Here is a 144,179-nt window from a genome sequence, read left to right on the forward strand (position 1 = left end):
TTTCTTCATGCGCTTTACACCGATATGACCTAAACGGCAGTGCCACAAATAAGTTGCACTATCATTATCAACTCTGCATCTTTTGGCTTCAACATTATGAATATGTGTATTACTACTATCGAGATTTAACAAGAATAGACCACTCTTCAAGGGTGCATGACCATAAAAGATATTACTCATATAAATAGAACAACCATTATTCTCTGATTTAAATGAATAACCGTCTCGCATCAAACAAGATCTAGATATAATGTTCATGCTTAACGCTGGCACCAAATAACAATTATTTAGGTCTAATATTAATCCCGAAGGTAGATGTAGAGGTAGCGTGCCGACTGCGATCACATCGACTTTGGAACCGTTTCCCACGCGCATCGTCACCTCGTCCTTAGCCAATCTTTGCTTAATCCGTAGTCCCTGTTTCGAGTTGCAAATATTAGCAACAGAACCAGTATCAAATACCCAGGTGCTACTGCGAGCATTGGTAAGGTACACATCAATAACATGTATATCACATATACCTTTGTTCACCTTGCCATCCTTCTTATCCGCCAAATACTTGGGGCAGTTCCGCTTCCAGTGACCAGTCTGCTTGCAATAGAAGCACTCAGTTTCAAGCTTAGGTCCAGGTTTGGGTTTCTTCTCTTGAGTAGCAACTTGCTTGCCGTTATTTTTGAAGTTCCCCTTCTTCTTCCCTTTGCCCTTTTTCTTGAAACTAGTGGTCTTGTTGACCATCAACACTTGATGCTCCTTCTTGATTTCTACCTCCGCAGCTTTCAGCATCGCGAAGAGCTCGGGAATAGTCTTATTCATCCCTTGCATATTATAGTTCATCACGAAGCTCTTGTAGCTTGGTGGCAGTGATTGGAGAATTCTGTCAATGACGCAGTCATCTAGAAGATTAACTCCCAACTGAATCAAGTGATTATTATACCCAGACATTTTGAGTATATGCTCACTAACAGAACTGTTCTCCTCCATCTTGCAGCTATAGAACTTATTGGAGACTTTGTATCTCTCAATCCGGGCATTTGCTTGAAATATTAACTTCAACTCCTGGAACATCTCATATGCTCCATGACGTTCAAAACGTCGTTGAAGTCCCGATTCTAAGCCGTAAAGCATGGCACACTGAACTATTGAGTAGTCATCAGCTTTTCTCTGCCACACGTTCATAACATCCGGCGTTGCTCCTGCAGCAGGCCTGGCACCCAGCGGTGCTTCCAGGACGTAATTCTTCTGTGCAGCAATGAGGATAATCCTCAAGTTACGGACCCAGTCCGTGTAATTGCTACCATCATCTTTCAACTTTTCTTTCTCAAGGAACGCATTAAAATTCAACGGAACAACAGCGCGAGCCATCTATCTACAAACAAGCATAAACAAGCAAGATACTTATCAGGTATTAAGTTTCATGATAAATTTAAGTTCAGTTAATTTACTTAAAGAACTCCCACTTAGATAGACATCCCTCTAATCCTCTAAGTGATTACGTGATCCAAATCAACTAAACCATGTCCGATCATCACGTGAGATGGAGTAGTTTCATTGGTGAACATCATTATGTTGATCATATCTACTATATGATTCACGCTCGACCTTTCGGTCTCCGTGTTCCGAGGCCATATCTGTATATGCTTGGTTCGTCAAGTATAACCTGAGTATTCCGCGTGTGCAACTGTTTTGCACCCGTTGTATTTGAATGTAGAACCTATCACACCCGATCATCACGTGGTGTCTCAGCACGAAGAACTTTCGAAACGGTGCATACTCAGGGAGAACACTTCTTGATAATTAGTGAGAGATCATCTTATAATGCTACCGTCAATCAAAGCAAGATAAGATGCATAAAGGGTAAACATCACATGCAATCAATATAAGTGATATGATATGGCCATCATCATCTTGTGCTTGTGATCTCCATCTCCGAAGCACCATCGTGATCACCATCGTCATCGGCGTGACACCTTGATCTCCATCGAAGTATCGTTGTCGTCTCGCCAAGCTTGTGCTTCCACGACTATCGCTACCGTTTAGTGATAAAGTAAAGCATTACATCGCGATTGCATTGCATACAATAAAGCGACAACCATATGGCTCCTGCCGGTTGCCGATAACTCGGTTACAAAACATGATCATCTCATACAATAAAATTCAGCATCATGCCTTGACCATATCACATCACAACATGCCCTGCAAAAACAAGTTAGACGTCCTCTACTTTGTTGTTGCAAGTTTTACGTGGCTGCTACGGGCTTAAGCAAGAACTAATCTCACCTACGCATCAAAACCACAACGATAGTTTGTCAAGTTGGTGCTGTTTTAACCTTCGCAAGGACCGGGCGTAGCCATACTTGGTTCAACTAAAGTTGGAGAAACTGTCACCCACAAGCCACCTCTGTGCAAAGCACGTCGGGAGAACCGGTCTCGCGTAAGCGTACGCGTAATGTCGGTCTGGGCCGCTTCATCCAACAATACCGCCGAACCAAAGTATGACATGCTGGTAAGCAGTATGACTTATATCGCCCACAACTCACTTGTGTTCTACTCGTGCATATAACATCAACATATAAAACCTAGGCTCGGATGCCACTGTTGGGTTTCGTAGTAATTTCAAAAAATTTCCTATGCACACGCAAGATCATGGTGATGCATAGCAACGAGAGGGGAGAGTGTGATCTACATACCTAGTAGATCGACAACGGAAGCGTTTGGTTGATGTAGTCGTACGTCTTCACGATCCGACCGATCAAGCACCGAAACTACGGCACCTCCGAGTTTTAGCACATGTTCAGCTCGATGACGATCCCTGGACTCCGATCCAGCAAAGTGTCGGGGAAGAGTTCCGTCAGCACGACGGCGTGGTGACGATCTTGACGTACTACTGCTGCAGGGCTTCGCCTAAGCACCGCTACAATATTATCGAGGACTATGGTGGCTGGGGGCGCCGCACACGGCTAAGGAATAGATCATGTGGATCAACTTGTGTGTCTCTGGGGTGCCCCTGCCTCCGTATATAAAGAACTAAAGGGGGGGAGGCGGCCGGCCAAGGAGGGCGCGCCAGGAGAGTCCTACTCCCTCTGGGAGTAGGATCCCCCCCCCCCCCAATCCTAGTTGGAATAGGATTCGCGGCCCCCTCTCCTTGTCCTATTCGGACCAAGGGAGGCGAGGGGCGTGCGGCCCATGTAGGGCTACCTCTTCTCTTTTCCACTAAGGCCCATCATGGCCCATTTAGCTCCCGGGGGGTTCCGGTAACCTCCCGGTACTCCGGTAAAATCCCGATTTCACCCGGAACACTTCCGGTATCCAAACATAGGCTTCCAATATATAAATCTTTATGTCTCGACTATTTTGAGACTTCTCGTCATGTCCGTGATCACATCCGGGACTCCGAACAAACTTCGGTACATCAAAATGTATAAACTCATAATATAACTGTCATCGTAACCTTAAGCGTGCAGACCCTACGGGTTCGAGAACAATGTAGACATGACCGAGACATGTCTCCGGTCAATAACCAATAGCGGAACCTGGATGCTCATATTGGCTCCTACATATTCTACGAAGATCTTTATCGGTCAGACCGCATAACAACATACGTTGTTCCCTTTGTCATCGGTATGTTACTTGCCAGAGATTCGATCGTCGGTATTCCAAATACCTAGTTCAATCTCGTTACCGGCAAGTCTCTTTACTCGTTCTGTAATACATCATCCCGCAACTAACTCATTAGTTGCAATGCTTGCAAGGCTTAAGTGATGTGTATTACCGAGAGGGCCCAGAGATACCTCTCCGACAATCGGAGTGACAAAACCTAATCTCGAAATACGCCAACCCAACATGTACCTTTGGAGACACCTGTAGTACTCCTTTATAATCACCCAGTTACGTTGTGACGTTTGGTAGCACCCAAAGTGTTCCTCCGGTAAACGGGAGTTGCATAATCTCATAGTTATAGGAACATGTATAAGTCATGAAGAAAGCAATAGCAACATACTAAACGATCGGGTGCTAAGCTAATGGAATGGGTCATGTCAATCAGATCATTCACTTAATGATGTGATCCCGTTAATCAAATAACAAATATTTGTTTATGGTTAGGAAACATAAGCATCTTTGATTAACGAGCTAGTCAAGTAGAGGCATACTAGTGACACTTTGTTTGTCTATGTATTCACACATGTATTATGTTTCCGGTTAATACAATTCTAGCATGAATAATAAACATTTATCATGATATAAGGAAATAAATAATAACTTCATTATTGCCTCTAGGGCATATTTCCTTCAACATCAATCTCAGAACATAGTGGATACTAGGGATCAAGCCCTACCAAAACTAACTCGATTACATAATGAATCCCACCCATACCATCATCGTCCAGCAAGCCTACGAAGAGATTACTCACTCCCAGCGGTGAGCATCATGAAATTAGTGATGGAGAATGGTTGGTGATGACAATGGCGGCGAATCCCCTTCTTCAAAGCCTAGAACGGACTCCAGATCTGGCCTCCTAATGAAGAACAGGTGGTGGCGGCGGCTTCGTATCGTGAAACACGATGAAACTTCCTCTCCTATTTTTTGGGGAAATAGGAATTTATAGTATCTATAATAGGGTTAGCGGAGCCTCGTGAGCCCCACTACCTACTAGGGCATGCCAGAGGGGGGGCGCCCTGGTGCCTAGTGGGCAACTGCCCCCCTCCAGTGGGTCTTGGTTCCAGTAATTTTCATTTATTCTAAAATAATTCTCCAAAAAGTTTCTTGCAATTCTGAGAACTTTTATTTCTACACGAAAACAACACCATGGTAGTTCTACTGAAAACAACGTTAGTCCGGGTTAGTTTCATTCAAATCATGCAGATAAGAGTCCAAAACAAGAGCCAAAGCGTTAGGAGAAGTAGATACGATGGAGACGTATCACGTGATATTCGGAGCAGTAGATAAGGTAATACTTGTCGCAATGGAGGAGAGCGCTAACCACTCGGTGGATTCAAGGGGACCGAAAGAGAGGTGGAATGTGAGGTTCCTCCCTGCATCCGCAACCGCCAAGGCCACTGAGATAGAAGGTTGATCCGGAATGGCGAAGAGCGCCAGGAATTGAACAATGAGTGGTCGGTCATCAAGCTAAACTATTCAAAAAAAATGGGTGTCCATTCCTCTCTCCACCATCAGCAAATCCCAGACGGAAAATCGATTTGATAGGTTGAATGGCGTGCCAAAATATTAGCCTCTGGTCGTGGAGCAATGAGCGAAGGACTGCCCCTTAAGATATTTGTCCTTAATTAGATCCATTTGCTCATCAGGCACAGGTTCATCCGACGAGCTGATGTGATGACCAGACCCCCTAGTCCTTCTCATGCAAATGTCCCGCCATTTGACCATATGATATTTGTGCTTATCCACCTCACCTTGCCAAAAGAATTTGGATTGATATTTGTACATGTCCGCATGGGCTCCTTCAGGAAAATGGTATAGCCCCATCGCAAACGTAGGAAGGCTAGCCAAGGAAGATATAATGAGAATCGATTTCCCGGCTTTAGAAGTCAATCTTCCTTGCCATAAATCTACCCATGTCTCACCCTCTCCATCACCGGTCGCGGATCTCTCCAACAAACCATCGACACACTAACCGATAGACCGAGGTACCTAATAGGGAATGACCCCGGGAAGCAATTTAGGAGGTTGGCTATGGAGGATCGCTCCTATTGGGGAACGTTGCATGGAAAACAAAAAAAATTCTACGCACATGCAAGATCTATCCATGGAGATGCATAGCTAGAGAGGGGAAGAGCATTTCCATACCCTTGAAGATCGCTAAACTAAAGCGTTTACCAACGCGATTGAAGTAGTCATACACCTTCCTGATCCTTCCCGATCAAGTACCGAATGTATGACACCTCCGCGTTCAGCACACGTTTAGCTCGATGACGTCCTCGCCTTCTTGATCCAGCAAGATGGATGAAGTAATAGATGAGTTCCGGTAGCATGACGGCGTGGTGACGGTGGTGGTGAAGAACAATCTCCGCAGGGCTTCGCCAAGCACAACGGAAACTATGACGGAGGATAAACTAGTGGGGGCGGGGTCCTAGGGTTGTTTCTTGGAGAAAGAGCCTCCTCAAAGTCGGTTTAGCCTGCAAGGCAGGATTCCTTCTCGGACTCCAGGACTAGACGCCAGGGTCCCTGGGGTCTGGCCCCAGACGCCACCCCTGGCCTTTGCAAAACTCCTTTTGCACCTTCCTAAATCCTTGCGGGCTTTACCCCTTGTCCCAAATAAAGTGTTCTCATACCTGAAAATTTAGGGAAACATCCGAAACCCCTTCTGGTGAATTCCAGAACCCTTCCGGAGACCAAAAACTATTATCCCGTATATCAGTTTTTACCTCCGGACTATTCTGGAGCTCCTCTCGTCATGTTCGTGATCTCATCCAGGACTCCGAACAACATTCGACAACCAACATACATAACTCATATGATACTATACCGTCAACGAAGTTAAGCGTGCGGACCCTACGGGTTCGAGAATGATGTAGACATGACCGAGACGCTTCTTCGGTCAATAACCAATAGCGGGACCTGGATGCCCATATTGGTTCCTACATATTCTACGAAGATCCTTATTGGTCGAACCTTTATGACAACATACGTAGTTCCCTTTGTCCGTCGGTATGTTACTTGCCCAAGATTCGATCGTCGGTATCTTCATAGCTAGTTCAATCTCGTTACCAGCATGTCTCTTTACTCGTTCCATAATACATCATCTCGTAACTAACTCCTTAGTCACTTTGCTTGCAAGCTTCTTGTGATGCTGTATTACCGAGAGGGCCCAGAGATACCTCTCCGTCATATGGAGTGACAAATCCCGATCTCGATTCATGCCAACTCCACAGACACCTTCGGAGATACCTATAGAGCACCTTTATGATCACCAAGTTACGTTGTGACGTTTGATAACACACAAGGTATTCCTCCGGTATCCGGGAGTTGCATGATCTCATGGTCGAAGGAATATGTATTTGACATTAAGAAAGCCGTAGCAATAAACTGAAGGATCATATGCTAAGATAACTAATGGGTCTTGTTCATCACATCATTCTCCTAATGATGTGATCCCGTTATCAAGCGCAACACATGTCTATGGTTAGGAAACATTAACCAGCTTTTAATCAACGAGCTAGTCTAGTAGAGGCTTAGTAGGGACATTGTGTTTGTTTATGTATCCACACATGTATTTCAGTTTTCGGTCAATACAATTCTAGCATGAATAATAAACCTTTATCATAATTAAGGAAATATAATAATAACCACCTTATTATTGCCTCTTGGGCATATTTCCAACTGCTCCTGCTCCGAATAACACAGTACCATCACGTCACTTTTGGCGAAATTAATCGTCAAACACGACATCTCTTGGAAGCAAATATGGAGGAACTGCAAATTTATTATATCCATTGGAGTTCACTCCATATAAGGATGGTGTCATCCGCATATTGGAGGTGCGTGACTCCACCTACTGCAATCAACTGGGCCACCACCCGACACAAATGGCCAGCACATCTCCCTTTATCCATAATGGATGCTAGGCCATCGATAACAATATTAAATAAGAACGGAAAGAGTGGTTCATCTTGCCTCAACCCCCCTTGAGGGCTTAAAAAATGGATCCGTCTCCCTATTAATGTTAATGGCAGTATGCCCACTACTGACAAGCTACATAATGCGGGTAACCCATCTACCATCTAACCCTTTGCGCTGAAGGGAATCTCTCCAGAAATCCCAACTAAGCGTATCATAAGCCTTATTGAAATCAATCTTGAAAATACTGCCTTTTGATGTTTAGTCTTAACCTGGTGAATGATTTCATGTAGTGCCAGTAGCCCATCATGAATTAGATCACCCTTAATGAAGGCCGACTGGTTTGGATGGGTAATTCTAGCCACTATAGGTGCCTCCCTCATGGCGTGCGCCTCGTCTAGGATGCGGAAGATCACGTTAATAGCCGTGATCGGCCGGAACTGGCGAATGTCCATTGCCCAAACTTCTTTGGAGATCAACGTAACCACTCCATAGTTAAGGCGGGATGCGTCGAGCACCGCATTATACAAATCTCGGAATATAATCATCACCACCCCTTTGATGATCTTCTAGAATTTCACAAAAAAACCGGACAGGAAGCCCAACCGGGCCCAGGGCAGAGTCGGGTTTCATCAAGTTCATTGCCGCTTCAACTTCTAGAAAAGGCTCCATGAGCCTCAGCCGCCCCCCTCTGAGACCCACATCTCGAAGACTCACCCCAGCCCATTGTTGACTGTTCAAAAGGTTTTTGTAAAAACCATCAATGTGAGAGTGGATCTCCACCTTATCCTAAAGCATTGTGACACCATCCCAAAGGACCACAACCGAGGATCACGATGACGGCCATTGGCAATAGCCTCGAAGTATGCCGTGTTGGAGTCACCCCTAAATGTCAAATTAAACGACCCTAAGATGACAGTAAATCTCATCGTTTCGAAAGAACGTCATGATGCTATCCTCGAGAGCACATCTCTCCATCCATTCCTCCGGATCTAGACCCGCCGTGGTTGACCGATCATCAAAGGACTTGATGGCCACAAGGAGCCCCACCTTGCGGATCCTCGAGTCTGGCCTAGGTTGCCCCCCCCAACCCCGCATGAATTGCACGGATAATTTGGTACAGTGATGCCAAGTGTATAACACCGACATCGATTGGTGGGGGAGTCGAGCGCCTCGAACCACTTGGACATCACCGCCTCGGCAAAACCCGGCTGGCATTACCCGAATATATAGCTCGAGATGGAACTATGGCGGTGGCCGAGGACTAGTTTCCCCGGATGACAACAAGGGGACATGATCTGACCAGGGGCGGTGCCAGCGCCAGGAGGCTGTGCATTCAAATGCACTAATGTTTTTTAAATGTCTTATTTTCTTGCATAAATACGAATAAAATTAAGCTTGCAATCAGAAAAATTATGGGGTCAGCTGACCCCACATCGTACATGTAGAATCGCCCTGGATCTGCCCTAACCCTCCTAGTCAGTAGTCACTGCCCGAAGAGCTGCTAGGGGAAACTTATGTTCCCTTCAAACGCAACACCCATAGTATCGTAGTGCTAAAACTCTAATCTTTGCCTATTTTGCTCTTTGAATTTTTTTTGAACGCCATCTTCAAAATGCTGAGCAGACAACTTGACCGAGTCTAAGCCATCAGCACACACATGTCACGCCTTCCTCCAATTCGACGGACAGCGAGTCGCCGGCTCTAGACTCCCTGACAAGTGGACCGGCGAACGATGATGACGTGGACGATGAATAGTTATTGTGAGCTGTAGCGTGGGTGTGTCCCACCTGTAAGTGTAGAGTGGTATAACTAGGAGATGAGCAGTGGTGCTCGGGGTGTGTTGTAATTGAATCCTGTGAACCTTCTCATCTTTTCAGCTGATAATCTCATCCCCTTTTGTCTGATATCTCATCCCCTTCTCCAAGCTATCCTCTGATCCTTAGATGTCCAGATCGGGACACCACAACACACTCTATGCTCGATCCAGTTTAGTATCCCAAACATTAAATGGTAGTGATATATGGCCCTGGAAACTGATCGAACTTACTAATTCCTATAGTAGTATATGTGGACCCAGAATCAATCTCCAGCGTGTAGATATCTCCATCAAAAACACACTCATCTCCTCGACCCCAAAGTTAATGCCCAATACTTATCATTACACAAAGAAAGGAAGTAATTAATGCATCAATTAATGAGAAGCGAGTATAGGACTCGAGAGCATATCCATCCAAGAGCGTTCACCTATAAAAACACCCCTGCTCGATGAATCCATCCTGTGCCTTCCGAGACTGTATTCTGTTGCCTTTTGAGCAAGCACTCTTGCTCGATCGATCGATCGACCGATCCCGTGCCTGGCCACTGGTTGGCGAGCATCTTACGCAATGGCAGGTCGCCCGTTGCTGGTCCCGGCTGTCATGCTGCGTCCTCCTGGACCGGCGTTGGGCTCGAGGGCCTCGCTATACGTCGGCGACCTAGATGATGGCGTGGCGGAGGGGGATATCTACGCCCTGTTCTGCCAGGTGGCGCCCGTGGCGTCCCTCCGTGTCTGCCGGGACGTCACTGGCAGGTCACTTGGTTATGCCTACGTGAATTTCTACAGCCGGGAGGACGGTGAGTTTGGCTTCATCTCATTTTTTTTTCTTTTTTTTTGGGTTGTCTTTGTCTCTTTGCATGTTCATCTACTCAGGCTTGGATTGGGGATACAAAGAACTTACGAGGATGCGTGGTTTTAGATCTTGGTTGTGAAGTCTGTGATTTACTAGATTTCCCATACAAGATGTGGCACACCATCGGTTGAAGTTCTATTCTGGCATTTTCTTGTTCTGGTCAACAGAGGCGAGGGTCTTTTGATGGAACGCGTGTAGATAGTGTGTTGACCTGCAGTTTATAGAACAACGTGTCACTAACATAAGTAGTGTTGGAATCCGTAACCGTTTCGGGTTTGCGGAATCTGATCCTAACGGAATCGGGCTCGGAATAGGATAAATGATTGGCAAAAGCCAACGGACACACACAGTGGTTGCAATTAAACGTGTGTTTACCTACATACCATATATTTTTGTCGTAAAAGAAATTGACATGTTCCTATTATTGGTGATGTCTTTCTTATTCAGGTCGTAACACTTGAGAATTGAATCACAAGTTGAATTGTAGTTTGTTGTTAAGTTAGGTTGGTTGTTTTCAAATTAGCCAACATTAATTGCTGTTTGTGTCTGAGTGAAAGGCTTCGTACACTGCTTGTGTTTATTATGAACAGACGAGAATAGGAATTTGGGCTAAAATCCTGTTAAGAGTTCTCCATAGATTGTGCACCATGGGGTAGAAAATCGCCGTAGATAATATAGTGTTGTCGGAATCCGACTCAGAACCGGATGTATGATTTGGGAAAAATAAGTAGACACACACAATTGTTCCAATTAATATGTGTTTATCTGTTCGCTGAGTTATGCCGTAAACGAAATGACATGTTCATATTACTGGTGGTTGTCTATCTTATTTATGGTGTAACATTTGGGAGTTGAATCGTTAGCGAGAGGAATTGTAGTTTTTATTAAATTAGGTCACATGATTTGTTTTCAAGTCAGCCAAGATTGATCATTGTTACCAATGAGGGAATGACTTCATAGATTGCATTTGGCGATTAGGAAGAGAATGGAATTTTGACTAAATCTCGGTAAGACTTCTTTATAGATTGGGTTTATGCACATTCCATAAAAAAAACCAAGACCCTCGCTTCGATAGATCACAACAAGAAATATAACTTCAAGGCACTGTAGATTAGGAAGAGAATGGAATCGGCAGTTTGTAGATTGGGGAGATAATGGAATCAGCAGTTTGTAGAACATGCTGCCGAGCACTGACATCAGGGTTAGAATCCGTAACCGATTCGGGTTTCCGATATGGCAAAAAATCTTTGTGGAAACAAATGCTGTCGGAATACAACTTAGAGTGGACCGGCGAACGATGATGACGTGGACGATGAATAGTTATTGTGAGCTGTCGCGTGGGTGTGTCCCACCTGTAAGTGTAGAGTGGTATAACTAGGAGATGAGCAGTGGTGCTCGGGGTGTGTTGTAATTGAATCGTGTGAACCTTCTCATCTTTTCAGCTGATAATCTCATCCCCTTTCGTATGATATCTCATCCCCTTCTCCAAGCTATCATCTGATCCCTAGATCTCCAGATCGGGACACCACAATTGGTAATCAGAGCCTGTGATTGCTCCCCTCGCGCTCACAATCCGAGATCAATCCGTAAAATTCCACTGCGAAAGGTGCCTTGATTTGCTTCGGCTCATTGGCTCGAAATCCTTAGCAGGGTTGGATTCGATTCAGGAGAGCCGCGACGGCGCTGTCCAAGATCACGAAGCCCTCGGCGCAGACGGAAATTTTGTTGGGCACAATGGAGAAGATGCAGGCGACGTTGGATGAGATCCTGACCCGCTTCACCGCCACGGATACCAGCGTCAAGACCGTCTCCGAGGAGGTCATCAGCCTGCGCAAACAGGTAGAGGAGTTTGGCGATGAGATGGACCACATCAAGCGCCGCGTCCACGACACCGGCAAGTCAACCCCATCGTCCTCGTCCGCGCTGCATCAGGAGACCGCTCCGCCACCTGCCGACAAGGGCCATGGAGTGCCGCTGCTCGTCAATAATCATCCGCCGCTGCTTGGAACTCCTCAACAGCAGCCGTCCGGATTTCACACCGCGCCATCATCACCACATGAGCAGGATGTGCGGCCCACCCTCCACGCCCAACCAGATCAGGAGGAGTACCGGCCGCGTCAACCACGCCATGATTTTCCATGTTTCCATGGTGAGATGCCCCTGCTTTGGATAGACCAGTGCTTGACTTATTTCGAGATGTACCGAGTGCCTGTTCATCACTAGGTCAGTACTGCTACTCTGTACTTGGATGGATTTGCTGCGATGTGGTTTCAGGCATATAAGCGTTTGCATAGACGTCTCACTTGGGATGAATTCACGGGTGCTGTGGTGACTGAATTTGGGCATGACGAGTATGATGTTCAGATGACTAAGTTGCAGCAGTTACGGCAAACCACTTCTGTGAATGAATATAAGGCCCAATTTGAAGAGTGTATGTATCATTTGCTTTCTCTGGATCCAACCATGAGCACTCGCTGGTTTGTCTCTCAGTTTGTCTTTGGATTACGAGATGAGCTTCGTGGACCTGTGAGATTGCAGGCTCCTACTAGTGTTACTTGCGCTGCAGCTTTGGCAAAAATTCAGGAAGAAGAAGTGGAACACATACGACCCAGAAATCGTCCCGCAGCTCCAACAAAACATCCACCACAACCTGTAGCAGTGTGGTGCATACACCAGCTCTGGGACGAACAGAATTGCCTCACCGTCAGGGCAATGATGACTTTAACAGGGAACCGCAGATCCGTGATTTTCGGCGCGCCAATGGTCTTTGTTTTAAATGTGGGGATAAGTATTCCAAAGAGCATCCGTGTAAAAGATCAGGTCAGCTACTCACTATTGAAGTTGGAGAATTTGGTGAAGTATTATCAGATGATGCAGTGGTTGCCCTAGATCTCTTGGAAGAAACAACAATACCCGCTACTTGCTATCATCTTTCTGTGCATGCTCTCGCGGGAACAGAAGCTTTGGAAACAGTTCGCATTCGTGCTTTGGTGGGAAATCAGGTGATGCTCTTGCTTATTGACTCTGGCAGCACACACACGTTTGTAAATAAGAGCTTTGCAGAGTGTGCTGGTTGCACTATTCAGTCAGTCCCAATAGTTTCAGTTAAGGTAGAAAATGGACAAATTTTGTCATCTGATGCTCAAGTACAAGGGTTACAGTGGTGGACACAAGGATCTACATTTGTAACTGATATGAGGGTCCTGGAGCTTGGGGCCTATGATGCCATATTAGGCATGGACTGGCTAGAGCAGCTCAGTCCTATGATCTGCCATTGGCGTCAGAAAACATTAACATTCAATTATTTGGGAAAATCTATTACACTGCAGGGTGTCCTTTCTAAACCACAAGAGTCACTCCGGGAAATGTCTGTGGAACAGTTAAATAAGTGGATTTCGGGGAATGAGGTCTGGGCCATGGCTATGATTGATCCTATACAGCAAACAACAGAATCTGTACCCAACATAGTGCAATCAGATATGCAGTCTTTACTCGAGGAATACCATGATGTTTTTGATCAGCCCACTACTTTGCCACCGCATCGTGCCTTGGATCATTCGATCTCGTTAGAACCAGGAGCTCATCCAACAAACAGTCGCCCCTACCGGTACTCTCCATTGCAAAAGGACGAGATCGAACGTCAGGTCTCGGAAATGCTTGACAGAGGGGTGATTCAGACAAGCATGAGTCCGTTCGCGTCTCCGGTGCTGTTAGTTAAAAAGAAGGACGACACATGGCGATTTTGTGTTGATTATCGTCGCTTGAATTCCATAACTTTGAAGAACAAGTTTCCCCTACCGGTCGTTGATGAGTTGCTGGACGAATTGGCTGGCACTAAATTTTTCTCCAAGTTAGATTTACGCGCATGATACCATCAAATTCGCATGAGGCCAGAGGATGAAGAAAAGACAGCCTTTAAAACACATCACGGCCACTTTCAATTCCGAGTGATGCCATTTGGATTAACGAATGCGCCAGCCACATTTTAGTGCATTATGAATCTCATTTTTGCTAAATACCTCCGCAAGTTTGTGATAGTCTTCCTGGACGATATCTTGGTCTACAGTTCATCTTGGGCAGAGCATTTAGAGCATCTGCGTCTGGTGTTCGAAACACTTCATCAGGCTCAATTCTTTGCTAAGTTATCCAAGTGTTCTTTTGGGCAGAACAGTATTCAGTATCTTGGCCATATTATCTCTGATTCCGGTGTTGCAACCGATCCCGAGAAAACAGTGGTGATGGAACAGTGGCCAATTCCTAAGACAGCAACTGAACTACGAGGATTCCTTGGCCTAACAGATTATTACCGTAAATTTGTTAAACATTATAGTCTGATTGCTAAACCACTGTCTCAACTTCTGACCAAAAAGGGTTTCTACTGGAATGAACAAGCAACACAAGCATTTCTTGCTCTGAAACAAGCTATGGCACAGGCACCTGTCCTGGCATTGCCCAACTTTTCCGAGCCCTTCACCGTGGAAACTAACGCTTGTGACACTGGAGTGGGGGCAGTGTTAATGCAGAAAGGGCATCCAATTGCATACATGAGCAAGGCTCTTGGGATACTTAACTGTAAAATGTCCATCTATGAAAAAGAATTCCTTGCTGTGATTATGGCTGTGGATAAGTGGCGTCCTTATTTACAGCGCGGCCCATTTCAGATAGTCACCGATCATAAGAGCCTCTGCAACCTAGAGGATCAAATTTTGACTACTGATTTGCAACGCAAGGCAATGGCCAAGCTCGTGGGTTTACAGTTTCAGATTAAGTACAGAAAGGGCAGTTATAACGGTGCTGCCGATTCCTTGTCTCGAGTGGGCCATTTATTGGAAGCACATGCCAATTCCACCTTGCAACCTGATTGGGTCCAGGAGGTTTCCAATTCCTATGTCACTGACACAGTGGCCACTCAGTTATTACAAGAATTGTCAATTCAATCTCCTAATGCAAAAGGTTATGCATTGAAGAAAGGCCTAATTACTTACAAAGGCAGAATGTATATTGGTGCAAATCTTGCCCTACAAACTAAGCTGATAGCAGCTCACCATGATACTGCAGTGGGAGGCCATTCAGGTATTCAAGCCACATACCACAGATTGAAGCAGCTGTATTATTGGCCAGGTCTTAAGGTTGCCGTGGAAAATTATATCCATCAATGTATAGTGTGTCAACAAGCAAAACACACTAATACAAAACCAGCTGGCCTTCTGCATCCCTTGCCACCCCCGACAGTCCTTGGACTGAATTGACAATGGATTTCATCGAGGGTCTTCCTAATTCAGAGGGTGCAAATTCAATATTGGTGGTCGTTGACCGCTTAACAAAGTATGCTCACTTTCTGCCCTTGCATCATCCTTTCACAGCAACTTCAGTGGCCAAAGTTTTCCTGGATACTGTGGTGAAACTACATGGTATTCCCAAAACCATTATCTCTGATCGTGATAAGATCTTCACTAGTAAGTTTTGGAGAAACCTGCTGCAATCCATGGGTATTGAGCTCCACTACAGCACCGCTTACCATCCGCAAACCGATGGTCAGAGCGAACGAGTAAATCAATGTTTGGAGCAGTATCTTCGTTGTGCTGTACAAGACAATCCTCGTCATTGGCGTCGTTGGCTATCCATGGCAGAGTTCTGGTACAATTCCAGTTTTCATACTGCTCTTCAATGCTCACCATTCCAAGCTTTGTATCACATTGCCCCAAATTTTGGAGGAATGCCTAACCTTACCGTGTCCAATGACTCGCCAGCTGCTAGTGTTGTTATCGACTATAAGGCACTGACTGAACTTTTGCGTGCTCAGCTGATACGAGCCCAACAACTCATGAAGAGCTATGCTGACAAGAACAGGACTGAACGTCAGTTTCAACCGGGTGATCAAGTTTTGCTGAAACTCCAACCTTATGCCCAACAAACAGTGGTCAATCGTCCATATCCCAAATTATCCTACAAGTATTTCGGTCCATATATTGTTCTGGAGCGCATTGGTGCTGTCGCATACAGACTACAATTACCAGTTTCAGCTCAGGTACACCCAGTCTTTCATGTGTCCCAATTGAAGCCATTTACTCCAAACTACACTCCTGTGTATACGGATATTCCTGCCGTGCCGGATTTGACAATAGTAGCACCGGTACCTGTTGCAATCCTTGATCGTCGGATGGTACGCAAGGGCAATGCAGCAGCACCTCAAGTTCTCATTCAATGGGCACATGTTCCTCCAGAGTGTGCTACCTGGGAGGATTACTATGTCGTCAAAAGCAGATTTCCTGAAGCTCTTCTGTGGGACGATGAGCAAGCTCAAGCGGGGGGCAATGTCACGCCTTCCTCCAATTCGGCGGACAGCGAGTCGCCGGCTCTAGACTCCCTGACAAGTGGACCGGCGAACGACGATGACGTGGACGATGAATAGTTACTGTGAGCTGTACGTGGGTGTGTCCCACCTGTAAGTGTAGAGTGGTATAACTAGGAGATGAGCAGTGGTGCTCGGGGTGTGTTGTAATTGAATCCTGTGAACCTTCTCATCTTTTCAGCTGATAATCTCATCCCCTTTTGTCTGATATCTCATCCCCTTCTCCAAGCTATCCTCTGATCCTTAGATGTCCAGATCGGGACACCACAACACACTCTACGCTCGATCCAGTTTAGTATCCCAAACATTAAATGGTAGTGATATATGGCCCTGGAAACTGATCGAACTTACTAATTCCTATAGTAGTATATGTGGACCCAAAATCAATCTCCAGCGTGTAGATATCTCCATCAAAAACACACTCGTCTCCTCGACCCCAAAGTTAATGCCCAATACTTATCATTACACAAAGAAAGGAAGTAATTAATGCATCAATTAATGAGAAGCGAGTATAGGACTCGAGAGCATATCCATCCAAGAGCGTTCACCTATAAAAACACCCCTGCTCGATGAATCCATCCTGTGCCTTCCGAGACTGTATTCTGTTGCCTTTTGAGCAAGCACTCTTGCTCGATCGATCGATCGACCGATCCCGTGCCTGGCCACTGGTTGGCGAGCATCTTACGCAATGGCAGGTCGCCCGTTGCTGGTCCCGGCTGTCATGCTGCGTCCTCCTGGACCGGCGTTGGGCTCGAGGTCCTCGCTATACGTCGGCGACCTAGATGATGGCGTGGCGGAGGGGCATATCTACGCCCTGTTCTGCCAGGTGGCGCCCGTGGCGTCCCTCCGTGTCTGCCGGGACGTCACTGGCAGGTCACTTGGTTATGCCTACGTGAATTTCTACAGCCGGGAGGACGGTGAGTTTGGCTTCATCTCATTTTTTTTCTTTTTTTTTGGGTTGTCTTTGTCTCTTTGCATGTTCATCTACTCAGGCTTGGATTGGGGATACAAAGAACTTACGAGGATGCGTGGTTTTAGATCTTGGTTGTGAAGTCTGTGATTTACTAGATTTCCCATACAAGATGTGGCACACCATCGGTTGAAGTTCTATTTTGGCATTTTCTTGTTCTGGTCAACAGAGGCGAGGGTCTTTTGATGGAACGCGTGTAGATAGTGTGTTGACCTGCAGTTTATAGAACAACGTGTCACTAACATAAGTAGTGTTGGAATCCGTAACCGTTTCGGGTTTGCGGAATCTGATCCTAACGGAATCGGGCTCGGAATAGGATAAATGATTGGCAAAAGCCAACGGACACACACAGTGGTTGCAATTAAACGTGTGTTTACCTACATACCATATATTTTTGTCGTAAAAGAAATTGACATGTTCCTATTATTGGTGATGTCTTTCTTATTCAGGTCGTAACACTTGAGAATTGAATCACAAGTTGAATTGTAGTTTGTTGTTAAGTTAGGTTGGTTGTTTTCAAATTAGCCAACATTAATTGCTGTTTGTGTCTGAGTGAAAGGCTTCGTACACTGCTTGTGTTTATTATGAACAGACGAGAATAGGAATTTGGGCTAAAATCCTGTTAAGAGTTCTCCATAGATTGTGCACCATGGGGTAGAAAATCGCCGTAGATAATATAGTGTTGTCGGAATCCGACTCAGAACCGGATGTATGATTTGGGAAAAATAAGTAGACACACACAATTGTTCCAATTAATATGTGTTTATCTGTTCGCTGAGTTATGCCGTAAACGAAATGACATGTTCATATTACTGGTGGTTGTCTATCTTATTTATGGTGTAACATTTGGGAGTTGAATCGTTAGCGAGAGGAATTGTAGTTTTTATTAAATTAGGTCACATGATTTGTTTTCAAGTCAGCCAAGATTGATCATTGTTACCAATGAGGGAATGACTTCATAGATTGCATTTGGCGATTAGGAAGAGAATGGAATTTTGACTAAATCTCGGTAAGACTTCTTTATAGATTGGGTTTATGCACATTCCATAAAAAAAACCAAGACCCTCGCTTCGATAGATCACAACAAGAAATATAACTTCAAGGCACTGTAGATTAGGAAGAGAATGGAATCGGCAGTTTGTAGATTGGGGAGATAATGGAATCAGCAGTTTGTAGAACATGCTGCCGAGCACTGACATCAGGGTTAGAATCCGTAACCGATTCGGGTTTCCGATATGGCAAAAAATCTTTGTGGAAACAAATGCTGTCGGAATACAACTTAGAGTGGACCGGCGAACGATGATGACGTGGACGATGAATAGTTATTGTGAGCTGTCGCGTGGGTGTGTCCCACCTGTAAGTGTAGAGTGGTATAACTAGGAGATGAGCAGTGGTGCTCGGGGTGTGTTGTAATTGAATCCTGTGAACCTTCTCATCTTTTCAGCTGATAATCTCATCCCCTTTCGTATGATATCTCATCCCCTTCTCCAAGCTATCATCTGATCCCTAGATCTCCAGATCGGGACACCACAATTGGTAATCAGAGCCTGTGATTGCTCCCCTCGCGCTCACAATCCGAGATCAATCCGTAAAATTCCACTGCGAAAGGTGCCTTGATTTGCTTCGGCTCATTGGCTCGAAATCCTTAGCGGGGTTGGATTCGATTCAGGAGAGCCGCGACGGCGCTGTCCAAGATCACGAAGCCCTCGGCGCAGACGGAAATTTTGTTGGGCACAATGGAGAAGATGCAGGCGACGTTGGATGAGATCCTGACCCGCTTCACCGCCACGGATACCAGCGTCAAGACCGTCTCCGAGGAGGTCATCAGCCTGCGCAAACAGGTAGAGGAGTTTGGCGACGAGATGGACCACATCAAGCGCCGCGTCCACGACACCGGCAAGTCAACCCCATCATCCTCGTCCGCGCTGCATCAGGAGACCGCTCCGCCACCTGCCGACAAGGGCCATGGAGTGCCGCTGCTCGTCAATAATCATCCGCCGCTGCTTGGAACTCCTCAACAGCAGCCGTCCGGATTTCACACCGCGCCATCATCACCACATGAGCAGGATGTGCGGCCCACCCTCCACGCCCAACCAGATCAGGAGGAGTACCGGCCGCGTCAACCACGCCATGATTTTCCATGTTTCCATGGTGAGATGCCCCTGCTTTGGATAGACCAGTGCTTGACTTATTTCGAGATGTACCGAGTGCCTGTTCATCACTAGGTCAGTACTGCTACTCTGTACTTGGATGGATTTGCTGCGATGTGGTTTCAGGCATATAAGCGTTTGCATAGACGTCTCACTTGGGATGAATTCACGGGTGCTGTGGTGACTGAATTTGGGCATGACGAGTATGATGTTCAGATGACTAAGTTGCAGCAGTTACGGCAAACCACTTCTGTGAATGAATATAAGGCCCAATTTGAAGAGTGTATGTATCATTTGCTTTCTCTGGATCCAACCATGAGCACTCGCTGGTTTGTCTCTCAGTTTGTCTTTGGATTACGAGATGAGCTTCGTGGACCTATGAGATTGCAGGCTCCTACTAGTGTTACTTGCGCTGCAGCTTTGGCAAAAATTCAGGAAGAAGAAGTGGAACACATACGACCCAGAAATCGTCCCGCAGCTCCAACAAAACATCCACCACAACCTGTAGCAGTGTGGTGCATACACCAGCTCTGGGACGAACAGAATTGCCTCGCCGTCAGGGCAATGATGACTTTAACAGGGAACGGCAGATCCATGATTTTCGGCGCGCCAATGGTCTTTGTTTTAAATGTGGGGATAAGTATTCCAAAGAGCATCCGTGTAAAAGATCAGGTCAGCTACTCACTATTGAAGTTGGAGAATTTGGTGAAGTATTATCAGATGATGCAGTGGTTGCCCTGGATCTCTTGGAAGAAACAACAATACCCGCTACTTGCTATCATCTTTCTGTGCATGCTCTCGCGGGAACAGAAGCTTTGGAAACAGTTCGCATTCGTGCTTTGGTGGGAAATCAGGTGATGCTCTTGCTTATTGACTCTGGCAGCACACACACGTTTGTAAATAAGAGCTTTGCAGAGTGTGCTGGTTGCACTATTCAGTCAGTCCCAATAGTTTCAGTTAAGGTAGAAAATGGACAAATTTTGTCATCTGATGCTCAAGTACAAGGGTTACAGTGGTGGACACAAGGATCTACATTTGTAACTGATATGAGGGTCCTGGAGCTTGGGGCCTATGATGCCATATTAGGCATGGACTGGCTAGAGCAGTTCAGTCCTATGATCTGCCATTGGCGTCAGAAAACATTAACATTCAATTATTTGGGAAAATCTATTACACTGCAGGGTGTCCTTTCTAAACCACAAGAGTCACTCCGGGAAATGTCTGTGGAACAGTTAAATAAGTGGATTTCGGGGAATGAGGTCTGGGCCATGGCTATGATTGATCCTATACAGCAAACAACAGAATCTGTACCCAACATAGTGCAATCAGATATGCAGTCTTTACTCGAGGAATACCATGATGTTTTTGATCAGCCCACTACTTTGCCACCGCATCGTGCCTTGGATCATTCGATCTCGTTAGAACCAGGAGCTCATCCAACAAACAGTCGCCCCTACCGGTACTCTCCATTGCAAAAGGACGAGATCGAACGTCAGGTCTCGGAAATGCTTGACAGAGGGGTGATTCAGACAAGCATGAGTCCGTTCGCGTCTCCGGTGCTGTTAGTTAAAAAGAAGGACGACACATGGCGATTTTGTGTTGATTATCGTCGCTTGAATTCCATAACTTTGAAGAACAAGTTTCCCCTACCGGTCGTTGATGAGTTGCTGGACGAATTGGCTGGCACTAAATTTTTCTCCAAGTTAGATTTACGCGCATGATACCATCAAATTCGCATGAGGCCAGAGGATGAAGAAAAGACAGCCTTTAAAACACATCATGGCCACTTTCAATTCCGAGTGATGCCATTTGGATTAACGAATGCGCCAGCCACATTTTAGTGCATTATGAATCTCATTTTTGCTAAATACCTCCGCAAGTTTGTGATAGTCTTCCTGGACGATATCTTGGTCTACAGTTCATCTTGGGCAGAGCATTTAGAGCATCTGCGTCTGGTGTTCGAAACACTTCGTCAGGCTCAATTCTTTGCTAAGTTATCCAAGTGTTCTTTTGGGCAGAACAGTATTCAGTATCTTGGCCATATTATCTCTGATTCCGGTGTTGCAACCGATCCCGAGAAAACAGTGGTGATGGAACAGTGGCCAATTCCTAAGACAGCAACTGAACTACGAGGATTCCTTGGCCTAAGAGATTATTACCGTAAATTTGTTAAACATTATAGTCTGATTGCTAAACCACTGTCTCAACTTCTGACCAAAAAGGGTTTCTACTGGAATGAACAAGCAACACAAGCATTTCTTGCTCTGAAACAAGCTATGGCACAGGCACCTGTCCTGGCATTGCCCAACTTTTCCGAGCCCTTCACCGTGGAAACTGACGCTTGTGACACTGGAGTGGGGGCAGTGTTAATGCAGAAAGGGCATCCAATTGCATACATGAGCAAGGCTCTTGGGATACTTAACTGTAAAATGTCCATCTATGAAAAAGAATTCCTTGCTGTGATTATGGCTGTGGATAAGTGGCGTCCTTATTTACAGCGCGGCCCATTTCAGATAGTCACCGATCATAAGAGCCTCTGCAACCTAGAGGATCAAATTTTGACTACTGATTTGCAACGCAAGGCAATGGCCAAGCTCGTGGGTTTACAGTTTCAGATTAAGTACAGAAAGGGCAGTTATAACGGTGCTGCCGATTCCTTGTCTCGAGTGGGCCATTTATTGGAAGCACATGCCAATTCCACCTTGCAACCTGATTGGGTCCAGGAGGTTTCCAATTCCTATGTCACTGACACAGTGGCCACTCAGTTATTACAAGAATTGTCAATTCAATCTCCTAATGCAAAAGGTTATGCATTGAAGAAAGGCCTAATTACTTACAAAGGCAGAATGTATATTGGTGCAAATCTTGCCCTACAAACTAAGCTGATAGCAGCTCACCATGATACTGCAGTGGGAGGCCATTCAGGTATTCAAGCCACATACCACAGATTGAAGCAGCTGTATTATTGGCCAGGTCTTAAGGTTGCCGTGGAAAATTATATCCATCAATGTATAGTGTGTCAACAAGCAAAACACACTAATACAAAACCAGCTGGCCTTCTGCAACCCTTGCCACCCCCGACAGTCCTTGGACTGAATTGACAATGGATTTCATCGAGGGTCTTCCTAATTCAGAGGGTGCAAATTCAATATTGGTGGTCGTTGACCGCTTAACAAAGTATGCTCACTTTCTGCCCTTGCATCATCCTTTCACAGCAACTTCAGTGGCCAAAGTTTTCCTGGATACTGTGGTGAAACTACATGGTATTCCCAAAACCATTATCTCTGATCGTGATAAGATCTTCACTAGTAAGTTTTGGAGAAACCTGCTGCAATCCATGGGTATTGAGCTCCACTACAGCACCGCTTACCATCCGCAAACCGATGGTCAGAGCGAACGAGTAAATCAATGTTTGGAGCAGTATCTTCGTTGTGCTGTACAAGACAATCCTCGTCATTGGCGTCGTTGGCTATCCATGGCAGAGTTCTGGTACAATTCCAGTTTTCATACTGCTCTTCAATGCTCACCATTCCAAGCTTTGTATCACATTGCCCCAAATTTTGGAGGAATGCCTAACCTTACCGTGTCCAATGACTCGCCAGCTGCTAGTGTTGTTATCGACTATAAGGCACCGACTGAACTTTTGCGTGCTCAGCTGATACGAGCCCAACAACTCATGAAGAGCTATGCTGACAAGAACAGGACTGAACGTCAGTTTCAACCGGGTGATCAAGTTTTGCTGAAACTCCAACCTTATGCCCAACAAACAGTGGTCAATCGTCCATATCCCAAATTATCCTACAAGTATTTCGGTCCATATATTGTTCTGGAGCGCATTGGTGCTGTCGCATACAGACTACAATTACCAGTTTCAGCTCAGGTACACCCAGTCTTTCATGTGTCCCAATTGAAGCCATTTACTCCAAACTACACTCCTGTGTATACGGATATTCCTGCCGTGCCGGATTTGACAATAGTAGCACCGGTACCTGTTGCAATCCTTGATCGTCGGATGGTACGCAAGGGCAATGCAGCAGCACCTCAAGTTCTCATTCAATGGGCACATGTTCCTCCAGAGTGTGCTACCTGGGAGGATTACTATGTCGTCAAAAGCAGATTTCCTGAAGCTCTTCTGTGGGACGATGAGCAAGCTCAAGCGGGGGGCAATGTCACGCCTTCCTCCAATTCGGCGGACAGCGAGTCGCCGGCTCTAGACTCCCTGACAAGTGGACCGGCGAATGACGATGACATGGACGATGAATAGTTACTGTGAGCTGTACGTGGGTGTGTCCCACCTGTAAGTGTAGAGTGGTATAACTAGGAGATGAGCAGTGGTGCTCGGGGTGTGTTGTAATTGAATCCTGTGAACCTTCTCATCTTTTCAGCTGATAATCTCATCCCCTTTTGTCTGATATCTCATCCCCTTCTCCAAGCTATCCTCTGATCCTTAGATGTCCAGATCGGGACACCACAACACACTCTACGCTCGATCCAGTTTAGTATCCCAAACATTAAATGGTAGTGATATATGGCCCTGGAAACTGATCGAACTTACTAATTCCTATAGTAGTATATGTGGACCCAAAATCAATCTCCAGCGTGTAGATATCTCCATCAAAAACACACTCGTCTCCTCGACCCCAAAGTTAATGCCCAATACTTATCATTACACAAAGAAAGGAAGTAATTAATGCATCAATTAATGAGAAGCGAGTATAGGACTCGAGAGCATATCCATCCAAGAGCGTTCACCTATAAAAACACCCCTGCTCGATGAATCCATCCTGTGCCTTCCGAGACTGTATTCTGTTGCCTTTTGAGCAAGCACTCTTGCTCGATCGATCGATCGACCGATCCCGTGCCTGGCCACTGGTTGGCGAGCATCTTACGCAATGGCAGGTCGCCCGTTGCTGGTCCCGGCTGTCATGCTGCGTCCTCCTGGACCGGCGTTGGGCTCGAGGGCCTCGCTATACGTCGGCGACCTAGATGATGGCGTGGCGGAGGGGCATATCTACGCCCTGTTCTGCCAGGTGGCGCCCGTGGCGTCCCTCCGTGTCTGCCGGGACGTCACTGGCAGGTCACTTGGTTATGCCTACGTGAATTTCTACAGCCGGGAGGACGGTGAGTTTGGCTTCATCTCTTTTTTTTTCTTTTTTTTGGGTTGTCTTTGTCTCTTTGCATGTTCATCTACTCAGGCTTGGATTGGGGATACAAAGAACTTACGAGGATGCGTGGTTTTAGATCTTGGTTGTGAAGTCTGTGATTTACTAGATTTCCCATACAAGATGTGGCACACCATCGGTTGAAGTTCTATTTTGGCATTTTCTTGTTCTGGTCAACAGAGGCGAGGGTCTTTTGATGGAACGCGTGTAGATAGTGTGTTGACCTGCAGTTTATAGAACAACGTGTCACTAACATAAGTAGTGTTGGAATCCGTAACCGTTTCGGGTTTGCGGAATCTGATCCTAACGGAATCGGGCTCGGAATAGGATAAATGATTGGCAAAAGCCAACGGACACACACAGTGGTTGCAATTAAACGTGTGTTTACCTACATACCATATATTTTTGTCGTAAAAGAAATTGACATGTTCCTATTATTGGTGATGTCTTTCTTATTCAGGTCGTAACACTTGAGAATTGAATCACAAGTTGAATTGTAGTTTGTTGTTAAGTTAGGTTGGTTGTTTTCAAATTAGCCAACATTAATTGCTGTTTGTGTCTGAGTGAAAGGCTTCGTACACTGCTTGTGTTTATTATGAACAGACGAGAATAGGAATTTGGGCTAAAATCCTGTTAAGAGTTCTCCATAGATTGTGCACCATGGGGTAGAAAATCGCCGTAGATAATATAGTGTTGTCGGAATCTGACTCAGAACCGGATGTATGATTTGGAAAAAATAAGTAGACACACACAATTGTTCCAATTAATATGTGTTTATCTGTTCGCTGAGTTATGCCGTAAACGAAATGACATGTTCATATTACTGGTGGTTGTCTATCTTATTTATGGTGTAACATTTGGGAGTTGAATCGTTAGCGAGAGGAATTGTAGTTTTTATTAAATTAGGTCACATGATTTGTTTTCAAGTCATCCAAGATTGATCATTGTTACCAATGAGGGAATGACTTCATAGATTGCATTTGGCGATTAGGAAGAGAATGGAATTTTGACTAAATCTCGGTAAGACTTCTTTATAGGTTGGGTTTATGCACATTCCATAAAAAAAACCAAGACCCTCGCTTCGATAGATCACAACAAGAAATATAACTTCAAGGCACTGTAGATTAGGAAGAGAATGGAATCGGCAGTTTGTAGATTGGGGAGATAATGGAATCAGCAGTTTGTAGAACATGCTGCCGAGCACTGACATCAGGGTTAGAATCCGTAACCGATTCGGGTTTCCGATATGGCAAAAAATCTTTGTGGAAACAAATGCTGTCGGAATACAACTTAGAGTGGACTGGCGAACGATGATGACGTGGACGATGAATAGTTATTGTGAGCTGTCGCGTGGGTGTGTCCCACCTGTAAGTGTAGAGTGGTATAACTAGGAGATGAGCAGTGGTGCTCGGGGTGTGTTGTAATTGAATCCTGTGAACCTTCTCATCTTTTCAGCTGATAATCTCATCCCCTTTCGTATGATATCTCATCCCCTTCTCCAAGCTATCATCTGATCCCTAGATCTCCAGATCGGGACACCACAATTGGTAATCAGAGCCTGTGATTGCTCCCCTCGCGCTCACAATCCGAGATCAATCCGTAAAATTCCACTGCGAAAGGTGCCTTGATTTGCTTCGGCTCATTGGCTCGAAATCCTTAGCGGGGTTGGATTCGATTCAGGAGAGCCGCGACGGCGCTGTCCAAGATCACGAAGCCCTCGGCGCAGACGGAAATTTTGTTGGGCACAATGGAGAAGATGCAGGCGACGTTGGATGAGATCCTGACCCGCTTCACCGCCACGGATACCAGCGTCAAGACCGTCTCCGAGGAGGTCATCAGCCTGCGCAAACAGGTAGAGGAGTTTGGCGACGAGATGGACCACATCAAGCGCCGCGTCCACGACACCGGCAAGTCAACCCCATCATCCTCGTCCGCGCTGCATCAGGAGACCGCTCCGCCACCTGCCGACAAGGGCCATGGAGTGCCGCTGCTCGTCAATAATCATCCGCCGCTGCTTGGAACTCCTCAACAGCAGCCGTCCGGATTTCACACCGCGCCATCATCACCACATGAGCAGGATGTGCGGCCCACCCTCCACGCCCAACCAGATCAGGAGGAGTACCGGCCGCGTCAACCACGCCATGATTTTCCATGTTTCCATGGTGAGATGCCCCTGCTTTGGATAGACCAGTGCTTGACTTATTTCGAGATGTACCGAGTGCCTGTTCATCACTAGGTCAGTACTGCTACTCTGTACTTGGATGGATTTGCTGCGATGTGGTTTCAGGCATATAAGCGTTTGCATAGACGTCTCACTTGGGATGAATTCACGGGTGCTGTGGTGACTGAATTTGGGCATGACGAGTATGATGTTCAGATGACTAAGTTGCAGCAGTTACGGCAAACCACTTCTGTGAATGAATATAAGGCCCAATTTGAAGAGTGTATGTATCATTTGCTTTCTCTGGATCCAACCATGAGCACTCGCTGGTTTGTCTCTCAGTTTGTCTTTGGATTACGAGATGAGCTTCGTGGACCTGTGAGATTGCAGGCTCCTACTAGTGTTACTTGCGCTGCAGCTTTGGCAAAAATTCAGGAAGAAGAAGTGGAACACATACGACCCAGAAATCGTCCCGCAGCTCCAACAAAACATCCACCACAACCTGTAGCAGTGTGGTGCATACACCAGCTCTGGGACGAACAGAATTGCCTCGCCGTCAGGGCAATGATGACTTTAACAGGGAACGGCAGATCCGTGATTTTCGGCGCGCCAATGGTCTTTGTTTTAAATGTGGGGATAAGTATTCCAAAGAGCATCCGTGTAAAAGATCAGGTCAGCTACTCACTATTGAAGTTGGAGAATTTGGTGAAGTATTATCAGATGATGCAGTGGTTGCCCTGGATCTCTTGGAAGAAACAACAATACCCGCTACTTGCTATCATCTTTCTGTGCATGCTCTCGCGGGAACAGAAGCTTTGGAAACAGTTCGCATTCGTGCTTTGGTGGGAAATCAGGTGATGCTCTTGCTTATTGACTCTGGCAGCACACACACGTTTGTAAATAAGAGCTTTGCAGAGTGTGCTGGTTGCACTATTCAGTCAGTCCCAATAGTTTCAGTTAAGGTAGAAAATGGACAAATTTTGTCATCTGATGCTCAAGTACAAGGGTTACAGTGGTGGACACAAGGATCTACATTTGTAACTGATATGAGGATCCTGGAGCTTGGGGCCTATGATGCCATATTAGGCATGGACTGGCTAGAGCAGTTCAGTCCTATGATCTGCCATTGGCGTCAGAAAACATTAACATTCAATTATTTGGGAAAATCTATTACACTGCAGGGTGTCCTTTCTAAACCACAAGAGTCACTCCGGGAAATGTCTGTGGAACAGTTAAATAAGTGGATTTCGGGGAATGAGGTCTGGGCCATGGCTATGATTGATCCTATACAGCAAACAACAGAATCTGTACCCAACATAGTGCAATCAGATATGCAGTCTTTACTCGAGGAATACCATGATGTTTTTGATCAGCCCACTACTTTGCCACCGCATCGTGCCTTGGATCATTCGATCTCGTTAGAACCAGGAGCTCATCCAACAAACAGTCTCCCCTACCGGTACTCTCCATTGCAAAAGGACGAGATCGAACGTCAGGTCTCGGAAATGCTTGACAGAGGGGTGATTCAGACAAGCATGAGTCCGTTCGCGTCTCCGGTGCTGTTAGTTAAAAAGAAGGACGACACATGGCGATTTTGTGTTGATTATCGTCGCTTGAATTCCATAACTTTGAAGAACAAGTTTCCCCTACCGGTCGTTGATGAGTTGCTGGACGAATTGGCTGGCACTAAATTTTTCTCCAAGTTAGATTTACGCGCATGATACCATCAAATTCGCATGAGGCCAGAGGATGAAGAAAAGACAGCCTTTAAAACACATCATGGCCACTTTCAATTCCGAGTGATGCCATTTGGATTAACGAATGCGCCAGCCACATTTTAGTGCATTATGAATCTCATTTTTGCTAAATACCTCCGCAAGTTTGTGATAGTCTTCCTGGACGATATCTTGGTCTACAGTTCATCTTGGGCAGAGCATTTAGAGCATCTGCGTCTGGTGTTCGAAACACTTCGTCAGGCTCAATTCTTTGCTAAGTTATCCAAGTGTTCTTTTGGGCAGAACAGTATTCAGTATCTTGGCCATATTATCTCTGATTCCGGTGTTGCAACCGATCCCGAGAAAACAGTGGTGATGGAACAGTGGCCAATTCCTAAGACAGCTACTGAACTACGAGGATTCCTTGGCCTAAGAGATTATTACCGTAAATTTGTTAAACATTATAGTCTGATTGCTAAACCACTGTCTCAACTTCTGACCAAAAAGGGTTTCTACTGGAATGAACAAGCAACACAAGCATTTCTTGCTCTGAAACAAGCTATGGCACAGGCACCTGTCCTGGCATTGCCCAACTTTTCCGAGCCCTTCACCGTGGAAACTGACGCTTGTGACACTGGAGTGGGGGCAGTGTTAATGCAGAAAGGGCATCCAATTGCATACATGAGCAAGGCTCTTGGGATACTTAACTGTAAAATGTCCATCTATGAAAAAGAATTCCTTGCTGTGATTATGGCTGTGGATAAGTGGCGTCCTTATTTACAGCGCGGCCCATTTCAGATAGTCACCGATCATAAGAGCCTCTGCAACCTAGAGGATCAAATTTTGACTACTGATTTGCAACGCAAGGCAATGGCCAAGCTCGTGGGTTTACAGTTTCAGATTAAGTACAGAAAGGGCAGTTATAACGGTGCTGCCGATTCCTTGTCTCGAGTGGGCCATTTATTGGAAGCACATGCCAATTCCACCTTGCAACCTGATTGGGTCCAGGAGGTTTCCAATTCCTATGTCACTGACACAGTGGCCACTCAGTTATTACAAGAATTGTCAATTCAATCTCCTAATGCAAAAGGTTATGCATTGAAGAAAGGCCTAATTACTTACAAAGGCAGAATGTATATTGGTGCAAATCTTGCCCTACAAACTAAGCTGATAGCAGCTCACCATGATACTGCAGTGGGAGGCCATTCAGGTATTCAAGCCACATACCACAGATTGAAGCAGCTGTATTATTGGCCAGGTCTTAAGGTTGCCGTGGAAAATTATATCCATCAATGTATAGTGTGTCAACAAGCAAAACACACTAATACAAAACCAGCTGGCCTTCTGCAACCCTTGCCACCCCCGACAGTCCTTGGACTGAATTGACAATGGATTTCATCGAGGGTCTTCCTAATTCAGAGGGTGCAAATTCAATATTGGTGGTCGTTGACCGCTTAACAAAGTATGCTCACTTTCTGCCCTTGCATCATCCTTTCACAGCAACTTCAGTGGCCAAAGTTTTCCTGGATACTGTGGTGAAACTACATGGTATTCCCAAAACCATTATCTCTGATCGTGATAAGATCTTCACTAGTAAGTTTTGGAGAAACCTGCTGCAATCCATGGGTATTGAGCTCCACTACAGCACCGCTTACCATCCGCAAACCGATGGTCAGAGCGAACGAGTAAATCAATGTTTGGAGCAGTATCTTCGTTGTGCTGTACAAGACAATCCTCGTCATTGGCGTCGTTGGCTATCCATGGCAGAGTTCTGGTACAATTCCAGTTTTCATACTGCTCTTCAATGCTCACCATTCCAAGCTTTGTATCACATTGCCCCAAATTTTGGAGGAATGCCTAACCTTACCGTGTCCAATGACTCGCCAGCTGCTAGTGTTGTTATCGACTATAAGGCACCGACTGAACTTTTGCGTGCTCAGCTGATACGAGCCCAACAACTCATGAAGAGCTATGCTGACAAGAACAGGACTGAACGTCAGTTTCAACCGGGTGATCAAGTTTTGCTGAAACTCCAACCTTATGCCCAACAAACAGTGGTCAATCGTCCATATCCCAAATTATCCTACAAGTATTTCGGTCCATATATTGTTCTGGAGCGCATTGGTGCTGTCGCATACAGACTACAATTACCAGTTTCAGCTCAGGTACACCCAGTCTTTCATGTGTCCCAATTGAAGCCATTTACTCCAAACTACACTCCTGTGTATACGGATATTCCTGCCGTGCCGGATTTGACAATAGTAGCACCGGTACCTGTTGCAATCCTTGATCGTCGGATGGTACGCAAGGGCAATGCAGCAGCACCTCAAGTTCTCATTCAATGGGCACATGTTCCTCCAGAGTGTGCTACCTGGGAGGATTACTATGTCGTCAAAAGCAGATTTCCTGAAGCTCTTCTGTGGGACGATGAGCAAGCTCAAGCGGGGGGCAATGTCACGCCTTCCTCCAATTCGGCGGACAGCGAGTCGCCGGCTCTAGACTCCCTGACAAGTGGACCGGCGAATGACGATGACATGGACGATGAATAGTTACTGTGAGCTGTACGTGGGTGTGTCCCACCTGTAAGTGTAGAGTGGTATAACTAGGAGATGAGCAGTGGTGCTCGGGGTGTGTTGTAATTGAATCCTGTGAACCTTCTCATCTTTTCAGCTGATAATCTCATCCCCTTTTGTCTGATATCTCATCCCCTTCTCCAAGCTATCCTCTGATCCTTAGATGTCCAGATCGGGACACCACAACACACTCTACGCTCGATCCAGTTTAGTATCCCAAACATTAAATGGTAGTGATATATGGCCCTGGAAACTGATCGAACTTACTAATTCCTATAGTAGTATATGTGGACCCAAAATCAATCTCCAGCGTGTAGATATCTCCATCAAAAACACACTCGTCTCCTCGACCCCAAAGTTAATGCCCAATACTTATCATTACACAAAGAAAGGAAGTAATTAATGCATCAATTAATGAGAAGCGAGTATAGGACTCGAGAGCATATCCATCCAAGAGCGTTCACCTATAAAAACACCCCTGCTCGATGAATCCATCCTGTGCCTTCCGAGACTGTATTCTGTTGCCTTTTGAGCAAGCACTCTTGCTCGATCGATCGATCGACCGATCCCGTGCCTGGCCACTGGTTGGCGAGCATCTTACGCAATGGCAGGTCGCCCGTTGCTGGTCCCGGCTGTCATGCTGCGTCCTCCTGGACCGGCGTTGGGCTCGAGGGCCTCGCTATACGTCGGCGACCTAGATGATGGCGTGGCGGAGGGGCATATCTACGCCCTGTTCTGCCAGGTGGCGCCCGTGGCGTCCCTCCGTGTCTGCCGGGACGTCACTGGCAGGTCACTTGGTTATGCCTACGTGAATTTCTACAGCCGGGAGGACGGTGAGTTTGGCTTCATCTCTTTTTTTTTCTTTTTTTTGGGTTGTCTTTGTCTCTTTGCATGTTCATCTACTCAGGCTTGGATTGGGGATACAAAGAACTTACGAGGATGCGTGGTTTTAGATCTTGGTTGTGAAGTCTGTGATTTACTAGATTTCCCATACAAGATGTGGCACACCATCGGTTGAAGTTCTATTTTGGCATTTTCTTGTTCTGGTCAACAGAGGCGAGGGTCTTTTGATGGAACGCGTGTAGATAGTGTGTTGACCTGCAGTTTATAGAACAACGTGTCACTAACATAAGTAGTGTTGGAATCCGTAACCGTTTCGGGTTTGCGGAATCTGATCCTAACGGAATCGGGCTCGGAATAGGATAAATGATTGGCAAAAGCCAACGGACACACACAGTGGTTGCAATTAAACGTGTGTTTACCTACATACCATATATTTTTGTCGTAAAAGAAATTGACATGTTCCTATTATTGGTGATGTCTTTCTTATTCAGGTCGTAACACTTGAGAATTGAATCACAAGTTGAATTGTAGTTTGTTGTTAAGTTAGGTTGGTTGTTTTCAAATTAGCCAACATTAATTGCTGTTTGTGTCTGAGTGAAAGGCTTCGTACACTGCTTGTGTTTATTATGAACAGACGAGAATAGGAATTTGGGCTAAAATCCTGTTAAGAGTTCTCCATAGATTGTGCACCATGGGGTAGAAAATCGCCGTAGATAATATAGTGTTGTCGGAATCTGACTCAGAACCGGATGTATGATTTGGAAAAAATAAGTAGACACACACAATTGTTCCAATTAATATGTGTTTATCTGTTCGCTGAGTTATGCCGTAAACGAAATGACATGTTCATATTACTGGTGGTTGTCTATCTTATTTATGGTGTAACATTTGGGAGTTGAATCGTTAGCGAGAGGAATTGTAGTTTTTATTAAATTAGGTCACATGATTTGTTTTCAAGTCATCCAAGATTGATCATTGTTACCAATGAGGGAATGACTTCATAGATTGCATTTGGCGATTAGGAAGAGAATGGAATTTTGACTAAATCTCGGTAAGACTTCTTTATAGATTGGGTTTATGCACATTCCATAAAAAAAACCAAGACCCTCGCTTCGATAGATCACAACAAGAAATATAACTTCAAGGCACTGTAGATTAGGAAGAGAATGGAATCGGCAGTTTGTAGATTGGGGAGATAATGGAATCAGCAGTTTGTAGAACATGCTGCCGAGCACTGACATCAGGGTTAGAATCCGTAACCGATTCGGGTTTCCGATATGGCAAAAAATCTTTGTGGAAACAAATGCTGTCGGAATACAACTTAGAGTGGACTGGCGAACGATGATGACGTGGACGATGAATAGTTATTGTGAGCTGTCGCGTGGGTGTGTCCCACCTGTAAGTGTAGAGTGGTATAACTAGGAGATGAGCAGTGGTGCTCGGGGTGTGTTGTAATTGAATCCTGTGAACCTTCTCATCTTTTCAGCTGATAATCTCATCCCCTTTCGTATGATATCTCATCCCCTTCTCCAAGCTATCATCTGATCCCTAGATCTCCAGATCGGGACACCACAATTGGTAATCAGAGCCTGTGATTGCTCCCCTCGCGCTCACAATCCGAGATCAATCCGTAAAATTCCACTGCGAAAGGTGCCTTGATTTGCTTCGGCTCATTGGCTCGAAATCCTTAGCGGGGTTGGATTCGATTCAGGAGAGCCGCGACGGCGCTGTCCAAGATCACGAAGCCCTCGGCGCAGACGGAAATTTTGTTGGGCACAATGGAGAAGATGCAGGCGACGTTGGATGAGATCCTGACCCGCTTCACCGCCACGGATACCAGCGTCAAGACCGTCTCCGAGGAGGTCATCAGCCTGCGCAAACAGGTAGAGGAGTTTGGCGACGAGATGGACCACATCAAGCGCCGCGTCCACGACACCGGCAAGTCAACCCCATCATCCTCGTCCGCGCTGCATCAGGAGACCGCTCCGCCACCTGCCGACAAGGGCCATGGAGTGCCGCTGCTCGTCAATAATCATCCGCCGCTGCTTGGAACTCCTCAACAGCAGCCGTCCGGATTTCACACCGCGCCATCATCACCACATGAGCAGGATGTGCGGCCCACCCTCCACGCCCAACCAGATCAGGAGGAGTACCGGCCGCGTCAACCACGCCATGATTTTCCATGTTTCCATGGTGAGATGCCCCTGCTTTGGATAGACCAGCGCTTGACTTATTTCGAGATGTACCGAGTGCCTGTTCATCACTAGGTCAGTACTGCTACTCTGTACTTGGATGGATTTGCTGCGATGTGGTTTCAGGCATATAAGCGTTTGCATAGACGTCTCACTTGGGATGAATTCACGGGTGCTGTGGTGACTGAATTTGGGCATGACGAGTATGATGTTCAGATGACTAAGTTGCAGCAGTTACGGCAAACCACTTCTGTGAATGAATATAAGGCCCAATTTGAAGAGTGTATGTATCATTTGCTTTCTCTGGATCCAACCATGAGCACTCGCTGGTTTGTCTCTCAGTTTGTCTTTGGATTACGAGATGAGCTTCGTGGACCTGTGAGATTGCAGGCTCCTACTAGTGTTACTTGCGCTGCAGCTTTGGCAAAAATTCAGGAAGAAGAAGTGGAACACATACGACCCAGAAATCGTCCCGCAGCTCCAACAAAACATCCACCACAACCTGTAGCAGTGTGGTGCATACACCAGCTCTGGGACGAACAGAATTGCCTCGCCGTCAGGGCAATGATGACTTTAACAGGGAACGGCAGATCCGTGATTTTCGGCGCGCCAATGGTCTTTGTTTTAAATGTGGGGATAAGTATTCCAAAGAGCATCCGTGTAAAAGATCAGGTCAGCTACTCACTATTGAAGTTGGAGAATTTGGTGAAGTATTATCAGATGATGCAGTGGTTGCCCTGGATCTCTTGGAAGAAACAACAATACCCGCTACTTGCTATCATCTTTCTGTGCATGCTCTCGCGGGAACAGAAGCTTTGGAAACAGTTCGCATTCGTGCTTTGGTGGGAAATCAGGTGATGCTCTTGCTTATTGACTCTGGCAGCACACACACGTTTGTAAATAAGAGCTTTGCAGAGTGTGCTGGTTGCACTATTCAGTCAGTCCCAATAGTTTCAGTTAAGGTAGAAAATGGACAAATTTTGTCATCTGATGCTCAAGTACAAGGGTTACAGTGGTGGACACAAGGATCTACATTTGTAACTGATATGAGGATCCTGGAGCTTGGGGCCTATGATGCCATATTAGGCATGGACTGGCTAGAGCAGTTCAGTCCTATGATCTGCCATTGGCGTCAGAAAACATTAACATTCAATTATTTGGGAAAATCTATTACACTGCAGGGTGTCCTTTCTAAACCACAAGAGTCACTCCGGGAAATGTCTGTGGAACAGTTAAATAAGTGGATTTCGGGGAATGAGGTCTGGGCCATGGCTATGATTGATCCTATACAGCAAACAACAGAATCTGTACCCAACATAGTGCAATCAGATATGCAGTCTTTACTCGAGGAATACCATGATGTTTTTGATCAGCCCACTACTTTGCCACCGCATCGTGCCTTGGATCATTCGATCTCGTTAGAACCAGGAGCTCATCCAACAAACAGTCTCCCCTACCGGTACTCTCCATTGCAAAAGGACGAGATCGAACGTCAGGTCTCGGAAATGCTTGACAGAGGGGTGATTCAGACAAGCATGAGTCCGTTCGCGTCTCCGGTGCTGTTAGTTAAAAAGAAGGACGACACATGGCGATTTTGTGTTGATTATCGTCGCTTGAATTCCATAACTTTGAAGAACAAGTTTCCCCTACCGGTCGTTGATGAGTTGCTGGACGAATTGGCTGGCACTAAATTTTTCTCCAAGTTAGATTTACGCGCATGATACCATCAAATTCGCATGAGGCCAGAGGATGAAGAAAAGACAGCCTTTAAAACACATCATGGCCACTTTCAATTCCGAGTGATGCCATTTGGATTAACGAATGCGCCAGCCACATTTTAGTGCATTATGAATCTCATTTTTGCTAAATACCTCCGCAAGTTTGTGATAGTCTTCCTGGACGATATCTTGGTCTACAGTTCATCTTGGGCAGAGCATTTAGAGCATCTGCGTCTGGTGTTCGAAACACTTCGTCAGGCTCAATTCTTTGCTAAGTTATCCAAGTGTTCTTTTGGGCAGAACAGTATTCAGTATCTTGGCCATATTATCTCTGATTCCGGTGTTGCAACCGATCCCGAGAAAACAGTGGTGATGGAACAGTGGCCAATTCCTAAGACAGCAACTGAACTACGAGGATTCCTTGGCCTAACAGATTATTACCGTAAATTTGTTAAACATTATAGTCTGATTGCTAAACCACTGTCTCAACTTCTGACCAAAAAGGGTTTCTACTGGAATGAACAAGCAACACAAGCATTTCTTGCTCTGAAACAAGCTATGGCACAGGCACCTGTCCTGGCATTGCCCAACTTTTCCGAGCCCTTCACCGTGGAAACTGACGCTTGTGACACTGGAGTGGGGGCAGTGTTAATGCAGAAAGGGCATCCAATTGCATACATGAGCAAGGCTCTTGGGATACTTAACTGTAAAATGTCCATCTATGAAAAAGAATTCCTTGCTGTGATTATGGCTGTGGATAAGTGGCGTCCTTATTTACAGCGCGGCCCATTTCAGATAGTCACCGATCATAAGAGCCTCTGCAACCTAGAGGATCAAATTTTGACTACTGATTTGCAACGCAAGGCAATGGCCAAGCTCGTGGGTTTACAGTTTCAGATTAAGTACAGAAAGGGCAGTTATAACGGTGCTGCCGATTCCTTGTCTCGAGTGGGCCATTTATTGGAAGCACATGCCAATTCCACCTTGCAACCTGATTGGGTCCAGGAGGTTTCCAATTCCTATGTCACTGACACAGTGGCCACTCAGTTATTACAAGAATTGTCAATTCAATCTCCTAATGCAAAAGGTTATGCATTGAAGAAAGGCCTAATTACTTACAAAGGCAGAATGTATATTGGTGCAAATCTTGCCCTACAAACTAAGCTGATAGCAGCTCACCATGATACTGCAGTGGGAGGCCATTCAGGTATTCAAGCCACATACCACAGATTGAAGCAGCTGTATTATTGGCCAGGTCTTAAGGTTGCCGTGGAAAATTATATCCATCAATGTATAGTGTGTCAACAAGCAAAACACACTAATACAAAACCAGCTGGCCTTCTGCAACCCTTGCCACCCCCGACAGTCCTTGGACTGAATTGACAATGGATTTCATCGAGGGTCTTCCTAATTCAGAGGGTGCAAATTCAATATTGGTGGTCGTTGACCGCTTAACAAAGTATGCTCACTTTCTGCCCTTGCATCATCCTTTCACAGCAACTTCAGTGGCCAAAGTTTTCCTGGATACTGTGGTGAAACTACATGGTATTCCCAAAACCATTATCTCTGATCGTGATAAGATCTTCACTAGTAAGTTTTGGAGAAACCTGCTGCAATCCATGGGTATTGAGCTCCACTACAGCACCGCTTACCATCCGCAAACCGATGGTCAGAGCGAACGAGTAAATCAATGTTTGGAGCAGTATCTTCGTTGTGCTGTACAAGACAATCCTCGTCATTGGCGTCGTTGGCTATCCATGGCAGAGTTCTGGTACAATTCCAGTTTTCATACTGCTCTTCAATGCTCACCATTCCAAGCTTTGTATCACATTGCCCCAAATTTTGGAGGAATGCCTAACCTTACCGTGTCCAATGACTCGCCAGCTGCTAGTGTTGTTATCGACTATAAGGCACCGACTGAACTTTTGCGTGCTCAGCTGATACGAGCCCAACAACTCATGAAGAGCTATGCTGACAAGAACAGGACTGAACGTCAGTTTCAACCGGGTGATCAAGTTTTGCTGAAACTCCAACCTTATGCCCAACAAACAGTGGTCAATCGTCCATATCCCAAATTATCCTACAAGTATTTCGGTCCATATATTGTTCTGGAGCGCATTGGTGCTGTCGCATACAGACTACAATTACCAGTTTCAGCTCAGGTACACCCAGTCTTTCATGTGTCCCAATTGAAGCCATTTACTCCAAACTACACTCCTGTGTATACGGATATTCCTGCCGTGCCGGATTTGACAATAGTAGCACCGGTACCTGTTGCAATCCTTGATCGTCGGATGGTACGCAAGGGCAATGCAGCAGCACCTCAAGTTCTCATTCAATGGGCACATGTTCCTCCAGAGTGTGCTACCTGGGAGGATTACTATGTCGTCAAAAGCAGATTTCCTGAAGCTCTTCTGTGGGACGATGAGCAAGCTCAAGCGGGGGGCAATGTCACGCCTTCCTCCAATTCGGCGGACAGCGAGTCGCCGGCTCTAGACTCCCTGACAAGTGGACTGGCGAATGACGATGACATGGACGATGAATAGTTACTGTGAGCTGTACGTGGGTGTGTCCCACCTGTAAGTGTAGAGTGGTATAACTAGGAGATGAGCAGTGGTGCTCGGGGTGTGTTGTAATTGAATCCTGTGAACCTTCTCATCTTTTCAGCTGATAATCTCATCCCCTTTTGTCTGATATCTCATCCCCTTCTCCAAGCTATCCTCTGATCCTTAGATGTCCAGATCGGGACACCACAACACACTCTACGCTCGATCCAGTTTAGTATCCCAAACATTAAATGGTAGTGATATATGGCCCTGGAAACTGATCGAACTTACTAATTCCTATAGTAGTATATGTGGACCCAAAATCAATCTCCAGCGTGTAGATATCTCCATCAAAAACACACTCGTCTCCTCGACCCCAAAGTTAATGCCCAATACTTATCATTACACAAAGAAAGGAAGTAATTAATGCATCAATTAATGAGAAGCGAGTATAGGACTCGAGAGCATATCCATCCAAGAGCGTTCACCTATAAAAACACCCCTGCTCGATGAATCCATCCTGTGCCTTCCGAGACTGTATTCTGTTGCCTTTTGAGCAAGCACTCTTGCTCGATCGATCGATCGACCGATCCCGTGCCTGGCCACTGGTTGGCGAGCATCTTACGCAATGGCAGGTCGCCCGTTGCTGGTCCCGGCTGTCATGCTGCGTCCTCCTGGACCGGCGTTGGGCTCGAGGGCCTCGCTATACGTCGGCGACCTAGATGATGGCGTGGCGGAGGGGCATATCTACGCCCTGTTCTGCCAGGTGGCGCCCGTGGCGTCCCTCCGTGTCTGCCGGGACGTCACTGGCAGGTCACTTGGTTATGCCTACGTGAATTTCTACAGCCGGGAGGACGGTGAGTTTGGCTTCATCTCTTTTTTTTTCTTTTTTTTGGGTTGTCTTTGTCTCTTTGCATGTTCATCTACTCAGGCTTGGATTGGGGATACAAAGAACTTACGAGGATGCGTGGTTTTAGATCTTGGTTGTGAAGTCTGTGATTTACTAGATTTCCCATACAAGATGTGGCACACCATCGGTTGAAGTTCTATTTTGGCATTTTCTTGTTCTGGTCAACAGAGGCGAGGGTCTTTTTATGGAACGCGTGTAGATAGTGTGTTGACCTGCAGTTTATAGAACAACGTGTCACTAACATAAGTAGTGTTGGAATCCGTAACCGTTTCGGGTTTGCGGAATCTGATCCTAACGGAATCGGGCTCGGAATAGGATAAATGATTGGCAAAAGCCAACGGACACACACAGTGGTTGCAATTAAACGTGTGTTTACCTACATACCATATATTTTTGTCGTAAAAGAAATTGACATGTTCCTATTATTGGTGATGTCTTTCTTATTCAGGTCGTAACACTTGAGAATTGAATCACAAGTTGAATTGTAGTTTGTTGTTAAGTTAGGTTGGTTGTTTTCAAATTAGCCAACATTAATTGCTGTTTGTGTCTGAGTGAAAGGCTTCGTACACTGCTTGTGTTTATTATGAACAGACGAGAATAGGAATTTGGGCTAAAATCCTGTTAAGAGTTCTCCATAGATTGTGCACCATGGGGTAGAAAATCGCCGTAGATAATATAGTGTTGTCGGAATCTGACTCAGAACCGGATGTATGATTTGGAAAAAATAAGTAGACACACACAATTGTTCCAATTAATATGTGTTTATCTGTTCGCTGAGTTATGCCGTAAACGAAATGACATGTTCATATTACTGGTGGTTGTCTATCTTATTTATGGTGTAACATTTGGGAGTTGAATCGTTAGCGAGAGGAATTGTAGTTTTTATTAAATTAGGTCACATGATTTGTTTTCAAGTCATCCAAGATTGATCATTGTTACCAATGAGGGAATGACTTCATAGATTGCATTTGGCGATTAGGAAGAGAATGGAATTTTGACTAAATCTCGGTAAGACTTCTTTATAGATTGGGTTTATGCACATTCCATAAAAAAAACCAAGACCCTCGCTTCGATAGATCACAACAAGAAATATAACTTCAAGGCACTGTAGATTAGGAAGAGAATGGAATCGGCAGTTTGTAGATTGGGGAGATAATGGAATCAGCAGTTTGTAGAACATGCTGCCGAGCACTGACATCAGGGTTAGAATCCGTAACCGATTCGGGTTTCCGATATGGCAAAAAATCTTTGTGGAAACAAATGCTGTCGGAATACAACTTAGAGTGGACTGGCGAACGATGATGACGTGGACGATGAATAGTTATTGTGAGCTGTCGCGTGGGTGTGTCCCACCTGTAAGTGTAGAGTGGTATAACTAGGAGATGAGCAGTGGTGCTCGGGGTGTGTTGTAATTGAATCCTGTGAACCTTCTCATCTTTTCAGCTGATAATCTCATCCCCTTTCGTATGATATCTCATCCCCTTCTCCAAGCTATCATCTGATCCCTAGATCTCCAGATCGGGACACCACAATTGGTAATCAGAGCCTGTGATTGCTCCCCTCGCGCTCACAATCCGAGATCAATCCGTAAAATTCCACTGCGAAAGGTGCCTTGATTTGCTTCGGCTCATTGGCTCGAAATCCTTAGCGGGGTTGGATTCGATTCAGGAGAGCCGCGACGGCGCTGTCCAAGATCACGAAGCCCTCGGCGCAGACGGAAATTTTGTTGGGCACAATGGAGAAGATGCAGGCGACGTTGGATGAGATCCTGACCCGCTTCACCGCCACGGATACCAGCGTCAAGACCGTCTCCGAGGAGGTCATCAGCCTGCGCAAACAGGTAGAGGAGTTTGGCGACGAGATGGACCACATCAAGCGCCGCGTCCACGACACCGGCAAGTCAACCCCATCATCCTCGTCCGCGCTGCATCAGGAGACCGCTCCGCCACCTGCCGACAAGGGCCATGGAGTGCCGCTGCTCGTCAATAATCATCCGCCGCTGCTTGGAACTCCTCAACAGCAGCCGTCCGGATTTCACACCGCGCCATCATCACCACATGAGCAGGATGTGCGGCCCACCCTCCACGCCCAACCAGATCAGGAGGAGTACCGGCCGCGTCAACCACGCCATGATTTTCCATGTTTCCATGGTGAGATGCCCCTGCTTTGGATAGACCAGCGCTTGACTTATTTCGAGATGTACCGAGTGCCTGTTCATCACTAGGTCAGTACTGCTACTCTGTACTTGGATGGATTTGCTGCGATGTGGTTTCAGGCATATAAGCGTTTGCATAGACGTCTCACTTGGGATGAATTCACGGGTGCTGTGGTGACTGAATTTGGGCATGACGAGTATGATGTTCAGATGACTAAGTTGCAGCAGTTACGGCAAACCACTTCTGTGAATGAATATAAGGCCCAATTTGAAGAGTGTATGTATCATTTGCTTTCTCTGGATCCAACCATGAGCACTCGCTGGTTTGTCTCTCAGTTTGTCTTTGGATTACGAGATGAGCTTCGTGGACCTGTGAGATTGCAGGCTCCTACTAGTGTTACTTGCGCTGCAGCTTTGGCAAAAATTCAGGAAGAAGAAGTGGAACACATACGACCCAGAAATCGTCCCGCAGCTCCAACAAAACATCCACCACAACCTGTAGCAGTGTGGTGCATACACCAGCTCTGGGACGAACAGAATTGCCTCGCCGTCAGGGCAATGATGACTTTAACAGGGAACGGCAGATCCGTGATTTTCGGCGCGCCAATGGTCTTTGTTTTAAATGTGGGGATAAGTATTCCAAAGAGCATCCGTGTAAAAGATCAGGTCAGCTACTCACTATTGAAGTTGGAGAATTTGGTGAAGTATTATCAGATGATGCAGTGGTTGCCCTGGATCTCTTGGAAGAAACAACAATACCCGCTACTTGCTATCATCTTTCTGTGCATGCTCTCGCGGGAACAGAAGCTTTGGAAACAGTTCGCATTCGTGCTTTGGTGGGAAATCAGGTGATGCTCTTGCTTATTGACTCTGGCAGCACACACACGTTTGTAAATAAGAGCTTTGCAGAGTGTGCTGGTTGCACTATTTAGTCAGTCCCAATAGTTTCAGTTAAGGTAGAAAATGGACAAATTTTGTCATCTGATGCTCAAGTACAAGGGTTACAGTGGTGGACACAAGGATCTACATTTGTAACTGATATGAGGATCCTGGAGCTTGGGGCCTATGATGCCATATTAGGCATGGACTGGCTAGAGCAGTTCAGTCCTATGATCTGCCATTGGCGTCAGAAAACATTAACATTCAATTATTTGGGAAAATCTATTACACTGCAGGGTGTCCTTTCTAAACCACAAGAGTCACTCCGGGAAATGTCTGTGGAACAGTTAAATAAGTGGATTTCGGGGAATGAGGTCTGGGCCATGGCTATGATTGATCCTATACAGCAAACAACAGAATCTGTACCCAACATAGTGCAATCAGATATGCAGTCTTTACTCGAGGAATACCATGATGTTTTTGATCAGCCCACTACTTTGCCACCGCATCGTGCCTTGGATCATTCGATCTCGTTAGAACCAGGAGCTCATCCAACAAACAGTCTCCCCTACCGGTACTCTCCATTGCAAAAGGACGAGATCGAACGTCAGGTCTCGGAAATGCTTGACAGAGGGGTGATTCAGACAAGCATGAGTCCGTTCGCGTCTCCGGTGCTGTTAGTTAAAAAGAAGGACGACACATGGCGATTTTGTGTTGATTATCGTCGCTTGAATTCCATAACTTTGAAGAACAAGTTTCCCCTACCGGTCGTTGATGAGTTGCTGGACGAATTGGCTGGCACTAAATTTTTCTCCAAGTTAGATTTACGCGCATGATACCATCAAATTCGCATGAGGCCAGAGGATGAAGAAAAGACAGCCTTTAAAACACATCATGGCCACTTTCAATTCCGAGTGATGCCATTTGGATTAACGAATGCGCCAGCCACATTTTAGTGCATTATGAATCTCATTTTTGCTAAATACCTCCGCAAGTTTGTGATAGTCTTCCTGGACGATATCTTGGTCTACAGTTCATCTTGGGCAGAGCATTTAGAGCATCTGCGTCTGGTGTTCGAAACACTTCGTCAGGCTCAATTCTTTGCTAAGTTATCCAAGTGTTCTTTTGGGCAGAACAGTATTCAGTATCTTGGCCATATTATCTCTGATTCCGGTGTTGCAACCGATCCCGAGAAAACAGTGGTGATGGAACAGTGGCCAATTCCTAAGACAGCAACTGAACTACGAGGATTCCTTGGCCTAACAGATTATTACCGTAAATTTGTTAAACATTATAGTCTGATTGCTAAACCACTGTCTCAACTTCTGACCAAAAAGGGTTTCTACTGGAATGAACAAGCAACACAAGCATTTCTTGCTCTGAAACAAGCTATGGCACAGGCACCTGTCCTGGCATTGCCCAACTTTTCCGAGCCCTTCACCGTGGAAACTGACGCTTGTGACACTGGAGTGGGGGCAGTGTTAATGCAGAAAGGGCATCCAATTGCATACATGAGCAAGGCTCTTGGGATACTTAACTGTAAAATGTCCATCTATGAAAAAGAATTCCTTGCTGTGATTATGGCTGTGGATAAGTGGCGTCCTTATTTACAGCGCGGCCCATTTCAGATAGTCACCGATCATAAGAGCCTCTGCAACCTAGAGGATCAAATTTTGACTACTGATTTGCAACGCAAGGCAATGGCCAAGCTCGTGGGTTTACAGTTTCAGATTAAGTACAGAAAGGGCAGTTATAACGGTGCTGCCGATTACTTGTCTCGAGTGGGCCATTTATTGGAAGCACATGCCAATTCCACCTTGCAACCTGATTGGGTCCTGGAGGTTTCCAATTCCTATGTCACTGACACAGTGGCCACTCAGTTATTACAAGAATTGTCAATTCAATCTCCTAATGCAAAAGGTTATGCATTGAAGAAAGGCCTAATTACTTACAAAGGCAGAATGTATATTGGTGCAAATCTTGCCCTATAAACTAAGCTGATAGCAGCTCACCATGATACTGCAGTGGGAGGCCATTCAGGTATTCAAGCCACATACCACAGATTGAAGCAGCTGTATTATTGGCCAGGTCTTAAGGTTGCCGTGGAAAATTATATCCATCAATGTATAGTGTGTCAACAAGCAAAACACACTAATACAAAACCAGCTGGCCTTCTGCATCCCTTGCCACCCCCGACAGTCCTTGGACTGAATTGACAATGGATTTCATCGAGGGTCTTCCTAATTCAGAGGGTGCAAATTCAATATTGGTGGTCGTTGACCGCTTAACAAAGTATGCTCACTTTCTGCCCTTGCATCATCCTTTCACAGCAACTTCAGTGGCCAAAGTTTTCCTGGATACTGTGGTGAAACTACATGGTATTCCCAAAACCATTATCTCTGATCGTGATAAGATCTTCACTAGTAAGTTTTGGAGAAACCTGCTGCAATCCATGGGTATTGAGCTCCACTACAGCACCGCTTACCATCCGCAAACCGATGGTCAGAGCGAACGAGTAAATCAATGTTTGGAGCAGTATCTTCGTTGTGCTGTACAAGACAATCCTCGTCATTGGCGTCGTTGGCTATCCATGGCAGAGTTCTGGTACAATTCCAGTTTTCATACTGCTCTTCAATGCTCACCATTCCAAGCTTTGTATCACATTGCCCCAAATTTTGGAGGAATGCCTAACCTTACCGTGTCCAATGACTCGCCAGCTGCTAGTGTTGTTATCGACTATAAGGCACCGACTGAACTTTTGCGTGCTCAGCTGATACGAGCCCAACAACTCATGAAGAGCTATGCTGACAAGAACAGGACTGAACGTCAGTTTCAACCGGGTGATCAAGTTTTGCTGAAACTCCAACCTTATGCCCAACAAACAGTGGTCAATCGTCCATATCCCAAATTATCCTACAAGTATTTCGGTCCATATATTGTTCTGGAGCGCATTGGTGCTGTCGCATACAGACTACAATTACCAGTTTCAGCTCAGGTACACCCAGTCTTTCATGTGTCCCAATTGAAGCCATTTACTCCAAACTACACTCCTGTGTATACGGATATTCCTGCCGTGCCGGATTTGACAATAGTAGCACCGGTACCTGTTGCAATCCTTGATCGTCGGATGGTACGCAAGGGCAATGCAGCAGCACCTCAAGTTCTCATTCAATGGGCACATGTTCCTCCAGAGTGTGCTACCTGGGAGGATTACTATGTCGTCAAAAGCAGATTTCCTGAAGCTCTTCTGTGGGACGATGAGCAAGCTCAAGCGGGGGGCAATGTCACGCCTTCCTCCAATTCGGCGGACAGCGAGTCGCCGGCTCTAGACTCCCTGACAAGTGGACCGGCGAACGACGATGACGTGGACGATGAATAGTTACTGTGAGCTGTACGTGGGTGTGTCCCACCTGTAAGTGTAGAGTGGTATAACTAGGAGATGAGCAGTGGTGCTCGGGGTGTGTTGTAATTGAATCCTGTGAACCTTCTCATCTTTTCAGCTGATAATCTCATCCCCTTTTGTCTGATATCTCATCCCCTTCTCCAAGCTATCCTCTGATCCTTAGATGTCCAGATCGGGACACCACAACACACTCTACGCTCGATCCAGTTTAGTATCCCAAACATTAAATGGTAGTGATATATGGCCCTGGAAACTGATCGAACTTACTAATTCCTATAGTAGTATATGTGGACCCAAAATCAATCTCCAGCGTGTAGATATCTCCATCAAAAACACACTCGTCTCCTCGACCCCAAAGTTAATGCCCAATACTTATCATTACACAAAGAAAGGAAGTAATTAATGCATCAATTAATGAGAAGCGAGTATAGGACTCGAGAGCATATCCATCCAAGAGCGTTCACCTATAAAAACACCCCTGCTCGATGAATCCATCCTGTGCCTTCCGAGACTGTATTCTGTTGCCTTTTGAGCAAGCACTCTTGCTCGATCGATCGATCGACCGATCCCGTGCCTGGCCACTGGTTGGCGAGCATCTTACGCAATGGCAGGTCGCCCGTTGCTGGTCCCGGCTGTCATGCTGCGTCCTCCTGGACCGGCGTTGGGCTCGAGGGCCTCGCTATACGTCGGCGACCTAGATGATGGCGTGGCGGAGGGGCATATCTACGCCCTGTTCTGCCAGGTGGCGCCCGTGGCGTCCCTCCGTGTCTGCCGGGACGTCACTGGCAGGTCACTTGGTTATGCCTACGTGAATTTCTACAGCCGGGAGGACGGTGAGTTTGGCTTCATCTCTTTTTTTTTCTTTTTTTTTTTGGGTTGTCTTTGTCTCTTTGCATGTTCATCTACTCAGGCTTGGATTGGGGATACAAAGAACTTACGAGGATGCGTGGTTTTAGATCTTGGTTGTGAAGTCTGTGATTTACTAGATTTCCCATACAAGATGTGGCACACCATCGGTTGAAGTTCTATTTTGGCATTTTCTTGTTCTGGTCAACAGAGGCGAGGGTCTTTTGATGGAACGCGTGTAGATAGTGTGTTGACCTGCAGTTTATAGAACAACGTGTCACTAACATAAGTAGTGTTGGAATCCGTAACCGTTTCGGGTTTGCGGAATCTGATCCTAACGGAATCGGGCTCGGAATAGGATAAATGATTGGCAAAAGCCAACGGACACACACAGTGGTTGCAATTAAACGTGTGTTTACCTACATACCATATATTTTTGTCGTAAAAGAAATTGACATGTTCCTATTATTGGTGATGTCTTTCTTATTCAGGTCGTAACACTTGAGAATTGAATCACAAGTTGAATTGTAGTTTGTTGTTAAGTTAGGTTGGTTGTTTTCAAATTAGCCAACATTAATTGCTGTTTGTGTCTGAGTGAAAGGCTTCGTACACTGCTTGTGTTTATTATGAACAGACGAGAATAGGAATTTGGGCTAAAATCCTGTTAAGAGTTCTCCATAGATTGTGCACCATGGGGTAGAAAATCGCCGTAGATAATATAGTGTTGTCGGAATCCGACTCAGAACCGGATGTATGATTTGGGAAAAATAAGTAGACACACACAATTGTTCCAATTAATATGTGTTTATCTGTTCGCTGAGTTATGCCGTAAATGAAATGACATGTTCATATTACTGGTGGTTGTCTATCTTATTTATGGTGTAACATTTGGGAGTTGAATCGTTAGCGAGAGGAATTGTAGTTTTTATTAAATTAGGTCACATGATTTGTTTTCAAGTCAGCCAAGATTGATCATTGTTACCAATGAGGGAATGACTTCATAGATTGCATTTGGCGATTAGGAAGTGAATGGAATTTTGACTAAATCTTGGTAAGACTTCTTTATAGATTGGGTTTATGCACATTCCATAAAAAAAACCAAGACCCTCGCTTCGATAGATCACAACAAGAAATATAACTTCAAGGCACTGTAGATTAGGAAGAGAATGGAATCGGCAGTTTGTAGATTGGGGAGATAATGGAATCAGCAGTTTGTAGAACATGCTGCCGAGCACTGACATCAGGGTTAGAATCCGTAACCGATTCGGGTTTCCGATATGGCAAAAAATCTTTGTGGAAACAAATGCTGTCGGAATACAACTTAGAGTCGGATGTATGATTCGGAAAAGTCAAGTAGGCACACACACCGGTTGTAATTAATGTGTTTTTATCTACCTATATATTTCTGTCACAAACTAAATGTTCCCATTATTGTTGATGTCTATCTTACTTACGCCGTAATACTTGGATTGAATCGTCGGCGAGAGGAATTGTAGTTTTTTGTGAACTTTGGGTTGGTTTGTTTCAAATTAGCTAACATTAGTTGTTGATTCCATCTGATTTTATGGCTTCATAGATTTCTTCTGGTCATTACGAATAGGAAAGAATAGAATTTGGGTTAAGATCCTATTAAGATTTCTGCGTAGATTGTGCACCATGGTGCAAAATTCGACGCGGAAAATAATGTTGCCGAATATGTCGGAATCCGACTCAAAATCGGATATATTATTTTGAAAAAGCAAGTAGGCACACACGATTATTATTTTAGTTAATGCATTTTTTTACTTGCAGGATTCTGTCATAAACAAAATGTTATGTTCATATTATCGGCGTCGTCTATCTTACTTACGGTCTAACTTTTGGGAGTTGAATTGGTTAGCGAGAGAAAATTTAGCTCTTTGTTAAATTGGGCCACACGGTTTATTTATTAGATAGCCAAGATTTGTAGATTGCACACGGGAATTAAGAACATAAGAGAATGGAAATAGAGCTTAAATTTCCTTACGACATTGTAGATTGTGCATCATGCATGGTGTAGAACGTCATCGTGGAAGTTAACATTGTCACAATCCGACTTGGACTCGGATGTGCATATGATTAGGAAAAAACAAATAGCTAGAATTTGGTTACAATTAATGTGTGTCTATGTTCTTATTTCTTTCTAACTAAACAAAAGGACATGTTTCTGTTATTGGTGTTGTCTATCTTTTTTATGGTGTAACATTTGGGAGTTGACTTGGTTAGTGAGCGATTTTTTTAAAAGTTTAGTCCATGCAGTTTGTTTTCTAGTTTAACCAATTCATTGTTGTTTCCATCGATTCCTCCATAAGTTGGTGTGGCAATTTGGAAAATATAAACAGGAGGGAACTGAATGTGGGTTAAAAGTTCGTTAAGAATTTTTCTAGTTTGTGCACCATGGTGTTGAAATGTGCTACATTACACTAGGTAGATTGTATGATCACGATGGCCCCATGGATTTCATAGTTAACCTAGTCAAATTTTCATCAGTTTATTCATGCTCCACGCTGCCAAATTAGTTAAGAGCGAAATTGTACATAGTTCAAATTGGATATTAGCTTTGCATATCGGACATCCGATAATTATCTTCTCGATGAACATCCTGTCATATATAATACACCATGTTGTATCGTGGTCAATTATACATATACATACCATACCTACACTATTGTTTTCACCTTAACCTGATTTCTTTTTCTTTGTATTTGTATGTTTGCTTGCCCTACTAGAGGATTTGAGTTTAATACTGCAATTACCTCTAATAATTTTGTATGTGATTGTTTTGCAGCCAAACGTTCATTAGACTCTTTAAATTTTACACCTCTCAACGGGAAGCATATCCGAGTTATGTTCTCGAATGGGGACCCAACGCTGCGATTGAGTGGAAAGGCCAATATATTCATAAAAAATCTTGTGCCAAATATTGATGGCAAGAGCTTGAGTGATATGTTTGGTCGCTATGGCACTATACTATCATGCAAAGTGGCCACTCACTTTAACGGTCAATCAAAAGGGTACGGATTTGTTCAGTTTGCAGAGGAGACATCTGCCAATGATGCCATCGACAGCTTGAATGGCAAGTTGGTGAATGGCAAACAAATTTTTGTAGGTCTCTTCATTCGTCGTCAGGAGAGGCAGCCAAATATCAGCGCGAGTAATTATACAAATGTATATGTGAAGAACTTGCCAAAGGAATTCACTCACAATGACCTTCTGCAAGAGTTTGGTCCTTTCGGTACAATTACTAGCGCTGTAATCATGAGAGATAATGATGGAATATCCAAATGCTTCGGATTCGTTAACTATGGGGAATCAGAATGTGCTACAGAAGCTGTGAAAAGTCTTAATGGTAAGATGATTAAGGATACAATTTTGTATGTTGGAAGAGCTCAGAAAAAGTCAGAAAGAGAAGCAGAACTGAGAGAAAACTTTGAGCGTGCGAGAAATGAGAAATTCAAAAGCTTTGAAGGGCTCAATCTATACGTGAAGAATCTAGATGATAGTATTAATGATCTAAATCTTAGAGGGTTATTTGAATTTTTTGGTGAGATAGGATCATGCAAGGTACTTCTCTCTTTATTTGCTAGCTAATTTTGTTTCTTAGTATCATGGCTCACCTTCTTAACATTTTTTTAGGTTATGGTTGATTCACAAGGAAGGAGCAAGGGTTATGGCTTTGTGTCATTTACAACTATTGCAGCTGTCCACAAGGCTGTAAGTAACATGGTTTAGTTGTATGCAAACGTGCCCAATGCATCCAGTTGACTAGTTTAGATTATTAAATCATCTTTGATCAATGTGGTAGATTGACGGGATGAACAGGAAGATAGTCGGCAAAAAGCCATTGTATGTTGGTGTAGCTCAACGCAAAGAGGAAAGACGAGCGATGCTAGTGGTACATCTTTCCCAAGTGATCATTTTGTACATTAGGTGCCTTCTGCTGATAAGTGATAAATAGTGACTTCTTTTAATTAATCTTATATGCTGATAAGTGCTGTTTGAGTTTTAATATTGCTATGTGTCCATGTCTACTACATGTCCAATTATTTACGTATTATTTGTTTCATTTTTGCACATAGCTGATGAACTAAAAGAAAATCAGTTCAGTTATAAATAAGTTGTATATTGTCCCATCCTAAGGATAACATAGACTGAGAATCAATGTGGGTGAGTGTTAACAAAATGGTTATTTTTTTACCGTCCAAATAAAGTTAAGTAAAACAGGTTCTCTCTTGTCACCTGTGTGTCATTGAATATTTGAACATTAGATCTTCAACTGTTTCAAGAATATATACAAGGGACACATCACAAGCTTAATGCTACTGACATTGTTTCTAGGCACACTTTGCTCGTATTCAGAACACAGGAGTTCTAGCACCCGCAGTACCACAAAATTTTGCTCCCCGTCAGTTCTACGTCAGTCCAGGAGTGCCTGGCATGTTCCCACCACAGGTTCCTGCAGGCTTCGGGTATCAGCAATTCCCACAACAGCATTTCACTCCTTGGGTTCCTAGCGGCATGACGCCATATACGTATAACATGCCGAGGCCACTGCACCATGCTTGGCGTGGTGTGCATCAAGGAATCAATCTACACCGACAGGTATTATGGCATGAGAGATGACCATTTTTTGACCTAAGTTTTTTAATCCTTAATGCATCAGGTACTCTTGCAAAGTGCATCCAGCCGTGCCCATGTTCAGATTATGTCACAAGTAATCAATTCACCTGACTTTCTTGCTTTTACAATGCAGATGGTGTACCCAAATGCCAACCAAGCCTTCACATACATGCCAAATTCTATGAATGCGAACGCCAACTCTGTGATGGTTCCCCCGGGCTTCGCACAAACTGATAGTATTGTCTCTATTCCATCTGTCGCAAGCAAGAACACCACCACCACTGTTGTAGATTCTTCTGCCCCGGAGAAACAACATCCTTGTAAGGATAGTGGAATTGTATTAGGACGTGCTAATTTCACAGTTACAAATTTTACTTGGCATGCATATTTTATATATTAGCCATTTATGTCAATGAAGGGTGAATTTTGAGTTTGGTCGTATATTTTGTTTACCTTGCAGATTCAAGACGAGAAATTGTACCCGCTGGCTGAACAGCTTGAGCCAGAATTAGGAGGGAAGGTGACAGGGATGCTGGGTGAAGCAATGGAAGCTCTGCAAGGAAGGAAAGTGCAAGAGGCCAGGGATACTGTTGACCTCGCATCCGTACCATCATCATCGACCTTGAGTGTTAGCAGAGATGCTATTGACCCCGCTTCCACAGCGTCGTCCTCGATTGCTTCCGCTGACGGTGCTAACCTTGCTCCGGCACCGTCATCCTCAAGTGCTTGAATGCTGGTTCCTAATATCTCTATCTCGACTTGAAATTTAGATGGTTGGATAATGTTTAAGAAGATTCCTGATTTAATGTTGCTTCATGATATTTTCGGTCAGAGTTTTATTCTTTTCTGTTTGTTCTTAGGTTAAAGTGCTACTGCATTTTCCCCAATATTTAGGATAACTTCAGATAAAAAATTAGACAGTGTCTTCTTCCTTTAGCAGGGATCCTATAGTTTACGTCCAATATAAGGACAAGAAAATATTTTGACGGTATCTGTTAAACAATTCATGATGGCCTCGCAAAAGAAAAACACAACAACCAAAAGTGCAAATAGCATGTTATGGCAAATAGCTTCAGCCTCTAAATCAGCTAAATTGATGCTAAACAGGGGCTAAATGGCGCTAAAACTGCCAAGTAGTACTATATGGAGAGGTCGTTTACATGGACAAGTAGCATTTGCTTTTCTCTTCTACAACTATATCTCCTAATCTTTCGTAAGTTTATATATTACTAATGTTCAACTCATCTACCCGGGGAAAAGGCCCTCTCCTCAATGACACAATGAAAATCCTAGACCCCTCGCCGCCGTACAACGCCCCAGGGTGTATGGTGTGCCACAAGCTTGTGCCAAATGGTCAATGTGCCAGCGGAGTTGCCTCAGGTGAAGGCGGTGACGGCGTGAACATGTGCAGTGGGATGCTAGGGAGGTGAGCGACCACAGGAAAGTTTAGAGTACTGTGAACATCTCACAGATTGCTAGATGTTTCATGTGATGTAGTAGTACATATATACATTCAAACTTGTCGATAGATACATGGAAGAAACTAGTTAAGAATTCTGAGGCATACAATGTGGAATCGGCAAGCTTCAGTTCTACAACTTCAACTTCAAATTCTGAGGCATAAATATCGAAGTAAAGTGTTTTTTCATCACTTCATTGCACGTTCAATGAAGTCGTTGCAGTAAATCTTGAGCTCCTCGTAGTGGTGTCGCAATGCCAGCTCCAGAGTGCTCATCGCGTTGTCTTTCGACAGGAGATGAGCGAGCAAATTCTCGCACATGGCCTTCATCCTCTCCAGGCGGAACCGGCATGCCGCCGCCAGCATTTCTCTGGCTACCACCGTTTCATTCACAGGAACCAGCTCATCGGTATAGACAAAGTGGAGTATGGCCCTGAGCACAACGGCCTTCATATCGCCGATCCGTACGACACTGTTGGTTGTCGACGCCTCTAATGTTTCGTATAGAAGCAGCGACCGCACGGCGCTGATGAGCCAGTGCGTGTGAATCTCGCTCTCCTGGACCAGGGACGTCACGTCTGACCATTGCTTGCTCACCATCAGCTGCTCGAGGTGCCTGACAATGTTGGACGGCGGCACGACGATCATAGGTTTGGCGATGGTGATGCTAGTACTAGTGGTGCACGCCTTCGTGTGGACTTCAAGGTCGCAACGTATGGTAAAGGAACCATTGTGGCCTATGTATGTGACTTTGCAGAATTCACCATGATGAACTTTTGAAACCCCCAGGTTTCACGTACCCTAGTAAAAATATCTTCTGAACAAGCACAATCGATGGTGATTTGCCACTAGGGTCACCGATCAGGAACGTCTTGGACAACTTGACCCTAGCAGTTCCAGGATCAGACCATAAACGGAGGTAGACAGATATGTGCTCCCCACCCTCCTCCGCCGAGTACACAGATAGGTATACATTGACCGTCGTACGCACATGCTCGTCTCATTCTGCAACCAACCCACATGAAAAAACAACACAAAAAGCTTCATTCTTTCTAATGCAGACTAATGGCCAGGTACATACATACAGAAATAAGTCTTGACGCACGTGAAAAAACAGCCAACAAACAGCGCACGCTCAAACAATTTGCCCGAATTTCCAGTCTCTTAATTTTGTGGTGAATAACTTAAATGTGAGGTAAATATGAAATAGCAATTCTGTCGCTCGCACGCCACGTCGCCTTGTGGTCCCACGACGCCTCCTCTATCCTCTTATGCTAGATCGAGCCCATCCCCTTTCTCTCTTCTCGCATCACATCTCTGTACGAGATGCGGCGCGGCTGCCGGTGATTGCCGCGACCAGAACTGTGCGTCTCCCCTCCCCCGCGCCGTAGCCTGGCGTTCATCTTGTCCGTCAGATCGACCACCGCCGGCGCTGCGGAGACACTGCATCGCAATGCAACATCCATGACTGAGAATGGGGGAAGATTGACTACTGTCGGGGATATACCCCGCGGCGTAAACCGGTCGGAAGTATAACCTGGCCGGACTAGGCGTTTCATTGGTAAACCGCCATAGGATTGGCGGTTTACGTGTCTGGCGGTTCACTGGTATGACGATTCACGAGCCTGAAGACTCATTGGTGACCCGGCGCGTGTTCCAGATGGATGACAAGGCCCAAGGCCCAACATGCCGGTTTATGATAATGGTGGGCCGGTTTAAGAGGAAAGGCATGAGGAACATTTATGTTACAAGGAGTTAAGACCTGGACTTGTATCCGGTTTGTATTAGAGATAGACTAGTCCTAATCCTAATAGGACTCTACATGTAACCCGCCCCTCCAACATATATAAGGAGGGGCAGGGCTCCCCAAAAGGAGGGAGAGGGACAAGTTCCACGGGTTGGACAAGTTAGGTTTAGACAATAGCTCGCGAGATAGAGCACTCTTGTAACCGTGGTCATCATCATCAATATCAATGAAGCAGAATGTAGGCTTTTACCTCCACCGTGAGGGGCCGAACCTGGGTAAAAACATCGCGTCTCTCGTCCCGCTCAACCCCTCTCAAGCTACCACATAGATGCGTTGGCCTCGCGACTAAGTCCTGACACTAAGGACATCTGCCATGACAATTTCATGATAGTTGGCGCCTACCTGGGGCTTGCGCACGGTGGTGTTGAGTTCTTGGAGGGATCTCTTCTAGGGATCGAGGATCTTTCAATTTTCCGGTTGAGGAAGAGCCGGTCTCAAAAGATCTAAATCAAAAGTTAGGGTTGCATTGCGTGCCGTGGCACGTACTTACGATCTGGTGATCCGGCGTCAGGTTAATTTTTGGAGTGTGTTCTTGAGGCTAGGGAGTTTTCCACTGCAGATCCAATCCGTACCGACGACTTATGGTCAAATCAAAAGCAGCAGTGCTAATCCACCAAACCCTACTGATTCGTGCATACTATGGTGGGAGCACGTAAGGAAAAGCTGTGATTGTTCCATACGAACAGGCCCGTCGATGAGGGGGAGCGGAATGAGCGACCGCACAGGGCCTCCAAAATCGAGGGGCCCCCATCGTAGAAAAAACCAGTATATAAAAGATCCGTTTCATTGGCTCACTTGATCGCTAAAAAATAAGTACATATAGGTACAGGAAAAAACCAGTACGTACTGGCTCCCTAGAACGCTAGAGGCCCAAATTAGCCTACAGCCCATTACCCCGATGGCCAGAGCGGAAGCCCTGGAGGTTCAGGAATCAGAAAAAGATACAGATCGTTCAATTCGCAAGTCGCGATTGGCGATGCCCTAGCAATTGTGCCGGCGTAGTTCAGTTGGCTCCGATCTGATCCGGGCCATCCGGCGATCCCATCGTCCATCTGCTGAACGCTGATCATCTGCTCATCTGATTGTGCCGGCGCAGTTCAGTTGCCGTGAAGACTGAAGACGCAACAGTCAACAGGGACGCCCGCTGTGTTTTAATCTTCAAGACCAAGGTTATTTTTCCAACTTATTTTCTTCTATTCAAACGATCTACACATTTAGTCATCTAGTTACTATTTTAAACTAATTACATTCTATTTGATCACTTGTAATTTTGTTAGGTTTTGTGCTTGGATCTTCATCATGTCCATTAGAATTAGGAAGCATGATTCTGGTGCTTCAAAGCGTAAGAAGAAACAAAGACTAGATCGTGAGGCTCGATCTCAAACAGGTTCCCTCGATGGATATGTCGTGAGAATACCCCGACTTGATTTGGAAAATCAAACTATGGATGTTAATGTAGATGATGGTCATGATGACAATGACACAGAGGTTGAGGCTCGTGATGCAGAAATTGATTATCGTATTGCCGAAGAAGCGGGTGATGATAATGTTGCCGATGGGGGTGATCATGTTGATACTGCCAATGAAGGTGATAACGCTAATACCACCGGTGATGATAATATTGCTGATGACATCAAATATCCTTTTCCGTTTGATATATTTGATCCAAGAAATTGGGATGCACTTGATCCTAAAATGATAGATGTTTTGGTGCAAAAGGGTCCTAAAAGAGACTCATCTATTCAGCATGGTAAAAAGGACAAATTGTCTAGAAGGTTTTCTGCAGTATCATATACTAGAGTTCTCTCAAATGGGGAAAAGTGTGACAGAGAATGGCTTGTGTACAGCAAAGATCTTGACAAGGTATTTTGTTTTTGCTGCAAATTATTAAGAAAAGGGCTCGTGCGAGGGCAGTTAGCAAATGAAGGTTTCAGTGACTGGGCTCATCTTGGTCATAGACTTAAAGAGCATGAAACTAGTAGAGAACATGTCACAAATATGACTACATGGTATGACTTGCGCCTTATGTTGGAGAAGAATCAAACAATTGACAAAGTTGCTCAGCGAGAACTTGAGAAGGAAAAGGAACATTGGAGAAAAGTTTTGCTTAGAATCCTCTTGATTGTTAAATTTCTTGCAGAACACAATATAGCATTCCGTGGTAGTAATAGTAAGTTGTACCAAGACAGCAATGGAAATTTCTTAGGACTTGTTCAAATGTTGGCTGAATTTGACCCAGTTATAAAAGAGCATGTTGACCGCATCACGAATGATAAAATTCATGATCATTATCTTGGCCCCTCCATACAGAATGAGTTAATCAATTTTCTCGTTGCCGCAATCAAGTTGAAAATCATTGAGAAGGTAAAAGAAGCAAAGTACTTCTCAGTTATACTTGACTGTACTCCTGATGCAAGCCACCAAGAACAAATGTCTTTGATAATTAGGTATGTTGATGCATCTCCAGATTCTTTTTGCATTGAAGAATCCTTCTTAGGTTTTTTGGATGTGAATGATACCACCGGGCAAGGATTGTTTGATGTTTTACAGAAGGAATTGAAGAGTCTTGACCTTGATGTGGACAATGTGAGAGGTCAGGGATATGATAATGGGTCGAATATGAAAGGAAAAAATAAAGGAGTACAAAACAAAGTATTGGAAATAAACCGAAGAGCCTTTTATTCAGCTAGTGGTTGCCATAGTCTGAATTTGGCACTATGTGATATGGCAAAGTCTTGTCGTAAAGCAACAGATTTTTTTGGAGTTATCCAGCGTATCTATACAATATTTGCTAATTCTACTAAGAGATGGCAAATTCTCAAAGATAACATACCAGGATTGACTCTCAAGTCATTATCATCTACTCGTTGGGAGAGTCGTGTTGATAGTGTTCAGGCTATAAGGTTTCAGCTACCGGAAATAAGGGAGGCCTTATTGCAAGTGGCTGAAAGTGATAAAGATTCTTTGACACAAAGTGAAGCTCAATCATTGGCGGAGAATGAACTTGGTGGCTTTGATTTTTTAGTATCAATCATCATCTGGTATGAAATATTATCCGCTGTTAATTTGATTAGCAAAGAGTTACAGTCAAAGGATATGCTTATTGATATTGCAATTGAATCTGTAAAAGGCTTGCTTTCTTTTTCAAAAAGTATAGAGAAACCGGCTTTTCAAAAGCATTGGAAGTTGCTAAAAAAATTGCAGTGGAGATGGATATTCATCCAGAGTTCCGCACCAAGCGTAAAATCAAAAGGAAAAAACAATTTGATGAGGGTGAAGATGATGCATCTATCGACTCACAATCTGCAGAGGAGTCATTTAGGGTCAATTATTTTATACGTGTTGTTGATCAAGCTATAACTTCACTTACCATTAGATTTGAACAATATGAGGGGTATGAAAAGATATTTGGTTTCTTGTTTACTTCAAATAGGCTGCGATCACTAGATGACAAGAGTTTGATGGCTGCTTGTGTTAATCTTGAAGATGCACTTAAGAGTGGAGAACATACAGATATTGATGGACTTGAATTGTGTTGTGAGCTAATTTTCATCCAGGATTTACTTCATAAATCAATGGGTCCTCTTGACATTCTGAATTATTTGAAGAAGCGCTCCACAATCTATCCTAATGCTGTTATTGCATACAGAATTTTGTTGACCATTCCTGTAACGGTTGCATCTGCTGAAAGGAGTTTTTCTAAACTCAAGTTGTTGAAGTCCTACTTGCGTTCTACTATGACACAAGAAAGACTTAATGGATTGGCGACAATAGCACATGAAAATGATGTCTTGGAGAAGATAAAGTACGAAGATATGATTGAAGATTTTATTTCAAGAAATACCAGACGGATGCTTCTTTTTGGTAGAACATGAGGTTAATGGTTAGTTTATTGCTTTCCTATCCCTTTACCTTTCCAGCTTTAATATTTGATATATGCCTAAATAAGGTACAGATAAACTGATTTGAAATTATATTATAAAGTGAGAGTATGCTTTGCGAATGTTAGTTCTTTTGTTATGTGAATTGATCAAAATTTGGGCCACATTTTGGTTTTCGTCCGCGGCCTCGAATTTCTGAAGACGGGCCTGCATACGAAAAGAAAAACAGTAATTGGATTCGGCCTCGAAACCGGCCATGACCCGGAGGAAGACCCAAGGGTGGACACGGACTCGGCCTCCATGGCTGTAACTCGCCGTCCAACTTCACTATTGCCGGCTTTTGCCATTGCAGACTGGCCACGCCGGTTCGCTGGCCTCGGCCGTGAGCCGCCTCTACCGGCCTCACTTTATCTCTCTACTGAGATACCGTCTCGTCGCACTCGTGCCATCCCCGCTTCCAAGGGGCCTTCGCCCCGGCGGACGTCCGTGCCAAGACCGCCGCCTCACCTTCAGCTCCAAATCGCCACCCATGTTCACGGCCGTTTCCGCTTCATCGACCCGCGGCCGTCTCCGAATCTCCGCTGTTGTGAACCGGACTCCTCCGTCAACCCGTTTCATCAACCCGGATCCGAGCTGCTCCGCCTCGACTGACCCGGCGTCTGTGAGCCGCCTTTTTTGGATCAACGCCGAGCAGCCGATCCGAAACGCTGACGAAGCCGCCGTCGCCCATAACCTCTGCGTCGAGCCGGACGCTCACCGCTGCTGAACCGCCACCGATGCCACCTTCGCCTCCCTTACCGCACCGCCGAGCTGCCGTGAGCCGGCCCGGTTGACTCAATCACCTCTAAGCCGCCCTCGTTCGCTGGCCGCCCTGAGCCGTATTGAGCCGTCGTCCCCGCGTCGCTTCCCTTGTGCTCGGCCACGTCTCACGCACCAGTCGGATTAATCTACGGCGGATCAACGCATCGTTCCAGTCACTGCCATGAACCGCCGCCGATCCGCTGCGCTGTCAAGCCTCCTGACTGGCTGCGGTTCAAACCGCCACTTCCGTCTCGGAGCCGCCCGGTTTTGGCCTCGCCTCCGCCTCAAGTGGCCGCTTTGAGCTACTGCGTCCAGGGGCTGCCGTGGCCACAAGCACGGATTCGCCGAGTGGCCGCCATCTCCTCTGTCACCGTGGATGCCTTGCCGCCAAGCTGCTAAGCCGCTGCCGTGATTCAGCCTAAGTCGCCTGTTTCAGAGTCGCTGCCGTGGCCACCTCTGCCGATAGCCGTCGGTGCATCTTTGTCTTGTCATCCCATCGCCGAGCCACCATCTGTTGACCTACGTTTCGCCGGAGTCGCCTGCAGTGCCGCCGGGTCGAACCATGCTGTTTCCAAACCGCTGGGAAGATGCCTAGCTAAAGTCGGCCGACCGTGCCATTTCCAAACCGTCGGTGAGCCGCCCGGATTCTGCCGGTCTCTGCCTGCTCCAGATATGTGGCTGCGCCGGTTTCACCCGCCCTGTCGGGGATATACCCCGCGGTGTAAACCGGCCGGAAGTTAATCTGGCCGGACTTGACGGTTTATCTAAAGACCCTGCTGACACTTGGCGAGTTACTGGCAACCCGCCCTGACCTGGCGGTTTACAAGCAACCCATCTGGTCATTATGACTCACTGGTTATCCGGCGAGCGGGACAGACGGATGACAAGGCCCAAGGCCCAGAAGGCCGGTTCATGTTTAACGGTGGGCCGGTTTAAGAAGAAAGGCATGAGGAACGTTTATCTTACAAGGAGTTAAGACCTGGACTTGTATCCGGTTTGTATTAGAGATAGACTAGTCCTAATCCTAATAGGACTCCACATGTAAACCGCCCCTTCAACATATATAAGGAGGGGCAGGGCTCCTCAAAGGGGGACAAGATTGACAAGTTCCACAAGTTGGACAAGTTAGGTTTAGACAATAGCTCTTGAGATAGAGCACTCTTGTAACCATGATCATCATCATCAATATCAATGAAGCAGGATGTAGGCTTTTACCTCCACCGTGAGGGGCCGAACCTGGGTAAAACATCGTGTCTCTCGTCCCACTCAACCCCTCTCAAGCTACCACATAGATGCGTTGGCCTCGCGACTAAGTCCTGACACTAAGGACATCTGCCGTGATAATTCCACGATAGTTGGCGCCCACCGTGGGGCCTGCGCACGGTGGTGTTGAGTTCTTGAAGGGATCTCTCCAGGGATCGAGAAGTTTGCAATTTTCCGGATGAGCCGGTTTGGAAGGGTGTGCATCAACTTCAGTTCATCACACCAGATTTTAGATCTGTGAGATTTAAGGTTCAAGAAAATTACGGCTACAACTTGTCCATCGCTGTCGTTGGGCAATCTACCGATTTATGAGGCCAACATGAATCTAGTCCTCGCGTCATTGTGCAATCGGAGGGATGTGATTAAATTTCCTCGGCAATTGTTGTGCGTGGCATCTAGCGGTTCATCAAGTCGTCAATTCATCAATAATCCGAAGCCAGATCGATGTTGGAAATACCGTGTGCAAGAGACCGAAACCGACAGGAGTTGTGTACGCGTACCAATCACTGAGTTTGCGGCTCCAATATCCCATATATTTTTCTACTATCAATACATTGACCAAGTCCAGGTAGAGGACAAGCTAGATCAGCCGAGTTCGGAATAAAATAAGAAAGGAAAGAATACGCCAGGAGATAGATCCGCCGCTGGAGCAGCCTGTCCAGCACAGTCAAAACCAAAATAGCAACAAGCATTGTTTCCTATCTGAAACAGGAGGCACGTGATGCCAGAGACAGCTGGGGGAAATTACTATTACTAGTAGTATTAATCCGGTCAGATTTGAGCCCAAGTTCAAAAGGCAAAGTCAAAGATGTGTGCGAAAACCGAAGTCAAGTCATCAGCTACTACTCCATTATCCATTGGTAAGTGTGAAGGCACTAGTACTTGCGCTAGTACAGAGTGCTAGTCCAGCCTTTTGCTTTTTACCAACATGTGTTACGTCCAGCAAGATCTATCATCGGTTGCGAAAGTTGCTCAGGCTGATTAAAGAAAGGAAAAAAAAGGAGCAACTGCCTTGTCCATCATTGGAAAAAAAGAGGAAGAGAAAGACAGAATAACATTGGAAAAAAAGAGGAAGAGAAAGACAGAATAACAGCCATGCATGGCACATCTACACTGATATTTGGTCCGATCAAATTCTAACCTGCACACAGATCATTTGTCGTCCGAATAAATCAGGTGATATTCATCCGAGTCTACTTTTAACACATATTGTTTTTTGTCAAAAACAATCTATTTTTGCTGCAATGTTTTTATGCAGGATAATTATTTATGACAAATGTATTGTTATACCGCGGACATGGAGCGTGTGTCGGCATAGTTTTGCAGTGACGTTCTTCCGGGCCATGTTGTTCGACGGATATACATGCAAATCGCCGCCCCCGCTATTCGGTTTACATCCGTCCACGCATGCGGCCGACTCATTGTCCGTGCCGGTTTACAAACATCACGGCCGACTCACCCGTCCGCACCGGTTTATCACACTGCGGCCGGTTCACCCGTGATTAATTTCAGCTTCATACAGTTATCATCAACTTCATGGCGGGTTATTTCCGGCCTAAACACATCAGGTGACACCCATATGAAATATATTTGATTAGCACATATTATTTTTATCAAAGAGCAGTTTATCTTTGCCTTGGTCTGCAATATTGTTTATGCAGGGCAATTGTTCATTACAAATGAGGCGTTATGTTATGGGCACGGAGCACGCGCTAGCAACGTTCTGCACTGGTGTTTCGTCCGTGTTCTACCACCCGGTGAATGAACGTGAGAAGGTCGCCATCCCCGTGGCCCGGTTTACATCGGCTTGCCAGGACCGCGCCCGCGATTAACTCGCCCGTCCGAGCCGGTTTACGACACCGGTGCCGATCTTCCCCCTCCGCACCAGTTTACAATGCCGCGGCCGACTCATCTGTCCGAGCTGCCTCTGATGTTGCGGTCGTCCTTGTCGTCCGTCTCTCGCGGCCTGGTCTACATCAACATACCAGGCCGCACCTGTCTGCATGAGCTGTTTATTGAGTATGAGCAAGTCACAGCTCGGGTAGCCCGGTTTTTCTTTCAACAAAATGGAGGTAAATCATCATATACTATCAATCGCCGTCTGCACTGGGTGGTTCAATGGGCAGGCGCACAAATCGCCGCCACTACAGTTTGGTCAACTTCAAATCACTAGTTGGAAGGAACTATTGGCCGAGTTGCTGATACAGCTCATATGGGATCATTTACAACCCGCCGCAGTCACCTCAATCTTCTATGGATTCGCATCATGCTATCAACGCCAATGATATACAAGTTATGCCGGTTTATATCACAGTCAAATATGGAGAATCTCAAGCCAACTCCTCGAGTCACCTTGAGACTTGGGGGCTACAATGATATGACTTAGCAAACGTTGCCGGTTTTCAGTGAAGTCAAGAACCCCAATACGTTGGAGGGAAAGATAACCCGGTCCCGGATTCACATCGTGCTGTCAGAAGATTTCCGGATTAGAAAGTATATGACAGTTATAAAATCCCGGCTCAATGAAGAAGATCCGGGTCATCAGAAAGGATTCCGGTTTAAAATCTGGCTCAAGGGAAGTCAGTCTCACTGAAGCTCTCAAATATCCGGTTTACAATCCGGTTCAAGAGAAATTTATTCTCCCACAAAGCTCTGAAGCGCTCAAATCCGTTTTAAGAATTTCCGGTTCAAAAAGGAATTAACTTCTCGCAAGTTCGAGTTTAAAGGCCGTCAGAAAATTTCCGGCTAAAAATGAAGATTCCGGTTTAAAATCCGGTTCAAGGGAAATATGTCTCCCACAAAGCTTTGAAGGTCTCCATATCCGGTTCAAGATCCTGGTTCAAGAAGAATTCATCTCTTGCATAAAGTTAAAAATTGCCGAAGAGGACCTGCTGCCATGATGCGCGGTTCAAACATGGGTATCCCGCCTTACTGGCCCGACATATTATTGATCACATGGGGCCTTCTGCTTCATAAAGCGGGGCCTCTGGTCTTTTACATCATGTGTGGTTACACGGAGTTGTTCTAAAGCGGCCTCCGGTTTACCCCTTGAGTTTGCTTTTTAAAAGCATTGTGTTATATCACTTGGAGGATTGGTTGTGTCCGAACCAATACCATACCTCTTGATAGGCGAGAGCCACCAGATCACTTGGGGACTTGGTCACGTCTGAACCACTCATGCCTCTTGATCGGCCTAAGGCCACAGAATCACTTGGGGGCTTGGTCGAACCCGAACCATGACCATGCCACTTGATCGACATAAATGCCATGGTTTCATTTGGAGACCTGGCTGACTAGAACCATAGTTACACCTAACGGGAGCTTGGTCGTGTTCGGCCATGGTAACACCATCTGATCAGCTCAAATAAACCTTTTTTTTTGCAACGTTTTGTCATTGCACTTGATTTACACTTTTCTTTAAAGGGTTTTTTTGCTTTCTATTGTGTTTTTTAAACCGGCAAAGTTTTTTTAACCAATCAATTGACGGAACATAGTTCACGTCAATCCGGAGACTATTTGCCCGGTTTGATCCTTGTTGTTAACATCCTCTTATGGAGTAACACAGTGTTTATTATAACCCAGCACAGTTTTATCATAAACCGGCACAATATGGAAGGAGTTATCAGTACTCAAGATTTGGGTCATCACCCTTACTACAAAAAGCTGGTAAAACCAACAATGTGATTCAATGTCACGGGTATGATATATTTCATATTTGATTATTCTTAAGTGCAGCCTTGGTTATAAACCCGGGTTATATGTTGGGCGTTATGACCCGTCCGGCGGTAAACCGCCAGGATACTTTACACTTGTTGTATGCAGAAACAGGTTGAATAAAGCATAATTACAAATCACCGGTGTTTATTGAACCGGCCTGGCTTTGGACTATAAGTTGCCAGTATATATTTGGATTGCACCATTGGAATTATGGCCTTATAAATCATTGGGTATATTATTCAAATAGCCAACATGGCTGGATTTTTATTATGGTTATCAATAACTAGTATTATGAGTAATGTTTTCAAAGTCGCTTTAGCGCAATGGCTATCATATTATCAATAGATATGATTCTACAATGGAAGGAATAGTCCCGAGTCGCTGCAGGCTTACAACCCGGCACTTGGGGGCTACATTATTCAAATCAAGATTACATGCAAGTCTCATGTCACTGCAAGCATGCATCATGACACTTGGGGGCTAATGCAAAGTCATTTTTATTAGTCTTATTGAAGACCCGACTCATCATATTATAATGAGCCAGCCCTTGGGGGCTACCAATTGCTCCTATCAACAATTCAAGGTACACAAGTTTTTATCCATTATATTGAAGGATCCACTCCTCGGTTGGTAAAGCACAAAGCTCTTAACCTTGTGGACGTGGGATCAAGCCCCATGATGGGAGTTACATCATATGATGTTATTTTCAATGAAGTATATATAAAGTCCCAGCTCAATATTATATTACTGACCCGGCCCTTGGGGGCTACACATCACTGCTAAAATCTACATGATTATATTTACAAAGTCCCTGCTCATTATTGCATAATGACCCGGTGAAGGAAATATGCCCTAGAGGCAATAATAAAGTTATTATTTATTTCCTTATATCATGATAAATGTTTATTATTCATGCTAGAATTGTATTAACCGGAAACATAATACATGTGTGAATACATAGACAAACTTAGTGTCACTAGTATGCCTCTACTTGACTAGCTCGTTAATCAAAGATGGTTATGTTTCTTAACCATGAACAAAGTGTTGTTATTTGATTAACGAGGTCACATCATTAGTTGAATGATCTGATTGACATGACCCATTCCATTAGCTTAGCACCCGATCGTTTAGTATGTTGCTATTGCTTTCTTCATGACTTATACATGTTCCTATGACTATGAGATTATGCAACTCCCGTTTGCCGGAGGAACACTTTGTGTGCTACCAAACGTCACAACGTAACTGGGTGATTATAAAGGAGCTCTACAGGTGTCTCCAATGGTAGATGTTGGGTTGGCGTATTTCGAGAATAGGATTTGTCACTCCGATTGTCGGAGAGGTATCTCTGGGCCCTCTCGGTAATGCACATCACATAAGCCTTGCAAGCATTGCAACTAATGAGTTAGTTGCGGGATGATGTATTATGGAACGAGTAAAGAGACTTGCCGGTAACGAGATCGAACTAGGTATTGGATACCGACGATCGAATCTCGGGCAAGTAACATGCCGATGACAAAGGGAACAACGTATGTTGTTATGCGGTCTGACCGATAAAGATCTTCGTTGAATATGTAGGAGCCAATATGGGCATCCAGGTCCCGCTATTGGTTATTGACCGGAGATGTGTCTCGGTCATGTCTACATTGTTCTCGAACCGTAGGGTCCGCACGCTTAACGTTACGATGACAATTATTATGAGTTTATGCATTTTTTGATGTACCGAAGATTGTTCGGAGTCCCGGATGTGATCACGGACAAGACGAGGAGTCTTGAAATGGTTGAGACATAAATATTGATATATTGGAAGCCTATATTTGGATATCGGAAGTGTTCCGGGTGAAATCGGGATTTTACCGGAGTACCGGGATGTTACCGGAACCCCCCGGGAGCCATATGGGCCTTAATGGGCTTTAGTGAAAAGGAGAAAGGGGCAGCCCAAGGTGGCCGCGCGCCTCCCCCTTCCCTAGTCCTATTAGGACTAGGAGAGGTGGTCGGCCCCCCTCTCTCTCTCTTTCCCCTCGGGGAATCCTAGTCCAACTAGGATTGGGCGGGGGGGAGTCCTACTCCTAGTAGGAGTAGGACTCCTCCTGCGCCCTCCTCCTGGCCGGCGGCCCCCTCCCCCTTGGCTCCTTTATATACGGAGGCAGGGGGCACCTCTAGACACACAAGTTGATCCACGTGATCGTTCCTTAGCCGTGTGCGGTGCCCCCTGCCACCATATTCCACCTCGGTCATATCGTTGTAGTGCTTAGGCGAAGCCCTGCGTCGATAGAACATCAAGATCGTCACCACGCCGTCATGCTGACGGAACTCCTCCCCGACGCTTTGCTGGATCGGAGCCCGGGGATCGTCATCGAGCTGTATGTGTGCTAAGAACTCGGAGGTGCCGGAGTAACGGTGCTTGGATCGGTCGGATCGGGAAGACATACGACTACTTCCTCTACGTTGTGTGAACGCTTCCGCAGTCGGTCTGCGTGGGTATGTAGACAACACTCTCCCCTCTCGTTGCTGTGCATCACCATGATCTTGCGTGTGCGTAGGAATTTTTTTGAAATTACTACGAAACCCAACAGTGGCATCCGAGCCTAGGTTTTATATGTTGATGTTATATGCACGAGTAGAACACAAGTGAGTTGTGGGCGACATAAGTCATACTGCCTACCAGCATGTCATACTTTGGTTCGGCGGCATTGTTGGACGAGACGACCCGAACCAACATTACGCGTACGCTTACGCGAGACCGGTTCCCCCGACGTGCTTTGCACATAGGTGTCTTGCGGGCGACTGTCTCTCCAACTTTAGTTGAACCAAGTATGGCTACGCCCGGTCCTTGCGAAGATTAAAACGGAGTCTATTTGACAAACTATCGTTGTGGTTTTGATGCGTAGGTGAGATTGGTTCTTGCTTAAGCCCGTAGCAGCCACGTAAAACTTGCAACAACAAAGTAGAGGACGTCTAACTTGTTTTTGCAGGGCATGTTGTGATGTGATATGGTCAAGGCATGATGCTGAATTTTATTGTATGAGATGATCATGTTTTGTAACCGAGTTATCGGCAACCGGCAGGAGCCATATGGTTGTCGCTTTATTGTATGCAATGCAATCGCGATGTAATGCTTTACTTTATCACTAAACGGTAGCGATAGTCGTAAAAGCACAAGCTTGGCGAGACGACAACGATACTTCGATGGAGATCAAGGTGTCACGCCGATGACGATGGTGATCACGATGGTGCTTCGGAGATGGAGATCACAAGCACAAGATGATGATGGCCATATCATATCACTTATATTGATTGCATGTGATGTTTATCTTTTTATGCATCTTATCTTGCTTTGATTGACGGTAGCATTATAAGATGATCTCTCACTAAATTATCAAGAAGTGTTCTCCCTGAGTATGCACCGTTGCCAAAGTTTGTCGTGCCCAGACACCACGTGATGATCGGGTGTGATAAGCTCTACGTCCATCTACAACGGGTGCAAGCCAGTTTTGCACACGCAGAATACTCAGGTTAAACTTGACGAGCCTAGCATATGCAGATATGGCCTCGGAACACGGAGACCGAAAGGTCGAGCGTGAATCATATAGTAGATATGATCAACATAACGATGTTCACCATCGAAAACTACACCATCTCACGTGATGATCGGTTATGGTTTAGTTGATTTGGATCACGTGATCACTTAGAGGATTAGAGGGATGTCTATCTAAGTGGGAGTTCTTAAGTAATTTGATTAATTGAACTTAAACTTATCATGAACTTAGTACCTGATAGTATCTTGCTTGTTTATGTTGATTGTAGATAGATGGCTCGTGCTGTTGTTCCGTTGAATTTTAATGCGTTCCTTGAGAAAGCAAAGTTGAAAGATGATGGTAGCAATTACACGGACTGGGTCCGTAACTTGAGGATTATCCTCATTGCTGCTCAGAAGAATTACGTCCTGGAAGCACCGCTGGGTGCCAGGCCTGCTGCTGGAGCAACACCAGATGTTATGAACGTCTGGCAGAGCAAAGCTGATGACTACTCGATAGTTCAGTGTGCCATGCTTTACGGCTTAGAATCGGGACTTCAACGACGTTTTGAACGTCATGGAGCATATGAGATGTTCCAGGAGTTGAAGTTAATATTTCAAGCAAATGCCCGGATTGAGAGATATGAAATCTCCAATAAGTTCTATAGCTGCAAGATGGAGGAGAACAGTTCTGTCAGTGAGCATATACTCAAAATGTCTGGGTATAATAATCACTTGATTCAGATGGGAGTTAATCTTCCAGATGATTGCGTCATTGACATAATTCTCCAATCACTGCCACCAAGCTACAAGAGCTTCGTGATGAACTATAATATGCAAGGGATGAATAAGACTATTCCCGAGCTCTTCGCGATGCTAAAAGCTGCGGAGGTAGAAATCAAGAAGGAGCATCAAGTGTTGATGGTCAACAAGACCACTAGTTTCAAGAAAAAGGGCAAAGGGAAAAAGAAGGGGAACTTCAAAAAGAACGGCAAGCAAGTTGCTACTCAAGAGAAGAAACCCAAACTTGGACCTAAGCCTGAAACTGAGTGCTTCTATTGCAAGCAGACTGGTCACTGGAAGCGGAACTGCCGCAAGTATTTGGCGGATAAGAAGGATGGCAAGGTGAACAAAGGTATATGTGATATACATGTTATTGATGTGTACCTTACTAGAGCTTGCAGTAGCACTTGGGTATTTGATACTGGTTCTGTTGCTAATATTTGCAACTCGAAACAGGGACTACGGATTAAGCGAACACTGGCGAAGGACGAGGTGACGATGCGCGTGGGAAACGGTTCCAAAGTCGATGTGATCGCAGTCGGCACGCTACCTCTACATCTACCTTCGGGATTAATATTAGACCTAAATAATTGTTATTTGGTGCCAGCGTTGAGCATGAACATTATATCTGGATCTTGTTTGATGCGAGACGGTTATTCATTTAAATCAAAGAATAATGGTTGTTCTATTTATATGAGTAATATCTTTTATGGTCATGCACCTTTGAGGAGTGGTCTATTTTTGATGAATCTCGATAGTAGTAACACACATATTCATAATGTTGAAGCCAAAAGATGCAGAGTTGATAATGACAGTGCAACTTATTTGTGGCACTGCCGTTTAGGTCATATCGGTATAAAGTGCATGAAGAAACTCCATACTGATGGACTTTTGGAACCACTTGATTATGAATCACTTGGTACTTGCGAACCGTGCCTCATAGGCAAGATGACTAAAACACCGTTCTCCGGTACTATGGAGAGAGCGACAAATTTGTTGGAGATCATACATACAGATATATGTGGTCCAATGAATATTGAGGCTCGTGGCGGATATCGTTATTTTCTCACCTTCACAGATGACTTAAGCAGATATGGGTATATCTACTTAATGAAACATAAGTCTGAAACAGTTGAAAGTTCAAAGAATTTCAGAGTGAAGTTGAAAATCATCGTAACAAGAAAATAAAGTTTCTACAATCTGATCGTGGAGGAGAATATTTGAGTTACGAGTTTGGTGTACATTTGAAAAATTGTGGAATAGTTTCGCAACTCACGCCACCCGGAACACCACAGCACAATGGTGTTTCCGAACGTCGTAATCGTACTTTACTAGATATGGTGCGATCTATGATGTCTTACTGATTTACCGCTATCGTTTTGGGGTTATGCTTTAGAGACGGCCGCATTCACGTTAAATAGGGCACCATCAAAATCCGTTGAGACGACGCCTTATGAACTGTGGTTTGGCAAGAAACCAAAGTTGTCGTTTCTTAAAGTTTGGGGCAGCGATGCTTATGTCAAAAAGCTTCAACCTGATAAGCTCGAACCCAAATCGGAGAAATGTGTCTTCATAGGATACCCAAAGGAGACTGTTGGGTACACCTTCTATCACAGATCCGAAGGCAAGACATTCGTTGCTTAGAATGGATCCTTTCTAGAGAAGGAGTTTCTCTCGAAAGAAGTGAGTGGGAGGAAAGTAGAACTTGAAGAGGTAACTATACCTGCTCCCTTATTGGGAAGTAGTACATCAGAGAAAACTGTTTCTGCGACACCTATACCAATTAGTGAGGAAGCTAATGATGATCATGAAACTTCAGAACAAGATACTACTGAACCTCGTAGATCAACCAGAGCGAGATCCGCACCAGAGTGGTACGGTAATCCTGTTCTGGAAATCATGCTGCTAGATCATGATGAACCTACAAACTATGAAGAAGCGATGGTGAGCCCAGATTCCGCAAAATGGCTTGAAGCCATGAACTCTGAGATGGGATCCATGTATGAGAACAAAGTATGGACTTTGGTTGACTTGCCCGATGATCGGCAAGCAATTGAGAATAAATGGATCTTCAAGAAGAAGACTGACGCTGATGGTAATGTTACTGTCTACAAAGCTCGACTTGTCGCAAAAGGTTTTCGACAAGTTCAAGGGGTTGACTACGACGAGACTTTCTCACCCGTAGCAATGCTTAAGTCTGTCCGAATCATGTTAGCGATTGCCGCATTTTATGATTATGAAATTTGGCAGATGGATGTCAAAACTGCATTCCTGAATGGATTTCTGGAAGAAGAGTTGTATATGATGCAACCGGAAGGTTTTGTCGATCCAAAGGGAGCTAACAAAGTGTGCAAACTCCAGCGATCCATTTATGGACTGGTGCAAGCCTCTCGGAGTTGGAATAAACGCTTTGATAGTGTGATCAAAGCATTTGGTTTTATACAGACTTTCGGAGAAGCCTGTATTTACAAGAAAGTGAGTGGGAGCTCTGTAGCATTTCTGATATTATATGTGGATGACATATTACTGATTGGAAATGATATAGAATTTCTGGATAGCATAAAGGGATACTTGAATAAGAGTTTTTCAATGAAAGACCTCGGTGAAGTTGCTTACATATTAGGCATAAAGATCTATAGAGATAGATCAAGACGCTTAATTGGACTTTCACAAAGCACATACCTTGACAAGATTTTGAAGAAGTTCAAAATGGATCAAGCAAACAAAGAATTCTTGCCTGTGTTACAAGGTGTGAAGTTGAGTCAGACTCAATGCCCGACCACTGCAGAAGATAGAGAGAAAATGAAAGATGTTCCCTATGCTTCAGCCATAGGCTCTATCATGTATGCAATGCTGTGTACCAGACCTGATGTGTGCCTTGCTATAAGTTTAGCAGGGAGGTACCAAAGTAATCCAGGAGTGGATCACTGGACATCGGTCAAGAACATCCTGAAATACCTGAAAAGGACTAAGGATATGTTTCTCGTATATGGAGGTGACAAAGAGCTCACCGTAAAAGGTTACGTTGATGCAAGCTTTGACACTGATCCGGACGATTCTAAATCACAAACCGGATACGTGTTTACATTAAACGGTGGAGCTGTCAGTTGGTGCAGTTCTAAACAAAGCGTCGTAGCGGGATCTACATGTGAAGCGGAGTACATAGCTGCTTTGGAAGCAGCGAACGAAGGAGTCTGGATGAAGGAGTTCATATCCGATCTAGGTGTCATACCTAGTGCATCCTGTCCAATGAAAATCTTTTGTGACAATACTGGTGCAATTGCCTTGGCAAAGGAATCCAGATTTCACAAGAGGACCAAGCACATCAAGAGATGCTTCAATTCCATCCGGGATCTAGTCCAGGTGGGAGACATAGAGATTTGCAAGATACATACGGATCTGAATGTTGCAGACCCGTTGACTAAGCCTCTTCCACGAGCAAAACATGATCAGCACCAAGGCTCCATGGGTGTTAGAATCGTTACAGTATAATCTAGATTATTGACTCTAGTGCAAGTGGGAGACTGAAGGAAATATGCCCTAGAGGCAATAATAAAGTTATTATTTATTTCCTTATATCATGATAAATGTTTATTATTCATGCTAGAATTGTATTAACCAGAAACATAATACATGTGTGAATACATAGACAAAGTTAGTGTCACTAGTATGCCTCTACTTGACTAGCTCGTTAAACAAAGATGGTTATGTTTCCTAACCATGAACAAAGTATTGTTATTTGATTAACGAGGTCACATCATTAGTTGAATGATCTGATTGACATGAACCATTCCATTAGCTTAGCACCCGATCGTTTAGTATGTTGCTATTGCTTTCTTCATGACTTATACATGTTCCTATGACTATGAGATTATGCAACTCCCGTTTGCCGGAGGAACACTTTGTGTGCTACCAAACGTCACAACGTAACTGGGTGATTATAAAGGAGCTCTACAGGTGTCTCCAATGGTAGATGTTGGGTTGGCGTATTTCGAGAATAGGATTTGTCACTCCGATTGTCGGAGAGGTATCTCTGGGTCCTCTCGGTAATGCACATCACATAAGCCTTGCAAGCATTGCAACTAATGAGTTAGTTGCGGGATGATGTATTACGGAACGAGTAAAGAGACTTGCTGGTAACGAGATCGAACTAGGTATTGGATACCGACGATCGAATCTCGGGCAAGTAACATACCGATGACAAAGGGAACAACGTATGTTATTATGCGGTCTGACCGATAAAGATCTTCGTTGAATACGTAGGAGCCAATATGGGCATCCAGGTCCCGCTATTGGTTATTGACCGGAGACATGTCTCGGTCATGTCTACATTGTTCTTGAACCGTAGGGTCCGCACGCTTAACGTTACGATGATAGTTATTATGAGTTTATGCATTTTTTGATGTACCGAAGATTGTTCGGAGTCCCGGATGTGATCACGGACATGACGAGGAGTCTCGAAGTGGTCGAGACATAAAGATTGATATATTGGAAGCCTATATTTGGACATCGGAAGTGTTCCGGGTGAAATCGGGATTTTACCGGCGTACCGGGAGGTTACCGGAACCCCCCGGGAGCCATATGGGCCTTAATGGGCTTTAGTGGAAAGGAGAAAGGGGCAGCCCAAGGTGGCCGCGTGCCTCCCCCCTTCCCTAGTCCTATTAGGACTAGGAGAGGTGGCCGGCCCCCCTCTCTCTCTTTCCCCTCGGGGAATCCTAGTCCAACTAGGATTGGGGGGGGAAGTCCTACTCCCGGTAGGAGTAGGACTCCTCCTACGCCCTCCTCCTGGCCGGCGGCCCCCTCCCCCTTGGCTCCTTTATATACGGAGGCAGGGGGCACCTCTAGACACACAAGTTGATCCACGTGATCGTTCCTTAGCCGTGTGCGGTGCCCCCTGCCACCATATTCCACCTCGGTCATATCGTTGTAGTGCTTAGGCGAAGCCCTGCGTCGATAGAACATCAAGATCGTCACCACGCCATCGTGCTGACGGAACTCCTCCCCGACGCTTTGCTGGATCGGAGCCCAGGGATCGTCATCGAGCTGTACGTGTGCTAAGAACTCGGAGGTGCCGGAGTAACGGTGCTTGGATCGGTCGGATCGGGAAGACGTACGACTACTTCCTCTACGTTGTGTCAACGCTTTCGCAGTCGGTCTGCGTGGGTACGTAGACAACACTCTCCCCTCTCGTTGCTGTGCATCACCATGATCTTGCGTGTGCGTAGGAATTTTTTTGAAATTACTACGAAACCCAACACCCGGCCCTTGGGGGCTACACTGATTGAAGTTTTTATAAGCAATTACAAGTCCCAGGTTGCTGCAAGCATGACAACCCGACACTTGGGTGCTACATATATGAAGTATTCAGTTTATATGATTGAGATGAACAAACCGGATTTCTTCAAGGTTGAAACACTTATTGGAGCAAGTCTTAAGTTATCATTTTGTTCTCCTCTTAAGACTTGGGGGCTACAGGTATTATGCATATAAAGGAGGAACATCTTCATTTTATTAGTTTTGAGCAAATCAGGAAGATCAATTACATGACCCGGTGTCGACAACAATTATGACCCGGCGCCATCAATATTTATAAACCGGCCATTTTGGTAATATTAAACCGGAAAGTTTTACATCTTCAAACCAGCTAAATATCAGATAAGTATTTTCAGACCCATATTTCTTAAAATCGGCGCTTTGGGTGCTGAGTCAATGGAGTTATTCTTCACAATATTTCTCGGTGACAAACCAATGTCGGCAAATGATTATGAAGCTGATCTGTTGACCCGGATTTCCCAGAAGGAGGAAATAACAAGGACTTAAGGATGATAAGGTACCGGTTTACAAAAATTCTTAACCCGGAGCATAACCTATCAAATTTGTTCTTGTGTTTATTTTGCAGTATAAGTTTACCATGAATAAATCCAAGCTAAACTTGGGGACTAATGTCGGAGATATACCCCGCGGTGTAAACCGGCCGGAAGTTAACCCAGCCGGACTTGGCGGTTTATCTGAAAACCCTGCTGACACTTGGCGAGTTACTGGCGACCCGCCCTGACCTGGCGGTTTACAAGCAACCCACCTGGTCATTATGACTCACTGGTGATCCGGCGAGCGGGACAGACGAATGACAAGGCCCAAGGCCCAGAAGGCCGGTTCACGTTTAACGGTGGGCCGGTTTAAGAAGAAAGGCATGAGGAACGTTTATCTTACAAGGAGTTAAGACCTGGACTTGTATCCGGTTTGTATTAGAGATAGACTAGTCCTAATCCTAATAGGACTCCACATGTAAACCGCCCCTTCAACATATATAAGGAGGGGCAGGGCTCCTCAAAGGGGGACAAGATTGACAAGTTCCACAAGTTGGACAAGTTAGGTTTAGACAATAGCTCTCGAGATAGAGCACTCTTGTAACCATGATCATCATCATCAATATCAATGAAGCAGAATGTAGGCTTTTACCTCCACCGTGAGGGGCCGAACCTAGGTAAAACATCGTGTCTCTCGTCCCGCTCAACCCCTCTCAAGCTACCACATAGATGCGTTGGCCTCGCGACTAAGTCCTGACACTAAGGACATCTGCCGTGATAATTCTACGACACACCCCGTGGCCAGGCTCCAATTGGCGCTGCTCCAAACTGCCCGAGAACTGCCACCGGTGCTCCGGTCCACCGCTGCATGCCGCCGAACTTCTCTGTCGACCCGCTATGGCCTTCTGTTGACTCGAGTCACTATCATGCTGGCCGCCTCCACTGAGCCAACCCCACTGTCATCGCTCCTACGACCCGCCACAAGTTGAACCGCTGGACTCCGTCGCCGCGAACTTCGTCTCGCCAGCCGGTTTACCCTGCTACCTATGAACCTTCACGACCGATTCACTGCTGGCTCATCCCCCTGCCTCGAGACACTGCTGGCCCAGGAATACAGCTAACTCGTCCTGCTACGAGTTCAAGTCTCAAGGTATAAGTATACGTACTTGCGGTTACTTCCTAATGTAGAGATGGAAGGAAAAATACTACGTCAAGTAGTACTCCACCGGATCAAAATTTGCTGCTGAAGATTTGTCGGAACATCACGATTTACAAAAGGACCGGGACATGAGTCATAGCCGCTGTCGTCTGAGTCGCGGCCCTCAGTTGAGCCACTGGTTGCCACCAAGACAGCAACGGAAGAGCCGGCGCTTCATCAGCCGCGTGCCGCCGTCGCTGTAAATCGCCGTTGCAACCGAATGACACTGCGAAAGCAGTAACCCGCCTCGCCAGATAAGGGGAGGTGTTGACCCGCACGGATGACTACTAAAAATAATCAGTAGGAGTTAATTGTGCCTGATGATTCATCTTCATACTCGCCTCGTCATGACGACTGGGTTGATATCCCATAAAAAATCAAATCCTGGTGCTAACAGTCACCAGGCCATGGCATGAGTTCTGGCCGGTTTACTGTGGAGCAGTCGGTACGTGCAGACAAAAAGCATGCTACTACTCGCTGGTAGCACGGCCAATTAAATTTCCAGGTGCTATATTTTCCATTTGTTTCTTTTTTATACATATTGTTTTTCCAAGAACGATTACTCTGGCCTATATCTTTCTATACAGGACAAGTGCTCACTATAAAAGTGATGCCCTACTACGGACGACGCGTAATAGCTGTTCTGCGCCGGCATTTGTGCATATCACACTGGTGAACAGGAACACAAACCGCCGCCCCCGCAGCCCGGACTACATCAGCAATGCCGCGGTCGACTTTTTTGTCCGTACTGGCGTATAATCCAGCCATGTTGGATATCAACTGGACTGACATATCAGGTGAAATCCATCCAATATATATTTACATTATATATTGCTTTCTTTGAAAGAGCAATTACTCCGGCTTGCAAAGTTATCTAAATGCAGGACCCTAAACCGCCATATTGGTGCAAATTTTAAAGGCCGTCAGAAAATTTTCGGCTGAAAATGAAGATTCCAGTTGAAAATCCGGTTCAAGGGAAAGATGTTTCCCACAAAGCTTTGAAGCTGTCAATATCCGGTTTAACATCCGGTTCAAGAAGGATTTATCTCTTGCAAAAAGTTAAAAGGTGCCAAAGAGGACCTGCTGCCATGATGCGCGGTTCAAACATGGGTATCATGCCTTATTGGCTTATCATATTAATGATCACTTGGGGACTTGTGGTCACGTCTGAACCATAGTCACGCCTCTTGATCAGCCTAGTGCCACAACATCACTTGGGGGCTTGGTCATGTCTGAACCAATGCAACACCTTTTGATAGGCGTAAAGCCACAGCATCACTTGGGGACTTGTGGTCACGTCTGAACCATAGTCACGCCTCTTGATCGGCCTAGTGCCACAACATCACTTGGGGGCTTTGGTCGAACCCGAACCATCGCTACACCTCTTGATTGGCGTAATGCCAATGCATCACTTGGGGACTTGTGGTCACGTCTGAACCATAGTCACGCCTCTTGATCGGCCTAAGGCCACAGAATCACTTGGGGGCTTGGTCGAGCCTGAACCATTGCCACGCCTTTTGATCGGCATAATGCCACTGTTTCATTTGGGAACCAGGCTGACTTGAACCATAGCTACGCCTATCGGGGGCTTGGTCGTGTCCGACCATGGTAACGCCATTTGATCGGCTCAATAGCCTCTTTTTACAAATGGTTTTATCATTGCCTTTGCTTGAAATTTTGTTTTGATAAATATTTCTTTTGTTGCGTTTTTTAAATCGACAATTCTTAAACCGGTTCGACTATCAAATTACAAATTGACTGAACACGGTCAAATCTTAATCCGGAGGCTATCTGCCCGGTTTGATTTTCTGTTACCATCCTATTGTGGAGTAAACCGGTGTTTATCAACCCGGCTCGACTTTCAACTACAAGTTGTCAGTACAGGATCAAATTATAATCCGGAGACTATCAGCCCGGTCTGATTTGACTACGAGTCGCCAGTATTATATATGGTTAAACCGGTGTTTATCACAACCCGGTACGGTTTTATCATAAACCGGCACAATATGAAAGGAGTTATCATTACTCAAGATTGGGGTTATCACTCTTACTACAAAAAGTTGGTAAACCAACGATGTGATTCAATGTCATAGGTATGATGTATTTCATATTTGATTATTCTTAAGTGCAGCCTCGGTTATAAACCCAGGTTATATGTCGGGCATTATGACCCGTCCGGCGGTAAACCGCCAGGACACTTTAAACTTGTTGTATGCAGAAACAGGTTGAATAAAGTATGATTATAAATCACCGGCGTTTATTAAACCCGGCCTGGCTTTGGACTATAAGTCGCCAGTATGAGATAAGATAATATCCAGTGTTTGTTGACCCTGCCTGGCTTTCGACTATAAGTCGCCAATATATATTTGGATTGCGCCATTGGAATCATGCGCTCATAAATCATTGGATTATATTATTCAAATATTCAAATAGCCAACATGGCTGGATTTTTATTATGGTTATTAATATTATGATTGAGGTTTTCAAAGTCGCTTTAGCGCAATGGATATTATTTTGTCGATGAATATGATTTATTTTGCCATGGAAGGAATAGTTCCGAGTCGCTGCAGGCTTACAACCCGACACTTGGGGGCTACATTATTCAAATTGAGATTACATGCAAGTCTCATGTCGCTGCAAGCATGCATCATGACACTTGGGGGCTAATGCAAAGTCATTTTTACTAGTCTTACTGAAGACCCGACTCATCATATTATAATGAGTTGGCCCTCGGGGGCTACCAATTGCTCCTGTCAACAATTCAAGGTACACAAGTTTTTGTCCATAATATTGAAGGATCCATTGCTCAGTTGGTAAAGCACAAAGCTCTTAACCTTGTGGACGTGGGTTCAAACCCTACGATGGAAGCTACATTATAAGATGTTATTTTCAATGAAGTATATATCAAGTCCCGGTTCAGTATTGTCTTACTAAGCCAGCCCTTGGGGGCTACACATCACTGCTAAAATCAACATAATTATATTTACAAAGTTCCTGCTCATTATTGCATAATGACCCGACCCTTGGGGGTTACACTGATTGAAGTTTTTATAAGCAATTACAAGTCCCAAGTTGCTGCAAGCATGACAACCCGGCACTTGGGGGCTACATATATGGAGTATTCAGTTTTTAGATGAACAAACCAGATTTCTTCAAGGTTGAAACACTTATTGGAGCAAGTCTTAAGTTATCACTATGTTCTCCTCTTAAGACTTGGGGGCTACAGGTATTATGCATATAAAGGAGGAACATCTTCATTTTATCAGTTTTGAACAAATCAGGAAGATCAGTTACATGACCCGGTGTCGACAACAATTATGACCTGGTGCCGTCAATATTTGTAAACCTATAATGATAAACCGGCAAGTTCAAGTCTTAAACCGGCACAGTTTAACATTCTCAAACCGGCAAGTTTTACATCTTCAAACCAGCTGAATATCAGATAAGTATTTCAAGACCCATATTTCTTAAACCAGCGCTTTGGGAGCTGAATCAAAGGAGTTATTCTTCATAATATTTCTGTGACAAACCAATGTCGGCAAATTGATTATGAAGCTGGTCTGTTGACCCGGACTTCCCAGAAGGAGGAAATAACAAGGACTTAAGGGTGATCAGGTACCGGTTTACAAGAATTCTTAACCCGGAGCACAACCTATCAAATTTGTTCTTGTGTTAATTTTGCAGCATAAGTTTACCATGGATAAATCCAAGCTAAACTTGGGGGCTAATGTCGGGGATATACCCCGCGGCGTAAACCGGCCGGAAGTATAACCCGACCGGACTAGGTGTTTCATTGGTAAACCGCCAAAGGATTGGCGGTTTACGTGTCTGGCGGTTCACTGATATGACGATTCACGAGCCTGAAGACTCATTGGTGACCCGGCGCGTGTTCCAGATGGATGACAAGGCCCAAGGCCCAACATGCCAGTTTATGATAATCGTGGGCCGGTTTAAGAGGAAAGGCATGAGGAACATTTATCTTACAAGGAGTTAAGACCTGGACTTGTCTCCGGTTTGTATTAGAAATAGACTAGTCCTAATCCTAATAGGACTCTACATGTAACCCGTCCCTCCAACATATATAAGGAGGGGCAGGGCTCCCCAAAAGGAGGGAGAGGGACAAGTTCCACGGGTTGGACAAGTTAGGTTTAGACAATAGCTCGCGAGATAGAGCAATCTTGTAACCATGGTCATCATCATCAATATCAATGAAGCAGGATGTAGGCTTTTACCTCCACCGTGAGGGGCCGAACCTGGGTAAAAACATCGCGTCTCTCGTCCCGCTCGACCGCTCTCAAGCTACCACATAGATGCGTTGGCCTCGCGACTAAGTCCTGACACTAAGGACATCTGCCATGACAATTCCACGACAACTACGATACTGCAACGAAGCATCCATGGTGCTGCTTGGCGGTGATTTGCTGCGACGTAGCATCCATGTAGATGCTCGCCGGCGACGGTGCTACAACGCAGCATCCATGTCTGCCGTCGACGGTGCTGCATCACCGGTGCTTCAATGGAGCGTTGCCGGGAAATTGGTGTCAAACTGGCAGAATAAAATAGAAATCATTGGTTAACTAATAAACCTCTTTGAGTTGATAAACAAAATCATATATAAGGAGATCGAGTTCAATCAAATCTATGTTTTCTTGTTCCCTCAAAAAAAAAATCTGTGTTTTCTTAAGCACACGTGTTTGCGTTTGCAACTTTGCATCCTCATCGATCGATCTAGCGATCGAGAAGCTGAACCGCCCGGTCATGGCGTCGGAGCCGCAGAGGAAGGCGTCGACGCACAGGACAAAGCTCGTCCGTGGCACACACCAGTTTGACATCGTCGGCTACAGCCAGCGGAAGCATCTCGGCAGCGTCGCCGACAAATACTGCTTCACCATCATCAGGTCCGGCGCCTTCTGCGCCGGTGGCCACACCTGGGAGCTCGGCTGCTGGTTCGATTATAAGGGTGAACTCTCGTCAATCTCCCTCGAGCTGCTCAGCCTCCGGATCACCAAGGACGTCGTCGCCAAGGCCAGTCTCCGGATCGAGGACCCGCTGGGTGAGTCGCCACCTGCCGTGTGGCGAAGCGGCGGCTCCAACGTCTTCTCCATCTCCACGACGGCTACATCGGGCATGACCTGGAAGCTCTCGGTTCCCCGCGCGTTCCTTGCCCATGAGAGCAGCTACGTGAGAGACGATCGCCTCACCATCCACTGCACCGTCGACCTCATAATCGAGGCGTGCACCCCCACCACCGAAGACACGCCACCACTTTGCATGGTGCCTCCACCCACCATCTCTCAGGATATCCGCAAACTTCTGCTCGTGGATGGACCAGAACCAGACATGAGACCACCTTGCTTGCAGCCAGACGTGACCTTCGTTGTGGAGCAGACCGAGATCCGGGCGCACAAGCTCGTGCTCGCCATGCAATCGCCGGTCTTCGCCGCGCAGTTCCGCTGGCAGACGAATGATGGTGCTGCTGCCACGCGCGTCGTCATCGAAGACATGAGAACCTCCACCTTTAGGGCCATGCTCCGCTTCATCTACACTGATGAGCTGCCCATCAAACCAACAAGCAAACACCAGCCTGCTTGCAAGGAGAGATATGCGGCGAGGCGCCGTGGAGCCATGGCACGCGATCTCCTCGTGGCTGCAGATCGCTATGACGTAGAGAGGCTGAGGCTTATGTGCGAGAACATACTGTCCGAGAGCATGGACACCACCAATGTCATGGCCACGTTGCTGGTCGTGCGCGGCCGCTACAGCTGCCGCCAGCTCGAGGATTCTTGCATCGAGTACATAGCTTCCGAGTTCCGACCCTGCCATGTGCGCTGCTGTGACCAAGACACAAGAGTTCCAGGAGCTCATCATCAAAGAAAGCTGCACCTCTTTGATAACCGAGATCATGGAAAGAGTAGCCGCACATAACTCCTCGTCCTCGGACGTCGGGCCGTATCAATGGCCTGCCACTTGGGAAGACCTGGTCTACTTATAACATGTCCCAAAAAGTGCATGGCGTGCACGAGTTCAGGATACCCAACTTCCTTTCAGTTCAGAGGAGCCATGGTGTTGGCCATGTGATCCATTCGGGTGCTTTCCACATCGGTGGTTACAACTGGAGGATAGAGGTGAACCCGGTAGGAGATGCAGCAGAGAACCAAGGGAACATCTCTGTGTACCTCAGGCTGTTGACTGATCCTCCGGACCGTGGTGTCGAGGTGTCCAGCACCTTCAAGATCTTTGACCCAAGTAGGAAGTCAAACATGGCCATAGATTACGTGGAACAACAAATATGTGCAGTATACGCCCAAAACAATGAAGGCTGGGGACTTGGAAGGTTAATCACCTTTGAGTCTGCAAAATCAAAGTACCTAGCACATGATGGCTCCTTAACCATACACTGCAACGTTGCTCTTATCACGCATCCCTACACTATTACCTGCTCTCCCACGACCAGGGCCATGATCACCGTGCCCGATTCCAGCATCACATCGCAACTTGGGAAGCTGCTGGTGAGCGGAGATGGGGCGGACGTGTGCTTTCTGGTCGAGAATAGCGAAATTCACGCCCACCGTCTTTTGATCGCCGCGCGATCGCCAATCCTATGTGAAGCGATGGCAGGAGCAGTGAATATCAGGGATGACAACCTCATACAGGTTGACGGTATGAAGGCTGATGTCTTCAAGGCCATGCTCAACTTTGTCTACACCGACAAGCTAGAACCTCTCGTTAGCACAGGGGCGGCAGGAGAGATGCTCGGGGCGGCATGTCGGTTCGGCCTGGACAGGATGAAGGCCATATGTCAAAACTTCTTGGCTGAGCACATCTCAAAAGATAACGCATTAGACATGTTGAAGCTGGCTCACGTTCACTGTCACAATTGATCCAAGCTCGAGGATTATTGCATCGAGTTCATTCGTCCTTGGCCACTCTTAGCCAAGGAGCGCGAAGAAAACGGTGGGCATCCTTCAACTAACAGGCTAGACCTAGGTAATTTATAGAATATATTTGATCAATTATGCTTGCCATATATCTGCCAGATTCTTGGAGCTGATCAGTACCGACATGGCAAAGGATGTCATCGCCATGGCCGGCATAAGGATCGACGACACGCTAGTTGGCAGGTGGCCGCTGGCCATGTGGCGAAGCACAGTGCCAGTAGGCTCCTCACAATGAGTTCCGGCAGGGGCCAGAAAATTTCGAAGGATGTGACGAACAAGGTGAGCCTCGAGTAGCAAGTTTCTGGTTTACAAACTACACATTAGATAAATTTTGCTGTCATCTATTGGCATGTTCTTTTCTCATATGGTATATAATAGTTTTCGGCCGACTGAATTGACGCCTCTTTTTTATCTTCATCAACTCGTGTCGCTCTCCACAGAATTTTGCATGTTCCTGTATGAATTTTCAGTTTAATTTTGAGTTTACTAATCACATTTACCTTGCACAACGCAAAAAAAGATAAAAATACATTTACCCGGCGGTCGAGTTTTTCATCTTCCTTGTTTGGTGGATAGTCAATCGATGGTGTTTTTAGAAAATTATTATGTGCCTTTCCTCGTTAGAGTTCCCAAGCAAACAACCATTTTAGGAAAGTTTATCCCTCTCTTTTTTTGCGAAAAGGACCCCAGAACTATATTAGCACAAGCTAGTGATACAGAGCACCCCATAAAGAAAAAAACTACAATCCGGTCCCTAGGGAGCCGAACCACCCCACACACCACCATGAGCTGCCCGCGTGCTGCCGCTGCCGTTGCCGCTGCTCCCACACGAGGCCAGCGTAACTTTGACATCTGCTAGACGGATTAATCACGGACAGGAAGTCTTTAGCTAAGGCCCAACTGGACTAGCACGACGGACAGGAGAAGATCCAGCATCGCTCGACCACTGGAGCTGGCAGAACGAAGAACTGGAGTCGACCAAGACGCCCTGTACAAGCAGCAACACCAGACGACACCGGCGCCACCGCCCAACCCCCAGCCATCCACAGCAAGACCAGAGCCTCCTTACCATGACAAAGACGAAGACGGGGGACCAAAGGTTCCAGCAGCAGGCCATCACCTTCGCGACGACAGCCCCGCGCAGTGCAAGAGCACCTCACAAGCACAGCCATCGACGCGACCTCGACCAGCGCGAAGGACGAAGATCACGCCAGATCCCAAGATCCGCGAGCACCAAAATCCGCAAGCTCGACGGCGGAGCCCCGGAGGACAGCGACACGGAGGGGAATGAGCGGCAGCACCCTTACTCTCCCCGGCAGCAACTCCGCCTCCACAGTGCCGCCGGCCAGAAACCTAACTACCCACAACGTATCTACACACCGGAGCGTAGATCCAGGGTTCCCCCACCCTCCCGCCGCCGAAATGACCGGCGGAGGGAGAGGGAACCCACGGGAACGCTGGCGGACGCAGAGGGGAACAGAGTCGCCTGGGATTCGCCCCTCTCTCCCTAGGAGCAGTTTCCCCGTGACGAATAAGTTTATCCCTCTCTTATCCTTACATTGACAAAAAAGCAAACAGACAGGGCACAAATGCCGACCGGAACGTCTCCTCCCCTTGAAAGCGCATCGCCGGAAATTTTGAGATAAATTCAGGAATAGGAGTGTGTTTGAAGAGACGGAGGATTAGTCGGGAAGGCGACTGCGCGGGCGACGCGCCTATTTCGGTGCTGGTGCCGACCATGGAGGAGGCGGCGGGCTGGTCGGTGGTCCAGCCTGATGCGAGCGGTCACTAGGGGAGAGGCGGGGCGGGCCGCACCGGCTCTCCTGAGGCGGGGGGCGGCGCTCGACACAATCGCTTTTGGGCGCTGGCAGCAGAGGACTCCGAGGAGGAGGTCGAGGACGAGGCGCTGGTTTTGGAGCGGGGCCTGTGCGCGGTGCCTGCAGGGCCGTCGATCAGAGATTTCGTGGTCTTTGCGGCGAAGCAGAGTGTGGTGGGTTCGGGCTCGGGGCGTGGGAGGTGCTTTGCGCCGGGCGGCCGTGGCTCCAGGACCATGGCCTCGCGCATCTGGCTACCGTCGAGGTCAGCGGCTCGGGCTCGGGTGCTGGCGTTTCGTCGGGGCCGGCGACGCTTATCCGATCCAAGACAGCGGCGAGCCTACTGGTGGTTGAGATGGAGTTGTCCAGGGAGGACTGGCCGTGCCTGCCGGCGTCCCAAGTGGTGGCGGCGGCAGAGGCGGCGGTGGTGCTGTGCGGTTCGGAGACGATGCGCTCTGCACCGGGCCCTTGGGTTGGGCTGGACGGGCTGGCAGCGGGGGTCCTTACTGGGCTGGCGTTGGGTGCGGGGCTGGCTGAGGGTTCTGGGCCTGGGCGGCGGGGACAGACTGGGTGCGTCTCTGCCCCACCAGTGGGGTTGGGCCTGGAGATGGCCTCGGACCTGCGGCCACACGCGCCCCAACGGCCCAACGCGCCTCGGCCCGGTACTCGCCCGACCACTGGCTATAAGTGGGTGAGGAGGGGTTACCTGGATCCCCATTTAGGGTTTCCAGCCACCACTCGCGAGGTGCGGCACCTCGCTCATCCGCCCGCACGCTCAAGATCTGCCCCCCTCCTCCCTCCTCCTCCATTCCTTCGCGGCGGTGGTGATGGGAGATCGGCGAGCAGACAAGAGACCGATGGAGATTTCAGACCCGGAGGCGGAACGATGCAAGGAACGGGAGCTGCGCGACAAGGCGAAGCGCGTGATGCGCCATCGTTCGGGTGGCCGCGAGGCCAGAGAAGATCGTGGGGGATCTCGCGACCATGGCGGGCGTGAGGGGGATTCGGGTCCTCCTCCCCCGTGGTGGATCCAGCAGCAGGAGCGCAAGAAGAAGAAGAAGAAGAAGGTTCAGCAGCGGCGGTGCGAGCTTGAGAGGAAGCATGAGGCTCATCCCAACTGTGGTGGGGGCCACGGGGATCCATTGGCCAAGAAGCCGCGTGCACCTACAGATCCACTGGCGATGGCGCTGCCCTCTGCATCCAAGGGTACGGCGGAGGAACCCATCCCACTGGAGGAGGCGCCGGATGTGGAGTGCTTCAAGTGCGGGCGACTCGGTCACTACCAATCCAAATGCAAGTTCTTGCCCCTCTGTGTGCTCTGCAAGGAAGAAGGGCACGGGTCCGCGCACTGCCCGACACGGGGCCGACAGCTTCACCTACAAATCATGGGAAGTGCCATCTCTGGGGAGGGTTTCTTTTGCCTAGAGTTTGAATAGGAGGACGAGGACGAAGCCCCCATCGATGCTCGCATCAAGAACGCTGCCATCCTCTCTGCGGAGCCGGGGAAGCTTAATCTTCGGATTCTCGAACAAGAACTGAAGCACATGGTGACCGGAGAGAATGGGATTGGTAGGTCACACAGGTGGGCGATGACGATTTCGTGGTGGTCTTTCCTTCTGCAGATCTGTTAAACATGGCGAAATCTAGCGGTAAGCTGTTTCTGTCGATCAATGACATTACTGCGCGTGTACGCGACATGCTTCACGAGGAGGTCCAGCCCATGGTGATGCCGGAGACTTGGGTGCGGCTCCATGGAGTCCCAAAGAAGCACATCCGTGAAGACCGCATCAGGGAGGGGTTCCGGATGCTGGGACGGCCAATCGTGGTCGATGAACTGTCTCTGATCAGGTTGGGGCCTGTTCGGATGAAGCTCGCTTGCAAAGCCCCGGAGAAGCTGAATGGTGTCGTCGAGGTGTGGTTCAACCACGAGGGAGATCAAATCAAGGTGGAGCATGAGACCTTGCCCAAAAGGGGTGGTGTGAGGGCCGAGCTTGGATCTGGTCGTTCCCATCCTCCTTCCATGGACGCGAATCCGGGCGTACGGCCACAGGGCAATGACAAACATGGTAGGGCTGAACCAGGAAAAGATCTGCATGGGGGCGAGGGCGGTCCTAGTGCTGCGGCGAACCAGGATGCCAAGATGCAAGACAGGGGGATAGAACCAGACGACAGCATCCAGGATACATCCATTGGCACGGAGATTGACACGGAAACGCGGGATAAGCTGGGTACGCTGTCGGCTGAGGCTGGTGCCATTGGGGTGGCGAGTCAGGACACCGCGGTGAGCGTGCCTCCGCTCGCCCGGTCGCTGGAGCTTTCCTTCAATGAGTTCGGGACCAACACTGCCCCGAACGAGGTGGCGGCGACCCTGAGTGGAGCGGGCGGGGTATCCTCGGCTGTTTCTCTTCCTGCCTCATCCTCTGCAGTGACCGTGGGGGCGAACTCTGGTTGAGTGGTGAACGAGGGTGGCGACCTTACCCCTGCTCCACGTCGGGGTTCCAACAGCGCTGGTCATCAACCTAAGAAAATGGCGGGGAGGAAGCCGGCTAACAAGCAGGCGATGGTGGTGGCGGAGGTGGCGACTTCTGACCTTGGTGGCGAGCTGGGGGCGGCGCTGGGGGCGACGGGTACTAACAACAAGGCCAGGCGCACCAAGGAGATCCCGGTGGTGCAGCGCGCTCCTAGCGTTCGGGCCAAGGCCAAGCTCGGTGATCTCTCTTCCATGGAGAGCGCCAAACTCCGCATCACCGACAAGAACATGGACGCTGCAGGTAATCCCTTGCCATCTTTCCGCATTCTTAATGCCTTCTCGGATGATCACCTCGCGAGCATTTTAGACGATTGCGGCGTGGAGACCCGAGGGTCTCAGTCCGACATTATTTCGCTCGTGCGTGCTAGGGAAGAGGCGCAGGCTGCGCTGGCGGCTGCCGTCGTACATTGCGCTAACAGCAACGAGTTAGCCATTGTTCCAGTAGAGACTGGTGACGAGAGAGTGCCCGACGAGGCGACACAAGCTAGGGAAGCTGGTGTCCTTCCTTCTAATGGCCGAGTGGCGGCTAGAAAGAGAGTGGCAAAGGCGGTGACCTCTCGGGGTGTGCGCCTACGTAACGGGATTATTTAGATGCGGTACATGTTCTGGAATATACGTGGTTGTGGCCACGGTGGCCTGCGCACACAACTTAAAGAATACATGGCCAAAGAACGTATTGACGTGGTTGCGCTTCAAGAGACGATTAAGACTGATTTTACCTTTAGAGAACTGCTCGCTTATGACCCCTTACAACGTTTTGATTGGCACTGGGTACCCTCTGTTGGGCATTCTGGTGGCATTTTGTTGGGTTGTAATAAGGATGTATGTGATGTAATGTAGTGGGACGTTGGTGTTTTCCTTTTAGCCGCTACTATTGAACATCATGTATCTGGTTTGTCGTGGGTGGTCGTGTGTGTTTATGGACCTGCCGATCACTCCAGATCGCCGGCATTCCTGCTCGAACTAACCAACCTGGTTGGGGCCAAAAGGGCAATCAACCTCCCTGTGGTGGTGGGGGTGATTTTAATTTGATTCGCTTGGGGGCGGATAAGAATAATGCTAATATCACTAGTAGAAAAAGGGTCAAGTGAGAAGCACATTAGTGCCGGTTTGAATTTGAGCCGGCACTAATGGGTCCATTAGTGCCGGTTCCAACGGCTAGGCGGGCGAACATCATTAGTACCGGTTCGTGGTGAACCTTTAGCACCGGTTCGTGCCATGAACCGGTACTAAAGTGAGTGGTGGCAGGATGTTGTCAGTCCGGGGCTCCACCAGCACCTTTAGTATCGGGTCGTATCACGAACCGGTACTAAAGGTCGTCCTACATAGACCCTTCGTCCACCCGAGCTCGCTCTGTTCTTCCCCTTTCCCCTCTCCTCTCTGTTCTTTTCCCTCTTCCTCTCAAGCTCATCACACATTTTTGCCAAAATTTGTCAAGATTTGAAGGGCCTCATCCATTCAAATGATCACAAAGGTTAGCAACTTTGTCCTTTCATCTCTCATTGCTAGATTAGCTCGTGCAATGCTTTATATAGTGATTGACTTTTGAGTTTAGTAATTTGGGAGGAATTATATATATGTGCTAGTATTTGATTTATATGCAATTTGAGGTCAAAATAACACTTAGTTTGCATATGTAGGTGTGGTTTACTTAGTGCCTTCTAAATCTCCATCGTAACCACCGTCGATCGCCCGCAACGTCCCGCCGCCGCCACCACCTTGTGGTGAGCCTCTTGTTCATGAAGTTTTATATAAAGAATTGATGTTTGTGTGATTTGGATATATAGTTACTCGTATAATTATCTTACTCATACGTTGTTTGTTATACATAGTGCCATGGTTTTGATATCCGTCCCCGTCGGCCCTCGTCCAGGTTATGATTCGGATGTGGTATATTCTCTTTTAAACTATTCATTGCATTTCGTGTTTATGACAAATTATGCCCATCAAGTTGACATAGATATTTGTATATGTAGGAGGTAGTTGAACCGGAAATTCCAACCGACCCTATGTCTAGAGGTTAAATTTAGTTGAAAGAGAAAACGAGGATTTGAAGGAAAAATTGAAAAGAATTGAGGGGGAGAAGATAGAATTGGAGTTGCATGTTGCCGATGTCGTCGATGATCACAAGATTAAGATGGAGAAAATACGCTTGAAGATTAGAAAGATTAGAAAATATGCCATTCATAGTGAGGCTTGGTATCATTATGCTATTGGATCAATTGTTACCTTAGTTGCGATCTTGATCGTATTTGTTGTTGCATTTAAATTCTTTAGCTAGAGATTTATTTGTTTGTTGCATTTAAGTGTTCTATGATCTTTATGTATGAACTTTATGTATTGTATTAATTTGGTGTTTTCGGTGCTGTGTATTAAAGATGAGCCGACAATGGATGTACGATGACTGATGCTCTCCCAAGTTCATTAATGGCGTGCGTACTTTTCTGCTTGCGGCTGAGGCAAACAAGCGGGCGGATGGTTTTATGCCTTGTCCATGTGCTGGCTGTAAGAATAGTCACAATTACTCTACGTCAAGAACCATTCACGTCCACCTGTTTGAGTCCGGTTTCATGCCCCACTATAATGTTTGGACCAAGCATGGAGAAAGAGGGGTTATGATGGAAGACAATGAAGAAGAAGAGGACGACGACAACTATCCTGGCCATGGGTTCCCTGAATACGATGATACAACAATGAGGGTAGAAGCTGAGCCGGTAATGCGGGAAGAAGATGAGCCGGCAATGCGGGAAGAAGCTGAAGAAGAGGCATCGGATGAGCCTGTTGATGATCTAGGTCGGGCCATTGCCGATGCAAAGAGAAACTGCGCAAGTGATTTGGAGAAGAAGAAGTTGCGACACATGTTAGAGGATCACAAATTGTTGTACCTGAATTGCGTAGGTGACAAGAAAAAGCTGGGCACCACACTGGAATTGCTACAATGGAAGGCAAAGAATGGTGTATCTGACAAGGGATTTGGAAAGTTGCTGGTAATGATAAAGAATATGCTTCCAAAGGATAACGAATTGCCCGAGAGTACATACGAAGCAAAGAAGGCTGTCTGCGCTCTAGGGTTAGAGGTGCAGAAGATACATGCATGCCCTAATGATTGCATCCTCTACCGCGGTGAGTACGAGGATTTGGACGCTTGCCCAGTATGCGGTGCATTGTGCTATAAGATCAGCCGCGATGACCCTGGTGATGTCGAGGGCGAGCGCCCCAGGAGGAAGATTCCTGCCAAGGTGATGTGGTATGCTCCTATAATACCACGGTTGAAACATTTATTCCAAAACAAAGAGCATGCCAAGGCGATGCGATGGCACAGAAAAGACCGTAAGAAAGACGGAAAGTTGAGAGTACCCGCTGACGGGTTGCAGTGGAGAAAAATCGAAAGAAAGTATGGGAAGGAGTTTGCAGATGACGCAAGGAACGTATGGTTTGGTCTAAGCGCAGATGGCATTAATCCTTTTGGGGAGCAGAGCACCAACCATAGCACCTGGCCTGTGACTATGTTTGTATAACCTTCCTCCTTGGTTGTGCATGAAGCGGAAGTTCATTATGATGCCAGTGCTCATCCAAGGCCCTAAGCAACCCGGCAACGACATTGATGTGTACCTAATGCCATTAGTTGAAGAACTCTTACAACTGTGGAATGAAACAGGTGTACGTGTGTGGGATGAGCACATGGGGGAAGAATTTGACCTAAAGGCGTTGCTGTTCGTGACCATCAATGATTGGCCTCCTCTTAGTAACCTTTCAGGACAGACAAACAAGGGATACCGCGCATGCACGCACTGTTTGGACGATACCGACAGTATATATTTGGCTAATTGTAAGAAGAATGTGTACCTGGGACATCGTCGATTTCTTCCGAGCAGGCATCCCGTAAGAAAGAAAGGCAAGCATTTCAAAGGTGAGGCAGATCACCGGACGAAGCCTCGCCACCGTACTGGTGCTGATGTACATGATATGTTCAAGGATTTGAAGGTGGTCTTTGGAAAGGGTCCTGGTGGACAACCTCTTCCGAATGACGCTGACGGACGTGCACCCATGTGGAAGAAGAATTCTATATTTTGGGACCTTCCCTATTGGAAAGACCTACAGGCCCGCTCCGCAATCGACGTGATGCACATGACGAAGAATCTTTGTGTGACCCTGCTTGGCTTCTTGGGCGTGTATGGGAAGACAAAAGATACACCCGAGGCACGGGAGGACCAGCAACGTATGCACAAAAAGGACGGCATACATCAGGGTCATGCAAGCTACACTCTTACCAAAGAAGAGAAGGAAATCTTCTTTGAATGCCTGCTCAGTATTAAGGTACCGTCTGGCTTCTCGTCGAATATAAAGGAATAATAAACATGGCAGAGAAAAAGTTCCAGAACCTAAAGTCTCATGACTGCCACGTGATTATGACGCAACTACTTCCGGTTGCATTGAGGGGGCTTCTACCGAAAAACGCTCGATTAGCCATTGTGAAGCTATGTGCATTCCTCAATGCAATCTCTCAGAAGGTAATCGATCCAGAAATCATACCAAGGATAGAGAATGATTTGGTGCAATGTCTTTTCAGTTTCGAGTTGGTGTTCCCACCATCCTTCTTCAACATCATGACACACGTCCTAGTTCACCTATGCGAAGAGATTAACGTTTTGGGTCCTGTATTTCTACACAATATGTTTCCCTTTGAGAGGTTCATGGGAGTCTTAAGGAAATATGTTCATAACCGTGCTAGGCCAGAAGGAAGCATCTCCAAGGGCCATGAAAATTAGGAGGTCATTGAGTTTTGTATTGACTTTATTCCTGACCTTAAGCCGATTGGTATTCCTGAATAGCGGCATAAGGGCAGACTGGATGGAAAAGGCACGCTAGGAGGGGAACAAATAATATGTGTGGACGGACATTCTCTCACTGAAGCACACTACACAGTTATACAGAATTCCGCCTTGGTGGCTCCGTATATGGATGAACACAAGAATTTGCTACGCTCCAAACACTCGGAGCGGTCTGATGACTGGATTACACGTGAACAAACCAGGAGTTTCGCCAGCTGGTTACAGACACGTACCATACATGACGCCTCTATTGAAGATGACCTATACTTGTTGCCCCAGTTACCATCTTTGAATATAACGACTTTCAAAGGGTACGAGATAAATAATACATTTTACACGATCGCCCAAGATAAGAAGAGCACCAACCAAAACAGTGGTGTCCGCTTTGATGTAGAAACAAAGACGGGAAAGGAAACATATTATGGTTATATACAGGACATATGGGAACTTCACTATTGACGTGGTTTGAAGGTCCCTTTGTTTTAGTGCGAATTGGTCAATATGACATGAGGCGGGATAACGGAAGACCCGCAGTACGAAATGACAACAGTGGATCTCAACAATCTTGCGTATGCAGACGAACCATTCGTCCTAGCCAATGATGTGGCACAGGTTTTCTATGTGAAGGACATGTCTACCAAGCCGAGAAAAAGAAAAGATAAGGAAGCGAATGCATCGTACGATGAGCCAAAGCGGCACATAGTTCTTTCTGGGAAGAGAAACATCGTGGGAGTGGATGACAAGACAGACATGTCAGGAGATTATGAAAAGTTTGATGAAATTGCTCCATTCATAGTGAATATTGACCCGAGCATCCAGTTAAATGATGAAGATTTTCCATGGCTACGGCATAAAGGGACACACGCGAAGAAAAAGTTTCACACCCAAAGATCTGGGATGTGATCGGCTTCATTATCATCACTTTCTTCTATGTTTCACACCCAGGAGGGAATCTCTGTAACAGTTAGGGTAGCTAGTTATGTGTTTTGGCATTTGAAACACGAAGAAATTTTATGCAAGCAAATTCTTTCATGCATTTACTGATTTTTTCAGCTAATGACCCTGAAATTGAAAAACATTTCAAATGAACTCAGAAAAGGTTGAAAGTTGGCATGGTATCATAATTTCACCCATATAGCATGTGCAAAAAAGTAGAGAGGGTTACCGCAAAAACAGGATGCACTTCGTGTACAAAATGGACAATCTCTTTCGAAGTATCAGGGTTTCGGACGAAACTCATCCGTTACAAAGGCATTTCATTTTTAAATAACCTAAGCATTATCAAATTAAATATAATGATAAAACACACTAATATTAAACATAAGAAAAAAGAATCACTGAAAAAATCTATTTTCAAAGTTAAGTTATTCACAAACTTGTGATTCACACAAATTTCAAATAATTCAAAATTTAAACTATTCAAATTTGTAAACTACCGGTACTAACAGAAAGTTTGTAATTTTTTGTACCTAAAGCAAAAATATTTACAAAGAAACTCTATAGAAAAAAACAACTCAAAAATAAATAAAACAAAAATAAATAAAGCAAAAAAATAAGAACAAAAAGCCCACCTACTGCGCCACAGCGGCCTGCATACGATTAGAAACCCAACCTGTTGTTGGGCCAGGATGCAGGCTCGCAAAGGCCTAGTAGGCCTGCTTTGGAGAGGAGCTCGAGGGAGCTACCGCACTGGGGCTTATAAACCAGTGCGGACGCCCCTCGGCTAGCGAGGTGGGACTAAACATGACGCACCGCACCTGCGCCAGTGCACCCCCTTTAGTACCGGGTGGTGGCTCTGACCGGTACTAAAGGGGTCTTTAGTACCGGTTGGAGCCACCACCCGGTACTAAAGGGGTGCCGTTCCCGTCGCTTGGCCTGGCCAAAACAGACCTTTAGTACCGGTTGGTGGCTCCAACCGATACTAAAGGTTGTTCTATATAAGGAAACACTTCAATAAATTAGTCAGTTTCTCATCTCTCCCTCTGCCTCGTCGTTGCCGCCCCCGTCGCCGTCCGTCGCCGTCCCCGTCGCCGTCCGTCGCCGTCGCCGTCCCCGTCCCCGTCCCCGTCGTCGCGCCTCGCCCCGTCCTCCCGTCCTCCCCGCCCGGCCCGTCCTCCCCGTCCCCGTCGTCGCCGCCCCGTCCCCGTCGTCGCCGCCCCGTCCCCGTCGCCGTCTCCGTCTCCATCTCCGTCCCCGTCGCCGCCGTTGTCGCGCCTCGCCGGTGAGCTTCCTGCCCCGGCCGCCATGTACCACACACACACACACACATTGTTATAAAAATGTTAGCAATCTTTCTGTTTTTTAGTTATAGAATTATTAGAAATTTTAGTTATATAGAAATGTTTTTTAGTTATAGAAATATTAGAAATGTTAGTTATATAGAAATGTTAGTTATATAGAAATATTAGAAATGTTAGTTATATAGAAATGTTAGTTATATTAGAAATGTTAGTTATATAGAAATGTTTTTTACTTATAGAAATATTAGAAATGTTAGTTTTAGTTATAGAAATATTAGAAATGTTAGTTTTAGTTATAAAATTTAGAATTTGCATATATGAAATCACAATCCATCATTTAAAAAATGTTACTTTACTTTTACGGCATATATTATTTGTTGTCGGCGATGCCCGGCCCGCATCCTCGCCGTCGACCCGTTCGCGACGATGTCCTGCTTCAGAGGACCCACGTCCGGGACTGGGCTCCGCCGGGCTGGCACTGGGAGGTGCTACCTTCAGTGGCGCGATGCTTGGTGAGGAACCCGGCCCCGGGTCCCGTCGTCGACCCTGATCTCCTTTGGTGGCGTTCGCGTGGGCCACTTTCGTTGAGGAGGGAGCCGGCCCCGCCGGAGGTGGTACATCGCCGTGCCAGGGAGGAGGACGAGCACGCCCATCGCTACATGGCTGCTATGGACGTCAGGTTCTCCAATACCTGGCAGGTTCTTTTAGGAGATCACCCGAGCTATGATCCAGTGATGGTTCCTTCTCTTTGGGTGTCCACCGCCCGCACCTCAGGAACCGCGAGTGGCCTAGATTACTCCGTAGTATTCGATCTTTATTAGCTTGCTAGCTAGCTAGCTAGTGATGTATTCGATATTATATACATTATTCGAGACGATGTATTAGAGATTATATCTATTATTCGAGATGATGTATTCGAGATTATATCTATTATTCGAGACGACGTATTCGAGATCATATTCTATGATGCTTATTATGTACTATGATTGATTCAGTTTTTCCTTATTAATTGATTGCATCCATGCATTGTAATTTGAATATATTTCTTTTGGATTAGTTAAATAAAACCTATGGCGGACAATACCGGCAGAGGGAGAAGAGGCCCTGTTCAATATCATACACAATCCTCGCGGGCCAGATGATGATCAGAATGAAGAAGATTATGACGGCTCCGGATATCTAAACAACACCGGGGAGGGTGATATGATATTCGATCGCGACGACCAAATTGATGAAGTCATGAACTATGAACATGACGAAGAAAATGTTGATCTTGAAACAACAAAGACCGGCGAGGTATATATATTTACATAAGCAGGCATCTGGTGATCATCACATGTTTTAAATGACTTGAAGATATATTAACGAATCGATCTTTCTTCTTTCAGCCATCCGGATCGAGCAAATCTTCAGGCAACAGGAAACGAGGCCCGAACAAAAAGCTGAAGGAGGGCGTAAAGTACAATATCAAGGCCATCAAACCTAATGGCGAACCATTAGCGCCTAAGAAGATTGCGGACAAGTTCATTCGTCAGTGCGGAGTTCTTGTGAAGGACCAACTCCCGATCTCCCCTCAAGAATGGAGAGAGCTAGCAAAGCCACGTCCAGGAGTTACTTTTGTCGACGACAGACAAAAACTTCTGCTTTGGGAAACGCTCATGGAACATTTCACCCTACCAGATCATTTCACAGATGTAGATGTGGAGAAAGTCAAGGACGCTGCTCTTAGGAAGATGGCGGTTGCATTAAACAACCACAAGAATCGTGAATGGGACAAGTATGTCAAGGGAAGAAGGAAGACTCCAGTATTCGAGGGAACACTAGAGAAGCAAAGTGCTCATTGGGACGATTTCGTGAAATTCAAGGATTCGGAATTATCTAAGGAACGGTCAAGAATAAAAAAGGCCAATGCCGCAAAAAAGGATAACTTCCATTAGCTGGGGCCAGGTGGCTATGCGGTGGGAATGCCTAAGTGGGATAAGTCTGAGAAAGAGATGGAGGATGCAGGTGTCACTCCAGAAACATTGAGCTGCCCCCCCAGGTGCCGGACTTGGTTCTATGCGCATGGGGGGGAGTTGGACCCAAAGACAGGCAAAGTTTCGAAGAAGGCATGTCTAGACGGAGCCGAAGATAGGCTACTTGTTGCAATAGAAGAGGCTCGATTGGGGGTGTTCGAGCCCAACAGAGAGAACGGCGAGCTTACGTGTGCCCTGGGAAATCCTGAACACCCGGGAAGAACACGAGGCAAGGGCGCTATTCCGTGGTATGAGGGGTTTTCGGACTGGAACGCCGACTACAGAACCCGTGCGAGAAACAAGATTGCGGAGGAGAAGAAGAGGAAGATGGAGGAGGAGCAGAGGAAGCTGGACTATGAACGCCTTCAAGGCCTAGAATCAGTGCACGCGGACTTGGCAGTCAAATTCCAGCGGCAGCACGAGCAGATCGACTCACTTAGCCATCAAAGGGGGTCTCAGTAGCTGCAGCAGCTAGCGGATGATCCAGCATTGGATAGCACCGTCCCATCCATGCCGAGAAGCAGCGTGGGTTCCGCCCCGGGCGACGCATTGCTGAATAGCTACCCAGTGGATGACATCATGGAGAACACTAACTGTGAGCTACACTTCAAAATGAAGAACATATCCATGAAGGTGGCGGACGGCGTTGCTTTTACAAATCCCACCGAGGCAACCTTCCATTGCAACCCGATTCCAGCGGGCTATGCTCGTTTCTTGGTCGATGAGGTGGTGGACCAATATTCGGGGCTAGAGCTTGACATTCCTGGAGGTGACGAGGAGCACACACTGGGAGAGGCCAACCATCGTATCATCCTATGGAGAAATGATTGCATCATCTTTCGAAGGCCACCGACACAGCGTCATCCGACTCTTCGTCGAAGTCCGCCACCGAGTCAGCACACTCCTGCTCCTCCAAGTCCACCAACGCGTCAGGGCACTCCTCCTGCAAGTCCGGCACAGCTTCAGGCCACTCCTCCTCCTCCAAGTCCGGCAAAGCGTCAGGCCACTCCTCCTCCAAGTCCGGCACAGATTCAGGCCACTCCTCCTCCTCCAACTCAGCCACGTCAGCCGTCTTCGCCGCCTCAGCAATCACGGAAGAGAGCCGCCTCAACTATGGTGCGTAGCGGTACAAGTCGAGGTAGTACTGGAGGTACAGGCGGAGGCAAGCGATTTCAATATGGTCCAAGCAGCCTCGCGCCTCTTCCGCAGAGGCCTTACGACAAGTCCGAGGAGGAAAACGCAGCCATATCGAAGGCCGAGGTGGAAGCCCATTTTGCACCGAAACCGCCACCGCCGCCAAGGGAGAAAGTGCCTGAGGAAAAGATTGGCCACTTCATTCGTATGGCTAGAGCACCAGCTCTCAAGCCCGTTGACACAGACTATGAGTGCCACCTCAGGAAGTTAAATCGAGCACATCTACAGAAAGAGGCGAGCTCGAGCTCGAGCAAATCAGCTGGCAAAACATGTGGTAAAACCGTTCCCCAACTGGGAGAACAGGCGGCGCAACCAATCCCCCCGTTTGTTGTGCCAACAACACATGAGAGTAGGCTCTCCCAATATTATTGTGGGCAAACCGTTTACGTTCCCGAGCTGGGCGATGTGGTAATAACCGAGGAGCATATTGAGCAGGCTGAAAGGCTCATGATCACTGTTGGACAACTCCTCGATATTGAGCCCATGTCTCCGATTAGAGAGGAGGAAATAAAATGGAAATATGTCCGGGGCCAACCTTTGGTCGAGCCAGACAAGGTCAAGAAGCTCCCAACGAAAATGTATGAATTGCATCAATGGTACATGGACATTACCAAGATTTCCAATCGAGAGTCCCTCATGGTGAATGTCAAGAAGGATCATTACTACCATGAGAAAGCTGTGTCCGTTGAGTATTCAGAACTATTTCAGTTATACAATCAAGACGCACTCGACAAATCTATCGTCAGTTACTATTGTTTGTAAGTGATTTCTTTATGTAATTTAAGTCTCAAGCTAGATGTAGTGATCATTTTGATTAATCATTACCTGTAATTATCCTTACTATATTCTTTTCTGTGGTATTATGCAGGATGAAGATTTATGAAATGAAAAAATATGGACGCTATGGCATTGGGTTCGTTGACCCAAATACCATTAATGAATACACATGGAAATTAGGTCCATATTACGAAAAAAAGTGTAGAGGAAAGCATGCTAGAGTTCTTCAAGCGCCTCAAATACAATGAAGATATACTACTTCCTTACAACTTCGAGTGAGTCACACTGTCTTGTACTACAAATTCTGTTTTTGCCTACTAGCTAGCTACATGTTTTTGCTTACATATGCCCGCTTAATTAAGACATGCAAACGTGTGTGCATGCAGATTTCACTGGATCTTGTTAATCATTAAAGTTGATGAAGGAACAGTTGAAGTACTAGACTCACTACTTAAGAAACCAACTGACTACACCATCATTAAATATGCCGAGATATAGTTAATAATGATTGAAATTACGTGTTGACTATCCCCTTCACGATGGTGTAGTCAGTTGGTTTCTTAAGTAGTGAGTCTAGTACTTCAACTGTTCCTTCATCAACTTTAATGATTAACAAGATCCAGTGAAATCTGCATGCACACACGTTTGCATGTCTTAATTAAGCGGACATTCTATTTATATATATATATATATATATATATGATCGGTTCTACTAGAAATTCTATTTATATATATGCATAACGTGTACAATATGTAGTATCATAAAATACCAGCAAACGAAAAGGAATTAAATGGAAAACACAAAATTAAATGAAAAAGAAACCATAAACCCAAAACCCCACAACCTTTTAATACCGGTTGGTGTCACCAACCGGTACTAAAGGGCTCGCTGCCCCGGAGCTGGCTCGTGCCACGTAGTTGCGCTTTAGCACCGGTTTGTGCTGAACCGGTACTAAAGGGGGGGGACTTTTAGTGCCCACACTTTAGTGCCGGTTACCGAACCGGCACTAAAGGGCCTTACGAACCGGTGCTATTGCCCGGTTCTGCACTAGTGTATTGATTGGACTAGGGTGTCTTATTCAATAATGCCATTGCGGGAACTAGCAAGGATTGGTGCCAGATATACCTGGACTAACAAACAAACGCAACCGGTCCATAGCGTGTTGGATAGGGTCTTTTTACGCCTGAATGGGAGGTGCTGTTTCCCATGTGCTCTCTCGTGGCGGAGACGTGCATCGGATCAAACCATGTTCCGCTGATTTTTTCCTCAGGGGAGGATCTCATCCTGCGTAGCCCTAGGTTTTACTTCGAAAAGGCTTGGTTCGAAGCGGAGGGATTTGCCCAGATGGTGGTAGATCGTTGGGGTGCGATTTGTACCCAGCTGGGTCCTCAATGCGGGCCAGCAGAGAGCTGGAACGCGGCTGCCGGATAGCTGCGTGCCTTCCTGCCCGGATGGGGCGCTAATCACGGTAGTGAGTCCAAGAAAGAGCGTGCGCACATTGTAGAGACAATTGCGCTGTTAGATGCCGAGGCAGATCACCGTCCCTTTTCGGAGGCCGAATGGGCCCATAGGTACGCATTGGGAATCAAAGTCACGGCGATTTTTGCGTGCGGAAGAGGAATATTGGCGACGCAGGGGCGGAGTCAAATGGGTCACGAAAGGAGACGCAAACATAGGATATTTCCATGCCTATGCGAACGGGCAGAAAAGGAAGAGCTCCATCCTGCGTCTCCAAGCAGATCACGGTATCCTGTTGACGCAGGAACAAATCATGGCTCATATCTATGAGTTTTTCATAGGTCTTTTGGGGACGGCCGTTGAAAAACCGTTATGCTTGCGCGATGATCTGTGGGATCCCGCGGAACGTCTCTCGCAGGAGGAGAATGATAGGCTTGTCCTTGCTTTCCTACACGAGGAAATAGACCAGGCTCTTCATGACATGAAGACGAGCATGGCGCCTGGACCGGACGGATGGCATGTCGAGTTCTTTAAGAAGTTCTGGCCATGCCTTAAGCACCTGTTCTATGATATTGTCAACGGATTCGCTTTAGGCATGGTCGACCTATCTTGTTTGAACTATGGTGCCATTAGCCTTATTCCTAAGGTGAAAGGGGCAGATAACATTAAGCTTTTAGACCCATTTCCTTGATTAACGTCCCATTCAAAATTTGTGCGAAAGCTTATGCCTCGCGCTTGGCACCGGCTGCTCAACAAGTTATTAGCTCTAGCCAAACGGGTTTTCTCAAATGACGTAACATTCTCGAGGGACCAATTGTGTTACAAGAGATCGTTCACGAGCTGAAACGGACCAAGGCACAGGGAGTGCTACTTAAATTAGACTTCGAGAAAGCGTACGATCGCGTGAACTGGGAGTTCGTGAGAGAGGTCTTCCTCAAAAAGGGTTTTGAGGCAGGATTCGTTCACCGCATCATGCACCTCGTGTGTAGTGGGCACACGGCGGTCAATGTCAATGGCATAATGGGCAAGTTTTTCCGTAACAAACGTGGCCTTCCTCAGGGAGACCCAAGCTCGCCGCTCATTTTTAACTTTGTTGCGGATGCCCTGGCGGCCATGATTAATAAAGCAAGGGCAGTGGGGCACATTAAAGGGCTGGTAGCCCACCTTATTCCTGGTGGGGTTACGCATCTGCAATATGCAGATGATACGATGCTCTTATTTGAACCCGGCGACCAGAGTATAGCTACCATCAAGTTACTTCTGCTTGTTTTCGAGATTTTGTCGGGGCTTAAGATCAACCTTTTGAAAAGTGAAGTGATCACCATTGGGATGGAGGATCTAGAAAGAACTAGGATTGCGAACCTTCTTAATTGCAAGCTAGGGAGCTTCCTGATTAAATACTTGGGCCTACCGATATCGACCAAGAAACTAACCATAGCGGAATGGGAGCCGCTGTATGGGAAAGTCGCTAACAGAGTGAGCCCTTGGAGGGGCAGGTTTATGTCCTCGGCGGCAAGGCTTATCCTCACCAACTCGAGCTTATCCTACCTTCCTATATTCACAATGGGAATGTTCCTACTTGCGGATGGGGTTCACGCGCGACTTGATACTCCGCACTCCCGGTTCTTTTGGGAAGGAGCTGGGACCAAGCGCAAGTATCACTTAGTGAAATGGGCAGCGGTTTGTAGGGCAAAATTTTATTGGCCGCCTAGGTGTTATGAATTCTAAACTCATGAATGTGGCCCTGCTTACTAAGTGGTGGTGGCGTCTCACCCAAAATGAGTCGGGACTCTGGGCAGACATCCTACGGGCTAAATACTTCCCGGATGGGAATTTGTTCAATGCTAAAAGCAAAGGTTCGGCCTTCTGGAACGGGATCCAGACGGTTCGACTGACATTTACAGTGGGTGCGCAGTTCCGGGTAAACAATGGCAAGTCCACATGCTTCTGGCTCGACCATTGGTGGGGGCAGGAACCGTTGTGGCAATCCCACCCGGAACTGTACCAATTGGCAACAGACTCCAACATTATGGTGGCCGATGCTATGCGCGCCCAGCCCCCAGCCAGCTCTTTCATTAGGTCTCTAGAGACAACGGAGGCCGCTAGCTGGGACGATTTGGCGGCTAACTTGGGAGGGCTGACTCGTGGTATTGGGGCGGATACGATTACGTGGAAGTTGACCTCCTCCAATAGATTGACGGTCAAGTCCCTCTACGATAAGCTATCCGAGGGTACTACGCTGGATATAGCTACGAGGCTATGGAAGGCGGGAATCCCTCTCAAGATCAAGATTTTTCCTGTGGAAAATGTTTCGCAACCGCTTACCTACTTCGGATAACGTGGCCAAACGCAACGGGCCGGCGGACGGAACGTGCACCACTTGCGGTTTAGGGGAAAACGCGAACCATGTGTTCTTTGGCTGTGTTCTCGCTAGATTCGCGTGGAGTGCAGTTAGAGACGCTTTCAATCAAAATTGGAATCCACAGTCTAGCCACGATATGCTTTCTATCTTAACGACGCAAAGAGGGGCCAATGCTAGGATTGTTTGGAGATGCGTTGGGGCGCTACTTTGGTCCCTTTGGACAGTTCGGAACAAAATTACGATGGAACACAAGTTCCCGGTTCACCCCGCTGATATCATCTTCAAATGTCATATTTTCCTTCAGGTATGAGCACCGCTGGGGAAGAAGCGTGACGTCGAACGCATGAACGAGACTATGGAGCAGATCAAGAGGACCATGGTGAAGGCACGACAAGGGATGACGGCTTGATCATGAAACCTCTACTTTTAGCTAGCTTATGTCTTGTTGCTCCACTTTTGCGCTCTTAAACTTGTGGCTGTGAACTTCTTAGCTTTATCCTGAGCTGCGGGCTCGATGACTATTTTATTCGGTTTGTAAGACTTAACTTGTGTGGATCCTGCGTGGTGGCTTTATTAATTTAAAGCCGGACGCTACTAGCGTCTACGTTGCAAAAAAAATAATTAAGAATAATGCAAGCATCAGAACTTAAACCCTGATGTATAGGCGGTGCCATCAGGGATTGAACTCGTGACCTCCATATACAGCCCCAAAGGATTCACTCAACCAAGCTACCTCATGGTTGTGAGTTGAAGGTAGGATTCGTTTACCGATGAAATAGTCCCACCTCGCTTCCTCACAGCTCAGCCCACCAGTTTATATATGTTTGTGATTTGAAATTAATAAACAGCTCCAAAATCAAAGCGAAGGGTGATGAATCCGTCCCATTCGCTCAGAAATATGAGCAGGAAGAATGAAACTAAAAGAAGGAATAAACTTCAACCGTGCCTCATGAAGTATCAATGATCATATTTTTTTTGCAAGGATAAAGGAGTTTTATTCCAAATGAATCGGGTTAGATAAATTTTGCTGTCATCTATTGGCATGTTCTTTTCTCATATGGTATATAATAGTTTTCGGCCGACAAAATTGACGCCTCTTTTTTATCTTCATCAACTCGTGTCGCTCTCCACAGATTTTTGCATGTTCCTGTATGAATTTTCAGTTTACTAATCACATTTACCATGCACCACACAAAAAAGGTAAAAACACATTTACCCGGCGGTCGAGTTTTGCATCTTCCTTGTTTGGTGGATAGTCAATCGATGGTGTTTTTAGAAAATTATTATGTGCCTTTGTTACGCCCAAGATGCGATACTATCCTAAAGAGACTCGAAGGTCCATCAAGGATAGAACCACATATTGATACGCTTTTGTAAGGTGAATATCATTACATCAACATTACATAATAGATGGGGATACATACCAGGCATCCATATGCCACAAGAATACATCAATACATAATCCATAAGACCAACATCCGACTGTGGATGAAACACAAACAGAAACTCAAACAATATCCACCATGCCAGCCCAGGCTGCCGACCAGGAACCTAACCCAAGATCGACGAAGAAGGAGAACTCCAAAACATGCAAACATCGCTCTCGCGTCATGAACATCGCATTACCTGTACCTGCAACAATAGAGTTGCACTGACTAGAGCATGCACTTCTATAGTAACAATAGAGTTGACCAAAAAAATCATACATAGTTTAGTCATGTAGAGATGAACTTGACACAGTATTTTTCTAGTTCCAAGCAGTGGTGACGTTGCGCCAGTTTCAACGTGCACAATGCATTCTTATTCGAGATGTGGTCCGCGAAAAAGTTCTCGCACGCAATCTTCAACCTCTCGAGACGGAATCGGCAGGCTGCCGCGAGCATGTCTTCAACAGCAAGGACTGGGTTATCCATAGAGGGTAGCTTGTCGGTGTAGATGAAGTGGAGAACAGACCTGAAGACTGCCGCCTCCATGTTGTCAACCCGTACGATGTGATGGTCATCCTCCTTGGTCGCCGCCGCTTCAACCACTTTGTATAGGACTGGTGATCGAGCCGCGATTACGAGACCATGAGCACGTATGTCACACTCCTCAACCAGGAACCTCACATCGTACCTTTGCCCACTCACCAACAACTGCTCAAGGTGCAAACCGATGTAGGGTGGAGGCACAACGACCGTTACTCCGGCACCATGGGAGATGGTGCTAGAACTAGTGCAAGCAGCCTCCTTGGTGACATTGAGATGGCAGTGTACAGTGAGGGAGTCATCATGTGAGGAGTTGGTTGATTTCATGAGGGTGAACTCTGCACGCCTGAAGTTTTCTGCATTGGTAAAAATTTCTTCTACCATTGTTATCGGCGGCAACGACTTGCCACAAGGGTTATCTATCTTGAAGCCAATTGACGTAGTGACAGGGGAAGTTTCAAGACTACTCCTCACCAAACAGAGATACACAACGAATGCCGAAGAATTGGATGGGTATAACCACCGTACGCATAGCTGCCAGTTGTAGCCGCCAACCTGAAAAAGGCCGGAACCGATTGTATTTTTACCAACAGCAAGCAGGCTCCTCTGGACAGCCCTAAAGTAGGGGATCGTAAACTTGTGTGAGCCGTGGACTACCACCTGATCTGGCAAGCCATCATCTCGCTTTCTTTTGTTGGAGCTTGAGTTTGGAGCCATATTAATCGTGTCTACTTTGTCGGTGACCTCAAGTAGGAAAGAGCAGCCACTATTCATGATTTCGTTATACTCCTCGGTCGCCTTCAGGTCACTATAAAAATTTGGATGGGACGCTATGTACTCGATGCATAAATCCTCGAGCTGCCGACAACTGTACCTACCGTGCACCACCATCAGTGTAGGTATGACAGACTTATCATCCATGCCCTCAGCCAGTACCTTCTCGCACAAAAGCCTTAGCCTCTCTAAGTCATACCGATCGGCGGCTACCAGCAGGTCGCGCACCATGGCCTCGTAGCGCCTTGCCGCATGTTTATCTTCGCTTGTTAGTATCATGCGGTCGTTGTTTGGTTTGATGGGTAGCTCGTCGGTGTAGATGAAGCGAAGCATGGCCCTGAAAGTGGAGGCGCTCATGTCGTCGTCGTCGACCCTGATTATGATATTCTCATTCATGTGCCATCGAAACTCCGCCGCGAAAACCGGCGACCGCACGGCGAGGACAAGCTTATGCGCCCGGATCTCGGTCTGCTCCACGATGAACGTCACGTCTGGCCTCATGGCGTGCTTCACGGAATCCGATTTAGACATGGACGCAAAAAGAAGCATGAGGAGATCTCCGGAGATGGTTGGCGGCGGCACGGCGGAGATGAAGCAGCTCCTGGTATTTGGGAGGGTGACGTCCAGCCGGAGGACATGGACGACGCAGAGGATGGTAAGGCGGTCATCTACCACGTACAACTCCTCTTGGCCATGGAAGAACGCCTCGGGGACCGACAGCTTCCAACTCCTGCTTGTTGTTGCCGGCGAAGCGGGGAAGGTGTTGGTGCCCGGGCTTCGCCATACTGCGGCAGGCCACCGGTGAAACGGGTCGTCCATCCTCAAGCTGGCCATGGCGGTGGCGGCGTACTTGCCGCAGACCAGCTCCAGGGAGATGGACGCCAGTCCTTGTTTCCTGAAGCGACAACTGAAGGCCCAGGTGCATCCTCCGGCCTCGAAGTCGCCGGACCTGACGACGGAGGTGTTTCTGGCGCTCACGCCGGCGAGAGCCTTCCGCTCGCTGTAGCCGACGATATGAAACTGGTGCTTCCCTCGGACTAACGTCGACCTGTGCGTGGACGCCGTCTTGTTCAAAGGCGTGGACGCCATGGCCGTCTCCCGGCTGCTACTGCTAGCAGATCAATTGCTTGCTTGCTCGGTCGATCACGTACACGGACGAGCCATCGGGCCTTTATATCGATTTCTTCCTTGTTTGTCGTATTGATTTTGATCCCGATCGCCTCTCGTCTGGATCCGATATATGCTAGGACCCAAAAAAAGTGGATCCGAGATGAAGTGTATGTTTGATGCAGGAACGGCACATATATAGGGCCCAAGGGATGAGTTAGTTAAGATTAGACGGGATCCCCCATCGTTAGCTAGTATCCCCTCACAAAGAAAAAACTATACATGTGGGTTTTCCTCTTAATTATCTCAATCTACTCTACTCAGATTACAACAACACACCCCATCGACGACAAGGTACCTATGGCGACATCGTAAATTTCAAGATGATATGCCGGCTCAGTATTTCAGAGGTGCTCATAGGGGTAGGGTGTTCGTGTATACGTTCATAGGGGTGAGTGTATGCGCGTGTATATGAGCGCTTACGTCTGTACCGTGTTAAAAAAAACTCTTCTGAACCTGTTCTAAACAAAAAAACTCTCCTGAACCCGCCTTAAAAAAAACTCTCCAGTAAATTTATCGGTTCATTTTCTTTCCATGTATTCAAGACAATTTTGATTGGCAGTATAACTATTTGCTAGTGTTTTTTTAGTTGTAAAACTATTATTTGGTTGTAAAACTATTTGTAGTGCTTAGTTCAAAAATTGTCTATATTTGGCCCCCAGTCGTGGCGGACCAAATGTGTCGGCCACATTGGGTGCATTGTCAACACATCTAGAAAAAGGGCTAGACGTCGTCCCCTTAGTCTGATCTAAACGAACAAAATTCAGACAAAATGGATGTCCATGCTGGAGTTGGAGTTGGCTTTAGAGTGTCCGTTTAGCAACTCCAACGCGCGCGTGTCCGTTTGGGTCAAAACAGACACAAAAGTCGGCCCAACATGCTGAGCCAAATGGACGCGCGCCCGCTTTTTGTCCGCCGGGTGACCCATCCCTGACTCAAATTTGGGCCTCATTTGAGTCGACGCAGACACGAGGCGAACGTGCGCGATGCCCGCCTACTTCTCCCCTGGCGCGCCAGTCGGTGGCACAACCACCCCCATTTTCCCCCTCTTTCCCAAAAAACTCTCGCCCGCTCGCGCTCTTTGCTACTCGCCATGGACGACGAGCTGATCCTCGACGCAGCCGGCCTTGCCTCTGAAAGGATCGAGATGGACCTAGAGGGGGTGAATAGGTACAATTACAAATTTTAATTATTACTTAGCAATTTTAGGCAATAATGCGGAATATGAAAGTGAGCCTAACAATTGCAAGTATGATGCTAAGGGCTAAGCAAGATAAACAAGTAACACAAATAAGTGAGAAAGCAAGTACAATATGATATAAGTAAGTGCTAAGAGACAAGTAACCACAAGTAGAGAGTTAGGGTTAGGAATAACCACAACTCCGGGAGACGAGGATGTATGCCGATGTTCACTTCCTTGGAGGGAAGCTATGTCACCGTTAGAGAGGTGGATGTTACCACAAAGGCACACCAACGCCATGAAGGCTCACCCTATTCTCCCTTTGAGACAACACCGCGAAGGCGTTTCTCAACCACTAGTGGTAGACCTTGGCGTGGTCTGCAAACCCTCACAAACTTTTCCTAGGATAATCACAATGGTCGATTCCTCTCCGAAAGACTCCTACCGCCTAGGAGTCTCCAACCTCTAAGAGTAACAAGAACGATGGGGAAAAGCTCAAGACTTGCTCAAATCACGAATTCCTTTGGTGCAAAGAAGGGGAAGGAGTGGATCTATCACTTGGTTGGACAACTTTTCTCAAATGCTCTCAAATCCCTTAGGGATCTAAGATTTGGTGTGGAAGAGTGAGAGAGAGAGTGAAATGTGTTCTTGGGTTTGCTCAAAGTGAATGGTCAACCCTCTCCCATGGGGAAGAGAGCTATACACTACTAGGCCATTAATGGCGCACCTAATTTGGCCATTAATGGCGCATTAGTGGTGCGCCATTAATGCCACGCCATTAGTATATTTTACTAATGGCGCATCAAAGATGCGCCATTAGTATCTGGTATATTAATGGCGCACCTCAGATGCGCCATTAGTATATACAACAGTGCGCCATTAGTATGCCTCCCAGGGGGCCATGTATACCCAGGTGCTTTGGCATACTAATGGCGCACAACAACAAGATGCGCCATTAGTAACTTCGGCATACTAATGGCGCACTGTTTAATGATGCGCCATTAGTATCCTTTGGCATACTAATGGCGCATTGTGATGTGATGCGCCATTAGTATGAATATTAGGTTTTTTTATTTTTTAATTTTCTGTTTTTTGCACAGGTTACAAAATGTATAATTGGACAAAATATAGACAGCACACATCAACAACAGATTCATCGAATACAATAGAAGATTAGTCTCTGAATACAATTCATCATATTAGTCTCCAAATACAATTCATCATATTAGTCTCTGAATTGAAAAGACCGAACAAAGATAGAACATTATATTACAAGTCTCGAGACCGCGAGTAGCGAGTTTGTCTTCACATTACAGTCGATATCGATCATCTAAACTACCATCACATAGAAGAGAGCTGCGGTCATCACGATGAGCATCATCACGATGAAACTCGTCTTCATCCGGTTCCTCCAGCGCTCCCTCCCCTCTCCCCTCTCCCGCTAGATAGCGGGCGTATCTAGATTCGGCCTCGGCCCTAGTGGTGTACCCTTTGTAACTGTTACCACTGAATCGGTGAACCTGTCTCCGACACTCCTCCCAGTCGTCGTAGACTCCGGGAACCTTACCCTTGTACACGACATACGACGGCATCGCTATGCAGTAGCCAAACGAAACGTTACGTTAGTACCAATTCACAGACAATACATAAGCAATATATAAGTATGCAACAGAACAATCGGAAGAGAAAAGCAAGACATTAATAGCATCGATTACATCTAAGTTGAACGACTCTCGAAACCAAAGAGACATACTACAAGTTCATTAAAGTTTAATTACAACATGAGCCAATCGACGTTTCAGAACTAGACACAACATCACTGCTTTCAACTCGACTCAAGGGACCGGAGCGTGGATGAAGCCGCCGTCTATCGTGGGAGTCATGAAATAACGGTCGTTGTCAGCCTGCATTTGTAGCATTGTGTCGATGTCACTGTTGGACGGTTGATTTCTGAGGTAGAACTGCCCCGAGGTACGAAGGACATCTTGATGGATGATTTCCGCAAACTCCGACTGGATGCAAAAGAATTCTTGTCTGATGTTCGCGTCCTGGATTGCCGACACGCTCGTGGCCCAATCTTTGAGTTTACTCGGTAGCAGAAGTTGATGATGGTCCCGTACGATCGCCCGCATGTGATGGATGGCGTAGTAGGCACCCTTCTGACCGCCAGGCGGCTGCTTGACGCAGCAGAACATCGTATTGTGGGAGAACACGTGCTTGCCGTACTTACGAATAGGCCTGGTGAAGGTGCCTCCAGATTTGACGTAGCCGGGGAGAACATCATCAAGAACCTTCTTGACATTTGTGTAGTCTACGTTCGACTAACGGTCTGGGTCGAAACACGTGGCCATGGAATATTTGGGGCTTAGGAGGATGAGCGTGCAATGTGTGTCACTGCAGAAAACACGGAATGTTAAAAGAAAAACGATCGAAATCTAATAATTCATATGTTACGGGGTGGTTGAGGGGAGGACTTACTCGGGAAAGTAAGGCACGAGGAAGTTATCCTTATCTTGGTTTGCCAGAATGATGCCTTCGAGGTAAGAAGTCGCGACTTGCCGGTCCCCAGCGCTGCCCAAGATCTTGGCACGCATGTAGAAGGGGTCGACTATCACGATGTCCAGGGTCTTGTCGCGAATGATCCGCATCTCCATACTCAGCGAAAATAGCCGAACGAAGGTGTAGTGCAGCGGATGAAGGTTCAACATAGCGTGGATGTCATCAAACCGCAGGACGATCGTACCCCCGATGGAGTTATCCACAAAGCCCTTGCCCTCTGGCACCTTGGCCGTGAAAACCGGGTATGCCACATCCTTCTCTCCGAGACGCCGCTTCTCCAAAGAAAGAACACTGTCATGCAGAGTCCGCATAGCACCGGTTGCAGCATCGAGCATATTTCTCGGTAGCATCGGCCTACCCGCCACATGCACCCTCCTCGAGATATCCTCAGGTGAAGGTGGCCCGTCCTGAGCACGGATCGTACTCGGTGCCGGCTGGCTCGCACCCTTGTTAGTCTTTCTTTTGCGTGCCTTCTTCTTCTCCTGTAATGGGACCGAGTTCTGCTCACAGACCGCCTTCTTGAGTGTGTTGGGGCTGATAATATTTCGCACCTCGCCTATCTGAGGCTCGGTGAAGTCGGCAACTGGAGGCGTCTCCTGGGAGCTGAACGGTAGACGACGCCTGTTGCAACTTGGCTTCTCCGCGGTACCAGCTAGATCGCGCACGTCTTTTGTTGGGTTGGGTTCTTGAGAAGGAGGCCCCATGAAGTCGCCACCGTACCCATGATCGGCAAAGTACTGATCGACGTTGGCAAATGTATCGTCGTCGTCATCGTTCTGATCCTGTGCCATATGCATGTTTGGATCCAGTGGCATAGGGATGTCCGGCACCGTTGCAGCGGTCTTGCCATGGGGCCGACTTGGCGCCGGCACGACTGGCGGTGTTGTCTTTGGGGTGGTGTCCCCCGCCCCCAAACGAATCTGGCTCTTCGGCCAAAGCAGGGGCCAGCTCAGGCAGGCGCTGAGGGTCATGACGTCATCATCGTCGGCCCCAACGGGTCGAATCGGAGGTAACAACTCGTCGCAGCCTGGCAGCACCCGAATCAGTTGAACCCTAAACAAGTTGGGTGGCATCTGGGTACCGTGGAACAAGGGGTTGCCCGGTTGAACGATTTTTCCCTTGGCGACATCGACCAACTCGTTGTTCACGAAGTGCAGGAGAGTGCACGGAACGTCGGCGGTGCCCTGCGAAAACATGTAGGGCGTCAGGGATGCCCAGTCAAAGGCAAGGAGATGAAGTCCTCGGCCGAGAGAGGCTTAATTAGTTACCGTGATGATGGCGTCGAGCTCGGCTAATGTCGAGGCACCGCCAACGGCAAGAGTGCAGTTGACGGAGGGGCCGCTTGCTGCAGAGGTGCTGGCCGGCGTACACCCGGGTGCATTAAGCTCCCGTGCCGGCGTCAGAGACACCAATGGCCCCGCCATCGCGTTCTGCGAGTTGCTGGCCGTGAAGCTAGGAATCGGGGGCGGCCCCTATTGGCCGCCCGCAATCCACACACTAATCCCCTGGATCAAGGTAGGCACAATGGCGGTGATCGTCCTTCCGAGTTGTTGTTCCACTTGCTCTTGGACAATCTCCGGAATCCGCGCCACATGTGCCCTGAGTTCTTGAACCTCGCGCGCCTGGCTTTCCGAGCTGGTCTTTTTCTCCTTTCGCCCACCAGTGTTATTGTATGACGACCATTTTGTCGACAAGCCTTTGCCGGCCACACGACCAGCTGACGTCGGCTTACTGAGCTTATCCTTGTTCTTCATTACATTCAACACCCTATTTAGAGTGGTGTCCCAAGGGTTGCTCTTAGTCGCCTGCGGAAGGAATGTGAACCATTTAGAAATTTGGCTTCATTAATTAGAATGCAACCATATGGAGGTAATTACACGGGGGTGTATTCCTTACCAGAACAAGGTCAAGCGCCCTGGTCTTCGGATCCGTGGTAAGCTCCTTTGTTTTCCGGTCCTGAAAGTGCAACTATCCCTAGGTGGTTTTGGTAATTCATAACAACATATAGCTCATTGAGCTAATGCTATTCCAAGATGATTATTTCAGGAAAGCTCAATGATTGGCATGGCATGGATGTGAAAGTGGAACCCTCAAAATGCTAAGGACAAAGGATTGGCTCAAGTTCAAAAGCTCAAGACTCTTCATTTTATATTTTAGTGATCCAAGATCACATTGAGTCTTTAGGAAAAGCCAATACTATCAAGGAGGGATGAGGTGTTGCTTAATGAGCCTCTTGCTTCATGTGCTTAGTGATATGCTCCAAAAACCCTCAACTACTTTCCCATATCCACATATGACCTAAACCCTAAGCCAAACTCGGTCCTACCGATTCTTCCTATCCGGCGCCACCGAGTTTCACTTGTCATTAGCCACTGCCAAACCCTAGCAATTCGGTTCTACCGATAGGGATCTCGGTCTCACCGAGATGGGGTTGCAAACTCTCTGTTTCCCTTTCGTAACTTTTCGGTCTCACCGAAAGAGTGAATCGGTCCCATCGAGATTGCAATGTAAACTCAGTGTTTCCCCTTTGTAACTTTTCGGTCTCACCAAGTTCCACTCGGTCTCACCGAAAGAGCAAATCGGTCCCACCGAGTTTGCCTGACCAACTCTCTGGTTAGCTAATTACCAAATTCAGTCTCACCGAGTTTGTGTAATCGGTCTCACCGAGATTACGTTATGCCCAAACCCTAACCATATCGGTCCTACCGAGTTGCATGTCAGTCCCACCGAAAATCTCTAACGGTCACTAGGTTTACATTTTCGGTCCGACCGAGTTTATTGATTTGGTCCCACCGAGATTGGAAAACTGTGTAACGGTTGGATTTTGTGTGGAGGCTATATATACCCCTCCACCTCCTTCTCATTCGATGAGAGAGCCATCAGAACACACACACCATTCCAACTCATATGTTCTGAGAGAGAACCACCTACTCATGTGTTGAGACCAAGACATTCCATTCCAACCATATGAATCTTGATCTCTAGCCTTACCAAGTTGCTTTCCACTCAAATCTTCTTTCCACCAAATCCAAATCCTATGAGAGAGAGTTGAGTGTTGGGGAGACTATCATTTGAAGCACAAGAGCAAGGAGTTCATTACCTACACACCATTTGTTACTTCTTAGAGAGTGGTGTCTCCTAGATTGGCTAGGTGTCACTTGGGAGCCTCCGACAAGATTGTGGAGTTGAACCAAGGAGTTTGTAAGGGCAAGGAGATCGCCTACTTCGTGAAGATCTACCGCTAGTGAGGCAAGTCCTGTGTGGGCGATGGCCATGGTGGGATAGACAAGGTTGCTTCTTCGTGGACCCTTTGTGGGTGGTTGCTTCTTCGTGTTGGGGAACGTAGCAGAAATTCAAAATTTTCCTACGTGTCACCAAGATCTATCTATGGAGAGACTAGCAACGAGGGGACGGAGAGTGCATCTACATACCTTGTAGATCGCTAAGCGGAAGCGTTCAAGAGAACGGGGTTGATGGAGTCGTACTCGTCGTGATTCAAATCACCGATGATCCTAGTGCCGAACGGACGGCACCTCCGCGTTCAACACACGTACAGCCCGGTGACGTCTCCCATGCCTTGATCCAGAAAGGAGAGAGGGAGAGGTTGATGGAGATCCAACAGCACGACGGCATGGTGGAAGTAGCGGGATTCCAACAGGGCTTCGTTAAGCGCTGCGGGAGGAGGAAGATGTGTCACGGGAGGGAGAGGGAGGCGCCAGGCCTTAGATTGGTTTGCTCCTCCTTTTTTCCCACTATATATAGGGCCAAGGGAGAGGGGGAGGCACAGCCCTTGCCCCTTCCTCCAAGGAAGGGTGCGGCCAAGGGTGGGGAAGAGTCCATCCTCCCCAAGGCACCTCGGAGGTGCCTTCCCCTTTTAGGACTCTCCCCCTTTTCCCATCTCTTGGCGCATGGGCCTCTTGGGGCTGGTGCCCTTGGCCCATATAGGCCAAGGCACACCCCCTACAGCCCATGTGCCCCCCCGGGGCAGGTGGCCCCACCCGGTGGACCCCCGGGACCCTTCCGGTGGTCCCGGTACAATACTGGTGACCCCGAAACTTGTCCCGATGGCCGAAATAGCACTTCCTATATATAATTCTTTACCTCCGGACCATTCCGGAACTCCTCGTGATGTCCGGGATCTCATCCGGGACTCCGAACAACATTCAGGTTACCGCATACTAATATCTCTACAAGCCTAGCGTCACCGAACCTTAAGTGTGTAGACCCTACGGGTTCGGGAGACATGCAGACATGACCGATACGTTCTCTGGTCAATAACCAACAGCGGGATCTGGATACCCATGATGGCTCCCACATGTTCCACGATGATCTCATCGGATGAACCACGATGTCGAGGACTTAATCAATCCCGTATACAATTCCCTTTGTCTAGCGGTATTGTACTTGCCCGAGATTCGATCGTCGGTATCCCTATACCTTGTTCAATCTCGTTACCGGCAAGTCTCTTTACTCGTTCCGTAACACATCATCCCATGATCAACTCCTTGGTCATATTGCGCATATGATGATGTCCTACCGAGTGGGCCCAGAGATACCTCTCCGCTTACACGGAGTGACAAATCCCAGTCTCGATTCGTGCCAACCCAACAGACACTTTCGGAGATACCTGTAATGCACCTTTATAGTCACCCAGTTACGTTGTGACGTTTGATACACCGAAAGCATTCCTACGGTATCCGGGAGTTGCACAATCTCATGGTCTAAGGAAATGATACTTGACATTAGAAAAGCTTTAGCATACGAACTACACGATCTTTGTGCTAGGCTTAGGATTGGGTCTTGTCCATCACATCATTCTCCTAATGATGTGTTCCCGTTATCAACGACATCCAATGTCCATGGTTAGGAAACCGTAACCATCTATTGATCAACGAGCTAGTCAACTAGAGGCTTACTAGGGACATGGTGTTGTCTATGTATCCACACATGTATCTGAGTTTCCTATCAATACAATTATAGCATGGATAATAAACGGTTATCATGAACAAGGAAATATAATAATAACCAATTTATTATTGCCTCTAGGGCATATTTCCAACAGTCTCCCACTTGCACTAGAGTCAATAATCTAGTTCACATCGCCATGTGATTAACACTCACAGGTCACATCGCCATGTGACTATCACCCAAGAGTTTACTAGAGTCAGTAGTCTAGTTCACATCACTATGTGATTAACACTCAATGAGTTTTAGGTTTGATCATGTTGCTTGTGAGAGAGGTTTTAGTCAACGGGTCCGAACCTTTCAGATCCGTGTGTGCTTTACAAATCTCTATGTCATCTCCTAGATGTAGCTACCACGCTCTATTTGGAGCTATTCCAAATAACTGTTCTACTTGGAGTTATTCTAAATTGTTGCTCCATTATACGTATCCGGTATCTCTATCGGAGCTATCCGGATAGGTGTTAAGCTTGCATCGACGTAACCCTTTACGACGAACTCTTTCACCACCTCCATAATCGAGAAAAATTCCTTAGTCCACTAGTTACTAAGGATAACTTTGACCGCTGTCCTGTGATCCATTCTTGGATCACTCTTGTACCCCTTGACTGACTCACGGCAAGGCACACTTCAGGTGCGGTACACAGCATAGCATACTGTAGAGCCTATGTCTTAAGCATAGGGGACGACCTTCGTCCTTTCTCTCTATTCTGCCGTGGTCGAGCTTTAAGTCTTAACTTCATACCTTACAACTCAGGCAAGAACTCCTTGTTTGACTGATCCATCTTGAACACCTTCAAGATCATGTCAAGGTATGTGCTCATTTGATAGTACCATTAAGCGTTTTGATCTATCCTTATAGATCTCAATGCTCAATATTCAAGTAGCTTAATCCAGGCTTTCCATTGAAAAACACTTTCCAAATAACCCTATATGCTTTCCAGAAATTCTACATCATCTCTGATCAACAATATGTCAACATATACTTATCAGAAATTCTATAGTGCTCCCACTCACTTCTTTGGAAATACTAGTTTCTCATAAACTTTGTATAAACCCAAAATCTTTGATCATCTTATCAAAGCATACATTCCAACTCCGAGATGCTTACTCCAGTCCTCAGAAGGATTGCTGGAGCTTTGCATACTTATTAGCATCTTTCAGGATTGACAAAACCTTCCGGTTGTATCACATACAACCTTTCCTCAAGAAAATCGTCGAGGAAACAATGTTTTGACATCCTATCTGCAAGATTTCATAAATAATGCAGTGATCGCTAACATAATTCTAACAGACTCTTAGCATCGCTATGAGTGAGAAAATCTCACCGTAGTCAACTCCTTGAACTTGTCAGAAAACATCTTAACGACAAGTCGAGCTTTCTTAATGGTGACATTTACCATCATTGTCCGTCTTCCTTTTAAAATCCATATGTACCTAACAGCCTTACGACCATCAAGTAGTTCTTCCAAAGTCTACACTTTGTTTTCATATATGGATCCTCTCTCGGATTATATGGCCTCGAGCCATTTATCGGAATCCGGGCCCACCATCGCTTCTCCATAGCTCATAGGTTCATTGTTGTCTAGCAACATGACTTCCAAGACAGGATTATGTACCACTCTGAAGTAGTACGCATCCTTGTCATCCTACGAAGTTTGGTAGTGACTTGATCTGAAGTCTCATGATTAATATCATAAGCTTCCACTTCAATTGGTGTAGGTGCCACAGGAACAACTTCCTGTGCCCTGCCACACACTAGTTGAAGAGACGGTTCAATAACCTCATCAAGTCTCCACCATCCTCCCACTCAATTCTTTCGAGAGAAACTTTTCCTCGAGAAAGGACCCGATTCTAGAAACAATCCTTTATTGCTTTCGGATCTGAGACAGGAGGTATACCCAACTGTTTTGGGTGTCCTATGAAGATGCATTTATCCGCTTTGGGTTCGAGCTTATCAGCCTGAAACTTTTTCACATAAGCGTCGCATCCCCAAACTTTTAAGAAATGACAGCTTAGGTTTCTCTAAACCATAGTTCATACGGTGTCATCTCATCGGAATTACGTGGTGCCCTATTTAAAGTGAATGTGGTTATCTCTAATGCCTAACCCATAAACTATCGTGGTAATTCGATAAGAAATATCATGGTATGCATCATATCCAATAGGTAGCAGTTATGATGTTCGGACACACCATCACACTATGGTGTTCCAGGCTGTATTAGTTGTGAAACAATTTCCACAATGTCTTAATTCCGTGCCAAACTCGTAATTCAGATATTCATCTCTATGATCATATCATAGATCTTTTATCCTCTTGTCACGACGATCTTTCAACTTCACCCTGAACTTACTTGAACCTTTCAATAATTCAGACTCGTGATTCATCAAGTAAATATACTCAACATCTACTCAAATCATCTGTGAAGTAAGAACATAATGATATCCACTACATGCCTCAGCACTCATTGGACTGCACACATCAAAATGTATTACTTCCAACAATTTGCTTTCTAGTTCCATTTTACTGAAAACGAGGCTTTCAATCATCTTGCCCATGTGGTATGATTTGCATGTCTCAAGTGATTCAAGATCAAGTGAGTCCAAACGGTCCATTTGCATGGAGGTTCTTCATGCATATACACCAATAGACATGGTTCGCATGTCTCAAACTTTTCAAAAACGAGTGAGCCCAAAGATCCATCAATATGGAGCTTCTTCATGCGTTTTATACCGATATGACTTACGTGGCAGTGCCACAAGTAGGTGGTACTATCATTACTATCTTTTGGCATGAACATGTGTATCACTACGATCGAGATTCAATGAACCATTCATTTTAGGTGCAAGACCATTGAAGGTATTATTCAAATAAACAGAGTAACCATTATTCTCCTTAAATGAATAACCGTATCGCCATAGACATAATCCAATCATGTCTATGCTCAACGCAAACGCCAATCTCGATGGTAGAGGGAGCGTGCGATGCTTGATCAACCTTGGAAATACTTCCAACACATATCGTCATCTCACCTTTAGCTAGTCTCCATTTATTCAGTAGCTTTTATTTCGAGTTACTAACACTTAGCAACCGAACCGGTATCTAATACCCAGGTGCTACTAGGAGTGCTAGTAAAGTACACATCAACACAATGTATATCCAATATACTTCTATCGACCTTGCCAGCCTTCTTATCTACCAAGTATCTAGGGTAATTCTGCTCCAGTGGTTGTTCCCCTTTTTTACAGAAGCACTCAGTCTCGGGTTTGGGTTCAACCTTGGGTTTCTTCACTAGAGCAGCAGCTGAATTGCCGTTTCACGAAGTATCCCTTCTTGCCCTTGCCCTTCTTGAAACTAGCGGTTTCACAAACCATCAACAATTGATGCTCCTTCTTGATTTCTACTTTTGTGGTGTCTAACATCGCGAATATCTCAAGGATCATCATATATGTCCCTGATATATTATAGTTCATCACGAAGCTCTAGCAGCTTGGTGGTAATGACTTCGGAGAAACATCACTATCTCATCTGGAAGATTAACTCCCACTTGATTCAAATGATTGTTGTACTCAGACAATCCGAGCACAAGCTCAACAATTTGAGCTTTTCTCCTTAATTTGCAGGTTAAGAAAATCGTCGGAGGTCTTATACCTCTTGACGTGGGCACGAGCCTGAAATTCCAATTTCAGCCCTCAAAACATCTCATATGTTTCGTGACGTTTCAAAAACGTCTTTGGTGCCTCAACTCTAAACCGTTTAACTGAACTATCACGTAGTTATCAAAATGTGTATGTCAGATGTTCGCAACATCCACAGACAACGTTCGAGGTTCAGCACACTGAGCGGTGCATTAAGGACATTAGCCTTCTATGAAGCAAATGAGGACAATCCTCAGTTTACGGACCTAGTCCGCATAATTGCTACTATCAACTTTCAACTAATTTTTTTCTCTAGGAACATAACTAAACAGTAGAACTATAGCATGAGCTACGACATAATTTGCAAAATCCTTTTGACTATGTTCAGAATAATTAAGTTCATCTTATGAACTCCCACTCAGATAGACATCCCTCTAGTCATCTAAGTGATTACATGATCCGAGTGAACTAGGCCGTGTCCGATCAACACGTGAGACGGACTAGTCAACGTCGGTGAACATCTTCATGTTGATCGTATCTTCTATACGACTCATGCTCGACCTTTCGGTCTTCTGTGTTCCGAGGCCATGTCTGTACATGCTAGGCTCGTCAAGTTAACCCTAAGTGTTTTTGCTGTGTAAAACTGTCTTACACCCGTTGTATGTGAACGAAAGAATCTATCACACCCGATTAACACATGATGCTTCGAAACGACGAACTGTAGCAACGGTGCACAGTTAGGGGAGAACACTTCTTGAAATTTTAATGAGGGATCATCTTATTTACTACCGTCGTTCTAAGCAAATAAGATGTATAAACATGATAAACATCACATGCAATCAAATAGTGACATGATATGGCCAATATCATGTAGCTCCTTTGATCTCCATCTTGGGGCTCCATGATCATCTATTACAAGAACATGATCAATCTCATACATTACATATATCATTCATCACATCCTTTTGGCCATATCACATCACATAGCATACCCTGCAAAAACAAGTTAGACGTCCTCTAATTGTTGTTTGCATGTTTTACGTGGCTGCTATGGGTTTCTAGCAAGAACGTTTCTTACCTACGCAAAACCACAACGTGATATGCCAATTGCTATTTACCCTTCATAAGGACCCTTTTCATCGAATCCGATCCGACTAAAGTGGGAGAGACAGACACCCGCTAGCCACCTTATGCAACTAGTGCATGTTTGTCGGTGGAACCGGTCTCACGTAAGAGTACGTGTAAGGTTGGTCCGGGCCGCTTCATCCCACGATGCCACCGAATCAAGATAAGACTAGTAACGGCAAGCATATTGAACAAAATCAACGCCCACAACTACTTTGTGTTCTACTCGTGCATAGAAACTACGCATAGACCTAGCTCTGAAACCACTGTTGGGGAACGTAGCAGAAATTCAAAATTTTCCTACGTGTCACCAAGATCTATCTATGGAGAGACTAGAAATGAGGGGACGGAGAGTGCATCTACATACCTTGTAGATCGCTAAGCGGAAGCGTTCAAGAGAACGGGGTTGATGGAGTCGTACTCGTCGTGATTCAAATCACCGATGATCCTAGTGCCGAACGGACGGCACCTCCGCGTTCAACACACGTACAGCCCGGTGACGTCTCCCATGCCTTGATCCAGCAAGGAGAGAGGGAGAGGTTGATGGAGATCCAACAGCACGACGGCATGGTGGAAGTAGCGGGATTCCAACAGGGCTTCGTTAAGCGCTGCGGGAGGAGGAAGATGTGTCACGGGAGGGAGAGGGAGGCGCCAAGCCTTAGATTGGTTTGCTCCTCCTTTTTCCCCACTATATATAGGGCCAAGGGAGAGGGGGAGGCGCAGCCCTTGCCCCTTCCTTCAAGGAAGGGTGCGGCCAAGGGTGGGGAGGAGTCCATCCTCCCCAAGGCACCTCGGAGGTGCCTTCCCCTTTTAGGACTCTCCCCTTTTTCCCATCTCTTGGCGCATGGGCCTCTTGGGGCTGGTGCCCTTGGCCCATATAGGCCAAGGCACACCCCCTACAGCCCATGTGGCCCCTCGGGGCAGGTGGCCCCACCCGGTGGACCCCCGGGACCCTTCCGGTGGTCCCGGTACAATACTGGTGACCCCGAAACTTGTCCCGATGGCCGAAATAGCACTTCCTATATATAATTCTTTACCTCCGGACCATTCCGGAACTCCTCGTGATGTCCGGGATCTCATCCGGGACTCCGAACAACATTCGGGTTACCGCATACTAATATCTCTACAACCCTAGCGTCACCGAACCTTAAGTGTGTAGACCCTACGGGTTCGGGAGACATGCAGACATGACCGAGACGTTCTCTGGTCAATAACCAACAGCGGGATCTGGATACCCATGATGGCTCCCACATGTTCCACGATGATCTCATCGGATGAACCACGATGTCGAGGACTTAATCAATCCCGTATACAATTCCCTTTGTCTAGCGGTATTGTACTTGCCCGAGATTCGATCGTCGGTATCCCTATACCTTGTTCAATCTCGTTACCGGCAAGTCTCTTTACTCGTTCCGTAACACATCATCCCGTGATCAACTCCTTGGTCACATTGCGCATATGATGATGTCCTACCGAGTGGGCCCAGAGATACCTCTCCGCTTACACGGAGTGACAAATCCCAGTCTCGATTCGTGCCAACCCAACAGACACTTTCGGAGATACCTGTAATGCACCTTTATAGTCACCCAGTTACGTTGTGACGTTTGATACACCGAAAGCATTCCTACGGTATCCGGGAGTTGCACAATCTCATGGTCTAAGGAAATGATACTTGACATTAGAAAAGCTTTAGCATACGAACTACACGATCTTTGTGCTAGGCTTAGGATTGGGTCTTGTCCATCACATCATTCTCCTAATGATGTGATCCCGTTATCAACGACATCCAATGTCCATGGTTAGGAAACCGTAACCATCTATTGATCAACGAGCTAGTCAACTAGAGGCTTACTAGGGACATGGTGTTGTCTATGTATCCACACATGTATCTGAGTTTCCTATCAATACAATTATAGCATGGATAATAAACGATTATCATGAACAAGGAAATATAATAATAACCAATTTATTATTGCCTCTAGGGCATATTTCCAACACTTCGTGGACCCTTCGTGGGTGGAGCCCTGTGTGGACTCGCGCAACCGTTACCCTTGGGTGGAGCCCTGTGTGGACTCGCGCAACCGTTACCCTTCGTGGGTTGAAGTCTCCATCAACGTGGATGTAGGATAGCACCACCTATCCGAACCACGGGAAAAACATCCGTGTCTCCAATTGCGTTTGATTTCTCCAAACCCTTCCCTTTACATTCTCGCAAGTTGCATGCTTTACTTTCTGCTGCCTATATACTCTTTGCATGCTTGCTTGAATTATGTGATGATTGCTTGACTTGTCCTAAATTAGCTAAAATCTGCCAAGAACTAAAATTGGGAAAAGGTTAAGTTTTTATTTGGTCAAGTAGTCTAATCACCCCCCCTCTAGACATACTTTCGATCCTACAAGTGGTATCAGAGCTTTGGTCTCCATTTGCTTGATCTCCATAGCTTTTGGTGGTCATAGCCTTGGTTTCACAACCTAGGAGAGTATGGCGTCTAGCGAGGGAAATTATCACCGTAGAGGTCCTTACTTTAATGGTACTAATTTTGCTAGTTGGAAGCATAAAATGAAAATGCATATTCTTGGACATAACCCAGCCGTTTGGGCTATTGTGTGTGTTGGTTTGCAAGGTGACTTCTTTGATGGGAGAGAACCAAACTGTGAAGCTACCGCGGATGAGTTGAAGATGTTGCAATACAATGCTCAAGCTTGTGATATTCTCTTCAACGGATTGTGCCCCGAAGAATTCAACAAAATCAGCCGTCTTGAGAATGCGAAGGAAATTTGGGACACTTTGATTGATATGCACGAAGGTACCGACTCTGTCAAGGAATCCAAGTTGGATGTGCTTCAAAGCCAACTTGACAAGTTCAAGATGAAGGATGGTGAAGGTGTCGCTGAAATGTACTCTAGGCTTGCTCTCATCACAAATGAGATTACCGGCTTAGGAAGTGAAGAGATGACCGATAAATTCATCATCAAGAAGATTCTAAGAGCCTTGGATGGAAAATATGATACCGTGTGCACATTGATCCAAATGATGCCCAATTACAAAGATCTCAAGCCAACGGAGGTGATTGGAAGAATTGTTGCTCATGAGATGTCACTTAAGGATAAAGAGGAACTTCACAACAAATCAAGTGGTGCCTATAAAGCCTCATGTGAAGCCCCTACATCATCAAGTGAGAAACAAGACTTCAATGAAGAATTGAGCTTAATGGTGAAGAACTTTAACAAGTTCTACAAGAGTAGAAGCAAAGATAGAAGCTTCAAGTCAAGGTCCTACAATGTCAAAAGATCTTCTAGTCGAGAGCAAAACTGCTACAATTGTGGAAGACCCGGACACTATTCCAATGAGTGTACGGCTCCCTACAAGAGAAGAGAAGATTCTCCAAGAAGAAGAAGCAAAGAATCACCACCAAGAGAGAGAAGGAGTAGAGATGATCGTTATGAAAGAAGATACTCATGGAGAAGCAAGGATTCAGAAAGGAAGGAAAAATCATCAAGGAGCTACACAAGACGAAGACATCAATCTCATGTTGGTGAATGGGTATCCGGCTCCGACTCCGACAGCCACTCCGAGAGAAGTTATCACTCCGACTCCTAAGATACTCAAGATGAAGGTGTTGCCGGTCTAGCACTTGTGTCAACCAACTCCTACGACATATTTGACTCGCCAAATGAAGGAATTGGAAGATGCTTCATGGCCAAAGGTCCTAAGGTAACACACCCCGAGTATGTTGATTTCAATAGTGATGAAGATGACTTGTTAGGTGATGATTTGCTTGTTGACAACTCTAGTGATGAATACTATGATGAAACATCAATTAAACATGCTAATCAAGATAAAACGAATGACAATGATAAGGAGAAGATTGAGGCTCTAACTAAAGAACTAAACACTCTTAAGTTAGCTCATGAAACTATCTTCGAAGATCATCGAGAACTTTTAAGAGCTCATGAGAAATTACGCTTTGAAAAGCTCAATCTTGAGCAAGAGCATGAGTTCTTAAAAGCAATCAATGATGATCTCCGCAAGAAAATCTCTTATTACATTGCCAAGCGTTTACTCTTATCCACTTACATGCCTCAAGTCAAGTCTAGTAACAAGAACAAGAAAGATTCTTCCTCTAGCAGTAACAATGATCATGCTAAATCCAATATTGTTGCTTCTAGTAGTTCTCTTGATTCCACTAATGATTCTCTTAGCCAAGTTACACTTGAGCAAGAAAATAGTTTATTGAAGGGAATTATAGAGAAAGGAGTGTACAAAAGCCTTGCCGGGAGTAAGCAATTCGAGGAAATTGTGCGCAAGAAAGGAATGCACCGGAAGAATCAAGGTGAAGTTTTTTCCTCAACAAGAGAAGTATGACACTTCTTTCAAGGGGACACAAGCTCAAGATGATCTTCCACCACAAGACTACAAGCAAAAAGGCAAGGACAAGCTTCAAGAGGAAATTGACGCATTTGAAGAAGCTCCTAAGACCTTACTCAAGTGGATTCCCAAGACTACCTCAAGTTCCACTTAATCAAGTACGACTACAACTCCAAGGATTCCCATCAAGATGATGTGGATCCAAAAGAAGAAGAACTAGAGAGTTCTTGAGGGTGACTCCGCCAACATACTTCACTCTTATCATTTTGGCAAGAACAAGTGCAATCAACTTCCACATCTTGCACTAGTTCAAGGAGTCACAAACCCTCTTGTTGGTAAGACAAGGGACAAGGTAACCTAAAAGTTTTCATGGACATCATCTTTTGTGTGCATCACTCTATGTCTATGGATATCCTTGTTTGTTCCTTGTGGGACTAACCCATGTAGGTATTGAAAGTGCAATTCACTCAAATGGATAGCTCCAAGTGATCTACATCAACATTGAGCATCCACATCTTCGACATCTACATGAAGTCATCATCGAAAAAACCCAAGGTTAGTTCATCCCTCTTAGGGGGGATATCACATCTAGGGGGAGCTTTACTCTAAGACTTGAGCTAAAGCAACTCTAAAGATGTGAACAAAACAATACTTTATGTAAAAGTGGTAACCCCACTTGAGCTTAAACGATGAGTATGTCCTATGATCAAGTGTTCTCACTTGACTCCTAAGTCAATATACTCATATGTAGATGACCTAGTCATCGCAAATTGCTTGATAGATGCTAGAATTGGTTGTGCATGCCTTGTCACATATTTCATTTGCCATCTTATTGTGTGAGCATGCTGGTTGCATATTTTACTCATTCGAGGACATCCACTTGTTGTTTTGATTGATTCGGCTTTATTTCTTTTTGCCAAGTGGATGGACAAGAATGCCTAAGAACCTCCTCTAGCTATCTATGCTTTTCTCGTCTCAAATTCTATTCATGCTGCATCACAAAATTTGATCAAGTCAGATTCGAACCACTCTGTGTGAGGAGCGCTCGGAGTCCTCGATTTGTCATAGACTTAAACTTCCAAAACCTCTTTATGATTCTCGGTCTGACCGATACTCCACTTTCGGTCCTACCGAGATCATTAAGTTGATCTAGGTTTTCGATCTCGGTGCAACCGATTTGAACATTTCGGTCACATCGAGTTTCAGTAACTGCTTGCAGTTATGAATCTCGGTGCCACCGAGTTGTTCCACTCGGTCACACTGACAGGGTCGGGCTATATATAGTCACGGGAAAAATTTGGAAATTTCTCCGAACCCCTTCGCCCGCGCGATAGCCTGCTCTGCCCCCGTGGTCTCCGGATCGTCTTCTCGCCGCCAGCCGCCTCCAGTAGCTGGTCTCTATGGCCGTCAACGGGAATTTTGCCCCGCCGTTGCCGCCGTAGCAAGTCCCCGCCGAACTAGGGTATGGACTTGATCTTTGTGCTATTCTCCAATGTGATTCCTAGCACATTGTGTTCTTCATGATTCTTGCCACGATTGAAACACTCCTATCCAGTCAATGAACTCATAGATTAGGTTTGATTCGAAAATTCTAGGTTTAGGTTTCCGCCGAAACCATCTCGGACCCACCGAGTTGAAAAACTCGGTCCCACCGGTTTGGCTTATGCCATTGCACAAGTGAGACTCGGTCTGACCGAGAATTACTTATCGGTGTGACCGATTTTGGAACTCTGTGAAACCCTAGCAGTCTTGGTGCCACCGAACTGTGACTCGGTCCCACCGAGTTCACTAGTTTAGGTTCCAAAACTGCTTCGGTATCACCGAGTTTGAAAGTCGGTAGATCCGAGATGATTTCAGTGGGAAACTAAAACTAAGTTTTTGGATCATTCTTTTGCAAAAATCTCTGCATTTTGTGATGCTCATCCTTTCTACCTCATCTATAATCTGTTCACAGGGTCAGCAGTCAAAGTGCAGCATGTCAGACCAAAGTGATAGCCAGAATGTGTCAGAACAGCAAGTGGTGATGAGTGAGGGCACTAGTCCCTCCAGCTCTTCTGATGAGGGCAGCAGGAGCACCCCTAGCAACTTGCCAAAGGCTGCTACGAGACAGAGGAAGAAGAGGACTTCAGATTCCGAAGATGAAGACTATGTGGCAGAGGAAGAGGCCACTTCCAAGAGAGTTGAGCCAGCTCAAGGGACAAAGCCAGGCCTAAAAATCAAAAGGCCAGCAGGCAGGCAGCCAATGTCAAAGGCCAGAATGTCAACTGAGAAGCCCATAGAGCCAGTTGCAGCTGAGGGCAAGAAAAGGAAGGAAAGGGTGAAGAAGACTGTGGCTAGAGTGCTTGGCAAAGCTTCCATCATGGAAGAGGAAGAAGAAGAAGAGGTAGCTGCACCAGCACCCAAGGCACCCAAGCTAATGGGAGATGCCATAAAATCAGGGGGAGCTGCTTCCAAGGCCAAGCCAGCTCCAAAGCCAAAGCCAAAGAGGAACACAAGAAGCATCCCAGATGCTAAAAAGAACAAGGCCCCAGTGCCTGAAGCTGCAGAAGAAGAGGAAGAGAATGTCCTAAGGAAGCTAAAGCCCAAGATTCCATACCACAACGATGCTCATCCTGTGGCTGAGGACATGAAGCTCAGGAGAGATTCAGGGCTGAGGAAGTGGAGAGAAGTAGACCCATATGCTTCGAGGAGAAGGACAGCAGTTGACTACAGGTTTCACACCAAGGAGCAGCAGGATTTCTATGAGACTGTTTTGCTTGATAAGAAGCCAATAGTCTGTGATATGAGATGGGTTGATTGGCAATACATTAAGGACAATGAAGAGTACTACCCAGGAGTTCAGGACAGCTTCAAGGCGTGTGGAGTAGAGGACTTTGTTGGGCAGAAGCTCACAAAGTGGAACGGGGAACTCATCATGCAGTTCTACTCCACAGCTCACTTTTATCCAGATGGGAGGATCACATGGATGTCTGAGGGTACGAGGTACCAATCCACTGTTGAGGAATGGGCAAAGTTGATTAATGCCCCAGAGGAGCATGATGATGACTTGGATATCTATGCCAAGAAGAAGATGGACCACAACTCAATGTCAAATATGTACAAGGAGATCCCAAATGAAGCACTTGATACCTTCAAGTTTGGCTCAGTACATTACCTTCTGTCAGGGCTCCCGACGATCAATTGGATACTAAGGCACACCTTATTGCCCAAGTCAGGTGATCACAAGATGATCAGAGGCCATGCGATCAACTTGCTACATGTATTTGATGTGCCTCAGAAGTTCAAGGTGATGAGCCTCATAGTGGAAACTATCAAAAGGACTGCAGCAGATCAGAAGAGGAGTTGCGGATATGCCCCTCAGATTCAGGAGCTCATCAACTCCAAGATGGGCACAGGCATATACTTATTGGACAAGGAACATTTGCCCATCCGTCCAGATATTGAGGATAACCAAGTGGTCATGACTGAAAATGAGCCATCATCTGCCCAAGCATTCGCAAAGAAGGAGAAGGCAAGGAAGGAGAAAGCTGCCAAGATGCCAACTCAAGAGGAAGCATCTGAATATTTCTTGAAAACCAAAAAAGAGAAGCTTGGTTACTTGATTGCATCCACGCTGAGGATTGAGCAAAGTCTGGCCACCTTCACTCAGAATCAGCAGAGCCTAGAGAGAATCATGGAACAGAAGTTCTATGACTTGGATGTCAAAGTAACGGAAGTTCAGTCTGCAGTGGAGCAGCTCCAGGAGGACATGCAGGAGAGGAGATGTCGGAGTAAATAGCCATGGGTAGCCTAGCCGGCCTCCCCTGGCACTTCTGAGAAGATTACGAGCCAGCCCGGCTCTCAAGAACCCAAGACATGGGGCCGCCTTCCCCTAGTCGGCTGCGATCAAGGCCGGCTTTCGGAAGGCGGTCCGACTTTAGCCCTCATGAGAGGGCCGACTCCAAGATGCCGGCTGTGAGAAGGCCGACTCCTACGAGCCGGCTCCCCGTAAAGCAGTCAAGACCGTACCCACAAAGTTTGCACCCACCTAACGGCGGTGCGACGGGGCGTGGCTACAGAAGAGCCTGCCACCCTCGAATCCCGGGGCACGCCTGGCACAGTGCGTCGTACGGGGTAGGCATGACCCGTCCGGCGCAGCACTGTTGCCAAGTTGACCCTGGCATCACCCACGATGGGCCGCCAGCGCGGCCCACAGGCGGTGGGCCCCTCAGAGCAGAGAGACGGCTAAAGGCGGCCACGCTTCCAACCAGCCGGCCCAAGACGGAGCCGGTTCCCCGCAGCCGGCTCGCCGCCTCCCTCGAAGAGGACGCCCCATTAAGGAGAAAAGACGCGGTAAGGCTACAGCGATCGTCCATTGACCTGGATGAAGCCACAGTGACCGGCCATTGACCTGGCCCCGGACAGTGGGGCCTGCCAGTCGACCAAGGAGTTGACAGCCGGCGGGACCCACCAGTCGGCGGGCCCCAGCAGCCGGCGCAGAAGCCGGCGGGCGCAGTCACAGACGGCTGGGCCCCGCGCCCAGCCGGATTACCATTGTACCCCTGGGGGGTAGGCCTATATAAACCTCCCGGGGCACCCATGCAAAGGGTTCGACCCCCTGCTAGTTTTAGACATCATACAAGGAGAAGAAGCAGGAGAGCCGTGCCCTTTCTTCCTCCTCCCCCCAAAAACAGCTCAAGGAGCGTCGTGTAGCTACTCGATTCATCTAGTGAGCATGCGGAGACCCCGCAGAGCAGCAGTTGGGGTGTTATCTCCTCGGAGAGCCCCGCAGCTGGGTAAGATCCGCCGGCGTGCATGTCTTCACCTCATCCTGCTTCCAGGCACCGGCGATGTCTTACTGGTTCCCACAAAGATAAGCCACCCGTTGGCATATGTCGCACCCACCACCCGACATTTGGCGCCCACCGTGGGGCCAGGCGCACCGTCGTCCGGAGACCTGTTCTGGACGGGAACCCTCTTCCTCCCCAGCAAGCGTAGCCAGCCCGGCACGCCCGATGGCGCTTGCCACGACGCGCTGCAAGGCGTCAACAGCATCTGCGCGGCAAGCGGCCTCGCCAATCTCCCCGACGAGCTCGCCTCCGATGCGGGCACTGACCGCCTCGCCAACCTTCTCGGCCAGCTCCATGTCTCTAGCGAGCCCGCTGCTGACCTGGAGTCGGTTGGTTCCACCGACCCGATGCCTGTCGACTCCGACACGGCCTCCTACGACGCCTTCCCCACCAACGTCGCGATCTACAACGACCCGCTTCCTCGAGCCGACGGCCACGATGCTGTCGTCGCCGAAGTGATGGTTGTCGGCCACGGCGGCCCGGCCGACGAGAGCGCCCGCGACGCCTCGCGCGCGGCGGCCCACGACTTGTCCGCTCCTCTCCCGGCCGACGCCGACGACGAAGCCCTGGAAACACGCCGCCTCGCCCTCCTCGCAGAGGGCCGGAGGATGGCCTCCGTAAGATGCCTCACTGAGGCCTACCGGCGCGAGGCTGACCGTGCCGCCTTCGGCACGCCGGCCCTGGGCGGGCCAAGCCGGGCCGGCCTTGTCAAGCAACGCGGCGCCGTCATCGCCGACACACTGGGAGTCGACCGCCCGGTCTATGCCACTCCGCTCGAGAACTTGCGTGCCACCCAGGCGGCCGTAGACGAGCTGGACGGCCTGGAGGCCGAAGACCTTCCCCACATGACCCGGCGCATCCAGCAGTTGATTGACGCCGCCGCACAGCGGCACGAAGCCGACGCTTGCGCGGAAAGCCTTCCCCCGCGTCGAGAGCATGGCGCGACATCCCGGACGCCGGCTACGAGCAATACCCGCGCGCGACGCGAGAAGGAGCCGGCTACCACCGGCAGCCGGACCCGGATCTCCATCGAGCGGGACGCGGACGGTCATCCCCGAGCCATGGAGTGGCGGGGCGACCCGCCTCCGCCTCCGCCCCATGGAGAGAGATATCCCGCCTCACCGTCGGTGGTGCACCCGACTCTCAGCGGCCGGCTGGGCCGCCGCGAAGGAATCGGCGAGAATGACGCCCGTCATCGGATCGACCGCCTGGCGCGATCCCTGGCATTGGAAGAAGAAGACGATGTCGGCCCGCCTTGCTTTGGCCCCCGCATCCGCGACGAGCCCTTTCCCAAAGGGTTCTCGCTCCCAAGAGACACGCCCAAGTACAACGGCTCCGTGAAGCCGGAAGACTGGTTGATCGACTACTCCACCGCAGTTAGCATAGCCAACGGCAATCGGCGCGTCGCCGTGAAGTACGTGCCCCTCATGCTGCAGGGCACGGCGTGGACTTGGCTCAACAGCCTCAAGCCACGTAGCATCAACAGCTGGCTAGACTTCACAGAAGCCTTCATCCGCAACTTCACCAGCACCTACAAGCGGGCTCCCAAGCCCAGACAGCTCTCCTTGTGCGTGCAAGGCCCCGCCGAGTCCACTCGCGATTACCTCACGCGTTGGGCCGAGCTCCGCAACTCCTGTGAAGGGGTGCACGAGGTGCAGGCCATAGAGTACTTCACAGCCGGGTGCCGAGAAGGCACCCTCCTCAAGCACAAACTCCTCTGCGACGAGCCGGCTACCCTCGACGAGCTTCTGGACATAGCGGACAAGTACGCCACCGCCGACTCCTCGATGAAGACCGAGCTTCGGGTAGACGCGTCCGGAAAGGTGCTCAACCCGGCGCCCAAGACGCCGGCTGGAGAACCCGGCCGACACCCCAACTCGAACGACAACAAGCGCAAGGGCCCTGCGCCGCCTCCCGCTAGCCGACAGGTGGCCACTGTCGAAGATGCGCCGCCTGAAGAACGACCGGCACCCAAGAAGCCCAAGGGCGGCAGGCCGGCTTGGCAGCCCGCCTTCTCCTACGAGCAAACCCTCGACGCCCCTTGCAAGTTCCACAGCGGCGCGAAGCCGTCCAACCACACGACCCGGAAGTGCAACTGGCTCACCCGAATCTCTAAGGGCGAGGGGCTCTTGCCACCTCCGCCTGCCGGCCCGCCGCCTCCGCCGCCTCCGGCCGCTCGGCCCGCAGTCGGGGCCATGCATGACGAGTTCCCTGATGAGCAAGCAACCTACGTCGTCTTCACCAGCCAGCCCGAAGACCGGCGCAGCAAACGCCGAGAGCACCAGGAAGTCAGCGTGGTCGCTGCCAACCCCGCTGGACACATGCATTGGTCAGAAAAGCCCATCAGCTGGAGCCGGGCCGACCATCTGGAGGTGATGCCGTCTCCCGGCTCTTACGCTCTGGTCCTGGAAGCCACCCTTGCGACGGACAGACGCGCCGCCCGCTTCTCCCGTGTGTTGATAGACGGCGGGAGCAGCATCAACATCATGTATCGTGACACCCTGGAGAAGTTGAACGTCAAGACAAAACAGCTCACGCCCACTCGGACAGTGTTCCACGGCATCGTACCCGGCCTGTCCTGCGCCCCCATTGGCAAAATCAAGATTGATGTACTTTTTGGGGACAAGGAGCATTTCCGCCGGGAAGCGATCTGGTTTGAAGTGGTGGACCTGGAGAGCCCTTACCATGCATTGTTGGGCCGACCCGCCTTGGCCAAATTCATGGCGGTTCCCCACTATGCGTACCTCAAGATGAAGATACCAAGCACCAAAGGAGTCATCACCGTAGCCGGCGACTACAAGAAGTCCTCCGAGTGCGCCGCGGCCAGCAGCCGGCTGGCCGAGTCCCTTGTGATCGCCGAAGAGAAGAAGATGCTGGATCGAGTCATGGCCATAGCCGGCAAGCAGTCGGCCGTGTCCCCCGACCCCAAGGAGCATGATACTCAAGGATCTTTCCAGCCGGCCAAGGAGACGAAGAAAATACCCCTTGACCCCGAGCATCCAGAGAGGTTTGCCGTCATCGGGGCAAACCTGAACAGCAAATAGGAAGGCGAGCTCGCCGATTTCCTCCGTGAGAATCGGGACATCTTTGCGTGGTCCCCCAAGGACATGCCGGGTGTTCCGAGGAAATTCGCCAAGCACAAACTACATGTTCGAGAAGACGCAAAGCCAGTCAGACAGCCCCTCCGCCGACTGTCGGAGGAGAAACGCAGGATTGTAGGGGAGGAGATAGCCTGGCTCTTGGCAGCCGGCTTTATCATGGAAGTTTTCTTTCCAGAGTGGCTCGCCAACCCGGTCCTTGTGCTAAAGAAGAATAACAAGTGCCGCATGTGTATAGACTACACAAGTCTCAACAAGGCTTTCCCCAAAGATCCTTTTGCCCTGCCAAGGATAGACCAAGTGATAGACTCCACAGCCGGATGCGAGCTGTTGAGTTGTTTGGATGCTTACTCCGGATATCACCAGATAAAGCTAGACCCGGATGACCGCCTGAAGACCGCCTTCATCACGCCGTTCGAAGCCTTCTGCTACCTGACTATGACGTTCGGCTTGAGAAATGCCGGTGCCACCTTTCAGCGTTGCATGCAGAAGTGCCTCCTCAAGCAACTCGGCAGAAACGCTCACGTATACGTGGACGACATCGTGGTGAAGACGGAGAAGCGTGTCACCTTGCTGGAAGACCTCAAGGAAACATTTGAGAAGCTGCGCCGGTTCCAAATCAAGCTCAACCCTGAGAAATGCGTGTTCGGGGTGCCAGCCGGCCAGCTCCTAGGCTTCCTGGTCTCCGAACGCGGCATCGAATGCAACCCGGTGAAGATCAAGGCCATCGAGAGAATGGCAATCCCTACCAAGCTCCGAGACATTCAGAAGTTCACCGGGTGCTTGGCCTCCTTGAACCGCTTCATGAGCCGGCTCGGAGAGAAAGCTCTCCCCCTCTACCGCCTCATGAAGAAGAGCACTCACTTCGAGTGGAATGACCAGGCCGACCAAGCTTTCCATGAGTTAAAGAAGATGCTGGCCACGCCGCCTGTCCTCGCGGCGCCGACCGAGAAAGAGCCCATGCTCCTTTACATCGCTGCAACCATCCGGGTGGTCAGCACCGTCATCGTAGTCCAGTGCCCGGAAGAAGGCCGAGCCCAGCCGGTCCAGAGGCCGGTGTATTATTTGAGCGAGGTGTTGTCCGCCTCAAAGCAGAACTACCCGCACTACCAAAAGATGTGTTACGGCGTGTACTTCACCGCCAGGAAGCTGAAGCCCTACTTTCAAGAGCATCCCGTCACGGTCGTATGCACTGCCGCGCTAGCCGAGATCATAGGCAGCCGGGATGCATCCGGCCGGGTGGCGAAATGGGCCATCGAGCTGGCCCCATACATGATCTTCTACCAGCCCCGCACTGCCATCAAGTCCCAAGCACTGGCCGACTTCCTCGTCGACTGGGCCGAGACCCAGTACCTGCCGCCGGCTCCCGACTCCACCCATTGGCGCATGCACTTCGACGGGTCCAAGATGCGCACCGGCTTGGGAGCCGGCATCGTCCTTACCTCTCCCAAAGGCGACAAGCTCAGATACACGCTCCAGATCCACTTTGCCGCCTCCAACAATGTGGCCGAGTACGAGGCGCTCATACACAGACTCCGGCTTGCCAAAGAGCTTGGCATTCGCCGGATCCTATGTTATGCCGACTCGGACCTGGTAGTCCAGCAGTCATCCGGCGACTGGGATGCCAAGGATGCGAATATGGCGAGCTACCGTTTCCTGGTCCAACAACTCAGCGGATACTTTGAAGGATGCGAGTTCCTCCACATACCACGAGCCGACAACGACTCAGCCGATGCCCTGGCTCGAATAGGCTCCACTCGGCAAGCAATTCCAACCGGCGTCACTCTATAATGCCTACTCAAGCCGTCTATCAAGCCATCTCCGGAATCCGATTCCATCTTCGTGCCGCCTGACCCCGATGCGGCCAGGTCCGGCTCGAAGAATCAAGTAGCCGACCCCAAGACCCCCGTAGCCAGCCCGGCGACTGCGGTAGCCGGCTCGGGGACTGCGGTAGCCGGCTCGGGGACTGCGGTAGCCGGCCTAGGGACTGCACCAGCACTACAGCCGGCGGCCGACTCCAGCACCTCACCGCCCAGCCCGCCCACCCTGGTGGCAGTAGCCACTTTGGCAGTAGAAGAAGTCGCGGCTCCGTCATGGGCTCAGTCCATCCTCAACTTCCTAGTAAACCAAGACCTGCCGGCTGGCGAAACAAAAGCAAGACAAGTCCAGCGCCGAGCCGGAGCATACACAATCGTCAACAGAGAACTACTCAATTGCAGCGTCACCGGAGTCCTCCAGCGATGCGTCGAGCAAGAGAAGGGCATTGCAATCCTCGCAGACATTCACCAAGGAGAGTGCGGCCACCATGCGGCCCCAAGATCACTTGTCGCCAAAGCCTTCCGCCATGGTTTCTTCTGGCCGACTGCTTTGGACGACGCCAAAGAATTAGTCAAGCATTGCAAGGGATGTCAGCTCTTCAGCTCCAAGCAACACATGCCGGCTTCGGCACTCAAGACCATTCCCCTCACTTGGCCCTTTGCCATTTGGGGACTGAACATGGTGGGCCCATTCAAGACGGCGCGCGGCGGCATGACGCATTTGCTCGTCGCCGTGGACAAATTCACCAAGTGGGTTGAGGCGAAGCCGATCAAGAAGCTGAATGGGCCGACTGCCGTGACGTTCATCGCGGACATAACAACTCGGTACGGCGTGCCGCACAGCATCATCACCGACAATGGCACGAATTTCGCCAAAGGAGCCTTGGCACGTTTCTGCGCAGCCCAAGGTATCCGGCTGGACTTAGCGTCCGTCGCCCACCCGCAGTCAAACGGCCAGGTCGAGCGAGCCAACGGCCTCATCCTCTCTGGCATCAAGCCCCGACTGGTTGTACCTCTGGAGCGCTCAGCCGGCTATTGGCTCGATGAGCTGCCGGCTGTCCTCTGGAGTCTGCGCACTACACCAAACAAGTCAACCGGCTTCACCCCTTTCTTCCTTGTGTATGGTGCCGAGGCGGTCATCCCAACTGACATCGAATTCGACTCGCCTCGAGTAACCATGTACACGGAAGCGGAGGCCAAGGAAGCACGAGAAGACGGCGTCGACCTGCTGGAAGAAAACCGGCTGTTAGCTCTCAGCCGGTCTGCGATTTACCAGCAGGGTTTGCGCCGCTACCACAGCCGGAAGGTCAGGCCAAGATCTTTCCAAGAGGGCGACCTTGTGCTCCGGCTGATTCAGCGAACAGCCGGCCAGCACAAGCTCTCAGCCCCTTGGGAAGGCCCTTTCGTCATCAGCAGGGCTCTAGGCAACGACTCCTACTACCTGATCGACGCACAGAAGCCGAAGGCACGCAAGAGAGACGACTCCGGCAAGGAGTCAGAACGGCCATGGAACGCCAACCTCCTTCGAAGATTTTACAGTTGAAAGGCAGTATGTATCACGCTAACTTTTGTATTAAGTACAAGACGACAGGCTCCCCGAGGAGGGCTCGGAGACTGCCATCCCTTATTTATGAATGAAAAATATCATGCTTGTCGTATCATTTACTTATTCCGTCCGGCACCGAGTCCGACTAGTCGGCTCGGGGACTGGCCGACTGAAGTTATATTAGAAGTCCTACCCGCAGTCAGACAAGTAGTGTGCCGGCTCTCAAGCCTTCCCTTGCCAAAAGTCGCAGTTCGAAGAACCGGCTGTCCGGCTGGCAAGGGTTAAAGGTAGGAACGACCGCCCACACGAAAAACGGCTAGGGACTAACGGACTAATATAACAAAAGCCGGTCTCTTCCCACACCGCCGACTGGCTACCAGAGTAGCCGTCCGGCCGGTTTCCATTCACTTTACTTTAAATCCAAGAAAGCTCAAGTACTTGCCTCCCCAAAGAGGGAAGGCGGCAAAGGAAAAAGCCTAAGGATAAACAAGCATACGCGAATGGAAACCAAACATGCACATGATAATATTTACACAAAAAGACCTCCTAGAGGCCAGCATTCAACATAGTTTGGATACACCCCCAGTGGGTGGAACTGCGAAACTTAACAAAAAAGATTGTTCAAAGACAACAAAGCAGGAAAGACAAAGACGGCAGGTCAAGCTGGCGGAGCGGCCGGCTGGTTGGCGGAGACGGTCGCGCCGGCTGAAGGAGCGGCCGGCTGAAGGAGCGGCCGGCTGACGAACTTCGGCTTGGTCGCCGCCTCCCGCAGAGGGCGCGCTTCCACGCGCCTCGTTGCTGGAGGCACGGTCGGCCTGAGGTCGGCTGGTTGTTCCACCAGCCGGCTCGACGTCTCCGCCGTCGTCGTATTCGTTTTCTTCGCCCTCGTCGCTGGAGGCAATCTCCTCCGCCGAGTCCTCGCCCACCGCCGGGTTCAGCCCGAACCACTCCTCCGGCTGCGCGACACCGTCATCATCGATTTCGGGTGCGAAAACGCTGATGTCGGTGCACTCGGCGATCGTTGAAGCCCGCTGGGCGATAGCCGGCCTCACCGCCTCCAGCTCCGCATCGGCCTCCATCCGCCAAGTGCGCAGCTGGTCCAGGCTCAGCCCTGGGTACCAAGCCCGGACGAATTCCAACGCCCGCCAGCTCCGAGGCGGGTCGCTGACGCTTTCCAAGCTTCGAAGCGACCAACTGCGACTTCCAGCCAGTCGGCAGTTCGGCTCGGAGTGCGGGGGATCGTCTCGCCGGGCCAGAGGGCGGCCATCACTTGCGCCCCGGCACGTTGGAGCCGGCGAAGCATCCGATGAGCCGGCTGCAACCGTACCTGGACAGCCAGGAGCTGCTCCTCAAGGGTCCCGTTTGCATCCGGCGCAATGTCGGCCCCCGCTTGCCGGCGCGCCTCGCGATGGGCTTCAATGCTCTGGGCGGCGAAGGCGGAGTAGCCCGGGAAATAATCTGCAAGAAACAACATGCAACAGCTCAAGATAAGTCAAAAGACCCAGGCGGAAAGGGGCAGGAGAAGGGCCGAGGAAGGCAACTTACCATCGATCAAGTCCTCGATCCGGCCGAAGCCTTCGTCCAGGGCTCGCCGGGTCTCAGACCAGCTCGCCGCCTCCATCTCATACTCCGCCAGCAAGGTGGCTTCACTTTCCCGCGCCGCCTGCAGGGCCGCTTTGTGGCTTTCCTCTTGGTCGGCCAGCTTCTTGGCCAGGCGATCCCGTTCCTGGGCCAAGGCAGTGCACTCGGCCTCTTTGGAGTAAAGGGCGGCTTTCGCTTCGCCAAGCTCCTTCCTCAAGTCGGCGTTGGCCCCTGAAGACAAAGAAAGAAGAAAGATCAATAAGAAAAGAGTCGTCAAGAAAGATTCGACCCGACTGCGCAGCAGTCGGCCCGGATCTCGGGGACTACACCCAGTGGGTGCGCTGACGCGCCCCCACAGGAGATAAACAAAACCAAGTACTTACTTCGGCTGTCGGCCAGGTCGTCGGTCCGCCGGCTCAACTCTCGAGCCTGGGAGTCGAAGGCGGCAGCACGAAGGTTGTGGTATTCCTGAAAGTTTAGAAAGAAAGTAAAGTAAGGTGGCCGTCGAGAAAGATCCGACCCGACTGCGCAGCAGTCGGCCCGAATCTCGGGGACTACACCCAGTGGGTGCGCTGACGCGCCCCCACGGAAGAAATCAAGAAAGCAAAGCAGCCAAGAGCGAAGGACTCACCCGGATAGTGGTTCGCGTTGTTAAGAACTCTTGGTTGAGCTGTTGCAGCAGGGCGGCTTGAGCTTGTAGCCGGCTCCGGACCCCTTGAGCCACCGCATCCAGCTCGCTGGTCCCCCCGCTGGGAGTCCACTCGGACACGGCGGCGCTGGTCGCCTCCAGATCTCTAGCCGGCTGGCCTACGCCCGCGGCTCGGCACAACTCCGGCGGAGCAGCGCCTCCTCCAGCACGCCGGCCCGTCGCCAGCTGCACCTTGAGGCCGGCCCTGCTCTCCGGCTCACCTCCGGCCGGCTCCTTTGGCGCCGCTGACGATTGACCGCCTTGGCCCGCTCCAGTTGGCGCCGCAGGCGGCGCTCTCCTCACCAAGGCCACGGGCTCCTCCTCCCTCTCCAACAGTGGCGGGTCTTGGATGATCTCCTCCGCCAAGGGCAACGGGGTGTCGGGGGCCACGGCTCGCAGAGGAACGACGAGCAGCGGAGGTTAGCTGCGCGAGCTTTCCGCCTCCGTCTCTGCGGGAGCCGCCTCCCTCTGGGCCTTGGCTAACACTTCAGCCTGCCCCTTTGCCACCTGGGCAGCCGCCTTCTCCGCCGCCTCGCGCTCTTCCCGCGCTTCGCGGGTGTTTCGCTCCGTGGCCTCCCTAAGATCGGCGCAGGGATCCAAGCGGCGGGAGCTTGAAGACCCTCCAGCCGGCCCCACGACGGAGCCGCCCGGGCCCCGCTCAAGGGAAAGCGGTGCCCTGTCCAGCAAGCAAAGAAAAGTTAAGAAGACATTCGAAGAAAAGAGAACAATAACGAGACTGCGGCAAGGAAATTGAAGACTTACGCCGAGACCGCCTGGGGCTGTTTCACAGCCTTGCGGAAGCGGGCCGCCTTCGCGGCCGCCTCATCCCGCTTTGTCGCCACGGCGGAAGGCTTGGACTTCTTCGGCCGACTACCGAAGAGGCCTAGAGCGGCCCGACGTTTCTGCGCGCCACCGGAAGCCGGCGCGACGGACGAGCCCGCGCCCTGTTCGTCGGCCACCGGCTGGCGACGCGGAGCGACTTCGGCTTCAAAGTCGTCCGGCCAGTCCTCGAAGCTCGCGGTGAACCTTGAGCCTCCGGGCTCGGCGCTGTCCCCCACGACGGCGTCTTCCATGGCAGCCGCCCCCAAATCCGGGTCGTCAACATCAACCGCCGTGCGGTCGGGGGCGTACTGGCGTTCGATCCCTGCCGCCCCGGCCGGCGGCGCAAGAGGAGGATTCTGCACAGAGAACCGGCTGGTCAAAAGCCGGCCGTCACGAAGCCGGCTGATTACAAAGAAGAAGATAAAGAGAGAAACTTACCACGGGTGGAGGATTTGCGCGAGAATACGGCGCCTTGCCGTACTGCCAGTCCCCGCTGAGCTTGCAATTGGCAATGTAGTTGACCATAAGCGCCACCTCCGCGTGGGGCATCTCCCATGTGCTCAGCCGGCTTGGGTCGAAGCGGCCGCTCATCTGACACATCATATGGGGCCGGCTCTGGAGAGGAAGGATCCGGCGCTCCACGAAGGCGGCCACCAAGTCGGCCCCGCGCAAGCCTTCCGACTGAATCAGCACCCGAAGCCGGGAGATGGCGGCGTTCCCGGCCGGAGACAACGACCGGGATCGGAAGCTTCACGAGGGCTGCCTCCCAGCCGGCGGGCCGGCTACGTAAGCCGGCAGGTTGATGTAGTCTTCTTGCTCGGCGACGTTCTTCACATAGAAATAAGATCTCTGCCAGACCTTTACCGACTGGATCAGGGGGATGGGCGGGAACGGATTGTTCTCGGTCGCCCTCCTCATGGCGATGAAGGCTCCGCAGGGGGCAGGCACGCCGGCGACGACTGTGCCGAGCTTGCTCTGGAAGAACTCTCCCAGAGGTCCAGCGTGGGGAGCAGCCCTAAGAAGCCTTCTCGGGCGCCAGGCGGACCTGTACGCGGTCAGCGCCGGGCAGGCGCCGGGTCTGGCGAAGGAACTCCATGTGGTCTTCATGGACGTTGGAGCCGTCCCAGGAGCTTGACAATGCCATGGGGCGAGGCGGCGTGGAGACGCGACGGCGCTGAGACGGGAGGCTATGGCGGCAGCGAGAGGAAGAAGACGAGAGTTAGGAGGGACAGAGTGGGAGGGAGCGCGCGAACCTCTGTCGCTCCCCCTCCTCCCCCTACTTATAGGCTCACGTGGCGGAGCCGAGGAGGCGTGGCGTGGGGAAGCGTGGGGGTCGATCGTGCCCACTTCCCGCGCCCCGCGATTACCGATCCTTAATGGCGAGACGAAAACTGCCTTGAGAAGGCGAGCGGCCCTGTGGGCCACGGGAGATCCGCACCCGGGCCGAGGCTCGCGAGTGGCGGGCCTGGTCCTGCGGTGGCGTCCCATCACGCGCGTGCGCTCGCAGGATCCTGCCGCCACGTGGCCGCGAGAGGGCCCGTGGTCAGCATGCCGGCCCCCCTCTCCTTCCGCCTACGCGGGGTTATCTGAAGTCGGCGTACGCCCGCGAAGCCGGCTCTTCAGGATAGGAAGCTGACCAAGCTACTCGTCCCCTTGTTCACCTCGGAGCTCGATCAGCTTCGGGGACTACTGTCGGAGTAAATAGCCATGGGTAGCCTAGCCGGCCTCCCCTGGCACTTCTGAGAAGATTACGAGCCAGCCCGGCTCTCAAGAACCCAAGACATGGGGCCGCCTTCCCCTAGCCGGCTGCGATCAAGGCCGGCTTTCGGAAGGCGGTCCGACTTTAGCCCTCATGAGAGGGCCGACTCCAAGATGCCGGCTGTGAGAAGGACGACTCCTACGAGCCGGCTCCCCATAAAGCAGTCAAGACCGTACCCACAAAGTTTGCACCCACCTAACGGCGGTGCGACGGGGCGTGGCTACAGAAGAGCCTGCCACCCTCGAATCCCGGGGCACGCCTGGCACAGTGCGCCGTATGGGGTAGGCATGACCCGTCCGGCGCAGCACTGTTGCCAAGTTGACCCTAGCCTCACCCACGATGGGCCGCCAGCGCGGCCCACAGGCGGTGGGCCCCTCAAAGCAGAGAGACGGCTGAAGGCGGCCACGCTTCCAACCAGCCGGCCCAAGACGGAGCCGGCTCCCCGCAGCCGGCTCGCCGCCTCCCTCGAAGAGGACGCCCCATTAAGGAGACAAGACGCGGTAAGGCTACAGCGATCGTCCGACAGGCGGCGGTACTGTAGCCGCGCTTACCACGACGAAGCTCACGTCACCAAGATGAAGCCACAGTGACCAGCCGTTGACCTGGCCCCGGAAAGTGGGGCCTGCCAGTCGACCAAGGAGTTGACAGCCGGCGGGACCCACCAGTCAGCGGGCCCCAGCAGCCGGCGCAGAAGCCGGCGGGCGCAGTCACAAACGGCTGGGCCCCGCGCCCAGCCGTATTACCATTGTACCCCCGGGGGGTAGGCCTATATAAACCTCCTGGGGCACCCATGCAAAGGGTTCGACCCCCTGCTAGTTTTAGACATCATACAAGGAGAAGAAGCAGGCGAGCCGTGCCCTTTCTTCCTCCCCCCCCCCCAAAAACAGCTCAAGGAGCATCGTGTAGCTACTCGATTCATCTAGTGAGCGTGCAGAGACCCCGCAGAGCAGCGGTAGGGGTGTTATCTCCTCGGAGAGCCCCGAAGTTGGGTAAGATCCGCCGGCGTGCATGTCTTCGCCTCATCCCGCTTCCAGGCACCGGCGATGTCTTACTGGTTCCCACAAAGATAAGCCACCCGTTGGCATATGTCGCACCCACCACCCGACAGGAGAGGCAAGACTACCACTCATGCCTTTGCCAGAGTGCCAAGAGGCCTGAGGTCGTCTACCGTGCCAGTTGCTGACACAAGAGCCACCACCTCAGCACCAGCCACAGCCTCAGTTCCACCAGCTCCAGCGTCTACTTCAGCTCCAACTCCAGCGTCTACTTCAGCATCTACCGAAGCCTTCGTCCTTGGAGTGATCCGGATTCCACCACCACCTGAAGATCAAGCCTGAGCGTCGATCTAGTGCTATGCATTTTCTAGGAACTTTTTGGTAACTTGTTGCCAAAGGGGGAGAAGATGTATAGATCATAGGCTTTGAGAGAGAGAGTGTTGCTTTTCTCTCTTGCTTTATTTGGTGGTTTTTCAAACTTGTTTGCTTTTGAGTGCTTGAGATACTACGTCATTATTTGTGAGACATTAATGATCATGTGTTTGATCATAAGCTACACTTAATGCTTGCTTAATGCTATTATCCTATCTATCTTGTGTGATCATTCACTATTCTTGGTGATGAGTGCATGTATTTCACTTATCATTTTAAGCGCTCCACCAAGATGTATGTGACATGGAAGAGTAACCCATGACTCTAACTCTTTGTGCATTTGCAGTCCAAAGGAAATTTTTAAATATGCACAAATTTAGGGGGAGCTCTTACTTATCACATACTTCTCAAAGCGACGATATATTTCATGCTTATTATCATTTGTCGAAGCTTTGATCTATATGTTGTCATCAATTACCAAAAAGGGGGAGATTGAAAGTGCAACTATCCCTAGGTGGCTTTGGTAATTCATAACAACATATAGCTCATTGAGCTAATGCTATTCCAAGATGATTATTTCAGGAAAGCTCAATGATTGGCATGGCATGGATGTGAAAGTGGAACCCTCAAAATGCTAAGGACAAAGGATTGGCTCAAGTTCAAAAGCTCAAGACTCTTCATTTTATATTTTAGTGATCCAAGATCACATTGAGTCTTTAGGAAAAGCCAATACTATCAAGGAGGGATGAGGTGTTGCTTAATGAGCCTCTTGCTTCATGTGCTTAGTGATATGCTCCAAAAACCCTCAACTACTTTCCCATATCCACATATGACCTAAACCCTAAGCCAAACTTGGTCCTACCGATTCTTTCTATCCGGCGCCACCGAGTTTCACTTGTCATTAGCCACTGCCAAACCCTAGCAATTCGGTTCTACCGATAGGGATCTCGGTCTCACCGAGATGGGGTTGCAAACTCTCTGTTTCCCTTTCGTAACTTTTTGGTCTCACCGAAAGAGCGAATCGGTCCCACCGAGATTGCAATGTAAACTCAGTGTTTCCCCTTTGTAACTTTTCGGTCTCACCGAGTTCCACTCGGTCTCACCGAAAGAGCAAATCGGTCCCACCGAGTTTGCCTGACCAACTCTCTGGTTAGCTAATTACCAAATTCGGTCTCACCGAGTTTGTGTAATCGGTCTCACCGAGATTACGTTATGCCCAAACCCTAACCATATCGGTCCTACCGAGTTGCATGTCAGTCCCACCGAAAATCTCTAACGGTCACTAGGTTTACATTTTCGGTCCGACCGAGTTTATTGATTCGGTCCCACCGAGATTGGAAAACTGTGTAACGGTTGGATTTTGTGTGGAGGCTATATATACCGGTCCACCTCCTTCTCATTCGATGAGAGAGCCATCAGAACACACACACCATTCCAACTCATATGTTCTGAGAGAGAACCACCTACTCATGTGTTGAGACCAAGACATTCCATTCCTACCATATGAATCTTGATCTCTAGCCTTCCCAAGTTGCTTTCCACTCAAATCTTCTTTCCACCAAATCCAAATCCTATGAGAGAGAGTTGAGTGTTGGGGAGACTATCATTTGAAGCACAAGAGCAAGGAGTTCATTACCTACACACCATTTGTTACTTCTTGGAGAGTGGTGTCTCCTAGATTGGCTAGGTGTCACTTGGGAGCCTCCGACAAAATTTTGGAGTTGAACCAAGGAGTTTGTAAGGGCAAGGAGATCGCCTACTTCGTGAAGATCTACCGCTAGTGAGGCAAGTCCTGTGTGGGTGATGGCCATGGTGGGATAGACAAGGTTGCTTCTTCGTGGACCCTTTGTGGGTGGTTGCTTCTTCGTGGACCCTTCGTGGGTGGAGCCCTGTGTGGAATCGCGCAACCGTTACCCTTGGGTGGAGCCCTGTGTGGACTCGCGCAACCGTTACCCTTCATGGGTTGAAGTCTCCATCAACGTGGATGTAGGGTAGCACCACCTATCCGAACCACGGGAAAAACATCCGTGTCTCCAATTGCGTTTGATTTCTCCAAACCCTTCCATTTACATTCTCGCAAGTTGCATGCTTTACTTTCCGCTGCCTATATACTCTTTGCATGCTTGCTTGAATTATGTGATGATTGCTTGACTTGTCCTAAATTAGCTAAAATCTGCCAAGAACTAAAATTGGGAAAAGGTTAAGTTTTTATTTGGTCAAGTAGTCTAATCACCCCCCTCTAGACATACTTTCCATCCTACAGGTCCTTCTTGTACCGGGCCTTGACAAAGTTCCTGGTCTGCTTGTCACCGTATTTATCGAAGAGGGGCGGTAGGCCTTGCTCGGCATGGTCCACCTCCTCCTTGTCCCATATAGGCTCCGCCACTCTGTAACCGCCGGGACCGAGTGTGTGTTCTCCTAAGTTCAGCTCCCGCATTTCTTTCCCCCACTTACTTGATTCGGAGTTTGCGGTGCTCGAGCAATTGATCTTGAAGTGGTTGTAGTCATCTTCGGTGATCGAAGGATTTTTCTCCTTGATCTTCTCATAACTCTCACCTTTCTCGATCATTCTCTTCACATTGCTTTTCCAAGTAGACAGGGCCTTGCTCATCTTCATGAGGGTAGCATTTTTCACTTTATTCCCTTTGAGGCTTGTGTTTTCAAATTCAGCGGGGAACTTGTATCGTTCGTGCAGCTTCGTGAAGAGGAGGTTGCGCAAATTCCCTCGGTCTGGATGCCTCAGGTTCTCGGTGTTGATCGAGACGGTGCTCCGGAGAATGCACCCGAGCTGAAGCGAGTACCCCTTGACTATTCGTTCGGGCGCCGTTGGATTCCCGTCGGAGTCCACTTCAGTAACTTCCTCCTTGAGGGTGCAGAGCACGGTCGGGCGCCGGTCCTTCCGTTGCCTCTTCGGTTGGCTGCCATCTGTGCGTGCGCCGCCATCATCAGTGGTGGCATCCTCGGCGGCACCATCGGTGGTGGCATCAGTGGGGTCATCCTCGGCGGTACCACACTACAAGAAATATGTCAACTTATGACCTTCTGTCAGTGACTCTCGAAGAATTGGTCATAAATTTATGA

The 144,179-nt window shown here is 47.7% G+C and overlaps 3 protein-coding genes and 7 pseudogenes across 3 annotated transcripts; 8 read left to right on the forward strand and 2 right to left on the reverse strand.

The window, feature by feature from the left end:
• The first annotated feature begins 11,713 nt into the window (after positions 1–11,713).
• LOC147978387 (uncharacterized) lies at positions 11,714–14,114 on the forward strand (annotated as a pseudogene).
• Positions 14,115–18,900: 4,786 nt separating this feature from the next.
• On the forward strand, positions 18,901–21,857 carry LOC147978388 (uncharacterized; annotated as a pseudogene).
• Positions 21,858–26,233: 4,376 nt separating this feature from the next.
• On the forward strand, positions 26,234–29,153 carry LOC147978389 (uncharacterized; annotated as a pseudogene).
• A 4,796-nt stretch (positions 29,154–33,949) lies between these two features.
• On the forward strand, positions 33,950–36,084 carry LOC147978390 (uncharacterized; annotated as a pseudogene).
• Positions 36,085–40,879: 4,795 nt separating this feature from the next.
• LOC147978391 (uncharacterized) lies at positions 40,880–42,639 on the forward strand (annotated as a pseudogene).
• Positions 42,640–46,264: 3,625 nt separating this feature from the next.
• On the forward strand, positions 46,265–52,394 carry LOC125546606 (polyadenylate-binding protein 5-like). Its single transcript, XM_087546250.1, has 7 exons — positions 46,265–46,807; positions 49,627–50,402; positions 50,475–50,552; positions 50,644–50,733; positions 51,177–51,290; positions 51,592–51,795; positions 51,955–52,394. Exons 1-7 carry the CDS (start codon positions 46,579–46,581, stop codon positions 52,186–52,188), a joined length of 1,725 nt encoding a protein of 574 aa, XP_087402376.1. The 5' UTR covers positions 46,265–46,578; the 3' UTR covers positions 52,189–52,394.
• A 712-nt stretch (positions 52,395–53,106) lies between these two features.
• LOC125546607 (BTB/POZ and MATH domain-containing protein 1-like) lies at positions 53,107–54,383 on the reverse strand (annotated as a pseudogene).
• Positions 54,384–56,167: 1,784 nt separating this feature from the next.
• Positions 56,168–58,599, forward strand: LOC147978392 (uncharacterized). Its single transcript, XM_087514733.1, has 3 exons — positions 56,168–56,546; positions 56,673–57,804; positions 57,855–58,599. The coding sequence occupies exons 1-3, from the start codon at positions 56,168–56,170 to the stop codon at positions 58,597–58,599; spliced, it is 2,256 nt and encodes a 751-aa protein (XP_087370859.1).
• A 21,847-nt stretch (positions 58,600–80,446) lies between these two features.
• LOC125546609 (BTB/POZ and MATH domain-containing protein 4-like) lies at positions 80,447–88,101 on the forward strand (annotated as a pseudogene).
• Positions 88,102–103,564: 15,463 nt separating this feature from the next.
• LOC125547866 (uncharacterized) lies at positions 103,565–105,631 on the reverse strand. The gene has a single exon (XM_087516591.1). It carries the CDS (start codon positions 105,422–105,424, stop codon positions 103,565–103,567), a length of 1,860 nt encoding a protein of 619 aa, XP_087372717.1. The 5' UTR covers positions 105,425–105,631.
• Positions 105,632–144,179: the final 38,548 nt, after the last annotated feature.

This window comes from Triticum urartu, chromosome 3A (assembly GCF_056163025.1).
Source record: "Triticum urartu cultivar PI428250 chromosome 3A, HENAU_Tu73, whole genome shotgun sequence".
Taxonomy (NCBI): Eukaryota; Viridiplantae; Streptophyta; class Magnoliopsida; order Poales; family Poaceae; genus Triticum; species Triticum urartu.

Excerpts from the sequence above, each read along its gene's own strand:
- LOC147978392 (XM_087514733.1), top strand. The coding sequence starts at position 56,168 with ATGGATGTTAATGTAGATGATGGTCATGATGACAATGACACAGAGGTT. Across the intron at positions 56,547-56,672 it reads TCTCTCAAATGGGGAAAAGT|TTGGTCATAGACTTAAAGAG; the intron begins GTGACAGAGAAT and ends ACTGGGCTCATC. Across the intron at positions 57,805-57,854 it reads GTTAATTTGATTAGCAAAGA|GCTTGCTTTCTTTTTCAAAA; the intron begins GTTACAGTCAAA and ends AATCTGTAAAAG.
- LOC125547866 (XM_087516591.1), bottom strand. The coding sequence starts at position 105,424 with ATGGCCAGCTTGAGGATGGACGACCCGTTTCACCGGTGGCCTGCCGCA.
- LOC125546606 (XM_087546250.1), top strand. The coding sequence starts at position 46,579 with ATGGCAGGTCGCCCGTTGCTGGTCCCGGCTGTCATGCTGCGTCCTCCT. Across the intron at positions 50,553-50,643 it reads TTGCAGCTGTCCACAAGGCT|ATTGACGGGATGAACAGGAA; the intron begins GTAAGTAACATG and ends TCAATGTGGTAG. Across the intron at positions 50,734-51,176 it reads AAAGACGAGCGATGCTAGTG|GCACACTTTGCTCGTATTCA; the intron begins GTACATCTTTCC and ends CATTGTTTCTAG.